The sequence below is a fragment of the Carettochelys insculpta genome, chromosome 30, assembly GCF_033958435.1.
Source record: "Carettochelys insculpta isolate YL-2023 chromosome 30, ASM3395843v1, whole genome shotgun sequence".
In the NCBI taxonomy this organism is placed as follows: domain Eukaryota; kingdom Metazoa; phylum Chordata; order Testudines; family Carettochelyidae; genus Carettochelys; species Carettochelys insculpta.
In genome coordinates, this window is record NC_134166.1 from 10,805,505 (window position 1) to 10,948,714 (window position 143,210).

General features: G+C 52.1%; 1 protein-coding gene across 2 annotated transcripts; it reads right to left on the reverse strand.

Moving 5' to 3' along the window:
- Window positions 1-5,417: 5,417 nt before the first annotated feature.
- CADM3 (cell adhesion molecule 3) lies at window positions 5,418-103,072 on the reverse strand. Of its 2 annotated transcripts, XM_074980850.1 has the most exons (10): window positions 102,927-103,072; window positions 29,934-30,074; window positions 29,426-29,578; window positions 28,492-28,629; window positions 27,203-27,373; window positions 22,106-22,196; window positions 21,610-21,779; window positions 15,197-15,319; window positions 12,765-12,890; window positions 5,418-10,137 (listed from the first exon to the last, which is right to left on the reverse strand). In XM_074980850.1, exons 1-10 carry the CDS (start codon window positions 103,000-103,002, stop codon window positions 10,019-10,021), a joined length of 1,308 nt encoding a protein of 435 aa, XP_074836951.1. In that variant the 5' UTR covers window positions 103,003-103,072; the 3' UTR covers window positions 5,418-10,018. The 2 variants fall into 2 exon arrangements, with proteins under 2 accessions (XP_074836951.1, XP_074836952.1); XM_074980851.1 differs by lacking the exon at window positions 15,197-15,319.
- Window positions 103,073-143,210: the final 40,138 nt, after the last annotated feature.

Genomic DNA, 143,210 nt, shown 5'->3' on the forward strand with positions numbered 1-143,210 from the left:
GTAGGAAGCAGGGCCCTTTGCCAGTGGGTCCATGGCACCTCAGTGGTTGCTTGGCATTCTGCTGAGACAGATGCTGCAGAACAGCGGCCTCCTTGCCTGTGGCCCCCCCCCCCAGCTACAGGACTCCCCTGGAAGGGGCTGGTTGGACTCACTGCCCATTTGTGTGGCCGAGCCTATGGTGGGTGAGCTGCAGCGCTGGAGGCAGCAAAGCCCCTCTGCTGCTGCCCCCCCGCCCCCCCCCCCGATGGGGCACGTCTCCTCACCGCCAGTGACAGTTACTGCCTGAGCGGTTGTGCGCCAGGTGAGCAGGAGAAAGGAAAACTGGGCAGAGACAGGCAGGGATTGTCCAGACATCCACTAGATCCTGGCCTGGGAATTCACCCTCCACACCCCCTGCAGGAGCTAGTGCTACGGTGAGTGTAGGGCTCCCCCAGGCGGGGGGATAGGGGTCTGTGGTAAGGGGTCTGACACCTGGGCTGAGAGATGGCCACAGCCAGAGCAGCAGCATCTCTGCAGTCACCTTCATAAAGGGCAGGCCCTGGCTGCCAGGCTGTGGGGGGCAGGGAGATAAGGGGGCCGGGGAAGTCCAAGTTAGCCAGGCTGGGGGCGGGCAGGGGAGGCTGTGACTGGTTGGACGGGGAGGCCCTGGCTGGGCTGGGCTGGGCTGGGCAGGAGAGGCCTTAGCTGGGTGGAGGTATGGCTCTGGCTGGCCAGGCTTGGGTTCGGGGGAGGTGGGGGACAGGGAAGGTCACACATCCAGCATTTGACATGGTGTGTGGCATTTGGTGGCGTCACCCCCAGGGGTATCTCTGGCACCCAGGAAGTGTGGGCTGCAGCTCCCCTACTGCTTGCAATGGCTACAGCAGCAGCTGCCTGCTACCCCCCACTGGTGATGGTAGTCTGCAGGGGGAGGAGGCGGCAGCGGGGATGGGCCCAAAGGGGGAAATACGGCCCTAGCTTCCCCAGCCGGGTCCCCCTGCCATAACAACCACCAGCTGCCACCCACCGGGACCTCTCTACCTCATGCTCCAACCTGCTATGATACTTGGTCCCCACTGCCTCCCCAGCCTGCTGCTGCTGCTGTCCCCGCCTCCCCTGAGTCCTCTCTGCCCCTGCCCACATGCTCCCACTGCCCAGAGCAAGAAAGGGCCCATGGTGATTTGTGCTCCAGGGGGAGCTGCCCAGGACTTAGCAGCAAGGAGCTGGGCTTGGGGTTGGAGGGCTGGTCTGGATGGGTGGGTACAAAGGGCCTTTAATGTTGGCTGTTCAGTGCAGCAATGAGCTGGCCCCAGAAGCACAGGGGGTGTCAGCTTCCCTCCAGGGAGCTCCCCACTGCCTCTGGGGGGTTACATGACCTGGAGACCCCATTCTCTCGAGGGGGCTGGCGAGACTTTAAAAGCACTTCAGGGGGCAGGAGGGTTGGAATGTCTCCAAATCAACTGCACAAAAATGATGTGCAATGTGCATGCCCAGCACCAGGCGAAAACTTCTTGGGAAAGGCTCCAGCTCCATTCGGATGAGTAATCACCTCCAAAGGGCTTGTAGGAGTAAGCAGAGAACCTCTGGGGGTGGACAAGGAGTAGCTCAGCAAAGAACTCTGCCTTATGGAGGCTGGAAAATGCAGGACTACGGCGAAGTGCAAAAAAAAATCAAGCTGAAGACGCGCTTGTCGTGGAAAATATGCTTCAGTGTGTCCGCCAGCTGCGGGGAGAAGCCAGGGAGGGAGTTCCCCTCCCCGTGTGTTCTGAAGAGCTTTTGCTGCATTATTCACTCTCCTGCCTCTGAAGTGTTGGGACTGGAGATGGGGGAGTGGATGGGGCGAGTCAGGGCTCTGAGCTGGCACGGACTCGTCTCTCCCTCCGGTGCTTGGCTGGCTGGCTGGCTGGCTCTCACTCACCTGCTCAGGAACTCTCTTATCACCATGTCTCCCCGCGCCTCTCTGACGGGCAGTGACCTGGGAGCTTTTGCCTTCCTCAGCAGGGGGGGTTGCCAGGCCGATCTGAGTATTTCTCACAGTCATCCCCTCGCCTTGACAGGGGCCTCGGTCCCTCCTTTTCTGTCTGTGGCACATAACAGTCGAGTCCCCTGGGGGCTGGAATACTTTGGCCTCCTTTGTTTGGGTTAGCATTCAGGGGCCTGGCTGGGGCTGGTGGCCTGGGACACACCAGAGGTCAGACCAGAGGATTCAGTGGATCCTTCTGGCTTTAACTCCATCACTTTCTGGGGGTCACTGACCCACAGGAAAATGGGGGAAGTCACTGGTGAGGAACGCCACTAACTGAGCCCCCATCTCACCAGGTGACAGGCGGGAGGAATATGGCATGCGATGACACCGTCACCATCAGTAGGGTCTGCTCCTGCCAGTTACTCTGACTGTGGATCCCTCCGTCCATGGAAGCCAGCGTAGGCTGGGATACTCTACCCCGAGCGAGAGTCATTGCCCCAGGAGACTCCTCGGGGAATCCATTTACCAGGCATGGGACGTTTCATCATTCCTCCACAATGAAGCCACGGTGTATCCTGTCATTCCTGCACAGGTGAGACACGGTGTATCCTATCATGCCTGCACCGTGTATCCCATCACTCTACACACACGAGACATGCTGAGCCCCATCACTCGTGCACACAGAAGATGCTGGGCACCTTGTGCTTCCTGCCCACGCAAGACATGGTGTTCTGGAAGAAAGGCCACTAACTCTTGGCTCAACTTGGGCTACGGCTACACGTGAAGCCTACATCGAAGTAGCCTATTTCGATATGGCGACATCGAAATAGGCTATTTCGATGAATAACGTCTGCACGTCCTCCAGGGCTGGCAACGTCAATGTTCAACATCGACATTGCGCAGCACCACATCGAAATAGGCGCTGCGAGGGAACGTCTACACGCCACAGTAGCACACATCGAAATAAGGGTGCCAGGCACAGCTGCAGACAGGGTCACAGGGCGGACTCAACAGCAAGCCGCTCCCTTAAAGGGCCCCTCCCAGACACAGTTGCACTAAACACCACAAGATCCACAGAGCCGACAACTGGTTGCAGACCCTGTGCATGCAGCATGGATCCCCAGCTGCAGCAGCAGCAGCAGCCAGAAGCCCTGGGCTAAGGGCTGCTGCACACGGTGACCATAGAGCCCCGCAGGGGCTGGCGAGAGAGCGTCTCTCAACCCCTCAGCTGATGGCCGCCATGGCAGACCCCGCAATTTCGAAGTTGCAGGACACGCAACGACTGCACGGTCCCTACTTCGACATTGAACGTTGAAGTAGGGCGCTATTCCCATCCCCTTATGGGGTTAGCGGCTTCGATGTCTCGCCGCCTAACGTCAATGTTAACATCGAAATAGCGCCCAACACGTGTAGCCGTGACGGGCGCTATTTCGAAGTTAGTGCCGCTACTTCGAAGTAGCGTGCACGTGTAGACACGGCTTTGGTCTATTAAGCAGTTTGTGTATGTTGGAGACAGAGAAACTGACAGGAGGGAATTTCTTTAGTGGCACGGACTCAACGGGTTGCCAAAATATATTGGGCAGGTCCCAAAAGTGCTCTGGCAACAAACTGAGGTTAGGTTAGAACGACAGGCTATGTTCATCCTCAGAGCTGTGTTCTGACTGGTTCATACTGATGGCATGGGGCTGCCACTGCGTCCAGGACAGGGGTCCGTGGGGCATGGGAAAAGCCACTTGGCAACGTTTTAAACAGAATAAATCACACATGGTAATAAATAAGGATGATGATTTTAAAGCACCACTCTGCCCTATGTAAAAGTGCTCTGGGGGCTAAACGATTGGAAAAAACCCATTCCTCCTTTGCTAATGAGCAGTTAGCTTGGCTGCCTGTGCTTCAGATTGGATACCCCGAAGGAGCCGCTGGGCTGAAGTGTGTCCCCCCCAGTCACTGCCTCCCGCATCTCTGACCCCAGGAATCTGTCTGGTTGCCATTGCACTGACCCTGAAAGATTCTGACCAGGTGAAGAGACATCACCACTCACCGCATGGCTGAGTTCTGACAACCCCTGGGGCACATCGCACCACTTCTCTCCTCTCCTCTGCATCATTTCTCCCCTTTGCCTTATTCAGCCCTCTGCCCCATCTTTCTCTTTTCACCTTCTGTGCAGTAGGAGCTTGGCACAATGAGGAGTCCAGCATTTATCAGTGTGATATAGGAGTGATCAGTAAGACAAGCAAAAGCAAGAGACCAGATCCCTCGCTGATCTCAGTCAGCACAGCATCCTTCAAATAAACATACTATGTCCATTTACACCAACCAAGGAGCTGGCACACTACTTTAAACAGCCCATTTGGATAGATGTTTGCACGGTTTTGGAATGATCACAGAGACTAGGGGCTCCACTGATGACTTTTCAGCAGCTTTTTCTTTCTTTCTTTCTGAGAAAGAGACTTCAATTTGAGTATCAGCAACCCACAGGTTATTGTCCATATTGTCCATGGACTTGTTTAGTTTGGAAGAGAGAAGACTGATGGGGGCATGACAGTGGTTTTCAGGTATCTAAAAGGGTGTCATAAGGAGGAGGGAGAAAACTTCTTCTCGGCCTCTGAGGATAGAACAAGAAGCAATGGGCTTAAACTGCAGCAAGGGCAGTTTAGGTTGGACATTAGGACAAAGTTCCTAACTGTCAGGGTGATCAAACACTACAATAAAATTGCCTGGGAGGTTGTGGAATCTCCACCTCTGGAGATAGTTAAGGACAGGTTAGATAAATGTCTAGCAGGGATGGTCTAGACAGTACTTGGTCCTGCTATGAGGGCAGGGGGCTGGACTCTATGACCTCTCAAGGCCCCTTCCAGTCCTAGCATTCTATGATTCTATGATAACTAACTTCTCCTCTTTTCCCTCCAGTTAAACATTGATTACACTCAAACAGCATTTCCCAAACTCTGGAAAGCCGAATGCTTCCATGCCAACCCAGGAAAATGAAACAACTTATCTCCCCTTTCCCCACAGCCCCACCATGTGTCGTTAAACGCCCTGCCCAGCTTTTAGCTTTGTAATGAAACGAAATGCCATCGTATTGTAAATCATGTCCTTACATTTTTATTTTAAGGAATGATTTCTGTTCAATATTGGTTGTTAAAGATCTCCATAATAGTATCAGCTCCCTCCAGTCACACGCACACTTTGATGAGCAGTAAACAGTGAACATTTACGTATTGTTACTGGCATCGGAGTTACAACCACTGAAATGAAAGACAGTTCACACCTCAGCACGGCAATTTCAGGCTCTCTACACACTCAGGCAGACATTGCTGCATTGATCACATTATTATGATTTTTCCCCTCAAGAGTAATACTGACTTTTTCAAAAATGAAAGTGTGATGGAGAACAATTGAGAGAGAACTGTCTGCCCCCCCCGCCCCCCCCCGCCGCTACCCCCTGGCTCACCTGTCCCATCCCCAAGGGCAGGGCAATACCCCACACTGATCAAGAGGGCTCTCGGACAAGGACCTTGCCCATTATACAACTTGTACACGTCAATGGAAAGAGAAGAAAAGAACTTTTAGGCTCTCTGAGGTCAGTGCTTTCAATGTCTCCTGTGTGTGTTCTTTACAAGGTTCAATGGCTTTATTAACAGTGCTTGTTACGAGGAATCACAAGCCCCAACGGGATGCAAAACCTCCAACCACAAGGGACTGTTTGAAGTTGTAACAGCGTGCTGGAGTTTTAAAAACCTTAACCTGGCTGAGCTCAGAGCTCCCACCACTGATTCACAGAACAGGTATATCTGTCACTGCCTCATGGGAGACACCCCCCACACTGGAGACATGTATATCTGGTAACTATAATACTCTTGAGACAGGATATCTCCTCTCTGGAACACACCTGAGACACAGCGTATCTCACCCCTTCTACACATTTCAGACATGGTATAGCCTACCACTCCCACAGGGTTGGGACACAGTGCATCCTGTCAGTTCCACACACCTGAGACAGGGTGTATCCCGTCACTCCCACACACTGGAGACACAGTGTATCCTATCAGTCCCACAAACTCGAAACACGGCATAATCTATCACTCCTGTTCCCCTGAGACCTGGTGTAGCCCATCTCACCTACACACTCAAAACCTGTTGCATCCCACCACTCCTGCATGTTCAAAAGCCAATGTGCACCACTCGTCCCAAACACTGAAGACACGGTGTATCCTGCCACTCCTACATGCTCAAGACATGGTGTACCCCATTACTCCCACACACTTGAGACAGTGTATCCCATCACTTCTACATGCTCAAGACACAATGCATCCCATCAGCCCTGTGCACTCATGATGTAACTATCTCATCAGGCCCTCACACAGTGCATCCCATCAATCTTATACACGTGAGACACGGCATATCCTATCACTCCCACATACGAGATACTTGATGTGTCCTGGCACTCCCAGACACATTAGACAGTCACTTACACACACCACAGACACAGTTAATTCCCTAACTCTCACTGCAGTGGTGATGTATCCTGGAGCTCCCACACAGCCAACGAGGGCTTGTGTGACTCATCGGTCTCTCAGCCACGAGAAGGCTGTATCTACTGCCTCCTACACACCTAGCACGAGGGGAAGTTTAGACTTCCCTACGAGACATGTGGGCCTTACCATTTCCTTGATGTTCCCACAGCTGGGCCTCTACTTGGGCCCATGTCTCAGGGACTTGGAAAGTGCTAGCTCTGTGTTTACAAGGCATGGAACATCTTATAACAGCCGTGCAGCGAAGGGGTGGGCCCTGCATAAACCCCCGGGCAGCAGAAGGGTATCTTCCTTTACATCTGGGGATATCTCACTTCACACACTCTTCCTGGGGAGGACACTGCCTACACATCCCCAAGGCTGCTTGGGGTATAGTGCCCATTGCTACTTTCCGGAGGCCCATCTTAACCACATGGAAACCCAAGGAGCCCAAGCCTGTTACAGCTCCAGCCAAGCCCAGGCCCAGCAGGTCCCCAGGGGAGCCTAGGGAGCTCTATCAAAGCACATAGATGTTCAGTCACATTCCAGGGGCTTTCAGCAAGGACCCTGCCTGGCTGGCTACCATAAGACAGCTCCAAGAAGGCTGGAGTGTTCGGCCTGTGCCATGTGGACCAAGTGGATGGAGGCATGGTGAGGCCTCATGGTTCTGCACCTCATGCAGAGAACAGATGTTGCAGGAGCCTGCAGCAGAGGCTGGTGGTTTGGGATCTGACAGGCCAGGAGCCAAGGCCTAGATCCTGCAGTGTGGGGTTAGTTACACAGTAATTGCGCCTGTTTCTAGCATGTCTGGCACTACCACGACCTAAGGTTTAGCTCTGCAGCTCATACCAGTTTGGAAGGCGAGCACTGAGTTGCGTGAGGGGGGCAGTATGTGGGGACCTGGCTCTCTGTGCATGGGGTGGGGCTGGCTAGTGTCTGCCCAAGAGAAGGGAACCCTTTTGGTCATTTATTGAACCCTGCATGTTGGGTGTGGAGGTTGGGATCTAGGTTGTAGTTCCCTATTCCCTGGGCTTCCATCAGCACTTGTGTCTGGTCTCAAGTTACAGAGGGGGAGGTGTAGGTTGGATATTAGGAAAAAACTTTTTCCCCAGGAGGGTGGTGACGCACTGGAATGAGTTACCTAGAGAGGAGGTGCAATCACCATCCCTGGCAGTTTTTAAGTCCCGGCTTGACAAAGCCCTGGCTGAGATGATTTAATTGGGGTTGATCCTGCTTTGAGCAAGGGGCTGGACTCGATGACCTCCTGAGCTCCGTTCCAGCCCTAGGACTCTATTACCCTGACGAGGTCCCTCTGTGACCACTTTGCATTCATACCTCTGTTGGGAGGAGCAGCAGCCACCACTTGCCCCTGGCAGGGTTCTTTCCTCCAGCCATTCCCCAGTGCAATTTGCTGGAGCCCACGGGAAGGGACAAGGTGACACAGACAGACCACCAACATGTCCTGGGGGCTCTCTGGTGGCCTGCTCACCATCTCAGGTATTCACCTGGCAGGTCCTGCGCTGCCCCTGCATATTGCAGGGGCCAAGACCCAGCCAGAAAAGCAACGAATCAGGCTCCCCCAAATCCTGAGATTGGCTGAAGAGGAGAGAGATTCAAAATCACTCAGTTGGCAAGGGGAGGGTGACTGCCTTCATATATTGCAGCCTTTCGGCCACATTCCTGTCCTGTATCCCAGGTTCTCTCCCCAGCCAGGAGGGCTGGAAGAAATTTTTTGAAAAGGAAAGCTGAGAGGCTCAAAGATTCACGTGACTCCAGGAGCTGGAGCTTTCCAAAAAACACCAAATCTCTGGAGACTCTTGATCAAATCATGGGAGTTGGCAACCGGGGGGAATCAGAGGAATTCCCAGCACGACTGCAGGAGCTGAGCCCTTTGCCCCACAGTCTGGCTGCTCTGGCTGAGCCCTATCCTGAGGGTCAGAGAAGGGGTTCTACGTGGGGAATGGCATCTGCTCTTCCAAGGTGGTGGCAGCCATAGAGGGCCGTGCAGGCTCTGGAGAAGCAGGGCCAGGGCTCTGAAGAGCCAGCAACAGGCAACAGCCCTTGGACACGGGACGCTGCTTTCAGGCACCTGCCCTGGGGAACGTGCTCCCTGACTAACGCATGGGTTCCCACCGAGAAGTCTGAGCACACACCCCAGCCACTGAGTAGACCCCGGGCAGTCTGCCACGAAGCTCATTCCCACCCCAGCCCTAGGCGGCGTTGCTAGTGACCCGTCACATGCAGCTGCTCAGCTTCTGAGCTGTAACGGTTCAGGTTCTGGGTGGCTGGTTTGTGGCAAGGAGGCTGCTCAGCTCACTGGGGCCGAGAAGAGAGATACCCCTTGGCCAAGCCACCTGCGATCAGAGCAAGCTTCTACTTCCAAATGCTCCCCGGGCCTGTGTGCTGGGCAGGTCAGCCAGTCGGAGAGCAGGAAAGGCATGACAGCAGCATGGAGGCCAGTCACCTGGCTTGCCAGGGCCTCACTCTGCCCATCACTCCCTGGCAGCAGGAAGACACACAAGGGCAGCTTCCTTGCACCGAGCACCTCAGCAGATGGGCTCTTGTCATGGCTGCAATCGGAGACTTTACAGCCTGGCTAGGAATCAGGTCCAGCCCTGCCTCACCCCTGGTTCAGGGCCAGGCATGCAAGAGCTGCCAGTCACCTGGCAGCGCTGGACTCTCTCTCCTCGGGCATCAGTGGCGACAGGAGCCCACACACGGCTCCCACCTGGCAGCTGGCTCCCCTTTGGACACATCACACAGGGCAGCTTTCCTCTCAAATTGACATTTTCAGATACAACCTCCAAGGATAAAATCAATGCAGGCCCCGTGGGCTGGGTGTGCTGGGCTCTCTGGAGAGCAGCTGGGCTGGGTGGCACCCCTGGCTCCTCACTCTCGCTGGTCATTCCCAGTCTGTGGGGCAGAGAAAGATTCCCCCATCACCCAATCTAAGGTCATTCCTGTGGGTCTGGCTCAGAGCACCATGAAGGAGCCAAGTAGAGGGGAACCCCATGGAATCTCGGTCCTTGTTCTTGGATGGGAAATGGTAGCAACAGAAAGGGATCCCCTGGCTGCCCAGACCCTTGGCAGCAGGCGGCCACCGGGAGGGCTGATTTTATCCTTGGATGTACAAGGAACCAAAATGGAAAGAAGCAACGGAAAGAGCGACATCGACCCCACCCCAACATTCCAACTGAAGGAACCCAGGCAAAGAGAATCCACAAAACCAAAGCAAAGGGGCCAAAGGAAAGAAGGAAAGTGTCACTCACTCACTGGCTTGTCTGTGTTGAGTGCGAGTGTCGGTTGCGGATATGAAGGTACAAGCAAGCGAACAGGGGTGGGGCTTTCAATGTTTTTAGTAATAACGTTCTATACAAGTTCAAGAAGAAGCATCGTGAGTCACGCCGGTCACTCTCTGGTCTCTGTCCCGCCATCCCTCTGTTCGGCCGTCCATCCAGGGCACGAGAGAAAATCTGTTGGGTTGAGTTGGGTTTGTGTTCTGGTTTCCATTTCCATCTGGGTTTGTTGGCTCCACTTCTCATCTCTCCACCCTGCGCCCCTAGATGAAATATTCCTTTTTTTCATCCCCACTGGCCTGGCCTCCCTCCGCATTGATGATGGCAGTGTCAGCATCCGGGGCGTCGTCTGATCCCTTGGCCTCGTGAGTCAGGTAGGTACCTGGGCAGAGAAACGGCTTTCATTCAACATGGAACTCGTGGTTTGGGTGGCTGCTGAGGTCACTCTGAACCACCTGGGAAGGGACCATGTGGTGCGCGGGTGATTCCAGGCAGGAGCTCACAGCTGCAGCTGGCTGGGAAATGGAATTTCCGCCCTGCTGAAAATGCTGAGGGTTCAGAAAAGATTACCCCAGGGTGTTAGCTGAGAAACAGAGCCCCTGATATTTTGCATGAGCAGAAATGGAAGCAACTCTGCTGTGGGAGAACGGGCCAGGAGGTTTGCCACTGCCTGGGACTGTCTGGAAGGCTCTTGTCAGTCTCACCTGTCCTGCAGGGGACCAGCCAGTGCTCTGAACTTCCATTCTCATACACAAAGTGCAATGTTTCAAATGGCACTGGAAAATCATTTCTGTGGGTAGCTCCCAGCCTGCTGCACTCACAGCGCCGGTGCTGGACATGATGCATCCAGGGGCAACCTGGAGCCTGGGGCAAGAGGTGAATCTGCTTGTATGATTTCTGCTCCCTCCCAGCTGCTCAGTGGACACCTTAATTCTGCCATCATCCTTCAGGCTGGAGGAACCTCACTCATTAGCCATAAGCCAGGCCAGGCATGGGACCATAATGCAGGGATCATGGCTGCCTTTGGGTCCATGCAGCACACAGGCATTACCAGCCCAGCTGCTGGAGATCTGGGAGCTACAGCCACTCACATAAGGATTGGCTGGAAATGGGTGAGGTGACAGCTGGAGCAGGACAGCATCTACCCGGTGGGCGTAAGACCATGGAGAGCAAAGAAGCCTGCATCCCACATGAACTTCAAACACCTGGTTCCTCAGTATGTAAATGATACTGACCCCAACCCCCTTACGCTGGCTGAGGGCATATGCAGGCCCAAAGGAGCCGAGGGAGTGGCCGTTTCCAACTCATACGTTATCTCTACGGCTCTCCTTGTGTCAAGCATATAACAGCCGTACTGGGTCAGACCTGTTCAGATAGCTCAGTCGCCCACCTCTGAGGGTGGAAGCTTCCGAGGAAATGAACAGTTTGGGCAGTTATCGAGGGATCCAGCCCGTCATCCAGTCCTGGCTTCAGGTAGAGGTTGAGGGACACCCAGAGTAGGAGGTTGCATCCCTGACCGGCTTGGCGTGGACCAATCCTCCACAAACTTAGCTAGCTCTTTTCTGAACCCACTTATACTTTTGGCGTTCACAACATCCCCTGGCAATGAGCTCCACAGGCTGACTGTGTTGTGTGCATGTTTGTTTTAAACCTGCTACCTACTAATTTATTTGTGTGACTTGTGTTCTTGTGTTATGCGAATGAGTAAACAACATTTCCTTCATCACTTTCTCCACATCAGTCATTATTTATAGCCTCCTAACACTTCCCTCCTAATATGAACAGTCCGTCTTTTTAATCTCTCCTCTTATGGAAGCTGTTCCAGCCCCGCCCCCCATTTTTGTTGCCTTCTTTAATTTTTCCAATTTGAGCTGAAGTGACCAGAAACACACTCAGAATTGAGGTGTAGGTGTGAGCTTAACATGGATTTATATAGTGACATTATGTTTTATTAACTAGCCTTGCCTAACAATCCGTGAGCTGTTTTGACTGTCACCGCACATGGAGTGGCTGATTTCAGAGAACTGTCCACAGGGATTCCTTGAGTGGTAACGGTCAATGTGGATCCCACCACCTCATATGGATAATTTGAATTACATTCGCACTGTAATCACTTTCTTGCCCAGTGATGAGCGCTCGTAGGACAGCTCATCCCTGAACAAATCATCTCATTAGTCTTTAAAGTGCTACATTTCTGCAGTTTTGTTTTGTTGGAGTACAGACTAACATGGTTACCTCTCTGTTACTATTTTGTTGCCCAGCTGAGTGAGTTCCTTTTGTAATTCTTCACTGGCAGTTTTTGGACTTAACTATCTTGAGCAATTTTGTATCATTTGCCAATTTCTTCCACCTCACTGTTTACCTCCTCTTCTAGCTCTGTGATGGATATAATGAACAGTGCTGGTTCCAGCTGGTGTGATATTGCTGATGCTTAAATCTGATTGTCTCTCTGCACTGTATGCAGGTACGTGCCGGGCAGACGAAAAATCAGAGGGGAGATGCCATGATTATGCACGGTGGGGGGGGCAGTAGATGGGTGGTGAGGAGGTGGACAGGTGGATGGATGGATAATACACAGCCCACGTGAAGTCTCTGCAGAGGTTCAGAAAGGGGCGGACAACTGTTTTGGTGACCAGGAATAAGGGTGAATGTGATGCAGGGATATTAGGTGGCTTAGGATCTGCCTCCCTCTCGGCCAGGCCCTGTGCTGCTCCTCTGCATGCAGCGGGGAGGAGACGCTGCAGGGCAATAGGGGATGCCTTCCCCCAGGGCTGGGTGCCTCACGCCGAGCATAACCCTGCACACCCAGGCCGTGAGAGCAGAGCACTGGTCCCCCCAAGGAGCGCAAGGCCCCAGGGGCTCTGAAAGGGAAGGGGGTGGAGAGCTTTAAACAGTGACTGATCACGAGTGGGGCAAAGGCCTCTGGCGAGAGAGACTGAGCTGCCTCCTCCCTCCCCTACGTGAGAGGCCAGCCCATGAGCAGAGCTCCAGGCAGAAACCAGACCTTACCTTTGTGCCTGATTAGGTAGTGCGCCAGGACGATGAGCAGGCTGAGCAGCAGGAAGACAATGACTGCGACCACCCCGCCAATCACAGCATGGTACGTGCCGGAAGAGGAAGACATCGGGCTGGCATCTATCCGCGTAGCAGAGCCGGGGAGACGGGAAGAGAAAGAGGGAGAGAGACGTTGACAGGCCCTGCTGAAGTCCTGTGTGGTACAGACACTCCCTCAGTGCCACAGGCGGTGCTGGGGTTTGTAACGTGTTTGCCCAGTCTGGCTCCAGGCACCTCCCCGACAGCACAGCTTTCCCACGGACCAGTCCCATGCACCAGCCGCCAGGCCCTGAAAGCTGAGACGTGCAGAGGCCAAGAGAGGAGAGAAGCTGCCAGGGGAGGTGGGGAATGTGATGGACATAGGGTCCAGAGCACCCCTGAAAGCTAGTAACACCCAGCATTGTCCAATGTCAGGCAGGGAGTGAGGGACATTCCAACAGCTCTGCCCATATCCCTTCCTCCTGTCCTGCTGAGCCCTGGCTACCCCAGCTGGGAGCTCCTGCATGGCTCTGTGATGCCCTCCCAGCCCCAATCCCCAGCCCTGGCACTGTCTGTGCTCTGGGGCTCCATCCCCTTTGCCACCATGGTCCCTGCTCTGCCAGTCTCTTAGTCATGAAGCCTCCGAAACAGCAGCCTGGAGGACTGGTTCCTTGGGCTGCTGGGAGCCTCGACTGGGCACGCTGCCGGGGCAGGCAGGTGACTGTACACGTCTGAATGGAAGCAGCCACCTGAAGATGTGTAACCGCAGCCCAAGGTTACACACCTGTCACACGAGGGCAGAGCAGGGGATGGTCTCTCTCTCTCCAGGACCATATCAAATTCATGGCCATGCAAAGGGCTCCATGGGTTGTGAAATCCCATCTCCCCACAGGAAGCTGACAGCCGTAGGGGAGACCAGATTTCATCGGCCATGGCACATTTTTCACGGCTACATATTTGGCCTAGACAAGGAACCCTCCCACGGCTGAGTGCCCGGAGAGGGGCCGCTGCTGGCTGAGAGCTCACACAGGTGGCAGCAGCCCGGAAATAAGGGTGGCTTGATATGGGATGGCGCCGCTGCTTCAGGCTTTCAGAGCTGGGTGACCAGCCAGAGCGGCCCCGCTTTGAAGGCAGACGTGCTCATGGGTGACAATACCGAGACACTCATGCAACAGCCCTTTGACCCCCCCCGCAGCCTCCGTAATCTCTTTTTGAGCTGGTACCTCCATGGTTACACCACCATGAAACACACAGCTTTCAAAAGTCTATGGACTGTGCAACACGTGGCCATACCAGGCCCAGGGAGCAGACTGCTGTGAATCTGTGATGGTGTCTCATACCTGCACTTTGGGAGAGAAATGTTTCTCCCAGCTGAGCTGGGGGGATGGTGCCTTGTGTCCATGCTGGCGGGTTGGGGGCAATGTTTTGTACCCGTGGGTTTGTTCTTGAGGTAGGAACGCAGGGTTGTGCCCCTGCAGCTGGGGTGAGGCCAACGTCAGGTGTCTGCTCAGAGGGGGAAGGCAGTGGGAGGCATCTGTGTCTGTCAGGGGGACAGGGTTTGCCCCCTGTCTGCAAGCAGGGGCAATTTTCCAGTCAGTTTTAGTTGCTTCCTCCTAAAAGCATTAGCTCAGCAACTGGAAGGCCCAAGGAAGGATTACAAAAAAAGTGCTCCAAGAGGGAAGCGGGGCAGCTGAAAGAGTGAAGGAGAGTAAGCGAGGCTGGCAGAGGAGTCAGTAGGGTACGAAGCCACCCAGCCCCTTAACACACAAACGAGAAGCATTCACAATGGAAGGGCAATGCTTCAGCGAGACAATGCAAGACAAATGTGTTAACCTACAGAACTCCCTGCACAAGGCAGCACCGAAGCAAGCCACTAAGTACAGTTAGCACACAGATTAGACATATTGATGCACAGCGGCAGTGCGCTCACTGGGATACACGTGTTAAGGGCTCATGCGTTAGAGGAGAGAGGGTGGTTCCCCAACTCGCACCAGAAAGGGCCTAAGGGGTGTTCTGCAACCTCTGACAACAGTTCTTGCAGAAACAGCACGCAGAGATGTGTATTTGCATGGGAAGAATCACTACATGGCTAGAAGGGCCAACAGGACCTCACCCTGCATGGATCTCTGGCCTTTTCTGCTACCACAATCCTGCTTGCCAGTCGGGGACCTTATACCCCACTGGGTTCTGGCTTTGCAGTGTGAACTGGCGAGGCAGCTGTAGAACCTGGGTATTCCAGCGAGAAGGCCCTGATGGTGCCAGCCCATGGCTGACAATAATCCCTCCACTGCAGCCACAGCTGTGGTCGCTCTGGGGTTGGCAGCCATTCTCCTACTATGTCCTGAAGGCTACCCACGGGGCATGGGAGCAGAGAATCCATAGAGAAAGAGAAAAGGAGCATACGGTACCTTGGACAGCAACTGGAGTGAAGGATGAAGCAGTAGCCATGGTAACATGAGTGGTGGACTGGGAAGGGCCTGGCGAAGGGGCTGGAGTGAAGTGAACATGTGGGGTGGGGAGCTGGGAAAAATCTGGGGAGGACAACAACAAACAAGGGAGACAAATCAACCCAGGGAGATGACAACGATGACGTGAGAGATTCCTCAATGGATGTGATCTTGGGCGGCTGCCAACACCCTGGGAATGCACAGATCCCTGCGATCAGCTCTGCTGGGGAGCTCCCATCCCTGTGTCCCTTCCATCCCTCACTGCTCAGGGCTTTTCCCCTTCCCCCCTCCCTGCCCAGGGCCTTTTGCCCTTCCCTGTGCTGTTCCATTTGCTCTCACTACCCCCAGCCAGCTCTGGCTATGACCCTTGGAAACTCAAGCTCTACAACATGGGCTCATGGCCACTGTAGTGTCTGTGCTCAGACTCATACACCCTCCACATGCCCTTTCCTGCCTCCGTCCATCCTTCAGGCAGTCTAGCCCAGTGAGCACCTCCTCAGAACCCTTGGGTGTAACGAGTTCTGATAGGTCTCAGCTTGCATCTGTGATAAGTTCCTGCCTAGCAGACCCGAATAGCCTTTCCCAGGCCTCTCACTGCCTTTCCCAGGCAGGCCCCTGCCCAGCTCGCAGCTTAACGCAAGAGTGTCCCCTCAGGTTTGGGGCTCAGGAGGTGCATGGGCGCTGTGCCTGGCTGTGCTGTGGTGTTGTGCCAATGGGGCCTACACCTAAATCCAAACTGTGAACGGGCTGTAAAAGCTCATAAGTCGTTAAAATGCCTTATTATTATGACACACAGAGGGGGAAAGGTCTGAGGGGGCAGCAGAGCTGAATTAATCCAAACACAAAGGCCAAGCTGGCATAATTCAAGGACACAGAAACTGGAGATGTAGATCATGAAGTTAATGAGCCCAACATCATATGTCAGAAATGAAACCTAATTGGGACAAAACACAATGAGGGGTGGAGCTATTCTGTCCATCATTCCCTGAAGGGATCGTTAAGAATGAGATTGGGTGGAGAAGGAAAGAAGAAAATGGGCAGACAGGAAGGACAGAGGCTCCTAGAGTGAGATTCAGCACCATGGCCGCCTCCTTCAGAGCATCCTGGGACTCTGGGCCAGATCCTGATCCTGAGAAGTGCCCTAAGCACACTTACAGACTAATGGCTATATCGGAGCGCAAGCTTTCATGGGCAAAGACCCATTTCATCAGCTGCATCTGCATTTGACAAAGTGGGTCTGTGCCCACAAAAGTTGATGCTCCAGAATATCTATTAGTCTATAAGGTGCCACAGGACTTCGCGTTGTTTTTGCAGACACAGACTAACAGGGCTGCCCTTCTCATACTGAGCAGACGGGGACAGCCAGAGGGTCTCACAGGACACGGCCATCCACTGGCTCCAGCTGAATCACACACACCACCTTGGACAACTTACACCACTCTTGGACACCACTGAAGCCAGCAGTTCTCAACCTTTCTGGGCACTGGACCCACTTATAAACGTTTATGGCTGGTTACAACACAGTAAATAGGCTGGGGGTGGAGGCCGTGGTAGGATTACCATACGTCCAGGGTTTCCCAGACATGACTTCTTTTTATGGGCCTCTGACCTCTTCCTTGGCACATTTTTGAAGTATGAACAAATAGCCACGATCTTTCCTTGCTTGTCCCTTCTGGAGGGCAGTAGCTGCCGGCAGGGTGCCCACCTCCGCAGGCTGTGCCTCTGCTCAGCAGCAGGCCAGAAGTAAGGCTGGTATTGGATGGTTCTGCTATAGAAACACTACCCCTCTTTTACTCTGCCTTCTTCTGGCAGTGCCATCTCTCTGGGCTCTGCAATCTCTGGGGTTGCAGCACTGCTCAAGTTTGGCCCTGCCCCTCCCCAAATTGGACCAAATCTGCATGAGTGGAGCTGTGAGCTGGTCATGGGGTTGCAGTGAGGCTCACTGAAATTTGGCCTCCGTGGACTCCCATCATATTGGCTGGGCCATACCTGAGTGGCACCGAGAACCAGAGGTTGTAACAGCTGGAGCAGGGAGGAGAGGCCAGCCTGGGATCCACAGGAGCTGGTGACCCCCTTTTGGATCTCCAGCCACAGGCTGAGAAATCTGGGTCAAAGAGACTGAGACAACGTGTGGGGTGCCACAGGACTTCTCGTTGTTTTTGCAGATAGACTAACAGGCCTGCCCCTCTGATACGGAGCACACTGGGACAGCTGGAGGCTCCCAGGTGACATGGCCGTCCACTGGCTCCAGCTGAATCCCAAACATCACCTGGGAGGACTGACACCACTATCTTTCACACCAGCAAAGCCAATGGCTCTCAGTCTTTCTAGGCTCTGGACCCACTGGCAAAGGGGATTCATTCTGAAAACGCTGCCCTGCTGAAGGGGAAGGGACCAAGGGAGGCTGTTACAATGAAAGCCTGATTTCATATTCTACAGGGCAAACGGTTTATTTCTGCACTGTAATAGATGGCTACACGGATGGTTAGTGGCTTGTTTGCTCTCGGACTAAGCAGGTTGAGGTCTCTGGATACCAATCCCGGGACCTTGTTTAACACTGTTAGCGTCAGGCAGTGACTCAGTGATATTAACACCTTTAGCTCCTCTAATCTGTCCTAATTAATACACCAGCGAGCAAGACTCCGAGCAGTGCAAGGCTTTGGCAAATAAGTATGTGCGATCAGAGTGTGGGGGCCCAAAGAGGAGGACCGGAAAGGGCAAAACCAGAGTCTATTCTGGAGCTGGGCTGCCGATGGTGTGTGCGTCCCCCAGGGAGCTCCTCCTCCCTTAAAAACCACCCAGGCATGTGAGCAGCTGATACGTTAGCCACGTGGGGGTCCCCTGGCACAGACTCCACTCCTGCTTCCACCTATGCTTTGTGAAACGTGCGTCCATTTCTGTCTAGTTCTCTGCTGCTAAGCAGCTCATGCAGTCCCTTACCTGGCGAACAGCGGATGCCCCGTATGAAGGGGACTCGCTGTGGTGCAAAGGGGGCAGCTGGGTCTCAATGAGATTTCAAGACCCTGCAATCTGCACTTCGATAGCAAAGAGGGAAGAGGTTGTTCTGCTCAGACATGGAGAAGATGAGACTCAAAACAGGGACAAGCACCAGAACCTGGTGAATTCAAACCCTTGGGAGTGCTGCTGCTGCTGCTGCTGCTGGTGTGTGTGTGGGTCTGGGTGGGTGGTGATGGGGGGTTACCTTTACAGATCTCTGCTGGGAGCTGATTCAGCCAGGCCAGCACGAGTCCAAGTTCCTAGGACTTGAATGACCTGGAACCCAGAGAATCCATTTAGAGAAGAAGCCACCCTAGTTCTATTGACTGAGACAGAACAAAAGGGAGGCCTGGAACCAGTAAGTGCAGCCTGCTGGAACCCAACCGAAGGGGCTTGCCCCATGCAGCAAGGCATGGGCATTCAGTGCAGAAACTGCTAGGGGAAGCCAGAAACCTAGCAAGCCCAGTCCAGTGGCAGAGCACATTGCAGGGCATAGAGGGTGGTGATAACTGAGGAGATCTCAGATGTCAAATCCTTGGGGAAAGAACAAGATGGGGCCAGTGGGGTTCCCAAGTGGAGAAGTCACTTGCTTTGGAAATGGAGGAAGTGCAAAAGTGCGTGGCTCATTCACCCAAAGCTACCAGAATGCAAGAAGGCTCCTCAGGAGAAGAGATGGGGAAGGTGCTAAGTCTGACAAGGAGGAGCTTTTGCCAACCAAAGTCACGGGAGAAGATGAAGAGAAGAAGGGCGGAAGTGAGGGACGCAGTCCGTGCGAAAGAGAAGGGACTTTGACCCCCTGCCAGAAACTCCCATACCAAGCAAAACACGGACTCGGAAGGAAGACAAACGAGGGGAGGAAGCTTCTGATCGGAACCCGGCAGGAGAATCCATGAACAATGTGAAGGTGGGCACATGGGGACGGCGCAGCAAGAAAAAGTCCTGGGGAGTTTGGGGCCTGATCTGGAAAAGGACAAATGTGGTGTTGGTTTTTTTGGAAAAGAACAGAGTAATCCTGGATTACCGTCAGCTCATGCTGCCTCCTGCAGAACGACGGCCCGTTGGGGAGTGCTGGATACAGCAAGGCAACGAGCAACAAGCAGCACAGGGAGCTGACAGAGGAGACAAAGCTGAGTTTGCTTTTGGGCTGAAGGCAGCAGAACTGGAGATGGAAACTCTGCTCACAGCTTTCATTTGGATAGACTCAGGAGTCGCTGGGGCCTGGCGGAAGAACTGCCAAAATAACCCAGCCAAGTCAGAAGAACTGCCCGTGGGGGAGACCTGTGCTGGGGTGCAGGAATGGACGGGGGAGGGGGACAGGTCTAAAAAGCAGATTTCTCGATGTGCTCCATCAGCACAGAAAATTGGGACCACACTTCTGAAGAGCTAAGCATGCTGCGCGCCTGTTGGGTGCTCAGCTGCTACGGATCCAGCCTCGGGTGTCCCAGTGCGACATTTCAAACACGCGTCCCTGCAGCCCCTGAAAGCCAGGCCCTGCTGTGAAATTCACCAGCAACCCTGGCTGGGAGTAGCTGCACGCACCGGTGGGAATCCGAACCCCGAACAGCGTCTGGCTCTGTTTCATGTGCAGAGCACGTTGGGTCATCGCACAGAGGCAGGGAAGAGCAGCAGCAGCGTCTGGGATATGCAGCACGCACACAGGAAGAAAACCCAAGTCAGCCAGCAGGGTGGACCTGAGCTGCTAATACACTAGAGCAGGGGAAGCACAAGCTAGAGGCTTTTGGGATGGAAGCTGTGCTGGGACTGTTCAGCTCAAAGAACTGACTGGGGACCGGGGAAAATGACAATGGGCTGGAGTTTCCCCAGTGCTCAGCAGCCCCTTGTTCTTCACGAGGCTGGGGGCGGAGCCTCCTTTGTTCTCAGCTGCAGCTGTGAGGAGTCAGGCTCCTTTGAACATCTGGCCATGAACTGGCCAAATCCAGCCAGTTTGGCCAGGGCCATGTGGTCTGGGAGGGGCAGGGCACGGCGGAGCTCACCTGTAAACATGTGCAGGGTGTGTGCAGGGAGAAGGGGGGGGCAGACTCCGTTCAGTACCCCACAGGGTGCAGATGGAGCAGTGGGCTACCAGCCCGGAGGGGGAAAGCAACAGGATGCCCCCGTGAGAATGTGCTGCTGGGTCTGGCTAGGGGATGGGTGGGAGCCCCATCACCTGGGACTGGACAAAGGTCTCCAAACATTCTGGGGGGCCCAACCTGTCCAGATCTAGAAGGGAACAGCTCTCAGTCCCTGATGTTCAGGGCCAGCATTTCCTCTGCACTCCTGGCTGGTGCTGGTGCTGTGCCCAAGCTCTTGCTCACCCCTGGCCTGCAGGCTGCTGTCTTCCCATATTGCCCTCCACAGACAGATCACTGAGCAGCCCAGCCCCCTCTCTGCCCCAGCTCCACAGATAATGGCTGAACACAGGCCAGGCTGCATGAGCCCTCCCAGCACCCCACAGGCTGCACTCTCCACCTGCACATGGACTCCCCCGCCAAGGAACACCCATCAGCTCCTGCAGAGCTCTGGGGAGGGAGCCTGCTCCCCAAGGGGGCTGGGGAGCCAGCGGGAAGGGAAGGGAGCAAATGAAGAGGAGGGAAGGAGCGAGGGGTGACACAGGCACATGGTGAGGAGTGGCCAGGGAGCGTGAGGACTAGGGAGGGGGGAGCGGCAGAGGAGGAAGAAAAGAGGAACAGGCTGGAGAAGGCAGCAGCAGCAGCAGCAGTTTATGGAGCCCACGCCAGAAACGCAGCTGCAGAACCCCACAGATAATCTCCGTAGAACTCAGTCGCCACAGCCGGCTGGGTCCCTGCTGGGCTCACTCAGCCACTGGGAGCATCTTCCCCAGCAGGGTGTTCCCAGTACACCCAGGGCTCTCTGGCAGGGAACGTTCCCCACACTTCTGGGACTCCTCAGTGGGGCGCGTTCATGACACACCCAGGGCTCCCCAGCAAGTGGGAGCCTTCCCCACAGAGCCAGGGCTGCTCCAGCAAGGGGGGTTTCCAACACCGCCAGGGCTCCTTGGCAGGGGGTGCTTCCAGTGCACCCCAGCTTCCCAGAAAGGGGCGTTCTTCACCCCTCTGGGACTCTCAGGCAGGCGTGTTTCCCACATCCCCTGGACCCCCCAATGAGTGGGGGGGCACACCTGGGACTCCCCAGCGGCAGGCATTCCCCGAACTCCTGGGGCCCCATGGGGATGGAATTTCCAATACGAGTGCAGCTGCACTAACACAGGGGCACACCTCAGAAAGTGCAGCCAGCCACTGGACTCTGCAGGGTAGCACAGCTGCTCTGGGGAGCTGAGAGCAAGGAGAGGTTCTTTACACATCCCTGGAGCAGGAGGGGGCAGCAGCCAGGCTGCTGTGGTCGTGCCCAGTGCTTACCATTGATGTCCAGGTTGTACTTCACTACGACGCTGCCCATGGTGCTGGTGGCTGTGCAGGTGTAGGTGCCGCTGTCGCTCTTGTTGAGGAAGGGGAGGGTGAGCACACGGTTGGTGTTTGGATGCAGGGGCACATCGCTGCCTTCCTTTGTCCACAGGAACTCCTGGGGGCTAAGAGGCGGGGGCTTACTGAGCAGTGAGGGGCAAAGCCCTGGGGCTGGCACTGCCCATGCACAAGGTGCTGGCTGCAGGGCTCAGCCCAGCCGGGAATTTGATACAGCAGCTTCCATTTCCCAGGGGAGCTCTTGAAGGGCCCACGGCCCTGCACCCTGTGACACAGGCCTGGCTGTGCCCCCTGGGCTGACAGGAGCTGCAGCGCCCAGGGGCACCCCCGGCAGCTGTTGTCAGAGCACCGCAATGCTGCAGCCGGGTGAAGAGAGCGCTGGGGGGCTGCCGGCCGCCCTGCAGGAGAGGGGGGGAGCCGGAGAGGCGCTTACACTGGATTGCCCTGGACTTCGCACTGCAGCCGCAGCTCCTCGCCCTCGCGGGGGTAGGGGGGGTCCGGCTCAATGGTCGCTGTTGGTTTAACTGGAGAGAAGGGGAAAGAGAAGAGAAGAAATCAACATCTGGAAGCAAGTCCTGTGCTGAGCCCCACACAGTACCCCCCCCCCCCACAACCGCAGCCGGCCCCTCCCTACGCCCACAGCACACCCCTGCCCCCGCTCACTACACCTCCTCCTCCCACAGCGCGCCCCTGCCCCCCACTCGCTACCCCCCCTCCTCCCATAGAGCGCCCCTGCCCCCCACTCGCTACCCCCCCTCCTCCCACCACTCCCACAGCTCGCCCCTTGCTACCCCCCTCCTCCCACCACTCCCACAGCGTGTCCCTGCCCCCACTCGCTACACCCCCCTCTGTACACCACACCCACACCGCACCCCTGCCCCCACTCGCTACACACCCCTCCTCCCACCACACCCACAGCACGCCCCTCGCTATACCCCCCTCCTCTCATCACACCCCCAGTGCACCCCTGCCCCCCATCACTACACCCCCTCCTCTCATCACACCCCCAGCGCGCCCCTGCCCCCCATCACACCCCCAGCACACCCCTGCCCCCATCACTACACCCCCTCCTCTCATCACACCCCCAGCGCGCCCCTGCCCCCCATCACTACACCCCCTCCTCCCACCACACCCACAGCATGTTCCTGCCCCCCCCCCCACTCACCACACGCCCTCCCTTCCTTACACTGTAAGCACAGTGTGCCACCAGGCGCACCGAGAAGAGGCAGTCGTGCTGTTTGCCGCCCCCCAGGGCCCAGACTTTCCAAAGGGCCGATAGCTCCAGCCACCCCTGCAGCATTGCCGGGGGCCAAGGACACCGGGTGTGGTGGCCCCAGCTGGCTGCAGGGGGGTGCGGGTGGCATGGTCCAGGCAGTGCTGAGGGCTGGCTGTCTCAGTCCCATGCCTGCCGCCCAAGGCTCTGCCCCTTTCAGGGGTGTGGAGCCAGGGCCCCCCATCTCTTGCCCAGACGCCTGGCAATTCACCCAGCCCCTGCGAGCTGCTCCCCAAACCACTGCCAATTTCTCCCTCCCACTTCTTCTCACAGCTGAACTGCGCCCCTTTCGGGGGGGTTCATTACACGACATGATCTTGGACTGACGATTGCTCTCAAATTCCTGCTGACTCCCAACCCTGTTCCAGACAGCGACCCCACTTGGACCGGTCCGTAAGACTCTGTGCCCCAAGGCAATTCAACCCCGGGGAGGAGGTTCTCCCCTGGGAAAAAAAAGTTACAAATGTTGATTTGCAGCCCCCCCCCACCCCCAGGCTTAAGCCCCCTCACAGCCTCAAACTGCCCTCCACACCCCCAGGCTTAACCCCCGGCAGCCCCAAAACAGCCCCCCACCTATCTCATATAGCACCACTTCTGTCCTCTGCTGCCTCCTCCACGCGGCTCCCCCCAGCCCTCCTACTCTCTTCCCCTACCTGCAGCGCGGGCAGGTCCCTGCCCTGCCGCACTGAAATGGGACTCAATTTAATTGGTTTAATGGCCAGATACCACCTGCTGGCCATGAAACCAATTAAACTGAGCTCCATTTCAGCACGGCAGGGCAGGGACTGGGAGCCAGAGGAACAAGCAGTGAGAGAGGCAAATGGTTCCTTAAAGAGCCACATGCATCTCAGAGCCACCCAGCTGGAGACCCTTAGAAAATCTAACAGCGACCCGTAGGTTGGGAATCGCTGCTCCAGGTGAATCCTCTTATTGGAATACCAGGGAGTGGGCAGGCGTAGCACCTGCCCACGACTAAAAGGCCCCTCTCACAGCGAGGGGGGACCTACTGAAAACACCCGGTCCCAAATGAATTCGGGGGCAACGAAGGAAAAAAACAGGGGCAGAAGTGAGGGTCAGAGGTTTAAAATAAGGGAGCCGGAAGCGGATACCGAGCAGAGGACCCTGGACAGCGCCCACCGCTCCTCGAAGGTGTCCAGGGAGTTGGTAGACGCCGCCCAGAGGAACTCTGCTCGGATTCGTGACTGGAGGGAGGAACGGAAGTAGGCCCCACAGTCGCAGGTCTTCCCCTCTGCCAGCCTCCTCTCCCTGGTTTTGTAGATGGTCATTTTGGCTATGGCCAGGAGGAGGCTGACGAGGAAGTCTAGTGACTTTGTGGGGCCACGGATACGCCAGGTGAATCCTGGAATGCTGGCAAACCTGCCTCCTCCATTACCTCAGGATGCTGGGGGATGTTCCTCATCCCTGGGGCTTTTGGAGGGGGAGAAATAGGGCAGAGTTGGCTCTCTGTGCAGCACCTCTCAGCCATGCTCTACTCCTTACTGCAGAGGGGTGAGGCTAGGGAGGGTTTCTGGTTGCCAAGTTCCTGTCTCTGCCCCACCTCCTTGGAGGTCAAGGCCTGGGGACCCCTTTGGCCTACACTGCTTCTCTGATGGCAGGGGGTAGAGCACCAATCCCCCACTTCTGTGGAGATCCTGCAATCCCCACACTGCATCACGGCGAGCCACCATCCTGCGCCCACCAGGCTCAGGTTTTCTTCGCACTGTCCCAGACCAGGGGTCTGCAACCAAAATAGTGAGAAGAGCCATTTTTTCAAATTCAGTTCCAAAATCAATCCTTCCAGAGCCGCAACGCATGTGAATACGAGACAGTCCTTGATAAGCAATGTCACACCATACTTTGTATCACCCCTTTTTTAAGAGCAGTGCACACGTGATGATCTGTACGCGTTACAAATTTAAGTTGCCCTCCCAGGGTAGAGAAGAACCTCCGAGCTCTGGCGTGAGGACGCCCTGACGCCCAGAGTGGAGCGCCTAAGGGGACACAGCTCGAAGAAGACACAAGTTTTCCAACATTTGACAATGTCTCCTGCAGTGCAGAGGAGAGAATTCGGGGGGATTTACAAGACTGGGGACAGGTGTCAGTCCAGATACCAGAGAAGGTGCTGAGCTACCGTCTGTGGGGATGGAAGAAGTGTCTTAATGTGTTATTTCTGTACTGAAATAACAGCCTTGTGCCCAGAGAGTCAAGATACAAACTCATCAGTGCCAAACTCAGTGCTCAAGGGGTGAGCTCCCTGCCGACCTCCCGCAGGGAAGTTAAGTCAGAGTCTGTGACTGAACCTGCTGCTGCCTGCGGAAGGCACTGGCCCAGCCAGACAGCTCTGAGGGTCGGAACTGTGCTCTGAGCAAGGGAGACTGGCACAGCTGGAAGGTGCTGTGATTCAAAACTGCATCGGAGAAGAGAAACTGAGGCACGGCCGACACGTGAGATGTCAGACTGTCCCTGAATGAGGGAGACTGAGGGCAGTAAAGAGTGCTGGCGGCCAGAAGGTGGGAAAAGCCCAGAAGGGTTATGATACACCCACTGAGGAATGTAGAGTTCCCAGAGGCCAGGAGGCGTCCCTGAATCTGTCACGTGAGATGTATTTAAACCCCAGCGGTCTGGGGGGAGAAACAAGCCTCACCTCTCCCCATGCGGGCAGGGACATGGGAGCTGACTGGTGTCCCAAAGCTATGTCAGCGTGTGGGCACTGGCAGAGCAACTGACTGGCTGAAGTGCTGGTTAATCAGCGGCGACAGCAGATGCTCTGTCTAGCAGGCGCGTGGGTCGGGAGTATGCCCTGGTCCTTTTGGAAAGAGGACAATGTGGCATAGAGGGGGCCTAACACGTGGGCCACTCTCCCATCACACACCCACAAGTTGCCCCTTCCCTGACACGCTCCTGAGCTGTGCGCTCCCCGGACACCCGCAGCCCAGCTCCGCCAGTGTCTGCCACCACGCATGCGCCCACTCCATGTACCTCGTATGCCCTCAGCGTACGGCTCCCCCCAGGCACTGCGCCCACCCAACACACACACACACACACACACACGGTACCTCCCACGGCCTTGCACACCTGCACGGCACACGCACCCACTGGTGGAGGGGTGTGTGTGTGGACATTCGGGGCCGTGCATGGGCGGCAGGCAGGCGGTGGGGGTGATGCGTGGCTGCACGCGTGGGACGGGCAGCAGGGGTGTGTGTGCATGTTGGGGTGTGGGATCTGTACAGGTGTCAGGCCGCCGGGTGGTGGAGGCTGTGCCCATATTGGGGTGGTGGGTGATGGGATCTGTGATCACATGGGGGCGTGCTGGATGGAGATGGCGCACCCTGGGGCAGTGAGATCTGCGCACACGCTTCCGGGTGGCAGCTGACGGGGGCTGCACGCACTCAGGGGTAACAGCAACGAAGGGTCCTGTGGCACCTTATAGGCTCACAGAAAAGTTTTGAGCATGAGCTTCCGTGAGCACAGACTCACTTCATCAGATGCTGGTCTTGGAAATAGATTTCCAAGACCAGCATCTGATGAAGTGAGTCTGTGCTCACGGAAGCTCATGCTCAAAACTTTTCTGAGCCTATAAGGTGCCACAGGACCCTTCGCTGCTGTTATAGATCCAGACTAACACGGTTACCCCTCCGATACTTGACACTCAGGGGTAAGATACCAGAACCTTTGTGGATAAAGGCTCACGCGTGCCAGAGCCGGGGAGACTGGGACCTCCCCACTTCTGAACGGGGGTGTTTTGCTGGGGACTGGGTGGCGTTGCCCCCCCAGGCTCAAGTCTCAGGCAGATGCAGAGCGGGGCCGGCAAGCCTGTCCTTTGCAGCGGGGAGCTGATAAGGGTGATCATCTCCCCTGCCGCAAATCATAGTGCCTCGTGGGGAAGTAACGTTGCCCCTGCCCTGCCCAACACCTCCCTGTTTAATCCTGGGGGTGGGCGCCCTGCTCTGCTGGGTGGTTAGCAGGGGGCCATGCGCATGACCAGGTGGCAGACAGAGGGCTGTGGGGTGGGTGGGGGGGCTGGCCCCAGTTGCATGTCTGTTGCGTGTGGGGTTTGCAGGGGGAGGGGTGTCAGGGTGGGCTGTGAGCGAGTGTGGAAGATGAGTCGCTACAGGCCAGATGGACACGGGAGGTGTCCATGCATGGACGGTCACTGCCTCACTCCTCCTCTGTCTCCCCTGCCCCTTGTCATGCTCCTGCACAGCCTTTGGCTGCCCCCACCTCCCGCTCCCTCCCGCCCACCTGGCCTGCACGTACAATAGACCTGCAGTTTCTGGCTGGTGGATCTTTCCAAATTCTGCAGGGATTCGTGGTCCACCGTGCAGGTCACCTCCACGTCGTTGTCCTCTTTGGTGACGGGGAACTCCACGTGGCTGGTGACTGTGAAGGTTTTCCCGTTGTCGTCTTCCCTCACCTCGGAGGCCTCACCTTTTGGGGGAGGGGGGAGGTAAAGGAACAGGCACCATCGGTATGGGGTCAGCCCAGGGCCCAGCCCCCACCGCTCTGAGCACAGGAGTGACTCCAGCCCACCCCAGGGCCCGTCTCTGCCTCTGCACAAGAGCCAGCACCTGCTGCATCGCAGCAAGGGGCAGGAACTGCTAGCGGCCGGTGAGGGGAGAACCGGGCCCCAGCCCTCCTCTGCGAGGGATCAGCTCATGCCCTTCCCCCAGCTCTCCTGGCCTGTGTCTGGTCCTGAACCACGGCTCACGGCCCCCAGGGCCCCCATGGGGCAGAGTGTGCCATAGGCAGTGTGCTGGCCATGGTGGTTACCCATCCTCCTTTGCAGTGTCTCTGGCCGTCCCATAGGCCTGGGAGCTCCTGCCCTGGTGTCTCAGCGCTGCCTCCCACCCTTCTGTCCTCTCAGATTCACACAGGGCCCCCGGGTCCAGTCCTGCTTTCCCAGGGGGCCCCGCCTGTACCGCCACCAGGGGTGTGAGTAAGGGCAATATCACCCGAGGGCTGCCCCCCATTTCTGACGTGCTGAGTGCCGTCCGACGGCTTAAAGCCCAGGTCAGGTCACAGCTTGCTGCCCTGGGCACCGCTGGCCGACCCATGGGGCAGACCCCTCCAGGGCGCCTCACTCTTCCTCAGCCCCCAGAATTACCCAACCTGGCTCCATGCTGCCTGCCTGTTCCCCCTTGGTAGACTCCTGATGCAGCCCGGTGCCGCAGGATTCTGCGCCAAGCACTGCTGCCAGTGGCTGGCTACAAAGGGACTGTGTGTTCTCTTCAATTTGTCCGTCTCAGAGCTGGATGGTGCTTTACCCATCCAACAACCCTGGCTCCTGGAGGGCAGCCTCCGCTAGGCAGGCCCACCCCCAGAGAAGGATCTCCACTAAGGTACAACCCACCCTCCATGGCTGACAAAGCCCCCAGGGGCAGCAGTGCCACAGCTTGAGGCTCTGGGCAGCAGCAGTCTCAGTGCTTTCCTGAGGAGGGTCAGGAGCCTCCCTTCATTTGTGACCCAAGCTGCAAGGTTCAGCCCTTGACCCCGCTTCACCAGCGCTGGGCTCCTGGTAGGCCCCAGGCCTTGCAGCCAGCACCTACCCTGCAGCTCCTTATTGCCTTTCCTCCAGCGGAGCTGGGCAGCCGGCTTGCTGCCGGAGGATTTGCACGTCAGTCGGGCCATCTCTGTCTCTCGGAAGGGCAGCTCGTAGCCAAAGATCTGAGGGTTCTGGGGGACTCCTGGGGTAGAAGGAGAGAAACAGAAAACATCTCGTCTCTCAGCACTCCCGAGCTACCTCCTGATGGCTCCGGAGCAAAGGCGGACAGGCACGCGGACGCACGCCCAGACGAAAGGACAGCAGAACTGGCACACGCTGACGGGTGCAGACACACACCCAGAGGAAATGATAGGCATGGGGCACAGATCGACGTGTGCTGACACACACAGAGGAAAGCAGAAGACACAGACACACACAGAGGATAGGACAGGCACATTGACACACACGCAGGAGGACACATGGCTGGATGTGCACACATATGCCCAGACACACACACAAACAGGCAGGGGCAGACACATGTACTCCGATGCCCAGACAGAGACAGACACACACACACACACAGACACACACACCCTGACACGTGAGCAGGTGCACACACACTCACAGACACCTGTACAGATGAACAGACACACGGGCGTCCCCTCGCCCAGCGACAGGCACACAGAGAGGCCTGGCCACATGGCTGTGCCCAGACGAGGAGCCCTGGCTGGGGGCTCTGCCAGGGGCTGCAGAGACTGTGGCTGTGGCTGTGAGGAGAACCCATGCCCTGCAGACTGGAAGGGAGCCCAGGACAGTCCCTGGGAGCCGTTTCCAGGCCTCTGAGGAACAGGGCACTCATCCTCAGCAGCGGCAGAGGACCCGGCCTGTCTGTTGCAGAAGCTGGCACACGCGTGTGTGTGAGGCACACTGCTGCCAAGCCAGGGTTATGCTCACCAGCCCCGTGCCCGAGCCCACCCCGCAGAAGTCCCAGCCCTCACCCAGCACGGTGACGAGGGCCTTGGCTGTCCGCACAGGCATGGTGAAGATGGAGCACGTGTACTCGCCCTCGTCCGCCAGCACCACGTTGCTGATGCTGATGGTCAGCTCGTTGGGGGTGGACTTCACCAGCTGGATCCTGTTATCCCGGAGCGCTGGGGCCAGAGCGAGAGGGGTTAGACCGATCGGAGCACACGGGCCTGACCGCCAGGGCTGAGGAGCTGCCAAGAAACATGTCCTCCCTGCAGCACATCCTCCCGCCTGCCTTGGGGGGCCTGGCTTCCGCCTGCCTTCCGCCTTGCAGGCCACCGCTCCCCCTCCCCTCTGCCTCCTGGGGCACCACTGCCCTTCCTGCTACCTCAGGGCACTGTCCCCCCTCAGACCCCTCACGGGGGGTGGGCAGAGCAGAGCTCTCTGGCTGGTTTCCCTCCCCCCAAAGTCTACCCAAGGCCCAGGGAGAGGACAGCAGGGCCTCTCCCAGCCCAGCCAGCCCCCACCACCCGGCAGTACCTCGTTTCTCCCCAAAGTAGAGTGTCTGCTGGGCGGGGTTGGACCACTGCAGCGAGGAGTCGTCAGGATCCTCCACCCGGCACCTCAGCACCACGGTGCCGCCCACCGCCACCGTCTCATCCGATGTTGTGGGCTGGCTCTCTGGGGGCAAACAGGGAGGGGTCAGCCTGGGCGTAGCCTCCTGCTCTCGGGCCCACCCTTCCGCAGCACCCTAGGTTCCCCCGGGCCCTGGCCGTCCGTGTGCTGGGATGAACGGGAAGGGGTGGGACTATGACCCCAGGCACTGGCTGACCTGCTGGATGTCCAGTCCAGTCCAGTCCAGTCCGGGGCCCTGCCCCCAGTGCTCATCCCGCCTCTGCTCTTCTGCCAGGCCAGAGCCGAGAGCTGCTGGCCACAGCCCCAGCACATGGCCCTGGCTGTAGGCAGCTCCCCTCCTACTGGCTGCACAACACAGCCTTTCTCCTGTTGTGCCCGGCTCAGCCCTCTCCCCCACCTCCAGGCAGCAGCTGCTGGGTGCTCTGCCAGGGCACATGCCCACAGCAGGACCGGCCATGTGGGCAGGGTGCAGTGTCAGCACTAAGCCGGTCATTCACCCTGGGCCTGCAGTCCCCTCTTTCCTGGGGTCACTGGCACCGCCCACAGAGAGCAGATCCTGACTGCGGGCTGCTCATGGGCAGTGTACTTTCCTTGGGGCCCCCAGCCTTCTGCCTGGCATGCCCCTGATGGGGATGTGCACCTGAGCCCCTGTGCCCACCATGGACGTCAGAACTGGTGAGGGCAACTGCGGCTTCAACCCACAGGAGCATCAAGGACAGCCTGGCACACTGTGAATCCCCACCACCACAACACCCTAACACACCAGGGACAGCCCAGCCCAGCCCACTGTGAATCCCGCCCCCCCAACACCCTAACACACCAGGGACAGCCCAGCCCAGCCCACTGTGAATCCCACCCCCCCAACACCCTAACACACCAGGGACAGCCCAGCCCAGCACACTGTGAATCCCCCCCCCCCCCCCAACACCCTAACACACCAGGGACAGCCCAGCCCAGCACACTGTGAATCCCCCCCCCACAACACCCTAACACACCAGGGACAGCCCGGCACACTGTGAATCCCCCCCACACACAACACCCTAACACACCAGGGACAGCCCAGCCCAGCACACTGTGAATCCCCTCTCCCACCCCAACACCCTAACACACCAGGGACAGCCCGGCACACTGTGACTCTGCACCCCCCCACACCCTAACACACCAGGGACAGTCAGACACACTGTGAATCTCCCTCCCAAATCCCTAACACACCAGGGACAGCCTGGCACACTGTGAATGTCCCCCCTGCTGCACACCCTAACACACATGGGACAGCCTGGTACACTGTGAATCTGCCCTCCCAACACCCTAACACACCAGGGACAGCCCGGAACACTGTGAATCTCCCCCACCCCACTGCCCCTGCTCACAAGAGACAGCCTGGCAACCCACCCACATAACAAGAACAGCCTGGCACACTATGAATCCCGCCCCCGACCAGGGACAGCCTGGCACAGTGCAAACCCCCCACCCACCAGGGAGGGGCTGGATCAGCCCATTTGTCCCTCTCTCCAGGAGAGGGAGAGACACAGCTGTAAGGAGCCGAACAATAACCAACTCAAGCGGTAGGCATGGCTCAGCCCGCAAGGAGGAAGTCGAGGAGCGCTGGCCCAGCCCACGGTGCACGGGGAGCTGAAGGTTCTGGCTACTCTGGAGCATCAGGGCAGATGGCCCCTTCTGGGGGGTGGGGAAGGTCGCATCAGCCCAAAGCAAAAGTGAAGGAGGACAATGAGGGAGATCCCAGGGCTCCTGGCCATCTTCTCTCCCCCTTTGGTCCCAGGTGGGGGGCAGGACACAGCCGTTGGCTGCATATCTAGGAAGGAACTTCCTGCTCCAGGCCTATCCTCGCTGGGTGCCTGAGTCCCCTGGCTGCCCTGGCCCAGAACCCAGCTGGCTTCAGCGTACTCAGCAATGCTGGAGGTGCTGCAGGAGCGGAGCCAGCCGCCAGCTCAGCAACAAGCTGGGGCAGACTCCAGGCGTGTGACGGTGCTGAGTGCACAGCGGGTTCCCACGCAGCATTGTGCAGACCGGTCCCCCCGAGGCGATCCAGGCTGGGCACGGAGGTTGGGCACCACCTCTCCCCCCGTCGCAGAGTGCTCTGCTGCCCTGAGGGCAGGCTGGAGAAAACACCGGGACGTGCCAGCTTTCCTCTCCTCCCCGAGACTGCTAGAAGGGTGGCGCTTTGTGGAAGCATTTAACAAGTGTGAGCATAAGGCCCACGTGTGCAAGGTGTGCACCTGCAGGGATGTGAGCACGTTCGTGCATGTCTCAGAGCGTCTGATAGGGGCAGGGGTTATGGGCTGAGTTAAAACCCCTTTGAAATGGCCGTGAAGGAACCCTTCAGCCAACGACCTGTCAGGAGGCGCTGGGCCAAATCCTTCGCCCTGAGAGGAAAAGGAGACAAACAGGAGTTTGGGGCTGCGTGGGCTGAGGCCAGGGTTTTGCTGACTAGTGAGAGTGTGCACGTGTGTTGTGAGAAGGCAGAACACAAAACTGACAACAGCCTGAGACAGGGCAGAGGCAAAATGCCAGGGAGCCAAGCAGCAGGCCGTGGACATCGCCACTGCAATGAACAGCGGAGGTTTCAAGTCCTGGCTTGACAAAGCCCTGCCTGGGATGATATAGTGGGGGTTGACCCTGCTTGGGGCAGGGGGCTGGACTCTATGACCTCCCGAGCTCCCTTCCAGCCCAAGAATTTTAGGATTCTCTGATGGCAATTACAACCACGTGGCTCGCCTGTGTCAGCAGCCTCAGGCTCACAGCACCTGAGTAATTCTAATTGCAGTGCAGACTTCCAGGCTCTGGCTGGGACCCAGCCTGCCAGGGGGAGAGTCTCAGAGTTCAGGCTGCAGCCCAAGCCAGACTCCCCACACCACAATTAAACAGCCCCTTAGCCTGAGCCTCACAAGCCCAAGACAGCTGGCACAGGCCAGCAGAGGGCACCTCACTGCTGTGTAGACATACCCAGTAGAGCCCTGGAGAAAGCTAGAGGCAGAACTTCGGGGCCTGTTGGCTAAAGAGGCCTGGAGCTCCTCTCAGGTTTTCGATTCCTTCTGCAGTCGGACGATAGCCTTCCAAACAGCCCGAAGGAGCTGTCCCCAGTTTCGACTCCCAGATGGACCACCTCCAGGGACCTAGACCATGACTAGCCGCTCGGATCAAAAAGGAGCTACAGCACAGTGTCAGTGCGTGGGTGTGTCAGTGCACGTGGGCGTGCATGTGCACACTGGGAAGTGTCTCGAGCCAGCACACCGCTCTGGGCTGCCTGGGCAGGGTGAGCTGGGGGCGGTGAGTGTGTGTTCGGGGTTGGGGCGGGAGGGGACAAGAAGGACCATTCTGAAGGCCCACGGGAGGGATGTGTTTTGCAGTTCTTTGTGTTGCTGATGAGTTTGGAGGTGTCTTCCAGGGAATAAGGAAGCCCTAAACAGTAGAGGACAGTGGCAAATCACAGACCCACAGAAGGAGGGAGTGCACTTATTGGTCGTTACAGAAAAAAAAAAACCGATGAAGTCCTTTACATATAGATCCCAAAGATGTTTGATGCCTACACTGTTGCACCAAATGATACAACATATTTTTCACCGTCTAGAAGGTAGTAAAGTGACACGTCTGAGAAAACCAATATAGGAGAACGGCCAGAGGCTCCAGGAAGCTTTGGAGCTGCTGGGCTAAAGCTGAACAAACCAAAAGGTAACTTCATTATAGCAGCAGGAGCAGACCTGGGAAAGAATTGCACACAGCAGCTCCCAGCCAGGTGGAGCCCATCGCTCATACCTGTGCCCCAGAAGACAAGGAAGGAGTCAGCGGTTCCTTGGAAGGGAGGGACAATATGGGAAAGGTGTGCTAAGCCTAGTTACCTGAGCCTGTAGCCTGAAAGCCTGGGCAGAGACGTTCAATGGACACAGGATGCAAATCTTGATAATTTGTATGAGAAATTATCTATGTTGTCCATGGATTAGACCCGGAGACCCCCTTGCTGGAGGCCTTAGGGTCCTGCCACACTCTTCCCAGGAAAGGAGCCATGGAGAGGTCCCCCTGGCAGGCAGAGTGGATTCAGGGGAAGCAGCTGAGCAGGAGCCAGGAGGGTCTACAAAGCAGGCAGCTGCAGAGTTGGAGACAGGCAGTTTCTGTATTGGACCAAAAGGAGCGCAGGGGGTGCTCCTGGCTGGCACAGGGCACTGCAGCACAATGCCCAGCTCAGAGCTAGTAGAGACAGGGGAGAGAGGGGCTGTTCCTAAGCTAACGGGTAAGAGATCAGTGAAGGCTCGAGCCATGGGAACTGAAAGCAGTTTTGCTGAAGGGATAAGGTCATGCCTGGTTGCTGTTCTTAGGGTCCCTAGGCTGGGATCTGGAGTAGGGGGTGGGCCGGGGTCCCCCATGCCATTCGTCATTAGGAAAGGGCCTACAACTGGACAGCGAAAAGTAAACCCCCAGAAGGGGGCTGAACTGGCAGGAGGGCCAGCTGGAGTGCTGGAACTAGAACAGACTAAGGGCAAAACCATCGCCTCCAGCATGGAAGCCCTGAGGTTACAGCCCCACACTAGGCCCAGGACTGGCTTAAGGACTGCAGACACAATGACGCAGAAGGGGACGCTTGCAAGAGGTGGGTACCACATGGTTACAGTCACCTACCAGGATGTCCATCAGCATCATGACAAATTCCAAACACGTGGGAAACGCACAGGGGAGAGAGGCTACAAGAACAGAAAACGCCAAAATAATCGGAGCGGGGAGGCGGGGTTCAACTCTCCCCATACTGACCACGTGCACGTCACCTTTGGAAGGGACGATGTAAAATTTCTAGACACCATTAGTGACTACTTCTTAGAGCAGACAGTCCCGGAACCTACAAGGACTGAGGAGTAAATCAGGAATTGCCTCAGGGGAGCAGAAGGTCTGGCCCAAGGGGTGAATACAGCTGAACTGTTTGTGCATACAGCCAGAGTGCTGTTGCATTTAACATCCCTGAAAGGGGGAAAATACCAAAGAAACCTATCACAGTACCATGCAACTCTAAAATGGGGAATGCACTGTCAGAAGGAAGCTGGATAAACAGAAATTAACAGGAACAGTCAAGAGAGTGAAAAGCTTAAAGCCTGCATGGAACATTTAAAAAACAAAACAGTCAGAGAAAAATGTGCAAAGGACAAAAAGTTACCGTTATAACTAAACTGAGGACAATAAACTCTGTCAAGACCAGCAAAAATGTACAATTGGGCTGGCCAAGAAAGAAACTGAAGCACAACTAGTGAAAGACATAAAATCTAACAGCCAAAATTGTTTTCAGTATGGTAGACCCACAAGTTACGCGAAGATTGTGTTCCTGGGCAACCTCACTGAACCCAAATTTCATGCAAGTCAGGAGGAGCCAGGAACAAGGCAGTGGCCTGGCTCCCAGCTCCCCTGTGCTTGTGGGAGTTGGGAAACTGACCAGCGCTGGGACACTGGTCAGTTTCCTGGCTGGCAGAGTGGATGGGGGCTGGGAATCAGGTAGAGACCAGGAAACTGACCAGCACAGCAGCGCTGGTCAGTTTCCTCTCTCCTGTGAGTGGCAGGCAGCCTAGAGCCTGGCTCTGAGCTGCCCCCTGCTCACAGGAGAAGGGAAACTGACCAGCGCTGCTGTGCTGGTCAGGTTCCCCACCCCGGTCTGGGAGTCAACCAGGCAGCAGCTGGTCAGTTTCCCCATTCCTCTGAGTGGCATGGAGCTGATATCTGGCAGCTCAGAGCCAGGTGCCACCTCCCCGCCACTCAAAGTCGCATTAGCCCAAGATATGTGCAAGTCAAGCGCGTTTATCCCACGGTTCTACTGTACATTAGAAGCAGGAACAGGTAAACAGCCAGGCTGTGTCTACACCACAGCGATCTTTCAAAAGACGACCTTCTTTCAAAACAGCATGTCCACACATGAAAAAGCATTGAAAGATCGATCTGCTCTTTCAATAGAGAGCAACTACACAGTCCCTGGTCTTTTGAAAGAATGGGCCATGGATCGAAAAATCCGGTGTCATGAGGACTGCTCTTTTGAGACAATGGCACCCGGAACATCTACACTTGCTTTTTTTTCTAAAAGAAGCTTTCGGAAGAAGGTGCTCTTCCTGATCAGGGAACAGAAGAGGGCTTCTGGAAGAAGAGACGCATTATTTCGATTTCGGATAAAAGAGCGCGTTTTGTGCGTGGACGCTCTGCACATTCTTTCGGAGAAGGGCCGGGTTTTCCAAAAGCACTTGCTAGTGTAGACGCAGCTCCAGTGAGGCTGCTGGACAATCAAACTACTAAAGGAGGATGCAGGGAAGCCTAGTACATTGCACAGAAGCTAAATGAATTCTTAGCATCAGTCTTCATTGCAGAGGATGGGAGGAGATCGCCACACCTACATCCTTCTCGTTAGGTCTCACATCTGAGGAATCTATCCCAGATTGAGATGTCGATAGAGAAGGTTGAGAACAAACTGATACATTAAACAGTAACAAGTCTCCTGGGCCTGATGGTATTCACTCCAGACTTCTGAAGGAATTCAAATATAAAACTTGCAGAATTACTAACTGGAGTATGTAGCCTATAATTTAAATCTGCTTCTGCACCAGATTACCATTTTTTTGACAGGCTCCAGGGGTGACCCTGCAATTACTGGTTGGTAAGATCAACTTCGGTACCATGTAAATGGTGTTAATTATAGAAGACAACAGAATTATCTGAACCATAAATGAATACGATGTGTTGGGGAAGCATCAAGAGGGCTTTTGTAACCGGAAACCATCCGTTACCTATCCATCAGAATTCTTTAGGGGGAGGTCAACAAGCATGGGGACACAGGTGATCCAGGTGACATAGGGCAGTGTTTTTCAGCTTTTTTAATGCCAGAGACACTACCTTCCAAAACTGCATCAGGGAGATCCCAGGGACTGGAGCCAGGCCACAGACCTGTCACTGAGTACTTAAACTTCCAGCCACCTGGGGCTCACTTCCCAGCATCGTGGTTGTGGGTCACCCATGTGGTTAGATGTTCATCTGCATGCGTGTGTTCTTCTTATGTGCTGCTCTGTCTCTGTGCAAACAGCCAGCACAGCAAACCTCAAGGGATCCATCCAATAGCCACAAGGCCCATTAACATAGGAAGGTACCAGGTCAATTGTTATTACCAACAAAGCACAGTAATAGCACCCAGCAGACTTTCTGAGAACCCTGAGACGTGACAGCGAACACAGCTCAGTAAATGGCAGGGCTTTTGATTCCCTCCTCAGCTGAGCAAAGAGATTCCCTCCGCAATACAGTTTTACACCCTGATACAAACAAGTTACATGCTACCTCGGACATGGCTACTGCTCCCTGACATGGTTAGTTACACCCTGTGTCAATCCGAACACATCTGTTACATTCTGGCACCCTGACCTTATCTTTTAGGAGGAGTCAGCGTGGTCCTGCTATTGTTGGGGAATGTTTTCGCACTCTCCTTAATATCAGGATGCTCTGGTATCCCACGGTATCGGGATGCGTTTGCGTGAGTACCCTGTGCTTAGCACTTCTCAGGAATGTGCAGTTCTGCAATATCAGCATTGTTCTTGCCAGATCCTGTGAGCAGCGCCTGCCTCATACCAGACCTCTGATACAAGGGCTCATGTGTCAGCCTCTCCTTCTACCACACCAGCCACTGCCAGAAGACAGGAAGATACTGGACTAGATGGACCAGTCACCTGCCATTCTTATGTACTTATGATGTGGTATCCTTGGAAATCAAGCACCAAGCAAAGTAAGCTCTGTTGAGGCACCTAACATGGCACGCTTGTATATTCTGTCCACTTTCGGCCATCCTGTCATTGGTTTTCCATTCTAATAATATACCCTCACAACAACATGGGCAAAACTGGAGTGGCTTACATGTCACAAGCATTAACAAAACCAGCCTCAAATCTACTCAAACAGAAACACAGCTTTGCCTTCAGCCCATGACCAGGGTTTCATGACTTTATTTAAGAGAGGAAAGTGGTCATTGAAACTGACCATAGCTGTTCATTGCCATGTTCAAAAGGGGCATGGTCACCCCAAAAATACAGAGGTGAATTTGTCAGTTACAAACACATATGTGGCAAATGGGCTAAAAACCTGGGAGAGATCGCATGGCTGCAGCCACGTTCTCTAGAGCAGCTGACAAAAGAGGAGCAAAGTCCAGAGGTAGATTTTGTACATCATTCTGACAAAACAAAACCATGTCCAATCTCAGACAAAATATTTGCCGTGATTGCCAGAGCTACTGCTCAGGATCAGATAGCAGGAAGTATAAAAGCAACAAAACAGCAGTTAAGTAGCACTTTAAAGACTAACCAAATAATTTATTAGGTGAGCTTTCGTGGGACAGACCCACTTCTTCAGACCAGCTGAAGAAGTTGGTCTGAAGAAGTGGGTCTGTCCCACGAAAGCTCACCTAATAAATCATTTGGTTAGTCTTTAGAGTGCTACTTGACTGCTTTTTTGTTTTGATAGTCTATAGACTAGCACGGCTTTCTCTCTGTTTCTATAAAGGCAACAGTCTCCTTCCCTCGGTATTATGTCCACTTCCGAGACAGATGAACTAAAAGATGCTGCTACTAAACAGGTGACTGTGCACATCACATCTGGGTTTGGTCCACAGCAAATAGAGGGAAATGGGCTGCAGTTTAGTGGGCATGAGTTTACAGAGTTTACAGAGTTCTTTGGGTTCAGACATGTAACAGACAGTCCCCCGGCCCCCAATCCATTAAGCTGGTGGAAAATAGTGTCAAAATAATAAAGCACCTATGGAAGGAGGTGATGGAGTCTGACTTAGCTCCACAGTTAGTGCTGTTAAATTACTGAATGGCACCAGTGAAGCCTGCAGTTATCGCCTGTTGACATTCTGCTCCACTGCAAATTGAAATCAGAAAGCCTGCCCTGGGTGGAACAGAGGTCAGGGTTGCTGTGGACCTGCAGCTGCAGAGAGAGACAGAGAAGGCCAAACAAAACCCTGGGTATGATTGGAGGCGCCAAGAGCAGCCCCCACTTCGTGGAAATGAGGCGGTGAGTGGCTATGATGGGCAACAATAGCTGCAAACAGCACTGGGGTCAAATAAGGTCAGGCAGCGACTGTTATGAGGCTGTCCCCGAGATGGACACACATACCACAGAGGAGCGGGTGACACCTTTTCCCAATCCTAGAGGGATGGAGGCAAAAGGTGCATAGGCAGGAACAATCACAGCAGGGTCAGGTAACGGGGACCCAGGACGTGGTCCAAGCAAAGCAAGGGGCCCTGACAGCACCACTAGGGATGTTCCAGGGGTGTCCCAGGGCCTGACAGGGGCAAAGGCACCTCACAGCCTCACTTCTTGTCAGTTTAAGTTGACTGGCTGGTCATTGGTATCTGTAACTGTGTGTTGTACCTGTGACGTTGGCAGAGGAGGCTCCAGCCCACGCCAAGGTCCCCGCGGCTCACGTGTAACATCCGTGTCACATAATGCACAGCAACATTTGAGGTGTTGCACTGTGAGCCTGTGACTGTGTGAATCCCTAGACAGGAGAGAGACATTAACTAGCGTGAAGTGCTTGTGTCCCACAGAAGCCGTTCAGTCCCATGCAGGAGGACAGGTTGACTCACACCAGGCAGACTATTGCAGGGTATCAAAGGGGACAAAGGACTCTGGCTGAAGACAAGCCATGCAAGCGGATTCCTCCCATTGCTTGATTTTGCAGCTCAGAGTACAAGGGAGGAGGGTGCTAAAAACCTTGCACAAGAAGAAATTGGACCTCTATGCTGCTTGGCCTCTGGGGGCCAGGTTTTCGAAGCATAAGCAAGAGATGCACGACTGCTTAGCTTGGGTTAACCTTAAAGGACAAATAGTCCTTGATGATTATAGAAGCTTCTGTTACTTTTTGAAATGGATTATTATAACACATTCGCACGTGTGCCTTTCCCTTCTTTAACTCTATAACTAACTCTCATTTCCTTTTCACAGTTAATACATCTTTAGACGGTTTATTATAGGCTTGGCTAAAAGCAGTGTATTTGGTGTGAGCGCGAAGGTGCAGCTGACTTGGGTTAAGTGACTGGTCTTTTGGGACAAGGAGTATCCTGAATATTGCTGTGATTCTTGGCATAAAGGCCCATCTGTCACAAAGGCTCACCTGTAGGGGGAGATGGATCAGAGCACCCAGGGGTACCATCTGTGATTTCCTGTTAAGGCTACTATAGTGCCTATGGGGTTTATCTGTGGTACTTGGTTGGTGAAATCAACATACAGAGCTCTCACCCCACTTGGGGGCAATGCTCTGCTTCCAAGCAGCCAGCCCTCATGCACTTGAACCACCGCAGGACGGTCTGACAATATTAATGTTGGTTTTTATGTGCTGTCGTTAGGAAGTTTGGCTGGGGAAGGAAGACAAGAATTATGGCCTGTGCTGGGCTAGAGAGAGCTTGGAGCAGGCCCAGCCTGCTTCTCCCTCACTCCAGCAGCCAATATGCATTCCCAGCATTGTATGTGTTGCAGCTGCTGCTTTAACAGGGCTGCTAACCTGGCCTTAGAATACTCATTTTCCATGCTTAGGTTGGCAATTGTAAGCATTTCCTTGAGGGATGCAAGAAACAAAAGGTTCGTGGTATTTGCAAACACTTTATAGCTCAGTAAAACCAGAAGAGAATTGCCGGTCACAAAGAAAAGGCACTTCCCTAGCCTGGGAGCTCCTATGGGTTAAATTTTATGGAACAATGGGTCTCTAATGGCATTATGGAAAACTGACAACTTGACAACTTTTTTGATGAGATTGTTTGTTGATAAAGGTAAGGGTGTTGATGTAACGGACAGACTGTAGTAAGGTGTTTGCTTTGGTACCACACAAGACTTAGAAAAAAATAACAACAATATAAAGTTAACCTGACCCATGTGAAATGGATTAAAACTGGCTAAGTGCTCAGTCTCCACAGATCATTTTAAAAACAGCGAATCATCATTGAGTGGCTGTTCTATAGCAGGGTCCTGCAGATACCAGTTCTTGACCCTATGCTATTGAACATGGCTATCAACGACTAGGAAGAAAACAAACAAAAAAAAAGTCATCACTAATAAGTCCTGCAAATGACACAAAGATTGAACAGTGGTAAATATTGAAGAGCATGGGTTACCCCTTAGTGATCTGGATTGCTTGTTAAGCTGGGCACAAGCAAACAATATGCACTTTTAATACCGCCAGACGTAAAAGTTTACACCGAGGAAGACAGGGAAAAAACTCTCCTCGTGTAACTATGGCCTATCTTAGGAAGCAGTGACTCTGCAAAAGATTTCTGAAAATCCCTATGGATAATCAGCTGAACGTGACCTTCCTCTGTGATGCTGTGGCCAAATGAAACTAACGAGAACCTGGAGTGCACAAACGGGTAGAATCTCAAAGAGGAACAGAGAGATTATTTTGATTCTTTATTTAGTGCTTGCGCTACTGCTGCTGGAATCCTGTGTCCAGTTCTGGGGCCCACAATTCAATCAGGATGTTAATAAATTGGAGTGGGTTCACAAAGGAGCCACAAGAACAATTCAAGGATAAAAAGACATGCCTGATAGCAACAAATGCCAGTAACTTCGTCTATTTAGCCTAACAAAGAGAAGATGAGGGTGATTTGTTCACAGTCTGTTAATTACTACAGGGAGAACAACCATTTGATAACAGGCTCTGAGGTCTAGCAGAGAAAGGTAAAACACAATCCAATGGCTCAAGGTTGAAAGGAGACAAATTCAGGCCTACTCTACACTATGCACACACTCCCCTCCCTGGTCGATCTAAGATACCCAAGCTCATGTAGCTGAAACTGACGTACTTATACATAATTACCGTAGCGTTTTCCATGTGATACGGTTATCATCAGCTGCTCTCCCATCGACTCTTCTCATCCTGGTGTCGATGGAAGAGTGCACAGAGGTCCTCCAGTGGGTCAATCACTGCAGAGTTCATCTACAGTGTAGTGGAGATAAACCCTCGAATTTGAAACAAGTTGTAAATTTTTAAGGGTCACAGTAATTAACTGCTGGAACAACATACCTACGGAGTGTGGTGGGATGGGATGTTTTAACAGATATGCTCTGGGCATTATCTGGGAGCAGTTCTCTGGCCTGTGTTATGCTGGGGTCGGATGAGATGATCACTATGGTCCATTCCGGCCATGAAATCTACAAATTTCAAAGGCCCAGTGCAAACAATGGAGGTAAAAGGTTAATCACAGAAGGGACAAAGATCTTTTCTAACAGAAAGTGTTAGACCACCTAACTCTATCCTGGGGCATGACTAGCTCCCCCACCTCGCTGGAGCAAAGCATACAAGCAACTGCTCAGCCCACAGCCTAGCAGTGTTGTGCCAGACACAGGATCCCACACAAGTCTTCCTAAAATACTGTGGAGTCTGCAACTCCTGGAACAGAGTCTGGGTTGTTTCCAAGTCTCCCAAAAGAGGCATTAAGCCCAATCTGAGCTGTAGCAAAAGCATTAGTACAAAGGGGAGGGTGCTACCTCCCATCCCTCTCGGACAGCCCCGGGCTGGGCCTCACGCACAAGTGAAGCGTGCATCACAGAGGCCCAAGTGGAGGGGCGGCTTGTGCATCAGAAGGCAGAAGCAGACTCTCAGCCCTGCCTGGACGCCCATCTAGCCAGGGCCCAGCCAAACAGTCCAGCCAAGGAAGAGAGGTCTCAGAAAGGACCCAGGGGCGACACGGGAGGTGCACAAGGGGTCACAGGCACACCTCCAGCGCTGGGTTCTCGCCCTCGCCCTCAGCACCACGCCACTTCCAGTGAGAGTGGCGATGGTCCCGCCCCTCCCCACGAGCGGCGCAAGCCTCCTAGCGCTCGCTATTCCCAGCGGACACGCTGCCCCAGGGAAGAGGCTCCAGCCCCTTCCCACTGTCTCCCCCTTCTCTCTGCTCAGGTACCAAATTCCTGGACCCAAATGTGGCAAATGACATCTGGGGGAAAAAAACCCACTCTTCTAAAATGTCTCTCTAATGGAAGATATTTTGCACTGCAGGCCAGATTGTGAAGACTGGACGTGCAGGAGATCCTTAATTAAAAGCACTAAATTTGGGAATAAATATGCCAGTCACGGTTTTTGGTTCTTTTTTTTTGATATACCGCGAAGTTCGTCAGAGATTTATTTGCAAAAACTTTGTAATAATGGCAAGTTAACTGTCCTGCTGAATACAACGTTAAATATTATGGAATACATGATTCAGCCCTTCTCTGTTCTACATTTTCTTCATTGGTGTTTCTAAGCTGATTTTATATTTTAAATGTACTCTTAAACCTTCATAAAGTAATCGTTCTAAATTACTACATATTTAAATTCACTGCAACAAAGGCATTATTTTAAATTAATCAGTCAGAGCAGTTTAGTGTGTTCATAACAAAGTTCATTGCTTTTAAAAAAAGGGAACACTAATTTATTTTTTGATTTTCATAACCAGACATGTTCATGAAATTCTGCTGTATGTTTATATTAAAAATACATTTCCAAAGACTTTAGGCATATCAAAAGATTTTATATCTTAAGTTACTGATTTTGATGGAGCATTCCCTTAAAACTAGTTCAATCAAATAGTCAGAAGTAAAAGGGAAACTCATTTGTCTCGCTATCCACAAGAAAAGGAATACTGCCCCTTTACGGCAGGGGGTGAAAGGAGATTAGGGTTGGACAGAATGGATATGAAGACTTTGTAAGCAAATTTTTGGACTGTAGTAATTAAAATTATAATGTGTATTTTAGATCAGGGTGGTCCTCTGAAGAACTTATTTAAAAAAACATACATCTGAAGATCCAAGCATTTAAGGATAAAGCTGAATACTTAGTTTGTGCATCTAAATGTCTATGCATGTGTCACCTGGCTAGACTTTTATATGGGGTATGGAAACCATTTTATACACACAGTGTGGCTATTGGCCCCAAATATTGTGCTAGGGTTGCCCTGTGAGGTGTCAAATGAAAGTTGATGATGTTCTAAATGTGGGTATTCTACTTGTGTGTCTGTATCATGTACATAGGTAAAATTATAGATGTCTAGCTCTGCAGCTGTGTGAGAAATGTTGTAGTACTGACGTTCACAATGGGAAGTGGGGCTCCACTCCAGCCAGGACAATAGACTGAGCAAAGGCCCAGATAGTCAACACCCATTTGTGATGGGGGTTTTCCTACTGGGACTCCAACGAATGGAAACTCAGCACAATGACGCACCTGGTCAGATGGTAAGCCAAGGCCTATGGAGAATAATGGAATTTTCCCTCCACCTATGAAAAGCTGTAAGATGGGTGCTGGTGGGTATTTTCTGTATTCTTCAGTCCTCATGAGTTAAGCCTGTCTGGACTGGGGGCCCATCCCTCAGAGGGATGGTGTGGATTTAGCAGTGTCCACCTCGGATCTTGTGTCTTGTGATGTCCAAGGGTCCATATGCCAGTCTGTGGCCCCCAGAGGGCCGATCTACAATGCTCCAATGACTGAAGCTAGGTAACCTGAAATGAATGTTCAGAGGCTTTCAAGAACCAGCAAATAACATTGCGGGCCTGCATTAGTAGTTATGACTGATGCATGTAAAGTATTGCTTTAACAATTCTTCTCCCTAACCCTGTTCTTTCTTTTGTATTAATGAACGCATAGATATTCGATCTAAGGTTCTGGCTTTTGCATGGTTATTTGGGTAAGATCCAGGTATATACTGACTGGAGTCTGGGGCTGGGCCCTTTGGGGTCTGGAAGAATCTGTGTGGTGTTTGGTGAACTAGGCTTAAGAGCCTCTCACCTGAATTTGGGTGTTGCTGGTCTGGGCTGGTGCAGCAGCTGAGAAGTCTGTGGGTTTGCTTGTCTGGCTTCTGGCTGGTCAGTGGGGCTGGCAGAGGAGCTTTTGTGGCTGGTTGGATTTGCCTTAGTGAGAAGGAAATCCCAGCCTGGGGCTGTAAGTGGCCTGGATTTTACGCAAAGTTACGCTGGGTCGATTTCTCGAGCCGTTCCCAGAAATCCCATCCTATCACAGCATGGATTTTGTAGAGAAGTGAGTTTATGCTCTTCTGCCACCTATTATTAAAATATTTAAATCAAATTTTAAACTAAGGTCCTGGAGATACAGTAACACACATCTGTTTTTGTCAGTAAATAGGGCTGGCACAGGCCTGTTAAATGGCTTCATTATTACTTAATGGCTCTTTCACAGGTTCAATGTTATGCTAATAGGTCTGGCAAGCTGTGATGAGGTGAGGTTTGCGAGGATTTTATTCCCCTGGTTGTGTTGCATGTGTTTCCTACTGTCCTGTAGTAACACCAGGTGGGTGCCTCAGTTCCCCTAGGCACAGCACGAATTGCACAGTTGGTGATGGGAGTCTCGGCGTGATGACTTCTTGCACATTCACAATGGGCCTCCCTGCCATTTGTAACCTAGGCAACCAGGTGATACCTTTCTTCCCCAAGAAACTGGACAAGGGAGGAAGGAGAGGCCTGGCTGGTTTGAATTACAAGTCTCGGCTGACTTGAGAGGGAGGAAATAAGGCCAGGACCCCAGTTCAAGGACACCCGGACCCTTTTCCCCAGGAGGGATTGTACTGACTTCTTCTGGTTTCTGTGCCGACAAGTCTATGCCAGTGGTTCCCAACCTTTTCAGTACCACAGCACACTTCTATGAGACAAACAATTCCATGACACAGCCACTTTTTTCAGCTGAACTGATTGCTCATAAACATCGCATTTACTTACATCTCTGGGTACAGCCTTACTAAAGAGGTTTGCACATTGCAGTGCATACGGCAAGCTAAACAGGGATCACAAATCCCTGTGTCTCAAATCCACCACAGAATACACCTTCTTAGACAGCGAGCACAGACACATTTTCAAAGTCTGCCCAATGTTCTGCTAGAGATAAGCACTGAAAGCAAACTCCCTTCCCCACCAGCCTGTTGAAGCCAGGATGAGGCATTTAAACTGTAGTAGTAGTAGGCATCCTTCAGTCTGCATAGACTGTGGATCGCGCCCTTTATAGTTTCAATTGAGGACTTCATTTACAGCGTCTACTGTGACTATGAAGACCCACACGAGTGTCCCAGCTCCAACAGTGTCCTGCCCTCCTTGCCTCTCCCTTGGCACAGCAGGGATGGTGGTGGGCTCTCCACCAGCTCATTTGGATCGGGAAGCAGCCTTTCAGCTGCCTCCCAGTGCAAACAGAGTCCTGCGGGGTCAGCATTTCCCCCCATGGTAGCTTTAGAAAGAGCCACCACGGTTGGGAATTGATGAACTCCATGCCAGCTGGGACTCAGGCAGCCTTGCTGGTTGAGCCCCAGCTGGCACAGAGTCAACAGTTTCCCCCTGCAGTGGCTCTGCAAAGAGTCACAGTGAGGGGGAATTGACAAAAATTCACAGAACACTTGGACAGTTCTACTGGTTGAAAACCACTGGTCTATTCTATGTTATGTCCCTGTCTCTTAATAAACCTTCTGTTCTACCAGGTGCATGGGAGCCATGTCTGACTGCAGATGGGGTGCAGGGCCTGGGGACCCCCCACTCTGTGGCACAAGCTGGACAGCTTTTCCACTTTTAAATTAACACGTCCACTCCTGGGGAAGCATTTCCCGTCTGCTGTGGGATCCTTCGGGAACAACTGGAACAGAGATACAAAGAGGGGAATGGTTGAGCACCACGACCAAGCAGCTGGGCAAGGTTCGGACAGAGAGAAAGGAGGCTGTTCCCAGTGGGGTACTAGACCCCAAAGAACAGGCTCCACCCGCATTCCCTCTAAGTCATGTGGTCGCACAGCTGCCTATTAAGCCCCACACAGCTGCTTATTAAGCCCCAGGCCACCCCTGGCTGTTTGGTTTCAGCAGAGCCTCCCCCAGCCTCCTCTCCTCATCGCCATGGCTTAAATAGCACCTGGACCCGGAGGCCGAACACCAGACAGTGCAGGTAAACCCAGCTGAGCGGTAACGCTGGGTCAGGATGCCACACGCTTTGCCAGCGTTGATCAGTCACCCCAAGCACCTGCCCAGTGGGTGTGCACGTGGCTGCTGTTGCTGACACACTGGCAGCCATGGACGTACAGAAGCCATATGCTGGCCACTGCCGCACAAGTCCACGGCCAGGGCAAGCCTCCCACGCATGCCATCAGCTGCCACAACAGCCACTGGCTTTAGAGAGGCCTCTGCCTTCGGGCTGTGCAGTCCCCCAAGCAGCCCTCCAGGGGCACAGCAGCAGAGATGCTGGTCTGGGCACAGCAGATAAGGCTAGGCCTGAAAGCACCAAAAAGTCTGCTGGACTGTGTCACGGATCCCCATGCTGGGCTTCTGCACCCCCGGATCTGGAGCCAGCTCCTCGGGGGGAATTCTTTCGGGTTGCCAGCCTGTATTCACTGTAAGCTGTGTGTTGTGCAGCCGCTCGGCAGAGATTCAGATGCCAACCTGCTGATTAGCAGAGCGCCCACAGCTCGTTTTTTTACTTGGGCTGGTGGTTCACATTCCCTCATGCCTGGGTGCACATAAACATTTATCCCACACATGGACGGGAAAGATTAGAGGGACCACTGGTATCACTCCCCATGGGCTCTTGTTCTCCCTTCAGGGTCCGCCGCCCAGATGCAACTGAGCCCGACCCTCTCAGCTCCCGCACTCCTGCTTCAGGACTCCTGAGCCAGACTTTTAGGAGAGACCTCTCCCCTCTGCAGGGGTGGCTGCACCTCCCCCAGCATTCCCAGGACACACATGCAGCACATGCAAACCAGCTGGTTTTACTGGGCAGCTGGAACGCAGCAGCAGGGATTGATCCATTAGCACAGAGACAAGACACCATTCTGGTCAGGCCAGGGACCAGGTCCAGGCTCTGTCACTGTCTGACCACCGCAGTCATCCTTGTCATCATCAATAAGCGTGGGCTCAGCGCCCGTTGGTGTTTGATGCCTCCCTCGCTATTTCCTTCCATCTTTCCCTGTCCAGTGCAGAGTGGCTTTGTTTCTGTAGACTAGTTCCGCACCATTCTCTGTGGGTCTGCCTCTCCCATTCAAACCATCCATTATGCCGAATACCAGGGTCTTGACTTTTCGTTCGTCGTTCATTCTGCAAATATGTCCAAATAGTTGTAGCTTCCATTTTATAACCTTCTGCAGCAGGTTCTCTTTTGGCTGCATCTTCCTATATAATTCCTCTCTGGTGACCTTCTGCATCCATCCTATTCTCAGAATCTTTCTATAACAACTCCTTTCGAACACCAATATTCTTCTTTTCAAATCTTTCGTTATCACCCATGTCTCACATCCATACAACATGCTGCTGAATACACACGCTCTCAAGATGCCCAGCTTTGTTCTTAAGCTAATTGCTTTGCTTTTCCAGGTCTTATCCATCGCAGTCAGTTTTCGCCATTGTCTTCACAGATTCTCCACTGACTTCGGGTCACCCTCGGCCAGCCCTTTCGAGTGGCCATTCAGGCTCAGCCAGTGAGGCAACACTGACTCCTATAAAAACAACAAGTTGTCCTGGGGCACCTTATAGGCTCTCAGATATACTGGAGCATAAGCTTTCATGGGCAAAGACCCACGATGCCTCTGACAAAGCGGCTCTGTGCCCACAAAAGCTTATCCTCCAAAAAACCTGTTAGTCTTTAAGGTGCCACAGGACTCCTTGTTGTTTTTGCAGATACAGACTAATACAGTTACCCCTCCGATACTGATTCCTATGTCTCCCAGCCTGTCCCGACAGCAGCGTTCCTTGAAAACATAGGGAAACTGAGGCCCATGGGGAGGCAGGAACTAAAAATACCACAGAACATCTGTTTCTCACAGGCTCAGCCCAGAGAACAGAAGATCCCAAGCTGCCCCCCACTCCCCCCCAGCCCACCCACTTGCTCCTCCAGCCAGGGAAACCCACCTGGAAAGGGTATGAGGCGACTGAGGGGCCCAAGTCTGGCTCTCACGGATGAGCAGATTTTCAGATAAGCTCAGCAACACTGAGCAGCCCCCTCTGATCTCGGAAGGAGAAGGGAGAGGAGATGCTCCTTTGTGCTCATAGTACAGGGGAGGGTCTGTACAGGCAGGGGAAGGAGATTCCCCTGTGTGCTCTATGTGGGAGAGGCCCCTTCCCTTCTTCTGGGGAGGGGGGAGAAGATGCTCCATTATTCTCTACTGAGGAAAGGGAATTCCCCATTGTGCTCTGGGGGGTGCAGGGAGGGAGGGGAAAGAGATTCTCCATTGTTCTCTAGGCTGGGAGAGGGTCTTCCCTTTGCTTTGTGTGTGTGTTGGCGGGGGGGAGGGGATTCTCCATTAATTTTCTATTATGGAACAGAAATTCTGTCTTGTTCTCTGGGCGGGGAGGGGAGGGAGATTATTACTCTCTCTGGCAGCCAGGGGGCTCTCCATTGTTCTCAGGGCGGGAGGAGGGGGGGGAAGATTCTCCATTGTTCTGCAGGGGGAGGGGAAGGGAGGAAGACTCTCCATTGTTCTCTGTGGGGAGGAAGCAGCACGATGGGATGTACTAGGCCCTTCAAGGCCCCCTACTCGACCCAGAAAAGGAGCAGCAAAGGGGAGTGCTCTAAGTCTGCCTGGGGCAGCTGCAGCCAGTGGAGCCCAGCAAATCCAGGCCGAGAGGCACAGCAGGGCCAGGAGCTGAGTGGTCCCACTGCTGGCTGGGAGCAGTGCAGTGAGGCTGTGGTTCCTTGCTGGCTCCCGGAGCTCACCGGAGAGCATCAGCACCCAGGGCCAGGGGCCGTGGAAGGGGCTGTGTGGGAAGTGGCGCAGGGAACAGCAGCCGCAACTCACAGGAAGCACCATGTGGTTGCTATTTATAGGGCATCTGGATTGGGACATGGGTCTCCCCTTCCTTCTGCCCACGGCAGAGTGGCTAGAGCCCGTGTTGTTGAAAGGCCCCAGGGACGCAGCGCCTCGAGAGAGGAGGCTCTGGGGGCATTGCTCCATACCAGGGCAGGGACAGGTTGACACTAGCCCAGAGAACTGAGCTCAGAGACCAGGCTAGAGGCATTACCAAGGGCACCCTGACCAGCCCTGCTGGACCATTTGCAGCAAGCAGTTTCAGTTTGTGGGCGCAGGCGTATGGTTGACGCTTTGCTCGGCTGAGGGCTGAGCCCCTGCAGACCTGCGTGACACAGTTGACGGACGACAGGGGCACTGCAAGCAGAGAGAGGCAGGTCCACTGCAGCCGGCAGAGGTGCTCAGGAGCTGGAAGTGGCACCCTCCCAGGGGGTTCTCCATTGTTCTGTGGGACTGCACAGGGGGAGCAGGAGGGTGCTGAGCTTGTTGGGAAATCTGGCCTAGGAGAAGCAGAGTGTTTGCGGGACAGGGTGAGAGTGGGGACTGCGGCCCATTTCTCCTGGGACACTCTCAGCTGACCCGTTCCAAATGGCTCCTGCCTCCACCCAGGCGCAAGGCAGCTGTGCAGGGGGTTTCCTGAGCCAGTGATGCGTTTGCTCGGGGCACAGAGCCGGCACTACTTACACACAGTGGCTGTGCAACAAGAGCAAGAGCCTGAAGGAGCCTCTCAGGCCCTGACCAAAGCCAGGCCCCAGGGGGAGCTGGGACCTGAGCTCACTGCATAGCAGCTGCCTCTGAAAGGCATCTCAGTGTGAACACAACACGCCACGCCTGAGGAGAGAGCCTGGAGCTGTGCCAGACAGCTCCGGAGGCTGCTCAGGGACCGAGGGCCTGCAGGTGATTGGAGAGGGAGCACGCAAGCATGAGTTGACCAAGGGGCATCCAGGTAAACAGCTGAGCGCAGGGGGAGGGAACGGCTGCAGAATAGGTACGGGAATGCAGCCTGCTCCATCCGCAGCATCCCCAGGCAACGTCAGCCCACTGCATCAGCTGGAGAGGTGGTGGCAGGTCTCGGGGTGCTGATAAGAGACAGTCTCACCAACGATGCTGATGTCACCCCCGGGGGCAGTACCTGCTGAACGCTGGCAGAACCAATGCTGTGGGGTACAGAGCCCCTGCCCTGAGCCTGAGCCAGAAGAGTCTCACTAATAGTATGCCCCATCTACCCAGGGGCCCCACTTGTGGGTGGCTCCTATCTGTGTCATGGGAAGGGGTCAGGACTACACAAGTAGGCTCTTAGCTTTCCAAAACAGCTCCCAGGCCTTGCAAAAAGCAGTGTAGGGGAGTCCAAGCCCTGGGCATTGCCTTCACCTGGCTGTTTTCCTCACCCTAGGAGGAGGAAGAGCTAGAGAGAGGCCTAGATACAGACAGAGATGCTGGTGAAGGATGGGACAGAAGGAGACACAGAGCCTCTCTGGCCAGGTTTCTCCCACTAAAGGCAGGCCTGGGTGCAAATTTCTGCAGTACTGATGTCGTTTGACACTGGCATCCTCTCCAGCTCTTGCCTCTTCACAGACCAAGCCCCTGGCTGCAAGAAATCTGTAAGCTCTGCTCACTGTACAGCAACCCCAAGGCCCCAGCACTAGCACCTGCTTGAAGATCACTCTAAAGGCCAGACCCCAGTTTCCTATGGCCTCACCCCACCCCAGCATGCCCCTGGCCCAACGCCCGCTTGCCTACTACTTGTGGGGCCTGCTGCTGCAGGCTTCATACTTCAGTGGGTCCCGGTGGGCTTTTAGTGCAGAACTTTTGGGGAAATGTCCCTTGGGTAGTGCATGTACCACCATATATTCTGCCGTACCTTGTCCTACCTGGGAGACCCTCTGGGGGTCTTCTCAGAGCCAAGCCAACCCACTCTCACAGCCCCAGAGCGATCTCTGCCATCCATGGGTCTAGCCACCATGCAGTGCTGCCACCAGGTGCCCAGTTGAGGCTGGGATCAAGGGCCCACAAACAGAACCAGGAGGGAACTGGCTCCTGCAGGAGAAGCAGCTAAACTCAGGAAGGAGGCAGAGATGCTATAGCGGCTGGTGGGGCGCTAGAGAACTGAACACTGCTCATGCAGGGGCTGCCTCACGGCCAGGGCCCAGCAAAGGGGAGCCACGGATGGTCAGAAGGTGGGAATTAGCCGAAATATTTTTATGATGCCGTTGCATGCCTCAGTTTCCTCTGCCTTGTGCATCACAGCCTAGGGAGGGAAAGATGACTATGGCCTGGTCTAGAATAGAAAATTAGGCCACCTCCACTACAGCCGAGTCTGCCTTACAAAATTAAACCTTCGTAAGTTACATCACCATACAGCCTCTCCAGTCATCAATGCAGCCTTATGGCCTCACCGCCCGCCTTCCTGTCAGGGTGCAAGTCCTCACCAGAAGCAGTTGCACTGATGCCATCGCCAGCATGGGACGCTGTGGAACAGCTTCTGAGAGGCAGCAGTCACTGTAAGGAACACAGCGTCTACATGGACGCTCCGTCGCCCTAACTCCGCCGCCGTGGGCGCTGTGCCTCGCGTAGGGTGGAGTGCTGTTGGAGGGAGCTGCACTGTAGAACGCTGACAGAGGTAGGTGGCCGTAAGCTGCCTGGACAACTGGATCAAAGGAGCAACAAGTCACCAGAACCCGGACATCCAGCAACCACAGCAGAGGGAAGCTGAGCAGAGAGCCCAGCTGGAGAACAAAGGCCACGGTGGTGGGGAGAAGTACTGGCTCCAGGAGGCAGCTGGGATCTCTCACCTGACGGCTCACTGAGGAGGTAAGGCAGACCGAGGAGCCTGAACCTGGGTTCAGCACAGCTTGGCTGGGGGCTGCACCCGCCGAGATGCTATTTCCCGTCTCTGTGCTAGTCTCTGGGCAGCCGATGCTGCGTCCCCGCTGACTGAGCAACCCGCCTGTTTTGGAAACACTAGGCGAGGGTTTCTGCGCAGACAGGCTGGGCTCATCAAACCCTGCAGAGTGAGCGAGTTTCTCCCAGGAGTCTGGCTTAATTGGACTCGCTGAGCAGAGCTCTTGGTGTGAGGCAGGACTGCTGGGTCCACGAGAGTCAGTCTCAAGAGGTAACAAGCTCACGTGGCCAACTCTGAGGGAAGAGGCTCCTGCAGGAGATTGTTCCACAACGCTGACTCTGTGGATCCATGACAACAGTCCACCCTACCTAGCACTGGCAAGGGCAGGGAGAAAGGAGCAGAGAATGGGGCACCCCCAGCAGCAATACCAGGTGTCACAAATCCACAGGACTGGTGCTGTGCCCCCCACTGGGGAGGAGCCCTCTGATGGGTCAGATTCTTAAAGGCTTTCCCTCTACCCTGAGGGTCAGACAGGCAGCCTTGCCCTCATGTGAACCTTTAGGCTCCAGCAAGCCCAGCTGAGACACACCCCTGGGAGAGATGTGTCCCCCCACTGCAGAGCTGATGCAGCCCTTCCAGTATTTACAGGGACCCTCACAAAGCACTCTCATAATGGCTGGGATAACACAACACTGGCAGTGCATAGGCTAGAACAGAGACAGGAAGGTTAAAGCCTGGAGTGGGCCCTGTAGGCTGTAATGAACCCAATGTTCAGTCTGACTTCCAGAGGCATATTCAAGGGAGAGGCCCCACTTACTTCCAGCAAGACCACACTCACTCCCCACCTCTCTCTTTCCCTGTCCGTCATTCTCCAGCTGGGCTCTTTGCACAGCCTCTCTGTGGAGAGGTGGAGAAATCCCTCTCCCTTTGGGTGCTTGGTTATTAGGTGTCCATGTCCTGGAAATTGGCTTTGCCGTTGCCTTCTCGGATTCCCCTTTAGTTTGGGGATGGCCTGAGCCAGTCTTTTAAATGACCTTCCCAGCTCAGACAGCTGTAACCTGCTCTCAAAACCCTGCCGCACCAGCATCAACCTCATGGACATCACAACCAGCTTCAACAGCCACCTTTAACGAACAGCCACCGTACAGATTTTCTCATATCAATTTCTGCTCAGCCCACACTGGCCCCCTTTTACATCCCACCTCATCCATTTGCCTTTGCCATAATATAAAATCGTTAGCACTCAGCTCCAATGCCATAACGACCAAGTCCTTTTGCTTAGTATTAACTCAGCTACCTTTGTGCATTTGCTTTCTCAACCAAAGTTGCGCTCCTTCTTTCAGTTTCCTGTGTTCGTGACCTCAACGAATTCCAGAGTCTAATGATTTTGGTGAGGGAAAACTTATTTCCTTGTATCAGTTCAGATTTTGCCACCTTTCAGTGTCGGTGACCATCCCTCACTCTTCTGTGAGAAGACAAGGCAACCAGAACCCAGCAAGTCCCCTTTCCTAGACCACTCGCTATTTTACAGATGTTTCCCACATACCTTCTCTAAAAGAAGAGCCCAAATCTCTTCTATGTATCCTCACAGGGGAGGTTTCCCAGCTCCCAGTCACTCTTGTCACACTTCTCTGACGCTCTTTCCCCCTCCTCCATTGCTGGGATGGGGCAATCAGTGCATCACAGCATCCAGGTGAAATTTCTCCACTGACTTATACAACAGCAATAAAATAGTCCCTGTGTCATTGTCCGTCCCATCCCCGATGCTGGCTACATGTCTTTTGCCTTTCAGGACTTTCGACAGAGATTTCACTGGGCCTGCCAGTAATGATGTCCAGTTTTTTTCCTGCATTATTACTATTAATTTAGAGCCCAGGGACGAACAAGAGCAATTCATACATTTCTATTGCTTTGCATTTATCAGCATTGAATTTCCCCTGCCACCAGGTGGCCTGTTCACCTGGCTTGGTTAAGTATCGGAGGGGTAGCCATGTTAGTCTGGATTTGTAACAGCAACGAAGGGTCCTGTGGCACCTTATAGACTAACAGAAAAGTTTTGAGCATGAGCTTTCGTGAGCACAGACTCACTTTATCAGATGCTAGAGTCAGTCACCCTTGCTAACTGAGCTAACCTTGTTATCCCCACCCTTGCTCTGGCTTATTTATACCTGGCCCTGCAGATTTCCAAGACCAGCATCTGACAAAGTGAGTCTGTGCTCACAAAAGCTCTTGCTCAAAACTTTTCTGTTAGTCTATAAGGTGCCACAGGACCCTTCGTTGCTGGCTTGGTTAGTTTCCCCTGACTGTCCTCAGATTCCACTCTGGACTGTGACTGGGCAGCACAATGGCAGAGGGGACAAACAGGGAATCAGATAACAGCCAGATAACCAGTTTATTGCACTGATGAATATAATATGAACAACCACAAGGAAACAGGAGACAGCCTGGAAATTAACACCTGGAAGTCTCTCTCTTCTATTGCCCCATTCAAAACAATGGGCAGAACACGGACCAGCATCACTAAACATCTGGAGGGGAATGGAACCACAGCAAATAAGCAGCTTTAGGGAACAAATCTTGATGCACGTAGCTGATTGCTTTTGTTGACATGCTCTTTACAAAGGGAAAGGATGAAGACAAAGCCAAAGTCATCAGCTCTGGATTTTAACGAAGATTTTGACATGGCTCATAAATCCTGTGCTTATGATTAATTCAAATTGGCTAGGGAATGAAGACTGCAGGCAACAAAGAAAACTGGCTGCAGGGCCATGAACAAAGAGTCATGCTAAGCATATTGGTGCCATTAGGCACTGCCATGACCACTGCTAGACTTGGTCTCTTCCTCGATCTTTAAACAGGGCTCTCGGGAAATAACATGCAACACAGATGGTACTAACTCAGGCACTGTCAGCACCAGGCAGACAGACAATCCCAGAGATGTAGAGAAGCTGGACATGTGGGAAGAAGAAACTGGGATTCTATTTGGGAGACAGCCACTCTGACATCTGGAAAACATCCCAGACCCAGACACTCAGTGGGAAGAAGTTTGGGGCAGCAGGAGAGTAGGGAATGGCTCCCAGTATCACTGGGCTGCACAAACAGAGCTGTGAGTTTGACCTGTAACCCCAAAGCCCTACAGGAACGGGCCCTCCCTAGAGCATTGCAGGGAACCGTGTCCATTCTGGACCACTCATTGCAAACATAGTGGTCAGCTAGATGGCCTGCAGAGAGGAGGAGCAAAGCTGCTGTAAGGATTCAGTAAGAAAAGGTTAAAAGGAGCGGAAGCTGACTGCTTGATGAAAGGGTCATTAAGAACATACGTGTGCATGCACTCTAGCACGTGTGAGCTCACTACTGCATGTGCGCTAGTGTGTTTGGGCATGCACCAGGTGCACGACTGTGCATGTATGGGAGACTACAGCTGACCTGCCTGCAGCGCATGGAAGGGGGCACGATTCACAGTGGCGTAAGTCAGAGCTACGGTATGAAATGAATAAAAGGACGGCGAGCTGCCTCTCCAGGGAAGCTCTGTAGTAGACAGATGAGCTGGGGCTGGAGAGTTTCTCCCAAGGAGTGAGCAAAGCCCTGGAAATTGCCTGATGGAAGGCTGCTGCCCTGGTCCTAGCTAATCCCTGGCTCCAATTCACTGAGGCTCACCCCCTTGTAAGGGGAGGGCAGAGAGTCAAGCACAGAACGAAGAACCCGCTGTCCATCAGAATCACGGCCCCAGGAAATACCAGAGCCGTGCATGGGCTCCTCTACCTTATTTCTTCCTTTTCCTCCTGGCTAACAGGAGGGGCTTAGCCTGCCCAGCCTGTAAGTTTTGCAGGAATGCTGTACATTTTGGACCAGACAAGCAGCTCAAAGCACTGGCCTGAAAAGCCTGATGCTGGTATCAGTTTGCCTGGCCATGCAGCAGCCAATGAGACCTCTTGCTGGGTGTAGTGGGACAGCTTCCCTGCTCCATCTGGAAGGAGTTAAAGCAGGCTGGAGGCAGCCTGACCAGAACCCTGGCCACTCAGCCAAAAGGCTCACAGGGAGCCCATCAGAAGGCAGATTGCTGGGACAGTCCTGTTATAAGGAGCTGAGCAGATCAGACAGCTGTTAGGTCTTGACCAGGGAGGATGCAGGACTGGCTCCCAAGGGAAAGAGAAGTACTTTGGGCTGAGCAGTGCTGGGTGGGAAATGCTATGCCCTGAGACTTGCCAGGCTGTGGCCTTGACGTAAGGGCCAAGGGCAGGGGACTGTAACTTGCAGCTCTTTATAGACTTCTTTGTAGCTCCCAGTGCTATAACTGCAAACTATCAAAAATAATCAGGAGGGGTTTTTGTAAACAGTGAACCTCTACTAAAAGCCCTCAAATGAACAACTCAGATCTCACTAGTAAACGACATGTGATCTCAAAACATTGGATAACTCCCCCAGCATCCTCCAGAGAGAGAGAAGGGGTGGGAGTGAATGTCAAAGAGTGGTACAAACACACACAAAGTGCGAGGAAACGGAATATGTAAAAAGTTTGTGAACATCCTGCAGTGAACACATCATTGTGTGGGAGCTGTTCTTAAAATAGGGGTTGCAAGAAGTATGGGTTGATGTTTATTAAGAAGCGCCTTATACTGACAGGCATTGTGGCTCTTGAATTATTGAGGTTTTTTTTTTTTTTTTTTTTTTTTTTTACCAACTTGGGGGAAAACATGGCTCTTCTGGCTAGTTTGGTTGCCAACCCCCAGCCATGGGGAAGCGAGCTAGGGAGTGTCAGCAGCAAAGGAGGCATGAAGGAGAGCAGGACAAGGCTGCCACGAGAGTCCCTGGGTCTGGATCCGGAGTAGTGGGCAGTTCTGGCCCCACTTCCCTCCTTGCACTGCACCTGTCCGCCACAAAGTGTGGCCTCTAGAGATTGTGTCTTGCCCCTCAGGCGAGGGACTGGACTTTGGCTGCAGCTGGCCAGGGTGGAACTGAGGACTGCTGATACCCCCAGGAAGGGAGGAGAACCATGGTGGGCAGGGGCTTAGAGCAGCATGGTGCAGTCCAGAGGTCAGTGTAGGTCCAGACACTGGAGACATTAGACCACAGAGTGATGCCTGGCGAGACACTGGCCGGGAGAGGTCCCCTGCTGAGGATCAGTGCTAATTCCCAGCGTGACCAGCAGCAGGCACCACCGTGGTGCATTAACTCCACAACACTGAGCCTGCGTTTCTCAGCAATGAAGTTGCAAGTCAGAGTCAACGCCACAGACAGAAGCTGTATTCTCTCCTCACCCATCTGTCCCTTCCTCCCCCCTGTGCGTTTGTCCTGTTCTAGGAAATGGGATAAGACTTTAACAGCAGCAGTGAGCACCCGGCCCAGCTCAGCTTCCCTCTGTTCTTTCCTCCCAAAGCACAGTCACTGCCGCACAAGGCCTCATCTACACTAAACACCTCCGTCAAGCTACCCTACGCAACGCCAGGTACAGAAATGGCCTAGCTGAAGTCAACATGCTCCCAAGGGCGTGAGGTTGGCTGAGGCCACTTTCCTGTTGACTCTGGCTGCTCTTCCTGTCCTGGCGGAGGACTGGAGTCGACAAGAGAGCTGGGAGAAATCGACTGATCTCATCTAAGCGGACAAAATACATCTGGCCAAAGCCCATGGGCAGGCCTCTGGTGCCGCATCCCGGGCTTGGTGGTAGCTATGCTGGGGAAGGGGGAGCGTTTACAGCTGGGCACTCCTGCCTTCGCTAAGTGGTGCCAGCGGCCTCCCCTCGGCCCAGGCTACAGCGGGTGGAGGAGAAGGAGTTAGGCGTCGCAGTGCAGGGGGGATGGACAGACAGGGAATAGCCAGAGCAGAGCAGCGGTGTGGCAGGGCAGCCAGAGGGCATGGGTGCAGGGCAGAACCTGACAGGGCTCTGAGACTGCAGTCAGGGCTAGCGGGAATCCCATCAGCCTTTTCCCACACAGGTTGGGGGGGATTAGGCTATGGGGCTCTGACAGAAGCCACTTCAATGCTGCTCACATTCTCTCCCCCGTACTCCTCCTGGCTTGCTGGGTCTTTCTGAAAGGGCGACAACCACATGCTACCAGTGTTCACTCTAAGCTGAGCACTTGGGCAGTTTCCCAGGAGAGATTCAGGTGCCACCCAGCTGAGTAGCAGACCAGCCCCAGCTGGCAGCTTGTGTTTCTATCAGTGGTGCACATCCCCCATGCCTTGGTGCACATAAAATTTATTCTGCCCCTGCATGGAAAGAGTTACAGGAAGCTCCAACCCCACTTGTAGCAGCCCCTGGGGTGCATCCAGCACCCACACCTTCACAGGGCAGCAGGTGCATGTCACACCCAAAACCAGAGGCAGAAAGAGCTGCTCCAAGGAGGTGGGATCCTGGGGGTCAGCACTGCCCCAGGGCCTGTTAGGGAGGCCAGCCCCTGGAGGAGCTTCCAGCTGAACAGTTAGAAAATATCTGAAAATGGCCCAACCTGCATGCGAGCACAAGTGAGTCTGAACACGGGAGACCGAGGTTACAGCTTTACAGATGTGTGTGTGAACACACCCCCGGGGGGCTGAGGGAAAGACGACAGCCAACGCGACCAGCAAAGGGAGGAGTCTGGCCGGGGAGTTCTCCAGGCGCAGGCAAGCGACTCCCTGGCCCGTGTCTGTCAGTCAGTCAGTTGTATGCTTGCTGCATCCCAGCCTGATTGACAGTTACAGCGTGATCCACTGGGGGGCCATGTGCTGAAACTATCCATCTGTTAGGCAAGGCTGGGAGCTGCTTAACGAGGCTCCAGTTTCCCCTCCTCCGATCCATCATCCCTTTAGGGGCTCCTGCCAAGGGGGAGGAACACTTCGGGAACACAGGGTTTAAATGCCAGCCCCTAAGCAACCCACAGAGCTAACAAAGCACGTGAGAGGGAGATACACCCGACCTACTCTGAACTTACCTCACTGACCACTGCTCCCACCCCCACTCCCTGCCAGCGAAAAGGCAGACGTCCAACAGCAGAAAGGGGCCATCCAAGTTGCTGCACTGAAGGCAGCATGGACGACTGTGCCTTGAGGGCTGATGGCAGAAGTGGAAGTGGGCAGGTGCAGGCCAGTACAGGGCAGTGCTTTAAGGACGCTAGTGGCGGGGGATGCTGATGGGAGGGAGGGGCAGCTGTTTTGGGGCCCAGCAGCTTAAATGCCCCAGACTTCTAGCCACAACTCCTACTGCAGTGGCCAGAGCCTAAGGCCTTTTAAATGGAGTCCTGAAGGGCTGGCTGGGCCCCCTAGCCCCACACGTTCCTCTCCTTGCAGGGCCCAGAACCAGCCCCCATAGCAGCAAGATTTTTTACTTCCTTTTATCCCTGGCTGGGCTGTGGGGGGTGGGCGCATTCAGTACAAGCAGCTCAAGACCCCAAGAGACCTACTCACATGCTCCTGAGGCCAGAGCAGTTGAACTAGAAAAATAAAACATCCTTCACATTGAGAGCTACACCCCACAAGCTCTTCTCCAAGGATGAGATAATTGCTGCCAACATGACCGTACAAAGCTCGAGCTCATGAATGAAGCAACTGAGAAGTTGGAGGACTGGTTCAGAGGTTGGTTTCCACCCACCTTTCTTCTAGGGTATTCAGAAGTAAGCGAGGTTAAACCCTGTTCCCTGCTATTCCAAGACAACGCATTACTCCTCCCTGTTGTAATATGGAGTTCACCTCTTGGGTGAAAATGCTTTTGTGCTTGAATAATCTTGTGATTTGCTGGTAGGCTTTCATGGGGGCGTACTGCTTGTAGAGCACAAAGTAGCAGAAGATCAAGTCTGCATAGGACTACTAAGGTCCTTGAATAGGGGCAAGGAGGGGGAGTCTTGAAAGAAGTGTCTTGATAAACTCAATCATATAACTATGGTGCGTAATTTCAACATCGATGTGTCCTTTAACACGCTCCAAGCATGGGGAAAGACTGCTAAACGACCCCCAAAGGGGACAGGGTGTCTTGAGGAGGTAAGTACAGTGGTGTTGCCAAGAGCAGCCAACCTTGGAATACCTCTTGGCTGGAGGTTGCAGCTGTGAAATCAAAGATTGAGGAGGACACCCAGGAGGTGAGATCTGAGTCTTTTGGCATTTCCTCCAGTGGTCAAAAGGTCTTAGGGTCAAACTGGGGGGACCTGTAGTTCTGGATGGAGAATGGAATTTGCACTTCAGGGCAGGAAAACAGAGGGAAGGGTGGCTCTGGAATTCTCCCAGGTATGTAGAGATCAAACTGTCCTCTGGTTAAAAACACAGAATTCATCAGAAGTAAAATGTTCTGTAGCCATGGCACAGGAAGTGGTATCTGCTCCATGTACAGTTGACAGGAATGTTTTAGCTTGAGCTTGCCTTCCTTCTGAAAATGAGCTCAATCATGTTATAGCTGGCTATCTTGGGGGCTGGGAACACCGTGTCATTTGTGAGCATGATTTGAAGGACAGGTAGGTAAAATACCCTGTGTCCCAAGGCATCCAAACACTACTCCTCTTTATCAGCTGGTGTAGATGGAGGGTGCCTTTGTTTGACCCACTCAGACATCATCTGAATAACAGGGGAGTTTGGAGGTGGGTGAGAACAGAGGAACTCAGACCCCTTGGCAGGATCACAGTAACATCTCCAGCCCCTTTGGGAGTAGCCATGCACCTGGCAGGGGTGTGCCACAGTGTTGGACAGCTCCAGAAAAGGGCAGCACAATTCTGGTTGGCCAAGTGTGGAGGGTATCACACAGCTTATGTTACGTGTCCTGGATTTCTCCAGAGGGAATCTCAAGTTCTCCTTTGATTCTCTGCAGTAGTTTCTGAAATTGCCTGAAGTCATCCCGAGGAGAAGGGGATCCTGCAGTTACCACTTTGCCCAGAGATCAAGAGGGACTCTTGTCAGTTCCAGAGGCCTGAGGCAGGCCTGGATGAAGGGGGTCCTCCTCTAACCATCAGATCTGCAGCTTGCCAAATGAATCCCTTAAGGGGAACCTTTGCATGGTTCCCCCTACCAGCCAGAGCCAGTATCAGGCATCACCCCCCCACCCCTTTGCCCCAGGTCACAACCCAAACCCTCTGCACCACCTCCTGCATCCCTGCCCTTGGTCTCAAACTCAACCGGCACCCCAACTCCCTTCCCTAGGTTACAACCAGTCCTGCACCCTAACCCTCTGCACCACCTTCTGCTCCCCACCTCAGGTCACAACCCATACCCTCTGCACCCCTATGCACCAACACCCTCTCCCAGACCCTGCACCCCAATTCTGGCCCAGGTTACAACTCTCTCCTGCCCTAGGTCACAAGTCAAGCCTCTGCACCCCATCTTCCACGTCACAATCTCCCTCCTTCAGTCAAACCTCACCTCTTCATGCACCCAAACCCTTACCCGAACTCCTTTCTGCATCCAACCTCCACTCCAGACCCTGCACTTCCTTCCATTAATATCATAGAAGAGTGCAACCCTTGATGACTTTCCAAATTCTTGGTGCGCCCTCCCCCATCAAAAACGATTGCCCATGCCTGCCCAAGCGGCAGAGGGAACACTGGTGTTAGCTGCCGACCAAAACAGAGAAAGGAAGGGGACACAGAGTTAGAAACCCATACTCCTGAGCACAGCCTGGAGCCCTCTCATCATGGGGGGGATGTTTTTGAAGAAAGCACGCCCCCCCCCCACACACACAGCCATCACTAAAACTGCAAGAAGGCACTAGAACATCTAAAAACGGCATGCAATTATCTTGTAAACAGAGACAAGTACACCAAGTTCCCACCAGACTATGAGAACTGGAAAAAGAACTGGAACCGTGATCAGCCCGACCTGACCTTTGTCACCTCAGAAGGAAGCACAAGGAGCCAGGATACATGAGCAAACCAATAGACACTACTTTCTGCTGTCTGACTCCGGACCCATGATGTGTTTATGTGACTCTCAGAGGAACACAATAAGGACCATCTTAAGGGAGAATATAATTAAATTCAACACCTTTGTGCAGAGGTTGGGGGTGGGGGGGAGCAGAGAGGGACTGAATACCAAAGAAGCCCAGCAGAGTAGCATTTAATTCATAAAAAAAGAGATCTACGCAAATATGAAGATAATTAAACTTTTAAACACACCAGAATAGAAATGCAAATTAAATTCATACCTCAAATAAAACAAAATTCAAAATGCCACAACAGCTACACAACAGAGCAAAAGAGTCAGAGGCAAAACAGCATTCTTTTAAAACTGGAAGTCAAATTCTCCTGAGGAAAATGGAAAGGAGAATAAACTCCAGCCAGCCAAGCAGGAAAGAGGAATTAGACAGTCCAAGAAAGACTTTGAAGAGCAACTAGTAAAAGCCAAAATTAACCACAGAACTTGTTTTAGATACATCAGAAGCAGGAAGCTCGTTGAACAATCAGGTGGGTCACCGGACAATTGAGATGTTAAAGGAGCACTCGCAGAAGACAAGCCCAATGCACAGAAGGTAAAAATTAGTTCTCTGCATCTGTCCTCATTGCAGAAGGTGTGAGGGAGATTCCTACCCCAGGGCCACTCTTTTTAGATGACAAACCTGATGACTTGTCCCATTCTGAGGTGCTGATGGAGATAGTTTTGGAACAAATTGATGAATGAAGCCCTAATAATATACAAATCACCAGAACCAGATGATGTCACTCAAGAGCTCAGAAGGAACCCCAACATGAAGCGGAAGAACCGCTAACTCTGCTAGATGAACTATCCCTTAAATCTGTCTCTGGATCAAAGGATTGGAGTTTAGCTAAACCAACGTTAATTTTTAAACAAGGCTCCAGAGGTCAACCTTACATTTACAATCAGAGATGCCTAATTCCAATACCGGGCAGACAGGTTGAAACTACAGCAGAAAACAGAATTATCAGACACATGGATGAACATAATTTGTTGGGGCAGAGTCAACACCATCTGTGAAGAAAAATCATGCCTCACCAACCTACTAGAATTCTTTGAGGGTGTCAAACACATGGACAAAGGAAATCCAGTCCCTGTAGTGCACCTGGACTTTCAGCAAGCCTTTGACAAACTCTCTTACCTAGCACTCTTAAGCTAAGTAAGCAGTCATACGTTAAGAGGGAAGATCCTCTTCTAGTTCCGCCAATGATTAAAGGACAGGAAAGAAAAGGTAGAAATAGCTTTCACAGACAGAGGTAAACAGCGTGGTGCCAAGGATCTGTACAAGGGCCAGCGCATTTCAATGCATCCATAAATAATATGAAAAAAGGGGTCAACAATAAGGTGGCAAAATTGACAGATAGTACTATGGGCAGGCCCACATTTGACACTGCATCGGTACAGCTGTGGTGCTTTAGCACGTACATGAAGATGCTCCAACGGGTGAGCTTCCCCCAGCAGCATGGCTATTCCACTTCCCTGCCATGCCGTCACTGCACTGATGGGAGAAGCGTTAGCACTGTTGGCATAATTGTGTTACTCAGAAGTTTGGCTTTTTCACACCCCCTGAAGGATGTAGTTACACCACTGTAGGGCTGTAATGTAGACCTGGCCTAAGTTATTCCAGATAGTTAAGAAAGACCATGCGGGTGAGGTTAGATATTTTATTGGACCAACAGCTGTCGGTGAGAGAGACAAGCTTTCACACTAGACACTGTTCTGCAAGGTCTCCTGTAGAGCAGCTCTGTGCTGGCAAGACAGAGCTCTCCCACCGCCCTAATCAACCAGCTGCAATCAGCAGCGATAACTATGTCAACAAAAGGAACTCCTTCCGACATAGCCCTGTTCACACCAGCTCTGTGTGCCAAGTTAATTTCATATTGTTCTCTGCTTTTAATCAAACTGCTGGGCCTTACAGAAGTGTAAGTACGTACGCCAGCAAAGTTCCCTTTATCAGCCACACTGGGAATCTCAAGTCAATTGCATGCGATCCCTGGGGCTTGGGGGCGACAGCTGTGTCAGTGTGTGCTCCTGCTGTAGGAGTGTATATACCCCGATGACAGGTGCGTGGGCGTGTTTCTCTGATTTGGCTTGTAGGCCTGCATAGGCATGTTTGTACCAACTCTGAGTATATGACCCCTGGTTTGAGAAGGGGGGTCTGTGTGGGCGGGGGGGGTGATCCAGCTGCATTGGCTCACTTGGGGGAGGGTTGTGGAGAGTTAATATGCATCCTTATGAGGCATCGCTTTCCCCACCGTGGTCCTCATGGGTCAGCTTGCTTGAGAATGTGCCCGTAGCCCGTAACAGCCAAGTCAGCCTTGCCACAGTGAAGGACTTCCGAGCTCACTTCCACCACTTTTGCTCAGGCTGCAAAGAGGAAGTGCAAGCAGGCAGCTGGGGAGGAGCTCCTGCCACCCCCAGCCCTGGTAAGGGGCCACCCGAAGGACTGCTCCCATGTCCTGGGACACCCCTCACACCCACCCAGCTCTTAGACTCACTGGCTCACATCCTCTATCCCATTCCCTGCTCTGCCCCGGGCAAGTCTCTTCCTCTCGGGCCTCTGCTTTCCCATCTGCACAACCTCCTGCACGAGGCTTCCTCACAGCACAGGGAGGCCAGGAGGAGCCATCACGAGCATTCCCTAGGCTGAGCGCATGGGAGGGCACCCAGGAGAGATTCAGGTGCCACCCAGAGGATTAGCAGAGCACCCACCGCCACCCACAGCCAGCAGCGTGTTTCTCTATTGGTGGTGCACAGCCACGCACGCCTCAGTGCGCATAAAACTTATTCTACCTATGGATGGAAAGAATTGGCGGGAACCCTGGTCACTGCTGGCTCTTTGGGAGTGCATCGGGGGGTCGCCTCTGGCAAGGGAGAAGGGCTCCATGTCAGAGCCCCCTCTAGAAACCAGGAAGATGTACAGGCTCTGAGCGGTCTCTCCATGCAAGTGTCTTTCTATCCACCCTTCTCTCCAAGCGTAGACCCCAGCTTGCTGGCCTTGGGCGGGCCTGGCAGCTTTGGTTTCCCCGGCCCTTGCACTTTATGCTCCCAGCCTGGCCCTACATTTGGCAGGCCTGTGCCCGCTCTGCTCTCGGCATGGCTTTCGGGCATTGGCTGGGCCTGCAGTGCCTCTGGGAGCAGTTTCTGTCAATTAGCAGCTCAAAAGGAAGTTGCGCTAAGATCTCGACTGCCTGTTCAGGTGCCCCCGCCCCTCCGGTATGAACCTGCCGTTCGCTGACTCACACTCCCCCACAGGGCCCAAAATAAGCTGCTCTCAGAAGCTCTCATTTAGGGATCAATCAAATGGGGCCCTGATGAGCCATTCAGTCAGCAAGTGCTCGGCCTAGCTGGGGCCAGCTCAGCCCAACCACAGCACCAAAGCACCAGCCAGCCAATCCATGGCCAGCTCTCCCCTTCCACTCAGCAGCTGACTGCTGGGCAGCAGGGCTGTGTCCCCCAGTTGCTCAGGGCACCAGCCCAACGTCTCTTTATGTATCAGTCATACTCACCCCCTTCACAGCCAGCCTGACCTGCAGTACCCCGCCCAGCGATGCCACTCACAGCCTGCACTGCAGGGACGTGCCCAGCCAGGGCCGACTCACACCGGCCAGCACCAGAGACGCTAGCAAGAGCTGGGAACAGGGAGCCACAAAGCACAGGCCAGGACTCGAGAGGAGTCACTGTGAGCCATGGCAGAGAATCTTAGACTCCCAAGGTTGGAAGGGAGCTCAGGAGGTCAAGTCCAGCCCCCTGCCCAAAGCAGGATCAACCCCCATTAAGTCATCCCAGCCAGGACCTTGTCAAGCCAGGACTTAAAAACCTTGAGGGATGGAGATTCCACCACCTCTCTAGGTAATGAATTCCAGTGCTTCACGACACTCCTGGTGAAATAGTTTTTCCTAATATCCAACCTACACCTCCCCCTCTTTAACTTCAGACCGTTGCTCCTTGTTCTGCCATCTGACACCACTGAGAACAGTTTCTCACCCTCCTCTTTACAGCTCCCTTTCAAGAAGTTGAAGGCTGCTATTTAATCACCCCTCAGTCTTCTCTTCTGTAAACTAAACAAGCTCAAATCCCTCAGCCTCTCCTCACATAGATCTTGTGCTCCAGCCCCTTAATCATTTTTGTTGCTCTCCGCTGAACCTGCTTCAGCACATCCACATCCTTTTCATCCTGGGGGGCCCAAAACTGGACACAATATTCCAGATGTGGCCTCACCAGTGCCGAATAGAGGGGAACAACCACTTCTCTAGATGTGCTCGAAATGCTCCTCCTAATACACCCTAGTATGTCGTTAGCCTTCTTGGCTATAAGGGCGCACTATTTACTCATACGCAGCCTTTCACCCACCATAACCTCTAGGTCCCTTTCCACTGTACTGCTGCTTCGCCAGTCAGTCCCCAGGCTATAACAATGCTTGGGATCCTTCTGCACCAGGTGCAGGACTCCACACTTCTCCTTGTTGAACCGCATTGGATTTCTTTTGGCCCAGTCCTAGAATTTATCCAGGTCGCTCTGGATTCTCTCTCTACCCTCCAACGTATCTACCTCTCCCCCTAGTTTTGCATCATCAGCAAACTTGCTGAGGGTGCAACCCAGTCCGTCATCCAGATCATTAATAGAGATGCTGAACAACACCAGCCCCAGAACCGAGCCTTGCGGCTCTCCGCTGGAAACCAACCACCCTCCAGATATTGAGCCATTGAGAGGAGATAGGGAAGACAGCTGAGCCTAAGGCAGCTCCAGACAGACCAGGAGCAGCCTCTGCACCATCAGCAACACACGCCAAGGAGACTCCGGGTGGGACAGACAACCTCACACCACAAAGCAGCCCCTGCCCTGTGCTCCAGGAAGCCCCACCGGGACCACTTGCTTCCTCACAGTGCAGGGCCAGCCCCACCGCCCACCAGGACATGTGCGGAACGCGCTGGGCCAGAGAGCTGCTATGGAACACTGAGCCCTGGGCAGCTCCTTCCCCAAGGTGCTTGGCAGCCTCTGCCAGTTCCCATGTCCTCCTGCAGGCCCCAGTGCAGTGAGCTGGATCCCAAGGCAAAGCCAGATTCTGTCCTCAATCGCCCCACCCCTCTCTCACTCACCTCCCACAGTGCCTTCCTGCTGGCCCAGAGGACACCATGAACAACGGTCCTGTCACACGCAGCTGATGCCACCCATCCCAACCAAGCTGCTGGCCCAGGCTCCTGCTCCACAGTGCTAGCTCTCCCCCATCCCCCACGACTCCAGTTTTGCAATGGGCATGGGGCAGTGGCAGCTGGGGCGGGACACAAGCCCAGTGAGCAGGAGAGCCCCAAAGCCCTGGCTCCAGCCTCAACCCCCAGGCCTACATGGCAGTTTTACAGCCCCTCAGCCTGACGCTGAGAGCCATGTCACGGAGCCAGGCCAGCCCCTGCGCAGGTGCCAATTTCAAGGCTGAGCTCTCTGAGGGAGGAACCCCCACCCCAACACTGCCCCCACCCCTGCTCCCCGTGTTCCATCACAATCCACCTCCCACTGCACCTGCCCAGCGCCAGCGCCGTTGGGGCCATCAGCTGCAGCTCCCCACACGAGCTGGCAGTGGGGCTTCCAGGGGTCCCGGAGCCCTTCCCCCACTTGCCAGCTGGAGTGGTGGGGGTCCCCCCATGCAGGAGCTGGGCTTTGGGCCACAGAACCCCCATTCCAGGAAACATAAACCCACCATCTATCTGCTGCACCCTCCCCACCAGGAGATGCCGTCTTTCCAGTGTTCTCTCCTGCCAGGTGCTAAGCCAGACCACCATTCCCCCCACCCCCCAGGACCTCTGCAGGCTGGCTGGACTGATCAGGACCCTGCTGAGCTGTCCCCACTCTTCTCAAGGCAACAATAAACTGCAGCCCCACCCCCAGGCTTCAAAACTCCCCTACCAAGTACTCCGTAACCGCCAGCACTACACCCTCCCACCTGCAGCTGCCTGCTCCTCCCTCCCACCCCAGGAGATAGGCCCTGCCTCAGGTGTTCCCAGGCACAGGAGGGCAGCCCACTGCCAGGCTCACTCTGTAGCTCTCCTGGCTAAGCGCAGCGGTGACCTGGCTGCAGCATTTCTACCCATCATAGGGCTCAGGCAGGCTGCACCAAGGGAATGGCATGGAGAAATTGGAGAAGGTCCAAGAAGAGCCATAAGAATGATTAAAGGTCTAGAGAACGTGAGCTATGAGGGAAGGCTGAAAGAACTGGGCTGGTATAGTTAAGGAGAGAGAAGACAGAGGGGACATGATCGCGGTTTTCAAGTACCTAAAAGAGGGTTACAAGGAGGATGGAGGAAAATTGTTCTCCTGGGCCTCTGAGGACAGGACAAGGAGCAATGGGCTTAAACTGCAGCAAGGGGGATTGAGGCTGGACATTGGGAAAGACTTGCTAACTGTCAGCGTGGGCAAACACTGGAATAAATTGCCCTGGGAGGTTGTGGAATCTCCACCACTGGAGCTACTTAAGAGTTGGTTAGACAGACATCTATCGGGGATGGCCTAGACAGTGCTTGGTCCTGCCATGACAGCAAGGGACTGGACTCGATCTCAAGGTCCCTTCCAGTTCTAGTGATCTGTGATTCTCTTCCCAAGGGCACCTGGCCAGGCTGGTTGAGTAGGAGTAGATTGGAGAAGAGGCTCACAGGAAGCATGTGGGGCAGTGGGGGACCTTGAGAGCAGACTGTGAACCCAGGCACCATAGCATGGGGCTGGCACCAAAGAAGGGAAAAGCAGTGTGAAGACTGCCCAACTGTTGGGGGTGGGACAAGGCAACCGGTGGGGCAGGGCAGTGGACGACTGGGAAGAGTTGGGGAAGGTGCAGGAGTTGGAAGAGAGGGAGAGGCGGGGTGACCTGGAAAGGCAGAAGCTGCAGAGGGGTGAGTGAACAGATGACTTCCTAGCCTGGCAAGCCAGCAGTGAGGACCTGGCTGCTAGTATGCAGCTTAAATGGAGGAGAAGGGTCTGGCTGTGCTTTGATTGGCAGCTGTCTTTAATATTGGATCTCCACTGAACCCCAAGGAAAATTTCTGACCTGGCTGTGCCCTTGGTGGGAGTCACCCAGAACCCAGCTCGGGGGCTGCAGGGGCTCTCCCCACCCCACACTCTCCCCAGAGGGGAGGCCTGGCCCACAGAGGGATGTCCTATGGAAACTGGTGTGACAGATTGTTTTAAGCCTGTGTGTGCCTCAGTCTCCCTATATCGTGCACTGCTCTCTAGCAGGCAGAAAGCCTATTAGCTCTCAGGGCAGGCTGAGCCCCATGGTGATGGGACAGGGGGAGGAGCAGTCTGATGCCAACCCCCTTCAGTGGAAAATCCGAGACAGTGAAGAAGCCAAGCGGCAGGTCAGTGGTCCCAGGGCGAGGAAGGAAGAGATGCCTCGCAGCAGGGCCGGTACTCCAGCTGCAGAACAGAAGACAGGGAGAGCTGTCCCCCTTTTCCAGAGCTGGATTCGCTACACCAAGTGGAGAAGTTCTGCCCCAGCCCTGCAGCTGTGCTAAGGGGGTGAGTTTCGCGCAGCTCTGTTCTAAGGGTCAGACGGCAACAGAGCCTGCTCCTGGGCTGCATTGCAGCATGGTTGGGCTCTGGCCTGGCCAGAATGGCTTCTTGTCTCTGTGCTAACCTACCGCTTCCTGCTGCCATGTTCCAGCTGCCCACTAAACCCAGCTGGTTTGCGCAAGCTGTGTGGATGTCCTGGGAATGCTGGAGGAGGCATGACCAGCCCTGCAGAGGGGACATGTTTCTCCTCTGGTCTGTCTCAGTTGGATTCGCTGAGCGGAGCTCACGGCCTGGAGCAGGAGTCCAGCGGTTCAGGCTCAGGAGGCAGCGAGGCCACAGGGGTAACCCTGATGGAAGAGCAAGAGACCGAGGAGGCCTGGCCCCCCAGAGCGGCACTCTGACAGACTGCAGGGTGTACAGCACTGGTCAGGTCACTCGGGCACAGCAGGAGCCTGGAACACTGGAACCGGCCCAGGTGGGCAGGGCATGGAGAGGCAGAAGCCAGGTCTGCACTGGTAGGGAAGGATCCAGGAGCTGACTGCCCAGGCTGACAGCAGTGGGTGTGGGACAGGCCCCCACTCCTGACAGCCAGTGATTGACACCCCCATGGCTCCCACAGTAGCCCATCCCTACTGCCTGCGCTGGGGGGAATGCTTTCCAGCCACAACACTCCCTGCCTACCCTCACCCCTCCAGAAGGGCTGCTTGGGGGCAGAGCCCGGCACAGAAGGGCACTGCATCCCCATGCAACCGAGGTGCTGTGCATGGACACAGGCTGTGTTGCAGGGAGTCCCAGCCTGCTGAGGAGCTACTGTGCGGCAGCGCAGGATGCAACCAGGCAGTTGGCCCAGCTTCCTTCCCCTCTGACTGCAGCCAGCTCCCATCACAGCCTGTGCATGCCACCCTCCCACTCAACCTGCATATGCCGCTCCTAGCCCCGGCTTACATGGCCGAAAGCGCTACACGACAGATGGACGCTGCCAGAACGCTGCGCCTGTGCCAGCTTGATTCAATTATAAATTGCCATGGCCAGGCCCTGCCAGCCCCAGCCCAGCCAGCCCCAGGGGCACAGCAACATTGGCCTAGAGAGCAGCTGCTGCTCCTGACTCTGGGGGAGAGGGGAGACTTAACGGCTGCAGGGAAACAGAGGGGCAGCCCCACTGCTCCCTGGGGCCAGGTCCCAGGCTGCTCGGCTCACTCTGCAGGCCCACGCAGTGGACGGCCCTTCTGTGGAGCAGGCACCCAGTCACAGCCGCTTCCCTGGCTGGTGGCTTTTCATGGGATTCAGCTGGATTCTTACCTCCACCAGCTCCTCCAGCCCAGCTGGGTTCGTTCTCATTCCCTCTCTCTCACACCCACCCACCCGCTCTACCTCTGTCTTTGGGAGCCACTGATCAAACTGCACCATGTTAAGCCTTAGCTCCTCCACTGTACCCTGGGGGCAACTCTTCTCGGCTCTCCTACCACTGGCACTCGCGCCCCGGTGAAGTGGGAAACCAAGGCCCCGGCAGCGGGGACACACTCAGCTCACAGCTCTGGCCCTCTGCAGAGCAGGGGCAGCCCAAGCAGGGGGACATCCAGGGTCTCCAGAAACAGAGTGAGGATAATCTCCCCTCCTCTCGTCCTGCCACGAGACCTTGAACACCACTGCAGGATTTGGCTCCTGCCCTGCTCCCTGATGCTGGGGGCCCAGCTCTCTGGGGCACTTCTTGGGAAGGTCTCTAGAGTCAGGACCTGGATTTCCTTCTTTAAAGGCCAGACCCTGAGATCAGGCCTGAGAGCCCTGCAGAGCCCACTGGGTCCTTTGTACAAACAGGAGCAGGGTGATTCTGTCACCAGGTGAAGCTGGCTCACTTGTGTGCTAGGGGAGCAGGTCAGGCTCTTGGAAGCACATGGGGGGGCTGGGGCAGCTGAGTGCTGGCTCAGTGGAGAGCTGGATGCAGAAACCACTGAGCTTAACCTCTCATGCAGCAAGAAGGGCAAGAACCGGTGTCCAACCTGTCCTTCCAGGAGCGGCTCGTGGCTAGGCTACTTCCTGAAGGATTCTGGACTCTGCAAGCCTGCCGGGGGGGGATGAAGACTCTAAAACCAGATTCTACCCATGCTGTCACAGTAAGTCACTGTCCTGCTCACGTCACTTGGTTCTTCCCACTTTCTCACAGCAAACACCCACCCCCTGCAAACCTGCCACTCAGCTTGGACTCCTGCATGAATGAAAAAGCCACTTGCTCTCTCGGCCCAGGCACATTCATTCCTTCACCTGCCTCCCTTCAGCATCCATTGCCTCCATCGTATCTTCTGTCGCACCATCCAAACTTGAACTCCCAGTGAACTCGCTCCAGGCTCCTCCCTCACTGAACCCCCTTCTCCTGCATCAGGCCTCCCCAGGAGGCCATCCAGACCAGGTTGTGTCTGTTCGCCAGCTCCTCAGGGATCCCTGCACCACGTGCTTCATGCACGGAAGGACCGTACAGTGATGCTCCCACAAGCCACTGAGATGGCTACAAAGATACTGAGATGGAGTCAGAGTGCTGAATACGTAACACTGGCTGCAATACCCAGCCCAGGTCCAGAGGGCACTCTGCTAACTTGTGTAATTAGCTCCATGCTGATAAAGGTCTGTCCCCTTCCACCCTTGAGATGGTGGATTTCAAAGTTCACTGCTCCATAAACTACAGCAAGGTCCTGACATCAGCGAGTGCCACATTTGCAAATTCAACTCTTGGCAAGCTGGCTCCCCATGGCCCTGCTGCTGGTCTCTGCCCACTGCCCAGAGCTACCCACCCTATTCACAAAATTCAGCGTCCGCAAGAGTTCTCAACACAGAACCCCCGCAAATGTTGGGACCCTCCTTTACCCAATATGAGCAGCATTTAAAGAAGATTAAGGTTATGTCAGAAGCTAGGACATGTCAAAAGGGAAGCTGTCCACACAGCCACCTCTCTGCACCTGGGGCACGTGAGTTAGTGGACTGTCTCTAGTTATAGGCTCACCTGCCATTTCCCCGACCCAGGACCTGCCTCCTTCACTTTACAAACTCTGTTACATGACTGTGGAGCTCCACTGCAGCCCAGCCAAGCTGAGATCCTGGAATTTCAGCTCCAGCTTCTTCACATTTAAGAGGTTAATTAGAGCAGCTGGCAGGAGCGGTAAGAGGCTGTTTTGCCCTGTACACCAGTCCCTCGGGGGAAACGTGTAACAGGCTGAAACGTGCACATGCCTCAGCAGCTCCATTTTAAAGCGCTCGCAGCCAAGCTCAAACGCCAGGAGGGCTCCATCCGAGAGGCAACGGGCAAGGGGGCTGAGGCTGTGTCTGCCACATTCGAGCTGCACGTTCCAGGGTCTGGCTTCTCTAGTCTCCACAGGGAGCATGAGGTCTGGTTGCTGAGTGAGGGCTGTGCACGATGTAGAATTATTACCCCCAGGCAGCAGAAGAGGGGGAGACCCCTGCCCCCCAGGCTGGCCCAATGCGATAGCAAAAAGCAGCAGCAGAGGAGAGGGAAAGCACCATCTTGTCTGTGCCAATCCAGAGGGTCCTTTCTGAATGACATCGCCAGGCAAGAGCCTAAGGAGCATGCTCAGTGTAGACGGGAGGGAGGTTGGGTGATTTTAACAATAAGCTGACAGCAAGCCCCACGCAGGCTGCAAATCCTGATGTCTGATATCCTATAACCCCTCAAACTCCCAACAGATTCGCAAAAGAGCAGCGCAGGCCCCAGGGCCAACCTCTGCCCCGCCTGCTGCACCCCAGCGAGCTGCTTTAAAAACAAAAGCCCGAGAAGGCTGGAGTGGGAAGTATTAGGCATTTGTAGCATGGGCGGCACAGCTGCTCCCCTATGCATTTGTAACATGCTCCGGGAAACAACAAGCTGTTGTTCAGAGCTGGCCAGGGAGAAGCTCTTTGTCCCTTTGCAGAGGGCCGCAGCAGAGCGCGCTTGACCACCCAGCACCCCACTGAGCAAACCGCTTAGGAAAGCAGGTTGCCGGGCAGCCTGCCAGGCTCCTTGGCGTCCCCAACAGAGCGGCCCCCTGGGAGCACCAAGGGCACATGCACCCTGTGCTCAGCAAGTGCCAGGGGCTGTGCATGACCCCAGCTGCGGGGAGCTGCTGCAGTTCTGAGAACCTCTGCCTTCCCCTGGGATGCAGCCGGGTGCACAGTTGCTAGCTGTAGCCAGGGACTGCTCCTGCTGAGCCTGGCAGGCACAATGACATGCAATCCCCCTTCCCCGGGAGGCAGAAAACCTGTGCTCCCCAGGGCAAGTGGGGAAGGTAAACAGAACAGGAAAATGGCCTCATCCACCCCTTGGCCAGCAGCCTAGGGCAGTGCCTGGACTTGGCACAGGAAGGGATGCCGGGAGCTTGCGGGGCAGAAGGCTGGTTGCTGTCCAGCACCAAGGACAGCTCCTTGCACAGAGATGGCTCAGGCCAACGCAGCAGCCTGCTTCGCTGCCCCGGTGCAATGAAACAAAGCGGCACGGAGCGCAGCCCCTCCCCACCAGCCAGAGCTCCTTGCCAGGGCTTGGTGGGGCTGGAGAGGCGGCTGCCGGGGGCTGGAGCGCGGCGGGGCATTGACAGCATTAAGTCAGGCTGGTGCTCGCTGTTCTCTCTGGGAGGTCTGCAAGTGAAGGGTTGCACGCAGCCGGCGCAGGGTGCGGAGAGCTGGCACCAGGACACTGAAAGGAGCTGAGCATGAGAAATGGGCAACCAGTGAGTGTGCAAAGCTCGAGGGGCACAGAGCTACCAAAGCAAACAGCCGTTGCTGGCTGCACAGCCCTGGAATCCAACTCCACGCAAATGGCTTACAGCCACCAGGCCCTGAGTGCCCGGTACTCCTGAGCTGGCAGCCAGGGGGAGATCAGTCCTACTGCTCAGACCTGCCCTGGAGCCTCCCCCTCAAGCACTTGTCCAGAGAGGCAACAAATGGGTCCTTCTCCGGAGCTGCAGCTATTCCTCCTGGTGCCCCCAATGGGCCGGTTCAGCTCCTCCTGGGGGCTCTGCTGCACTTTCCCCTGCTGTCCTGCAGGAGCACCCATGGGTGCCAGCTGCAGCTCTCCCCCCACCCCCTGCAGCTGGGGTCATGCACAGCACCTGGATCCTGCTGAGCACATCTCAAAGACCAGCAGGTGGACTTCAATGCCCTGGCCTGGCTGGCATCAGACTCAGCTACCCAAGAGTCACTCCACACCCAGCCCCCACAGGAGCCCCCTGCTGAAGAGAAAACCCCTGCACTGCTGGTAGAGCTGCCAGCTGCAGATTCACCCCTCCCCCCAGCAGGGCCTGAGCCCCCAGGCCCAGCAGAAGGGATGGGGGGCTCAGGTTTGGCTTTGGCTGATTTGGGCAGTTCCTTTTCCATGCTGTTTCGTTTGCGCCTGTGGGGTGCCGGGTTTCAATTGCACCCTGAGGGGGTGGATCTAAATATAATGGATTGTTTTGCAGTGTGTGCTGCAAATAAGCCCTAACACACACTGCCAGGAGGAGAGCTGCCGTTGTGGGAATAACACCAGCAGAGCCAGCCAGGCAACCACACTGGTGCAGAACAGCCTGGCCAAGCCGGAGCTGGACTCAGCTTCCTCACACCAGGCACAGCAAAACTCTCAGGTCAGTGAGCAGAGGGGAAAGACCCCCTGCCCCAGGCCACAGCACAGGTGCTTGAGAGAGAGATTCCCTCAGTTCACTGCCTTCTGGCTCTGTCTGCTAACAGGTTTTCTCCAACCTGGCCCAGCCCTGTGCTGCCTGCAGCACTGCCTGGTCCTGGTCTGCCTGCTTGGGATGTGGCTAACACTGGGAATCCCTGCCACCTGTAGGGTAACCCACACACCTACCGGATGCCTGCATCTCACAAAGTGGGTCTTGCCAACAACTGATGCTCCAATAGAGCTGTTAGTCTGTAAGGAGCCACAGGACTTCATTGTTTTCACAGACACAGACTAATACAGCCAACCCTCTGATGACTACTGGATGTGGGTCACTGTCCCAGGTAGTGGCACCTAGACCACTCACCCAGAGAGAGAAAAAAAAAAAAAAAAAAGAGTCTCCTCTATGGCCTTAGCTCAAACTCTAGCAGTGCCTGTGCTAAGCTCCACTGGTCCCAGGTGTCAGTGTGCTGGTTGGTGGTTACAATAGCTCATCCTCTAAGTCACAGGGCAAAGTAGTTGGGGATGTGAAGTTTCATAAGAGGGTGCAGCATGATGGGCTGCTGGGTGTCAGGTTCACCCACCTCATTAAAATGTTGAACTCTTATCATTTGTCTGTGTATTCACACTTAGGCCGTGTCTACACACGCACGCTACTTCGAAGTAGCGGCGCCAACTTCAAAATAGCGCCCGTCACGGCTACATGTGTTGGGCACTATTTCGAAGTTGAAATCAACGTTAGGCGGCGAGACGTCGAAGTCACTAACCCCATGAGGGGATGGGAATAGAGCCCTACTTCGAAGTTGAACGTCGAAGTAGGGCACGTGTAGCCGATCCACATCCCGCAACATCGAAATAGCGGGGTCCGCCATGGCAGCCATCAGCTGAGGGGTTGAGAGACGCTCTTTCTCCAGCCCCTGGGGGGCTCTATGGTCACTGTGTGCAGCAGCCCTTAGCCCAGGGCTTCTGGCTGCTGCTGCTGCAGCTGGGGATCCATGCTGCAGGCACAGGGTCTGCAACCAGTTGTCGGCTCTGTGGATCTTGTGTTGTTTAGTGCAACTGTGTCTGGGAGGGGCCCTTTAAGGGAGCAGCTTGTTGTTGAGTCCGCCCTGTGACCCTGTCTGCAGCTGTGCCTGGCACCCTTATTTCGATGTGTGCTACTTTGGCGTGTAGACGTTCCCTTGCAGCGCCTGTTTCGATGTGGTGCTGCCCAACGTCGAAGTTGAATATCAACGTTGCCAGCCCTGGAGGACATGTAGACGTTATTCATCGAAATAGACTATTTCGATGTAGCGTGCACGTGTAGACGTAGCCTTAGAATCATAGAATCCTAGGGCTAGAAGGGACATCAGGAGGTCATGTAGTCCAGCCCTCTGCCTAAAGCAGGATCCACCCCACCTAGTCATCCCAGCCAGGACCTTGTCAAGCTGGGACTTAAACCTCCAGGGATGGAGAATCCACTGCCGCTCAAGAGCCGTGTCTACACGTGCACGCTACTTCGAAGTAGCGGCACTAACTTCGAAATAGCGCCCGTCACAGCTACACGTGTTGGGCGCTATTTCAAAGTTGAAATCGACGTTAGGCGGCGAGACATCGAAGCTGCTAACCCCATGAGGGGATGGGAATAGCACCCTACTTCAAAGTTAAACGTCGAAGTAGGGCACGTGTAGATGATCCGTGTCCCGCAACATCGAAATAGCGGGGTCCGCCATGGTGGCCATCAGCTGAGGGGTTGAGAGACGCTCTTTCTCCAGCCCCTGCGGGGCTCTATGGTCACTGTGTGCAGCAGCCCTTAGCCCAGGGCTTCTGGCTGCTGCTGCTGCAGCTGGGGATCCATGCTGCATGCACAGGGTCTGCAACCAGTTGTCGGTTCTGTGGATCTTGTGTTGTTTAGTGCAACTGTGTCTGGGAGGGGCCCTTTAAGGGAGCAGCTTGCTGTTGAGTCCACCCTGTGAACCTGTCTGCAGCTGTGCCTGGCACCCTTATTTCGATGTGTGCTACTTTGGCGTGTAGACGTTCCCTCGCAGCGCCTATTTCAATGTGGTGCTGTGCAATGTCGATGTTGAACATCGACGTTGCCAGCCCTGGAGGACGTGTAAACATTATTCATCGAAATAGGCTACTTCGAAGTAGGCTTCACATGTAGACATAGCTTAAGTAATGCATTCCAGTGCTTCACCACCCTCAAGGTGAAGTAGTTTTTCTTAATATCCAACCTACTCCTCTCCTTCTGTAACTTCAGACCATTGCTCCTTGTTCTGCCATCTGTCACCGCTGAGAACAATTTCTCTCCATCCTCTTTAGAGCTCCCCTTCAGGAAGTTGAAAGCTGCTATTAAATCACCCCTCAGTCTTCTCTTCTGTAAACTAAATAACCCCAAATCCCTCAGCCTCTCCTCATAGGTCATGTGCTCCAGCCCCACTTCTATATCCACTGATACACTTTTTACATTCTACACACTCGTTTTCTTACACATGCCAAACGGGTTTTTCTCTTTCCTTTGAGCATAACCGAAATTTCCATCCATTTGGATTCCATTCGACAGGTTCGGGGGGGACGAGGGCGCTGCTAATAGAAAGAACACAATGTTTGCTCAGTGCCGCCCTACATCTCTGCTGCTATGGCAAGGTTTTAGCCAGTCTTTAGCCAGTGGGATAACTGCCGCCCCAGACATCAGAGCCCCATTGCCACAGTTGCTCAAGAGCAGTTACACACTCAGTAGAGCTCAACCTTGTCTGCATTAGATCTTGGCTGTTTCTCAGGCACCTACATGTATTACAGAGATACGAATTATATAAATAATGAATTTATGTAGCAGCAAAAGTTGACCTGCTGATGAGTGGCTGCAAGTACCACAGGCAGGGGCTCAAACACGAACTGCAGCCCCAGCTCCTAGCAACATTGGCCCTGGGAAGACTTGCCGCCCCTCCACCACCATCCATCTGCACCAGGGGCCCCTCCTGCCCCAACAGGCAGCTGTGTCCCCTTGCTACAGCTTAGCAAGGTTGGCCTCTGGCTCCAGCACTGTCCTCTTGGGTAGGTCCCAGGTCTGGGACTTCTGCATGGAGAAACAGCTGTATCTCCTGTCCAGCTTCCTGGCTGTCCAGAACCCCTTACACCAAGCCTCTTGGCATCTCTTCTATCTTCAGGGAGCGCTTCCTGAAGGCTGTCCTTGGGGGAAGCCGAGTGTTAGAACAAGCTCGCAGGTCTCCTGAGAAGGGTGCTGAAGACAAGCCTTTCCCAAGCAACATTAGCGGAACTAGTTTGTGTCAACTTCACTTTAGCACAACAAAGCATCCTGTGACCCAGGGCACTCAAACACAGCTGGGTTATATAACAGCAATCACAAACCTGCACAGCTCGGTCACACGTGCGTTAGGATTACAAAATGCTTGCTGGCACTGACTGTTTTCCAACATGACTCACTGGCATCGTCTCAGTCCGAGCATCTAGGGAGCTGCAGCTCATGTGGTTGGAACGCTGGCCCTGGCCCAGAGGGCTCCCGGCAACTGGATGAAGAACCAGATTAAACACAGGACTGTGCTGAGTTTCAGGGTTTGTGCACAGCCCTATTAATGCCCCCGACAGGTCCCAGTCCCTGGAACAGCAAAATCCAAAGACAGGTGACAAGTTCCCTCCTCTGAACCCTACAGCAAACCCTCAAATTACGTGGGGTTGCATTCTTGCAACGCTCACGTAACTCATATTTTTGCACAATTTTGCGGGGAGAGGGAACGAGGCTGCCGCTTGGTTCCTGGCTCCACTCCACTTGAGGGACCAGGAAACTGACCAGCCCATGAGGACTGGTCAGTTTCCTGGCTGCTTCTCCCTGCCTTCCCCCAACTGCATGGCTGTCAGCCTGACAGCCACACCCCTGGGGGAAGGGGCCACAGAGCAGCCCCAAGCTGTGCTTACCTTGCATTAAAATGAATTACACACAACTTGAAGCTGTGTATTTCAAGGGTTTACTGTACTCAGGTCAACTGTATTGGACCCTTCCTCCTCACTGGCTGCCTTGGTGGGAACTCCCTGTATGGCCATCAGTGGGGTGTGAACACCTATCAAGGAATGGCATACAGGATCAGCCATCAGGAGGTCCCTCAGTCTGAGCCCTCTGCAGCCAGGCCAGCATGCATGTGCCGGAGCCTGACAGTCCCTGTAGATGAATGCTGCCAAAGCCACATGACCCCACTAAATCCTTTTGCACAACTGCCCTATTGCAGACCCAGCACTTAGCTTGATGTAACCCTAGCAGAGGTAGGGAGCTCATGTGGAAATGCCCAATGTTAGCTGTGGTGCAGTTCTTTTCAGACTTCTCTTTGTTCCTGAGACTATCTGGGGAGAGGACAGAGAAGGGACTCATCTACAGGCATAACGGAGGTGGGAAAGGAGGCAGGAGCCCCTTGACTCTGAAAGGGGAAGGCTATCACTGTTACTCCAGCAGCCTGTATCAACACCAGCTGGTGCAACACAGAGGAGCAGAGGCTCACCCTCTCCCAGCCAGTGCCATTACTGCTTCAGGGACTACTGAGTCCAGCTTTAGACATAAAAGTGCTAAATGAGAGAGATGAGTGGGGTGGGGTCAGGCCACAGAGCTGGTGTGGGGGGAGGAGATGCAGAGAAATGGGATGGTGGTTCTGAGGACAGCTGCTGAGCTGCAGCATGCACCCAGAGGCCTTAGCAAGGGCTAGGGTGGGCAGGCAAAATGGTTAGCAGCCTGCAGAAAAGTCCTGGAGACATGCAAGACGGACCCTGTAGGAAGGGAACACAGGCAGGAAGTGTGCAGTGAGGAGCAAAGCCAGGCCAGAGCAGCAGAACAAAGGGGCACAGGACAGTAAGCTTAGCCCAATGAAAGAAAATGCCATGGAGATTCAGGATTGACTGACAAATGGGCTGAGACCGACACAGCAGCTGCAATTTGCTCAGTCACTCTGCACCTCTGCAAGCAAAGCTAATAAGGTTAATCAGACCCCAGACTCCACTGCAGAAGGCTGTCGCCAGCAGGTCAGGAAGAAATTCTTTATGTCACAGGTCAGCTCACAATGTTTATTATTTGTAACCACTAGGGGACAAGTCACAATGGCATTCGGCATGGCTGCAGAAAGATGGAGGGTCGGCAGCTGCAGCCTCCACAGAAGAGAGGACCAGGAGGAGTTCCACACAGTGACATAACACTAAGTCCTCGTCATGGAAACTATGGAAGACCCAGTTCAAGATTGAGCAAGTTCAAGGGAACAGCAGATGAACAGGACACGCATGGGGGTGGCCGTTTGGCCCAACCCAAAAGAAAAATCAAGTTCACCTGCAAAGAGTTTTCCAACTGTTCCAGGAAGACAGATGGTCCTTGCAGGAGAGTGAATACTCAGAAGATTCACAAGCATTCTCTGCAAGGGACAAGCGGCCAACAGGACAGTGTGAAGCTTTCCTGGAGCCAAGACACTACGACTGTAGAGAGATGATGCTGACAGGCAAGGATCCACGGATGCTGGAGTACAAATAGCATTGCATCATGGGACACCTTGCAGGTACCAGGTGACTTCAGAGATTTTGGAAGCAGGCTGAAGGCCAACGTCCAACCAATCATCTCTGAAACTGTTCCTGCCCCACAAACTAGGGGAAAACAGAAGATTCTGGAAGCGGACCACTGGTTAAGCGGGACATGGTAGAGGATTTGGGTTTTGTTGAAGACTGGCGTTCCTCTCTTAGGGAAAAGGGTTTCTACAACTTGGATGGCTTCCATCTCAGTAAAAGGGAACCCATATCCCTGGGACAAGCTAGTTAGAGTGGTCCAGATGTGGTTAAACAAACAGACAAAAGGCGAGGGTATAAAGACGGACGACGTGAGCACTCAGCACAAAATGGAGACACTGAGAACAAAATTAATCAAAGCGCGAAGCGCATGAAAAGACAACATTCTTGAACTGCCTAGACCCCAACTCTTGAATTGCCCATAGCTTTTGTAACAAACAAGAACAACTGGAATTGCTCATTTACGTGCATAAATTTGATGAGTCGGTATTACTGAAACCTAGCAGAATGAGTTGCACAACTGAATGTTGAAATCAAAAGGTATAAGCTATTTAGGAAGGACAGAGAGCAAAAGAGGACAGGAGGGTGTGGCTCTATTTTAAAATTGGCATTACCTTTTTGAGTCACTGACAATTCAATAGAAAATGACCCTGGGCATTTATGGCCCAATGTCCTGACAGAGAAAGCACAAGATGAGGTATAAGGTGGTGTCTGTTAGGCCACCACATCACAATAGGCCACAGGATGACTGCCTCCTTAAGAAGCCATCTCTAACTTATGGGGGGGTAGACCATATCATCAGGGAACACATCAGTTTGAGCGATGTATGCCAGCGGTCTCATACTACCAGTACTAAAACATTTCAGATGATAATTTCCTAACGCTAAAAGCATTACAACCAACATGGGGGAATTCTTCATTATGCTTTGCCCTAATAGATGGAGGAAGGGACCACAGAACTAAAAATTAATGGTAGCTTAGGTACAAGCTATTTTGACTTGATCACATTTTATTACATGCAAACAAAATAAAATCCAGAGAAGTATTTATGTATTTGGTGTGTCAATAGAGTCAATTGCACAAAGCTAAAAACAATTATAAGCCAAATCAGCTTGTAAGAATTTAGCAAGAAAAATTAGGAATCCCTTAAGAACACCTTACTCGATGCCCCTAAAGGAAGAAGACTGTATTCATTAAAATACAAACCTGGTTTAGAGGGAAAAGGCAGAGCCTAATAATATCACTATTTTTATGTAAATAAAATAAGTGGAAGGGAACAACAATGAAATTACAGAAATTAGGGAAAAACACAATGAGACCAAAAAAACTCTAGGGAGCAGAGTTAAGGAAAATATGAAGGAGTTCTTAAAAATATATTGGGACCAAAAAGAATCCTGACAATGGTAAAGGTCTATTGCTAAATGGAAATAGTAGAACTATCCATAATTATGCAGAAAAGATGGACATATTCAATACATATTTCTGTTCTGTATTTTTTTGGTGGGTGGAGGGGGCTGGGAACAGTCTCATGATGTGATAACACTTTTCCCTGCCCACTAATCTCTGAAGGATGTAAAACAGAAGCTACTAAAATGAGACTTATTAAAATCAGCAGGTGCAGATAACTTGTATCTAGGGCTGTGTCTACACATGCCCCCTCCTTTTAGAGGGGACATGTTAATGAGGCAACTCAGAAGATGCTAATGAGGTGCTGACATGAATATGCAGTGGCTCATTAACATAATGGCAGTCACACGCAATTCGAAAGTGCCACTTTCGGAACGCACACCACCTGTAGAGGCAGGGGCATTTTGAAAGGATCCCCTGACTTCAAAAGCCCCTTCTTCCTATTCTGTTCGGTAGGCACAGCCTAAGAGTTTTAAAGAGCTGGCCAAGGAGCTCACTAGAGCATTAATGTTTATTTTCATTAAATTTGAGTAATCAGGAAGTTCCATCTGATTACAAGAAAGATAATGTTTTACTAGTTTTCAAAAGAGCATAAACAAGATGATTCAGGTAATTATAGACCTGTCAGTCTAATGCTGATCCCAGACAAGGTTATAAAACACCTGACATGGACCAGGTTAATGAAGAATTGAAAGAGGATAATTAATGCAAATCAACATGGGGTAGTGCAAGACAGATCCTGTCAAACTAACAATTTTTTTAAATGAGATTACAAGTTTGGTTGCTGTAGGTAATACTGTTGACAAAGTACACTTAGACTTCTGCGAGAGGTTTGACATGGTACAACAGCAGATTACAAAATTAGAACAATACCGAGTTAATATGCTTTGCGGCAAATGGATTAAAAACTGGTCATGTGACAGGTCTCCAAACGGAACAATGGAGACTCCCCATCAAGCAGATACACCTTCAGTGAGGTCCTGCAACGATCAGTTCTTGGCTCTACACTATTTAGCATCCATACTGATGGCCTGGGGGGGAAAAAAACCCAGCCACCAAAAATCACTGATACAGTTGCAGGTGACAAACTGAAGGACTGGTGGAGAGTGAACTAGACAGGTCACTGACCCACAGGATTCTGGATTGTTTGAATCATAGAATCCTAGGGCTGGAAGGGACCTCAGGAGGTCATTGAGTCCAGGCCCCTGCCCAAAACAGGATCAAACCCAACTAAATCATCCCAGCCAGGTCTTTGTCAAGCTGAGATTTAAAAAGCTCCAAGGATGGAGACTCCATCACCTCCCTAGATAACGCATTCCAGGGCTTCACTACCCTCCTGGTGAAACAGTTTTGCCAACATATCTAACAGACAACTCCCCCTCTGTAACTTCAGACCATTGTTGCTTGTCCTGCCATCTGTCATTACACTGAATAGCCTCTCTCCATCCTCTTTAGAGCTCCCCTTCAGGAAGTTGAAGGCTGCTATTAAATCACCCCTCAGTCTTCTCTTCTGTAAACTAAACAAGCCCAAATCTCTCAGCCTTTCCTCACAGGTCATGTGCTCCAGCCCCTTAATCATTTTTGTTGCCTTTCGCTGAACCTGCACCAACACATCCATAATCTTTCTTCTATACTGGGGGGCCCAAAACTAGATGCAATACTCCAGAAGTGGCCTCAACAGTGCCAAATAGAGAGGAATAATAACTTCTCTAGATCCACTAGAAATGCTCCTCCTAATGCACCCTGATATGCCATTAGCCTTCTTTGCGACAAGGGCACACTGCTGACTCATATCCAGCCTCTCATCCACTGTAATCCTGAAGTCTCTTCTGCTGTACTGCTGCTTAACCATTCAGTCCCCAGCCTGCACACAGCTGTCACCAAGCAATGTGCACTTTAGTACAGCTAAAGGTAAGCACACACATCTCAGAAAGCTCACCTAATAAATAGTTTTGCTTGTCTTTAAAGTGCTACTTGACTGATTTCTGTTTTGATAGTATATAGACTAGCATGGCTCTCTCTCTGTTACCGCATCTCAGAAAGCTGGGCTTACATGAGGACGACGCCTCCACTCCGGGAAGTAGCAACACTGGAGAAGACCTGGAGTCAGCTGACCCTGGGCAGCCAGGGCAACACTGGGGGCCAAAAAGGCTAGTGTGATTCTGGAATCAGCACTAATCTCAAGCAGCAGAGAGGTTTTACTTCTCTCTCTGGCAGGTGTGTGACCACTGCTGGAATTTTTGGCCCAGGTCTGGAGCCTACACCTCCAGAGGGATGTTGATATATTGGAGAGGCATCACAGAGAATAGCCGTGAGAGAACAAGTAAAAGATTAGAACATGTGCCTCACAGTGAGTATGTCAAGCAGCTCAGTCTATTTAGCAAAATAAAAAGAGAAGGTTATGGAGTGACTTGATTACAGTCTATTAACACCTGGAGAGGGAACTAAGATTTAATCGCTGACTTCTCAATCCATCAGGGAAAGATCCAACCGAATGCAATGGTTGGGATTGAATCTAAAAGATATTCAGCCTGGAAATGCAGCATACTATTTTAACTGCAAAAGTAATTAACCATGGGAACAATCCACTCCAGGGCACGGTGGGGGGTCTCCTTCATGGGAAGCCTCTATCTACAGATGTCACTGTCGGAAGAGATTTCCCGGCAGGACCTCTGTCGAGAGATCATGTCTACCCACTAAAGCAGATGGAAAGAGCAATTTGCTCTGTCGGCAGAGAGCAGCCGAGTTCCTGATCCTCTCTCGACAGAACGGCTGACCAGAAGCTCTGCAAACAGGGCTGCCCGGTGAATCAGAAGCCCCCTCTGTTGACTAAAGGGCCCCAGAACATCTGCACGGCTGTTTTGTTGACAGAATGCTGTCAAGAGAGGCCTTCTACCTGAACAGGGAGAGACCTAACGCTGTCAGAGGATGTGCTGGGTTTTGTTGACAAACTGTGCTCTGATGGGCTTTTCTGACAAAAGACCCATTTTGCTAGGAAAAGCTGCTCGTGTAGACGCGGCCATAGCGTTTAGACCCAGACAGGATGTTTAGCAGCTCTGCTCTAGGAATTACGTAGGACAGGTCTCTGGCCTATGGGGCGGGGGGAGTTAAACAAGATGGCCACCATGGTCCCCTCTGGCCTTGGAATCCACTAATCTGTGCAGCACCTGGCACCTCAGCCCTGGTCAATGACCCCAAGGTGCCAGGATGGCACAGACACTCAGCAAACGTGATGGTCCCAAAGCAAACTCCCAATCCAGTGCCTGGCTTAGTGTAAAATGAAAATTCCTAATGTACGTTATGGCTTCGGTTAAGACCCCTTCTCATTATTCCTAAATTTCATAGTCTGGTATAAGGCCTAATATCTCCTAACATGTATCACGGTTCATAATGCTGTTAGTGTGAGGGGGACGTTACCCTTGGCTGTATTTGAAGAGGAGCAAGGCCATAAACGAAGATGGGGCCTCAAAATCTGGAGGAAGAGCTAGAAGCCCCAGCAACTGCACTCCAAGGCTGATCTCCGGCCTCAGAGAGAGATGCGTAGGCTATCAATAATGAGATATTTGATAGGGAGGATGCTATATCAGCCATTTACCACCCCGGGCTCTCAGAGATGAGAACAAACTATTACAGACAAGTATGCTTGCCTGTACTTTTCACTGGTTTTGCTTTATACCCCTCTGATATGCACCTGTGGACCACACCTGTCCAGAAAGAATCATCATTACTCCCAGAACACATAATTAGATTCTAATGCACGCATTAAGTAAATTGTTGAGGAAAACCACCTGTGTATTAGATAAAACCTTATGTGAGCTACAGGCAGAGTCATTGCATAACTTTTTAGATTACTGGCTTATTGTGCTCATTTCGGGAACTCGCACTCCCTCATTTCCCTCTGCCCATTGGCATCCTATATAATCAATCGTAGCTAATTGCTTGACAGTGCCCACTGAGCCTAATAAGTGAAGTGGCACTCCGCCAGCACTCTGTGTAATACACCCTCCTGCTTGAGTCATACACAGTGTCCAGACTTTGTTCCTACACTTAGATACCTTTCACTAACAGTATGAAGTGGGCATCCAAGACAGAGAGAACAGGGAAAAGGCGTGGTAATGGAGTGGAGTTACCAGGGCCAGATGCTGAAGGAGTAACTAAGGGTATGTCCAGTGCTTTTTTGATGATGGTGCTTGCCAGTACTGAGTACCAGCACTTCAGCAGCCCCAGCTGCATGAGTCTGGCTGCGGAGGGGTGGGTGGCGAGAAGCCAGCTGAGTACCAGCTCCTCTTTTAGCTGCAAGGCTGCATCAACACAGCCGGGTTATTAAGAACATAAGAACATAAGAATGGCCATACTGGGTCAGACCAAAGGTCCATCCAGCCCAGCATCCCATCTGCCGACGGTGGCCAATGCCAGGTGCCCCAGAGAAGGAGAACAGAAGACAATGAGCAAGTGATTTATCTCCTGCCATCCATCTCCTGCCCTTGTTCTGAAGGCTAGGGCACCATACTTTATCCCTGGCTAATAGCCATTTATGGACCTAACCTGCAAAAAATTTATCAAGCTCTTTTTTAAACCCTAAGAGAGTCCTGGCCTTCACAGCCTCCTTGGGCAAGGAGTTCCACAGGTCTGACTGTGCGCTGTGTGAAGAAAAATTTCCTTTTATTAGTTTTGAACCTACTACCCATCAATTTCATTTGGTGTCCCCTAGTTCTTGTATTATGGGAAAAGGTAAATAATTTTTCTATACTCACTTTCTCCACACCATTCATGATTTTATATACCTCTATCATATCGCCCCTCAATCGCCTCTTTTCCAAACTGAAAAGTCCCAGTCTCTCTCGCCTCTCCCCATATGGGACCCGTTCCAAGCCCCTAATCACCTTAGTCGCCCTTTTCTGAACCTTTTCTAATGCCAATATATCTTTTTTGAGGTGAGGAGACCACATCTGCACGCAGTACTCAAGATGTGGGCGTACCATAGTTTTATATAGGGGAAGTATGATATCTTTTGTCTTATTATCGATCCCTTTTTTAATAATTCCTAACATCCTATTTGCCTTACTAACTGCCGCTGCACACTGCGTGGATGTCTTCAGAGAACTATCCACTATAACTCCAAGATCCCTTTCCTGATCTGTCGTAGCTAAATTTGACCCCATCATGTAGTACGTGTAATTTGGGTTATTTTTTCCAACATGCATCACCTTACTCTTCCCCACATTAAATTTCATTTGCCATTTTGCTGCCCAATCACTCAGTTTGCTGAGATCTTTTTGTAGTTCTTCACAATCCCTTTTGGTTTTGACTGTCCTGAACAACTTGGTGTCATCTGCTCTGGTGTCATCTGCTCTGGTGTCATATTAAAAGTTAGCCTGTGTGAATGCTGTTTGTTGGCACTTTTTGCCCACAAAATACTTCCACCCCCTACCAGAGGGATTCACTTTGTGGGCAGGACAAAGCTGCACTCACACTTGTGCTTGCTGGGGCAAAACTTTGCTGTTGTGGTTTGTTGTTAAGCACACCTGAACGACAAAAGTAGCGTTGCTCTAGGGGTGACATAGCCCAAGATTCAATGGTGTTGCCCCTAATGGCGATCAGTCACTAGACCTTCTAGAGACCCATTCTGCTAGCAAGCTGCTATGTGGTATTTGATCAGTCTTAGCTGTACATTGGCCCAGCTCAACCCCTGGCGTTTCCAATGGGGTGACTTGCTGTATAACCTGTTACATGTTTCCATTCATTCCACAAGAGGAGACTGTGCTGAGACCACAAAGGCTGCCAGCTTGGCGTTGAAGTGGCAGGAATTGCTCGAGCTAAGTTTGCACGTGATCCCTTAACTCTCCCTGACTCCCCTCAACACTGTTACGGCCTCTGACTCCACCATCGCCCGGTCTTGCAGGTCAGACAATGCAACAGCAGATCATTTTATTCTCACTTGTCGCGTCTTCCATCAGCACAAGAATCTGGTTTATCTTTACTGACACAGATTTCCTTTCCATGCCAAATTCTCTTCTCTCTGTGGATTGTATTTTAATAATTCAGGCAACAGCCCCAGACTACAAAGCTGCTGCTCAACCCCCCAGCACAGCTTCCACAGAAGTGCACGTCTGCTGCGAGGCAGATAACTATGCAGTCGCCTTGGCTGGAGCCAGGAGTCTTGGAACATGATTTGCTTTGGATCGGGCCTTTTGAGGAGCTGAACAAAATGAACCTGCTCTGAGAGCTCACCTGGGAGTGGTTTCCCAACATACCATGCCATGGGTATAGGGGTGTAAAGCCCCTGTCTCTCCAGCTGGCCTGGGCCTATGGTTCTACCCCAAGCAGTTTACTTCAGCACCCTGGTAAATCTGTACCATTCGCTCTCCTGCTCCTCTCCCCACAAACCCCTGTGGCAAAGCTACAGGCTGAAGCACTTCAGCACCACAGGCAAAGCTATCTGGAGGCAGCAGGTTTGGAGGAAGACCATTCTGCAGCTGCAAGACCCCAGGCCCTAGTTATACCAGGTCTCAGCCCGATCCCTCCACCGCTTTTATCACAGGCAAACAAAATCTTTCCATCCTGTTGCTTCCCTCTCACTCTCTGGCTCCTCCCCTTCCAGGACAGGCTGGGGGCCACGGTGTTGATACCAGAAGTGCAGCTACAACACTGGGTCGATCTAGGGCGTGAGAGCCACTGAACCCAACTTTGAACCTGGCCTGTACTGGAAAACCCTGCAAGGTAGGGGGTGCAGCGGCACCAATCACTGACAGCTGCAGAAGCCTCCTGCAGACCCAGCTGTCACCTCAGCTCCTAGGCAGAGCCGGACACCTTTTTCCTCCCTGATAGAAGGAAAGAGGAAGTGCTGTGGGCCCGGAGAGCCTCCCCCTACACCCATAACCTCATGGAGAGTGGCTACGGGGGGGACAGCAAAGCGCTGCAAGAGGGGATGCAGCTCTGGAGCAACAGGAAGAGAGAGGACCAGAGTAGGGAGTGGGGAGGAGCAGCTGTCTGGCAAGGACATGAACGCAGCCTGCGATGAAGGGCTCTGGCTCCTCACTGCCCAAGGAAGGGGCCAGCTGCCTGCTGTGGTGATCTGTGCGAGACAGGCTCCAAGGCTTCCAGCAGTCTCTTGTTATCAGTCACAAGAGCACCTGGGCAGCGACACTCATCTTTGGAACCTGGAGGTGGGGAGCAGAGACCAGCTGGTTCCAGGCAATCCCTCTCCTCCTACCCCGGGCACGTGGGGTGGATTTTGTGGGCAGAGCAGCCGCTGCACGTCACGTTCTCCCATTCATGCTGCATAGAACTCACTGGGTCAAGTCCCAGCAATGGTGCGAGGCTGGCTCCTAGCGTAGACCAGATTGCAGCTGAGCCTGCCCCATCATTCCCCTGGCCACCGCCCAGGAAAGGGAGGTAGCTCTAGCCCTGCTGAGAAGGGCTGCAGGCTCCAGTCAGAAGCCTTGTCAACGGAGAGGTCAGTGGGGATGAGACCTGGGATGGCAGACAGCCCTGGAACACTGCAGTGGTGGCTGATTTTCTGGTTCAGGGATATTTAGATTGCACACTGCCACCAGCAACCTTTGCTTGGATTCCTTAATCAGCACCCAGAGCCGGGAGGCAGGAAGCACAGGAGGGCATGGGCCAGGAAGACAGTGGCCACGCAAGCAAGGGTACGTGCCTGTCCTTGCAAGGAGCGGGGAAAGGGCCAGGCATAGTGATGGAAGTGCAGCACAGGGCAGGCTGAAGTCAGCAGGGGCAGAGTCAGGATTCACAAATGGATGGGCAGAGGGGATCCAGCCAGCAATGCAAAGGGCTATGCCTTCCACCAACAGCCCCGCTTGTCTCCACCTGGAATAAGCCAGCACCCTCAGGGCTGCCTTCTAAATGCAGCATCGAGCCCGGGGACCAGATTTCAGGACAGCTCAGCCTCCTGCAGCTCTCGGAAGGACAATGCAGGGTGAAATCCCTGTTGGCGGAAAAGGACTGCCCACTGTTCTGGATGGGGGCCAATGACTTCTGAGCATTTCTGAAAGCCTGGACTGGTGACCATGAAGATAACCTGGCTAACAGGAGTTGAGTAACCAAATGTGGGGTCTGAGTCTGTAGACAGCCCAACGACAGCAACAAGATAAGGACTGTTCCGTTCCCCTCAAAGGGGTATTCGCTCTCAAATTTAAATTGCTGTCTTTGGCTGTTCCATTGTCACAGTGCTGCAGTGATGAGCCAAGGAGTATATCGCTCAATCTGTCATTGCTGATCATGTCAGCAGAAGTTGACAGCTACTGTGGTTCTCTCATAATCTCCATGTCTCTCCAGTTGCCAAAAGCTTCAATCACTTTTTCCATGTTGCCTCTTGCACCCCTACTCCTCTCAGGCCAGTTGGGAGGATATAGTTAGGGGTTCCTCAGTACAAGCATCTTTGGCAGCTCCAAAGCAGAAGAGAAGAGGAGCAGAAACAGATGAAATTCAACTTAAGGCCACTGATAGAGACCCCGGCTGAACAGATCACTCATTTGAATTGCAGACGAGCAAAACAGATACACTGGAGCCACCTAGAACCTTGCAGTGGATTCCCCAACCTGCTGCATCACCGTGCTCTAGAACCTAGAGCCCTGGAGTAGATCCCCCAGCCTGCTGCATCACAGTACTCTAGAACCTAGAGCCTGGCAGTGGATTCCCCAGCCTACTGCATCACAGCACTTGAACACTGCAGTGGATTTCCCGGCCTGCCACATCACAGTACTCTAGAGCCTACAGCATTGCAGTGGATTCCCCAGCCTACTGCATCACAGCACTCGAGAACACTGCAGCAGATCCCCCAGCCTGCTGTATCACTGCACTATGGAACCTAGGGCCTTGCCATATGATTTTGGCCCAGCTTTCACAAAGTGGGGGCTTTGGCTATAACTGGTACTAGCACATCCTCCCCCCAAACAGAGCCCCTGCCCTCACTTCCACCACCTTGACGCTCAGCGGCTGGGACCTTGCCATAGCACGCTGCATGGCGGGAGTTCGCTGACTGCCCCCAAGAAGAACGGGAAGGGCTGAACATGGCTATGCACGAGCAATCACTAGGAAGTTAATAGGAGCTGTGAGGCAGGGTGTGCTGGAGGGGACTGAGCCCTGCTGAGGGGGACACTGGCCCTGGGACAGTCTAATCTGCCATGGCTGGTTGAGTCTAGACCCTACACTTGGGCTGGAATGAAGCCCCCTCCCTCACATGTAACAGGACTTGCCCTAGTGGGTGTGCTCGTATGGGGAAGGGAGCAGACCCTTGAGCAATGGCCTATGCTGCCCCCTTCCACCCAACCCTGTGCGCTGCCCCAGGCACTGCCATGCCACACACTCCTGTGGTGTGAGATAGGAGAGCTCACCGACAGCCAGGGGGAGAAGCAGCCCATCTGATAGCACCAGCAGCAGCTCCTGCCTGTGGCTCTGGCAGCCGCACAGACATGCAGGCTGATGCTGGCTGCGCTTCCCAGTGGTGTTTACACTTTCACACTGGGTGGCAGCCAATTAGCTCAGCAAAATGCAGCAACACTGTAAGGGAATCTCAGTGCAGGGGCGTGGCCTCCCCCCTGCACAACCCCTGGCAGGGGTGAGGGAAGCACATCCCTCCAGGGAGAGCCCTGGGCTCAGGGAGGTTTCTGACCCTCTCCCTGCACAACCCCTAAGGGAGGGGAAAGGAGGCTGCTCCCAGCTCTCTTTGAAACTGCCTGTCTCAGGAATGTCACCCTGGACACTCCACAGCCATGGCATCTCTCAGGCATGTATTTGCAGAGAGCAGAGGCCAGCCAGGAAGGGCTGCTGGCATCCCTGAAATCAGAGGGACTTTGGGAAGACTGGAGAGCCTGCGATGCAGAACCCTGCTCATCAGTGCTAGAGCGCCTAACAAAGACGCATTCCCAGTGAGCCTGGAACCAGCTGGGAAGTGTGAGGAGAGCCCCTACTAGACTCATGCAGGAGCATTCCAGATCCAAAGAGAGCCACTGAGCCAGAGATGGGGCCAGGGGAGGGAGAGAACTACTTGGAACTGCATGGAAACAGCCCAGTCATTCCTACAGCTTTGCTCTCCCATTGCAATTACTGAGCATCCCTTGTATCTGGGGGAGGTCAGGCTGCCCATACCTGTGGGGAAGAGCACAAGCTGCACAATGGGCTGCAACTGTGCCCAGACCCTGGGCAGAGAATGGGTCCAAGGGCAGACATCAGACCACACCGGTCTCTCCTGCTGTTTCCACATCCTGCTCTCTGCATTTGATGGGGCACATGGGGAATCACTGCAGCCAAGCACCCGTGGGCAAGCAGCACAAGTGAACAGTAGCACATGAGCAGTGACGGCCCATGGACCAGGTTTGCCGATGCTCTGCAAAGACAGACATCTAAACTAGCAGCGGCATTTTCACGTGGGCTGTGGAGCTCTCCTAGAAGACTGGCCCCATAGGATGCACGTCCTTGAGCTGTGTGCTCTGGGGCAAAAGTTATTCTTTGTTAGCAGGTCCCAAGATTGGACTGAAGCCCTTGTCCCATGCTGACTTCCACCAGTATAACCCTATTGAAATCCACAGTTCCTTCTGATTTACCCCAGCAAACATCTGAGGAGAACCATGGCCACTCCTCTCAATTACTTCCATGTTAGTGGTCATACAAACCCTGTACGCAACCCAAGGAGTTTTCACAGTCGGACAGCAGGGTGCCCCTGCTGTCTGCAGCGTTTCCGAGCTCCTGCTAGGGCTGTTAGAAAGCAGTCTCTGACCAGGCAGCCAGCTGGCCACACCACTCTGACAGCCCCGGGGTCTCCTGTCCTGATGTTGCAGCTTTTATACACTTGCCTTTTCCATTGATGTTTCTTGGCACAATGTTCTGACATGGCTCTGGGGCATGAGGCCTAGAACAGCCTCTGGGTGACTGGATGGGGCCTCAGCCCCTTTGAAGGCTGAGACATCTCTGCACCATGATGCCAAAACTCCTACTTCAGGTCCAAGCTGTGATGTACTTGTTGCCAATGAAGCAGATGGCTTGGTTTGATATTCTCTGGTTCCAGGGGCAAGCCTTCACTGGCAAGGGTCTCCCAGTGGAGTCCTAGGACTGCTCTTTGCTTCACTGAGCATGTTCAGTGACGCTTCCACATAAAATCCGAGCAGCCAAGATCATTGAAAGGAAAAATGGAAATTAAAAATGGTTTACTCTTCCCATGAGAGCTACAAGAAACTGAGAAACCCAACAAAGAGAGAGGTGGAAACCCCGTAGAGCCGACACCCTCTCCTCAGGCCAGGGCAGCCCCAGGGCATATTTTCTAAGAGCGCTAATTGAGAAGGGTCAGCAGCCCCATTACATGGAGACTTTCCTGCTGCCTCATCCAACAGGTCCTGAGTCTCAGCAAGTCTTGACCTGGCAACAAACAGCCAAGTCTCCTCCTGGCTCCCAGGCAAATGGAAGAAGTAATGTCAGAACCGAAAATAACCACGGCCATTCCCAGTGAATCCCTCAACCACTCGCCAGGGATGCAGCTCGTTCCAGTAATAAGTTGCTATCTAACAGGTGTGGCAATGTCAGAGTAACATGACGGGATGGACAGGTCTCCCCTGAAGCATGCAAAGTACCCTGGGGCCATATCATCCTGCGCTTGGAGCTGTCACCATCAGAGGAGAGGGTCAGCTCCCTGTATACTGTGCAACTCTGAGGCCTGAAATCAGTATGCAAAGCCGCAGCACCTCGGAGAGGTGACCAAGGACAGTACTATGCAAATAGCCCTTACTATGCCAGGTGGGGGAGGGGACATCTGGACTAACTTCTGTTGGCGAGAGGAACAAGCTTTCAAGCAACACAGCGCTCTGGTTCACGGGCACTGCTCCAAAGCTCCCCTTCCCTGTACTTTGTGTTCAGCTTGCTGAAACACCAACAAATGGATAAGACCCTAAGGCCAGGCGAATACCAAAGAGGATGATGGATCATCCCAGTTTGGGTGCCATGAGCACAGCTCCACTAGCAGCTGAATGTGCAGAGACCCTTTCACATGAGTAGCTGGGGGCCTGACAGCTCAGCTGCTGGCTGTTCCACCCACCTGTCCAAGGACTTGGCAAGGCAGCAGAGCAGACTTACAGACTCTGCTGCCATGAGGACTTCTAATGCCTCTTCTTTAACAAGAAGCGCAGCATAGATACCGCTGGCTAGAATAAGAGTTGGGAAGAGCCTACGGCTGTCAGGAGCCTGCTTCACAGAGGGGCCCTCCAATGAAGTCAGAAAGGGGACTGTCCTGCAAAAGCAGCTTTTCCCAGGGGCATGGCTGACCTAGGGGAGACGTCAATGAGTCCATGGTGCATGGGAATCCCACCGCACTATTGTTTCTGGAGATGATCAGTTTTTATTGTGTCCCAGTTTTTACCCTCAGAAACCAGCATAAGGGACAACACGGTCCAGACATGCAGACACGGAGACCCTGAAGAACAGAGCTACAGCCCAAGCCAGTTAAAGAGGGTCATGCCACTGAAAGCGGGAGGTCAGTCCCATAAACATTCAGCAGGCCACCGGCCGGCCTGGAAACCAAAGCGGTCATGGCGTCACACGACACAGGTGGCAGGAGCCTGCCCTAGGCAGTGAATATCACAAAAGGGGAAGCAGAGACTCCAAACTCTGGCACAATCTCTTTGCTTGGCTTCTGCCACACACCGAGCCATGTGCAGCTGGGCTGTGCCACCTGTGGGTTGTGCTGAAGAAGTGAGAAGGGTTTGAGGATGACACAGGATTGCTCCAGGACCCAGCTGTTGCCCCCTCCTCAAGCAAGTTTTTAGCTTCGTAATACTTTGCAAATCCCGGCCACGCTCACCCTTCAGGCCCAGCAGTGCCACTCTATGGTAAGCAGTTCACAGGACGGGGTGGGGGATGTTGCAGCCTTGCCCCCTGTGTGTTTTACCATCGCAGCACAAGCCATGGCAGTAACAGAATAACGTGGGCCCTGAGAATGCCACCACACCACAGCAAACGCCGTTGTGCTGCTGCCACAGAGAATGCCACCGGGTGCGTGGCCAGAGGGCACCGCCGCGCTGATGCTGCAGAAGCAACAGGCCTGGGATTCCACTGCACCAAGACTAGCCTGTGCATTCAAGTCACTTGTCCATCATGAAAAGCAGCTGCCCGGTGCACACTAGCCAGATGAATCTCAGGCCTGGCCTGGCAGGTTTTATAGACAGGTCCTAATGCCTCTCTCCCAGGGCGGGAGAGCAGCTGGTGCTGAGGGAGGTACGTTTTAGGCTACGCTATTGGTGGAAGCAGTCTGAACATATTACCACATACCTCTGCCCCCCGCCCCCGCCTCCACCCCAGCCCCTTGCTACTCTATTGTGTTACCATAGGAAGCCTCGTGCTGTAGGAACGTAGGTCTTGACCTCTGGGCTCCCCTTCCGCACCACCTGTTATCTCCAACTAGACTGCATGGTCTTTAGGACAAGCGGTGCCTGTACAGCACCAAGCACCGGGGACCCCAATCCTGACAAGGGCTTCTGGGGACTCCCAAAAGATTAGGAAATCATTAGGAATGGAGCAGAGGCAGGAGCAGCAGCAAGAGCCCAGTGCGCTTTGAAACACAGGAGCAGGAGAGACTGAGAAACAGCCTCCGTCTCCTCAGCTCTTCCTCCTGGCTCTGGGTTGGGGTGAGAGCTGTGGCCAGGCACTGTGCTCAGGGCTGTCTGCGTTCATCTCGGGGCAAAGACTGTTTCCTTCAGAGATGGGCAGCACTGAGAAACATCAGGGAAGAGAGACAAGGTGGAGTTGCCTTTGCCATGCGCTCTGGGGCTGGAAAGCAGCACTCTCCCTCCTCACACCTTCCAACAGGAAAATGACTGGAAAGGCACAAGGGCCTGGCAGGGACTCAGTCGCGGATGGCAACTGTCGCCCCCCAGCCTGTTGCCGACTTGCCCACCGCTTCCCCAGCACGTGCCACTTGGAGGGAGCAACATGCTGTTCGCAAACCTGAGGGTTGTCAGAGCGGAAGCAAAGTCGCAGCCCTGCCTTTGCAAAGCCAGCACTTCCCTCGCTGTCTGAGAACACGGCTCCCAGACTCTCTGTACCCTGATCTCTGTTATTGTTTTCAGCCCAGTGCCTCTCATTGATCCTAATGCCTTTTGCCAGACAGCTGACTTGTCAGCTTTGGCTAACCTGGTTTGCAGCTCGCGCTACCTGCCGTTTAATAGGAGGCTTCCCTGTTTTGTTGCTCTTGTTATTCTCCCTGTAACAATGCAAAACAGCAACTCGAGCTGCACTGCTCCTTGGCTGGGGCTCCTGCAACAGAAAGGCCCCTTCTCCTCAGGGAGCCAAGCCGAAGCTACTAGAGTGGTTTTAATTTTGTTCCCAGTGATTCAAAGCTTGCCATTCACTTTCACCTTCCTCCTCTCTCATGCTTGGGGTGAAATCGGTTCACCAGGGTTGTCACAACTTCCCCAGCCAACATAAGGCGACCAGGGCAATCACTGGCACTGAAACAAGGCCTACAGCATATGCTAAACCTTAGTGATGGCTGCGAAGCCAGGAGCTGCTTGTGCACAAGCAAGCAGCTGCGCCTCTGTCCAACCCCTACACGGTATTTGCAAAAGGCAAACTGCATCTGAGCCCAACTGCCAGGGGTTCGCCTGCTCCAGGACAAGGAGCTCGCAGTGTGCCAAGGAGGGGCTAAGAAATGGCTATAGGGCTGTAGGACTTCGCACACTTTGCAGCCCCATAGCCTCACTCTGGTACAAACACTGAAGATTACATGGTCATTTGCATAGGACAGTTACAGTGCATCAGGCTAACACAGTACCTGGCTGGCCAAAAGCACACAGACAGACCATGGCCTGAGGCAGCAGATGGCAGCAAACCCATCTGCCCAGCTGGTCCGAGCATTCCTGAGCATGCCACAACAGATTTCATTAGGTGGGGCTCCAGGGTTTTTGTTAACATTAATGAACACAACCTCCCAGCAAGACAGGGCATGGCTGGCTCCATTTCAGAGACAGAGATATTAAAAGACAGACAGGCCCTTGAACTGGACCAAGGTTACTCACAATACACCTGTGGCACAGCTAGTGGAGCCCAGAGTGCCTGACTCCCAGCACGGCACTCTAACCATTAGACACTGCTCTCCCCAGATGCACTAACACACACTTCAGCATCTTGCAAGGGGATGGTCTCATTCAGTGGGTGCTGGATGGGAAAACATGGCACTCGCTTAAGACATGGAAATCTCCTCCCACATCCGTGGTTCTGCTCAGCATGCACTGCTCCTAGCAGAAGCTTCGGAATTCGCCTTACGGTCAAATACTTGGTGACTTTGTCTCTAGAGCAGTGGGCCGTTGAGTACACATTTAGGAGGGTGCAGAAGAAAGGGCCTGGGGGAGAACATTTCCTTCTGCGCTAAGAACGGAAGGACACCCCAGTGGCTAGGGAACTAGGCTCAGACCTGGCATATGTCACGTCAAGTCCCTGCTCTGCCACAGATTTCCTGTGAGACCTCAGACCAGCCACTTAGCCCCTCCAACAGCAAGCACCCATCTTTAAAATAGGGATTACAGAACTCAGAGTTTAAAGATTGTAGCTGCTACAGGCAACGTATCAAGTACCAGGACCCAAATCTTTGGAGCTTCAGAGTTCAGGGCTTTCCCTTTGAGTCAGTCTACACTTTTTCCAAACAAACAATGTTTACTCCTGAACTCCCTCGCTGAATGGCAGGTTCTGGTTGGCACAGAGCCATCCTTCTCCCTCACCCACCCCCCCAGCTCAAAGACACTCAAAACTGCACATCACCTGTCCACACATGCACACACAAAGGTACTACTGCAAAAGTACCAAGACTTCCCAGGGACCAGCAGTTCTGTTCCCTAAGCAGCAGAACCTTCCGACGTCCTTTTCCTCCCAGACAGTCCCATTGCAAAGGGAGATGTTCAAGGGGTGTTGCGGGATGCAACACAGCCCCTTCCCCAGGGGAGGAGACAGATCGGAATTTTATACTTGCACCTTAACTCTACCCTCTGAGGGGGTACCATGGTCCTCAATACCACCACCAAAAGGGCCCTCTTGGCAAGATCGTGTTAGGGCTTCTCCCCACTCTAACGTCATGTGCAGAAAGTGGGGTCCCACAAAATCTTTGAAACACTTTGTCTATTCACAGGCTTTACTTTAAAGCTTCCCAAGGTCACAGATCCCTTGGACCATAGCTGCTACCACCCCAGTCTTTGGAGACTCCTTTAACCCAGGCAGGCACACTGGGAAATGCCCCATGTGGGGAAAGCTTCAGCCCCATTCTTCCCTCTACAGAGGGCTTGAGAACAAAAACAATCTGTAACCTGATAGCTATACAGCTGATGGATGCAGAGAGACCCTTCTTATGACATGGAATCAGACCAGTTGCTTAAAAACAGTGATTTATTCAGATAACAAGAGACAAGTAAATCAAAAATTTCCCTGGGATTCAGCTTAAAAATTAGGAAGGGGGAAAATCTCAAGTCAAACACCACCATGAAAGAGAAAACAGAGCAGCCCGTCCAACCAAATTCAAAATAACCAAAACCTGATCACATCTAACTATACATTTCTCTTGTACTTACACGTCTATGGGTGATTTTGCCACAGTCAGGATATTTCTGATTTTCATTCCCATTGCCTGGGAGACATCTCCTCCCAGGGTCTCTTTCTCTGCCAGTCCACAGGAAAAAAAAAAAAAAGCCCAGAAAGCTGCAATTGTACTCAGTTTAAAAAAAAAATTACTTCACTCCGATTGGCTCATCTAGGATTCAAGTTACCTCAGGAAGAGATTACCCCTTGCCCTACATATTCATGACAGAGCAATGCCAAGGATGCATTCAGAGGATGAAGGATCACAAGGGGTTTGTTTAAGACAATCAACCCCAAAGGACATTTTCCTGAGCCCACGTATCACTGATACCAGTGCAGAACGTCTTCCGGTGGGGCATTATTTCTCAACCAGTGCGTCTCTGCATTCAGTGGAAACAGATTGCTCCAGATGGACTCTCACGGATATTTAGGGTTTTATGTTTTTCAGCCACCGCACCTTTGCTGGTATCTCAGGGAATGGCCAAAGGAAAAAAGGAAACACCAACACTTCTTCCTGTTTTTCCAGGGGCTGGGGGGTGGGTGGGAAGCTCGCTGTCATTTCCCATGCTTGTAGCTACAGAGAACTTCAACCCACTCTGTCACTCAATACCACAGGTATTTCTGAGAACACCTGGGACTCAGTTAAAAGCATGTCCATGCTCATTCAGTCAACTTACTGATCACAAATAGGCTTAAGAATCAGCGAGGGCGATTGGCCATTGGGATACTCTGCCAAGGCTTGAGGGGGTTTTATTTTATTTTTAAGAGCTGCTCTAGCAATTGTTTTGGGGGAGGTCTGACTTGTGCTGTGCTGGAGCTCAGACTAGATGATCACAGTGGTCCCTCCTGGCCTTGGAATCTATGGCATTAGGTGGCACTTAGCATGGCCTTTTGAACGATCATGAGTCATACTGCTCCTGCCGTACATTGGTGGCTCCTCTTTGAGGCTTCACGATGCCAGAAGGACTATAGCACCATGCTCATAAATCGTTAAACACACCATCACCTAAAGTGCACGGAGAGTGCGGGCCACTGGGGCTTTTGCATGGGTGCGGTGCAGTCACGTGACACCCTGATGCCACTAACAGTCTTATCCTCTTCTGCACCATGGAGGAGAAGACAGAAACTCTCCTCCTAATCCAAATGCTAGCAGAGCTCCTCCCATAGATCAGCAGGCAAAGCAGCTCCAGCCTTGGGCTCCGAGCACCTTGGGCTCCAGTTTAGGTTAGAATCAGGATGTTCCCTGGTTCCAGTTGCTCATCTTCCCCCCATGCTCCAATTCTTCATCCATCCATGGTTCAAGGCCATTCTGCCCCAGTAAGGATTTGCAGTTTTACTTCACATGCCATGACTTGAAATCAGGCAAGGAGAGTAATCCCATGGCCCAGCACCACTACCTGCAATGCATGCTAGGGAAAAGCTCAATCAGGACCTAGCAGGGTGAAATGCAGGGCCACAGTTGCAGTGCCAGGCTGAGAAGCTTCTTTGCACAGAACATGGCATTTCTAGATGCTTGGAGCAGGGGAGGGAGAGTGAATGGTCCTCTGATTAGCATACGAATACACACGGTGCTCTTCTGCCTCGCACCTCTAATTTGCCTCAAATTCCACCACAGGTTGCCAGGCTTATAGCAGGAATTACCAGGAGAAATCTCCAGTCTCCGTTACCTAGGAAGTCAAAGTACACCACAAAAATCCTTTCTGCTTCTGGAATCTGGGACACCCTTCTCTCAGCACTGCTGGCCCACCGCCTCCCACCCCAGAGTTACGTCCTGCTTCTGATGAGTCTCAGCAGGCATATGGCACCACAGGTGTGCCAAGAATGCTTTAAAGACAAATATAAAAAGTGTGTCATTGACATGACACCAATGACCTCACGGTCATTTCAGGGCACAAGTCTCAAGCCTGGCTATTGAGACGCAGACAGCATTTCACTGCACAGCCAAACAGTTTCAGAAAGCACCAGCTTGCCTTTACAAACCTGTACCTAAAGTCTCTTTGCTTTGTGGTACTTCACTAAAGGTTGTTTCGGCACGCATCACTCTGCTCATTGTTGTTCTAGATAATGGGTAAACACCCTTTGTCTCAAGGGTTATGGGGCGACAGAGTGGCTGTTTGCTTTCTGCATAATAAACAATCAGTACACAGAGTGCCGGGGGGAATCGGGGAGATATGTGGACTAGAAGACATACAAATGCAATCAGGTTTCTCTGGATGGAACTGGTGGAATGGGTCTGTCTTCTCCACACCCTGCTGCAGCCTTCTGCTGTCTTCCGAGCACTTCAAACCCAGCTAATAGCAGAACTGTGTGTTCTAGCTTAACGGGCGAGGCAGATGGACTAACAGAGACGCGAATGAAAAGCTGGCTTGGAAGGTAAGCCAGGCAGCAAGCCCCGTAACGTTCAATACATCTCTCCAAAGTGCTCCTGGAAGGAAAAGCCAACCTCCTCCTGAACTCTGGCACTGAAGCTCTGCCCTGAAATGCAGCACAGCATAGCCCTGGGCAGGAGCACCGGCGCCTGGCTACCCTTAGCTGCCAGAGCACAGGCCCAGTGAGATGGTGACACAGCCAATCTGAGCAGTGGTGACCAAGGCCACCTGCTCCCGTCTCTGGGCTCCCCCCAGCCTGGTCCCCCATGGAGAGACACGTCATGGGGGGCTCCTGATCCCACGGGGGGGTGGGCAGGGGTGCAGCCCCTCTGGAACATTCCAGGGAGGAGGGGGAGGTCTGGGCCCTCCCTACCTGCTCGCTGCTAAAGGGGCAAAGGGCGAGGCTGGGAGGCAGTGACCTTGCTACCAGCTGCCCCAGGCTGCAGGGCCCCGGGGTGGCTCCGCCGCTCAGCCAACTCTGCCCGCTCCATCCACCGGGGAAGGGCCCTGGCCCTCCCGTGCTCGCCGCGCCCAGCTGCGTCGCGGGCTGCAGAGCCGCTGGCGGGAACCGCCGCCGCCCGGCTGTGCCCAGGGACCCTCCCCCGGAGCAAGCCCCCCGCCCGCCGCTTCCCGGACAGCGACTGCAGCCAGCGCCGGGCCGGGCTGGGACCCGGGCCAGGCTGCAGGGCGCGGACGGGTCTCCGGAGCGCAGCGCAGCGGAGCGGAACGGAGCGGGGAGGGCTGCGGCGGGGGCACCTGCTGCCGAGGGAGCCGGGCTGACCTACATAGCAGCCTCGCGCACCAGCGGCAGGCAGCGCCCAGCGACCCTCCCCGCTGTGCCGGGCTCCCTGCCCCCGCGCAGCCAGGGCCGCAGAGCCGCGCCGGAGCGGGAACCCTCGCCCGCAGCTGGCTGCTCCCCAGAGGCGCGGCGCCCCCGCCCCCACGGCCAGCCCCAGCGGCCCAAGGCTGGGCCGGGCCGGAGCGGGCGAGACGCGCCGCCCCAGCTGCCAGGCAGGAGGCAGCGGCTGCCAGCCCCAATCCCAGAGGCGCGGGCTGCGGCGCTGTCCGTGGTCCGCGCCCTGAGCTGCGGCTGCTGCCAGCGGCCCCCGCGAAGCGGCTGCTGCTGCTGCTGCTGCTGCATCCCCCCTCCCCCGCTGACCCCTCCCCCGCCCCGGGGTGCACCCCGCGAGCGCGCATCCCCCCGCCCCCGAGGTACCCGCCGCTCCCGCTGACACCTCCCCCTGTGGCTACCCCCCACCTCCGGGGCACGCCCCCCGCCCCAGGGTGCACGCCAATGGTGCACCTCCCCCCTCCAGGTGCACCCCGCCCCCTGCTGCACCCCCCTCCGGGCCCCATTCGTACAGCCCGCAGCTCACACCTCCCCCACCCCCAGCTGCACACACCCCTCCGCCCTCCCCCAGCTGCTCACCGTCCTGCGAGAGGTTCCCGCTGCCCGCCGCCAGGCAGCCGAGCAGCAGCAGCAAGGTCAGCGCCGGCGGCAGCATGGTGGCTGCGGGGGAAATCCTCCAAGGCTCAGCCCCGCGGGAAGCGAGTGAGCGTCCGGCCCCACGGCCACGCGCGACCACGGCGACAGCTGCTATTGACTGGAGCCAGCGCCGCGGCTGCAGCAGGGGATTAAATAGAGCACGCGGAACAGACCATTAGGGCTGCCGGCGCAGGGGGAGGGGCACAGCCTCCCGAACGCTTCCCCCATTTGGAACAGCCGCGCTCGGCTCGCCGTCCGCCCTCCCAGCCCCCCCCTCCCGCCGAAGACTTGGTGCGGTCCACATGCTCCGGTCCCCGCGGAGCGCGCCGTGGCTGCTGGCGGGGCGGGGCGGGGCGGGGTGGGGCTGGGCTGGAGCGCCGCGGGGGGCCCGCGAGCCCCGCTGCGTCTGGGCACGGGCCGCTGGGCACGGACGGTGCAATGCAGCCCGGGGAGCGAGCGGGCGGTCCCCGGTACCTGGCGCCTTGCAGGGCGGGGGAGGCCGCGTCTCCCGGCGCTTTGCATCTCGGCTGGGAAGCGCGGCAGCCGCCAGCCCAGACCCAAACAAACTACGCCCACCGCCAGAGCCCACCCAGCCCGGTTCGGGCTCCCCGGGGGCGCGGCCATGGTGGGAGAGGGGCTGTCAGTCATGCCTGCCGAAGTGGGGGGTGTCTCTGCGGAGCGAGCGGTATCCGTAGGTTATTAGTGAGGGGGGCATCTGGGGCGGGGTATATGGGGTGGTATTGGTGAGGAGGGATCTCTGGGGTGGGCTGTATCCAGGGAATTAGTGAGGAGGCGTCTCGAGGGGGGGCAGGCTGTATCCGTAGAATATTGGTGAGAAGGGGTCTCTGTGGGGCAGGCTATATGGGGTGGGACATTTGGGGCAGGCTATATGGGGTGGTATTGGTGAGGCAGGATCGCTGGGTTGGGTTGTATCCAAGGTATTAGTGAGGAGGGGTCTCTGTGGGGCAGGCTGTATCCATAGAGTACTAGTGAGGAGGGGTCTCTGGGCTGTGGGCTGTATCCATAGGGTATTAGTGAGGAGGGGTCTCTGTGGGGCAGGCTGTATTCAGTGTATTAGTGAATGGGACATTTGGGGGCGGGTTATACTGGGTGGTATTGGTGAGGCGGGATCTCTAGGGTGGGCTGTATCCAGGGTATTAGTGAGGAGGCATCTCCGGGGGGCGGGCTGTACCCATAGAATATTAGTGAGGAGGGGTCTCTCTAGGGCAGGCTGTATGCATAGGGTATTAGTGAGGGGGGATATCTGGGAAGCAGACTGTATCCGGGGAATTGGCGAGGAGTTGGTGTCTCTGTGGCAAAGGATGTATCAGGGTTGGGAATCTGGGTGTCAGAGCTGGGGTTTCCAGGAAATAGGATCCTCTGTGCATCCCTGTATCTGTGAATAGCAGGTATCACCAGTAGATAGGATGTCTCTATTGGTCAGGTTGCCTATATGATGGGTGTCTGCGAGGCAGGTGTCTCTGTGGGCTGTGTTTCCACAATTTGGAGATTGTCTCCAGAGGGAAAGATGTCTCCGTTAACCAGCATGTCATGGGAGGAGGAATCTGTCAGATGGATGTCTGGGGGAGAGATGAGAGGTTGTGGGTACAGGACGTGGGGTAACTGGAAGGGAAGTAAAGTCTGTCATAATAATCTGACGTACAATTTTATCTTAATTGTGAGGTCAACTAAAAACTGTATCAAAGTTCCTAAATTGTCCCAATAACCTGGAATAGTAAATGTTGATGGAAAGGGTGCAAATGCAAGAGAGAAGGAATAAATGAGTTGAAATGAAAAGTCCTACAGAGATCCCTCCAGGGCTGTGTTAAGGTTGCTTCTGGTAAACAAGCAATGAACCAAAACTAGTGTGAGGCCTATTGCTGGACAAAATTGGAGTAGGATGGACTGTTCCAAAGAGTGTTTGCTCCTTTTGGGGTTGTTTAAAAAAAAAAAAGGCTTTGGAGGAAATTAAAAGAAGCAGCAGCTGTTTGCCAGCAGCCACTGCAATGAGTTTTATTATCATGGCTGCCATCCGCACGATCTTCTCTGACCCCAACTCTTCATCATCTTCACCTGAGATGTCCAGATCAGACAAGCCAGATATATCACTGCCATGATCAGCTCTGAACCCAAAGTACCACCTAAAATGTGAAACTTGGTCTCTCCTCTCCCTGCTTTTCTGCAGCATATGTCCTTTTTCTGGCCGTCTTTATTTTCTTTCTCATCTTTTTGGCTTCTGTCTGATGAGAGTCTGGCTTAGGTGGTTGGGCCTGTATATTTCACAACACTGCTGTAAGCCTGTGACCGGCAAGAGGCAGCTAAAAGCAATGCACTCAGTGGGCTGCTGATGGTATCGGTTGTCTGGTCTTGGACTGGCTAATAACACCATGTTCTAGCCCTGTATTTCTGTAGCAGTGAGGTTGCAAGAGAGAATCAGCACCAGAGACAGAAGCTGCATTTTCTCTGCTGATCTTTTCTCTTCCTCTTTTGCTTGTTTAGTCTTCTAGGAAATGGGATTGGACTTTTTACATCTCTCCAACCCAGCTCTGCTCAGTTCTGCTGTGTGCCATATCTTTAATAACATCTAAGCAATGGCAAATAAGGAGGTTTTTCTTTTAACAACTCTCTCCCTCTGAAAGGAAAGGAAACAAGGGATGCTGTTACGAAAAAGAGAGACTGAGTTAATACCTTATATTGCAAAGGTGTTTAACTTTATTCCTTCTTTTCTGACTGTTTAATGAGAAGTTTAAAGGAGGGCTAATGGTCTGCTTGCCTGAGGTTTTGCAGGCTCAGGGCTCTAGATATGAAACACCAATCTTTTAACATTGTTTAATGTTGGACAGCGACTGGATCATGTTAACACCGTGGGCCCCTGTTTTCCATCTAAATTAACATACCAGGTCTATGTGAAGAGATGTCTTTCTCCCAGCTGCGGCACCAGCTCTGCCCATGGCAGGGTGGAGGTGGGCTAGACAGAACACGGGGAGGGGCTGCACTCTGCCTCTTGTGGACACACATGGGAGCACAGAGGCTGTGCTGCCCATGCACAGCCCTGGAGGATCATGAGGGTGCTGTTGCCTTGCTTACCTCTTCACAGGAAAGGCCCCAGAGCTGCCCTGGGCTCTGGACCTACAGCTCAAGCTTGGCCCTGCACATCACCCCATGGCACAGCTTGAGTCAGCACCTGAGAAGCCTGCTACTAGCAGCCCTTGGACGGCTCCCGTGGTGGGCCTGGACCTTGTGGGTGTCCAATGGTCCCTACCTCTCTCGCTCACATCCCCTGAGCTCCCATGTTGGCTGTGCTCCCCATCCCTGTGCCACCCAGTGGCGTGCGGTACTTTGAACTGGGTTGTGCGTTACAGTAAACCCTCGATATAGCAGACCAGCAGACATCAGGAAGAAAGGACGTCCACCAGCCCCGCTTCCCCACTAAAGAAAGTGCACTACTGTAAATGCCAGCCACTCACTGGAGTCACTGCTGCCTCTGGGGCCCCCCGAGTGTTTGAGTCCACCGCAGGGGCTGGAGGAGGCCCTGGAGCCACCATGGCAGCTGGACAAGCCCCCAGGACTGGAGGAGCCGCTGCACTCTGCCCTGAGCACGGGTGGCTCGGAGCTAGGAAGGTCAGTGCCCCATCATACAGTAAACCCTCGGATTTAAAGGACTTCTGGGATTAATGTACGCCCCTGCCCGCATTAGTTCATTAAATCGAGGGTTTACTGTAGTGCTCTACCATGTGCCAGGCCCATCCCGGCCAGGTGCCTGCCCAGCTGGGACTTCTGTGTCCCCACACTCCCTCTCTTTGGGGCGCTGTGCTTCCCGATCACCCAACCATTCCCCTTTCCCGTCAGCGATTCCTCTCCCCCACCCGTGCTTCCCCATTTGTGACTTCCTGCCCCCAGGCAGGCTTCCCCTCCCCCACTGGTGAGTTTCTTCCCTCGTGATGCTCCCCTTCCGCATATGTGATCCCCCTTTCTTATGCATTCTCCTCTCTACCTGCATGTTCCCTCACCCTGTTTGCTGTTGTTTCCGTACCTTACCCTCCCCCATGCTCAGTATGCGAAGCTGCTGGGTGGCTGGAGAAAGGCAGCTCTGAAGGCAGCGCTGCAGAAGGGAGGGTGTCAGTGCCATAGCTTGCCACCTTTCCTTCTGTCCCTAGAGCTTTGCATAGGGAGGGGTGGCTGTGAGGGCAGGCACCGGCAAATTTTGAGTTGGCTGGGACCCCCCTCCATCACCCCAGCTCTGCCCATGCTCTCTCCTAGGAGTATGTGGGAGGTCTCTGTGAAGGGGTGTTTCTATCCCAGGGGATTCCCAGCTGTGGTGGGCTGGGTGGGGATGTGTCTCTGACAGATGGGTGGAAGACATGGTATTACATCAGGGACTCCATGCAAAGGATTTTCTCTTGGGGTTATTTGCTACATTTGGGGGCATTTAGCCTCAGCTCAGCTGAGCTGCATCTCTTAGCCTGCCCTCAGCCAGGCCAGGTTCCCTGCTATCCCTACAGGCTCCATTTCTCCACCCACTGCGAGTACATCCCCTTTGCCGTGCAGGGATGCCTTCACACCACAAAAAGGCTCTCCCACATGTCACTTCCCACAGTAATGTTACAGGCACACTGGTGGAAGCAGTATCCCTGGCAGTCACATGGGAGCTGTTGCTTTCAGGCACTGACAGCCTGAAAGGGGCAGGTTGCATCAGAGGTCAGTAGGTAGGGAGAGACTGGCAGGTGCTGAAGCAGAGCTCACCACAACAAACCTCAGTGATTCAGCCGGAGAGCATCTGCCATTGCTTGGAAAAGAACATAACAAACAACAATAAATAGCTTTGGAGCATCCAGCAGCAAAAACAGGCTGTCTCCACTCTGCTGCAGAAATACACTCGTACAGCAGCACCCGAGAAAGGATCCAACTTCTGGGCTTCCCTGAGCTCGGCAATGCTGGACACACAGGAACAAAGTCGCTGGTGGAAGCTGCTTTATTCTGTTCTCTCCGCGCCTTGATTCCTGCATCCCTGCAAAGGGCCAGGTTGCACCAGAAACGTCAGCAGCCGCTGCCCTGCACTCTCCATGGCTCTGACCCTTGAGTAAGAGATTCTGACCGGACTCTGTGACTTCCTGCTGGTGGGAATAATGGCACGGGGTCCTCTACAGGGAGGAATCAGGGCCTCTCATCTCTGCTACATGGTGAAGGGTTCATAGCTCCACTGACAGCCGTTCTGGGCCCCTATGCATGTACAAGCAACACCCGCATGGATGCAATCTGCCTGACATCTGGGCAGTGCTACACTGGGGTTAGCTGGTGCCCAGTGAGCTGCCGCCTGCTGTGCTGTGCAGTTTTCCAGCACAGCAGGAGTTTTCACATGTCTGCCCAGTACGGCTGCCAACTGTCTAATCATGCAAACCCAGAACCTTGCCCTGCCCTGCTCCTCCCTTGAGATCCTGCCCTGTTCACTGCATCCCCCACTCCCTGTCCTCTTGTAACTCAGTAGGCTAGCTTGTAGCTCAAGCAGTAGTGGTTTATGCACTAAGTGTCAGAGGTCCAGGGTTCAGTTCCACCTGTGGGTGATAGACAAGCATATTAGGGAGAAGAGCTCTGTGGTTAAACCCTTGCCCTTGTAAACCAGTGTTTGTGGGTTTGAGCCTTCTTGAAGCCTCAGATGGATTTATGGTTTTCAAGTACCTAGGGGCAGGTGAGCCAAATGTCTGTTGTAGATGGTGCTGGGTCCTGCTGTGAGTGCAGGAGAAGGTCAGTGCTTACCTTGGGCAGTTCTGTAAAGCACCCAGAACACCCCTCTGGCAGTGGTTCCTGGGTGGGTAGAAGGTTGGGAGGGGAGGTATATCTGCCTGCAAGCATCACCCCCACAGCTCCCAGTGGCTGCAGCTCTGGGGCACTGGGGGCTCTGGAGTCAGGGCTGGGGCAGCCTGCGGGGACACCCTCCACACCAGGCACTGCAGGGGTGTGCTGGATGCTTCTGGGAGTGGTGTGGAGTGCAGGCAGGCAGGAAGCCTCTGTAGTCCCACTGTGATATTGGTAGTGGGGGACACCAACCTTTTTATTTGCTCAGGGCCCGGCGCAGTTGCCCCCTTTGCCCCGGCACTGGTGGGTCTGAAGGTGCAACGGTCCCAAAATGAAGACTGAGCCTGACTCTTCTCCTTACACTAGCTTTGCAAGCATATATCTCCATCACTTTATGAACATAAGGCTTTGCCAGATTGGTCCGGCTTGAGGGCCATCTCCTCAGTGTTCCAGCTCTGACAGTGGTTGATACCAGCTGCTACAAGGGAAGGCGCAAGGCCCCAGCAGCAGGCAGCAGTGGGGTAATCTGCCCCACCCCTTCCACACTGGGGCTCATCCTAGGCTGTCAGGTAACATGCAAACTGCAAAAGCAAAGTTGTGACAGTGAGTATCAGAGTCTGGTTCTGCACATCACAGGAGAGGAACTGGAGCTATGGCTTTACAAATGGCAGTGTAGGTGTTCCTGCCCCAGCACTGGAGCCTGGCGAGGGAGGGGAGGTCTCAGAGCTGCCAACTTTCCAAAAACCAGACTCCCCTGCCCTGACTCATCCCTGGTAGGCCTAGCCCTTGCTCTGCCTCCTTCCCCCAGGACACCCACCCCTGCACTGCTTCTTCCCTGGAGGCTCCACCCAGCATATTTTCTACTCCTCCCCTGTGACTTGCTGCTTTCCCACCTCCCCTTCCGTCCATCTCAATTCTCTCCACCTCTCTCCCAACCCAGTCCCACTGACCTTGGCTCCCTCTGCTGCAGCCCCTGATGTGGAACCTGCCTGCCCACAAGATGCAGGCAGGAGGTGGCCTGGCTGAGCTGGGGCTGGTGCGAGTTGATGAACAGCCCCTCCAGCCTCCCCCCCAACACCACTCCAGGCTCTCAGTAACTAGACTTGTGGTGTTTGGCCTGTACATCTTACCAGACACTGCCATGTCCTTCTTTCAGCCAGACTTCTCAGTCAAAAACTGGACACTTGGCAACCCCAGTTTCTGGACCCCTACTCTAGCCTGAGCACAAACATCTACACTTTGGAGCTTGTGAAATTCACATGGCAGCACTATCTGTAGACCGAGGCTCTGAGACTTACTGTGACAGGGCAGAGGTATCCCAAGGTGCATGGGTGTACGCGCTATACGGAACAGACGACGCCTTGAATGTTTAATTCCTTGCAGCTCTCAAAAATCAGAATAGCTCTCCACCTCTCTTTATGCCAAAATAGTGCCCACATATGAAGACAATCAGAAAACTTTTCATATTGTGAGATACTTTGTCTAAAGCTCACAGATCAGCCAGGGATATGTTTCCCTCCCTACATATAGAAACTAGAATAGCTAAATGATGGTATTGATGATCACCTGGGTAAGAATCTCTAATAATTTGTAGCAGAGGGGAAGCCGAGTTAGTCTGTACCTTCAAAAACAACAAGAATTCCTGTGGCACCTTATAAACTAACAATAAGCTTTTGTGGGCAAAGACCTGCTTCATCAGATGCGTAATAATTTATGTATGCATAAACCTCTTTCTCCCTCCCAATCTAGTTAAAAAGAACTCCAAGAAATCCAAGCCCCATATTTTCATCTCAAATTATTTTCTATACATTGTTTCCTTGTAAATTAAATATACTGTGAATTATCTGTCTGTCATTCCAAATTAGAATCTTCCCATTTGTTTGCCTCGTGAGTCAGATCTGCATCCTTTCATATGTGAAAAATATCTTTTTCTGCTGTAAGACCTAACTAATGTGACATGCTTATGTATAATCAAAGAATATGGAGTATGTCCTCCAAATAGAAAAGATTTTAAGCCTATTTGTTTGCTTGTTTTCATTATAAATAATCGTTGCATTCTCCACATAATAGGAATTGCCTCATGCAAGGATGGAAAAATGTTAGAGGATAAAAACCCATGATATAACTGTGATTTAAGAGAAATTGCTTAAAAAGGTGGAGGGATCCCTAAAGTGAAGAGGGGCTGATAATGAAAGATTAAAGAAATTCATTACATGCCTGGATACCAAATGGAGGCAGCAGAGGAACTAGGAGCAGAAATCTGTGCATTCATTTGGCCTGGGTCCAACAGGACTCTTAGGGGACCAACTCTGAAGAGCCCTGAATCTAGTATATATACAACTGAGGTCACTAGATGCTCATGAGAGTTAGCTGAACCCAACACAAGACACTCCAGAATCCTAACTGCACCTGGATTAGCCATATGGAAAGGCCTCTCCCCAACCCCAGGGCTCAGAGGACAAGAAATGGGATTTCATTTCAAAGATTGCCTTCCCCTCTATTCTTTAATACAAATAACTGTAGGTTATCATTTTGAATCTACCCTCCCTAATGAGACCTCTCGTAGCTATATGTTAGATTTGAACTCCTTTACAAGTATGAGCAAATTGGCTTCAGAGAGACTGAAAAGAATTGTTTTAAACAGTTGCTTTTAATACAGTAAACGTATGTCCTTTTGGGGCCAATGTCAAAGTGAAGTAACCATACCCTCGGAAGCGCTGGAAAGACAAGTGCACCTTGGAAGTGTGATGAATGTATTAGGTACCAGAGAACTGTTAATCATAACTAAATGTCATAACAAAGCTTGGTAATTTGCATTGTCCCTTGATATAACGACTAACCCCCTCCTCCAGCCTGTGACAATTCCTTGCCAGAGTGTATGTTGCACACAGTGTACGCCATTGGTTATCTCTACATTGGTGTGGTAAATTGCTCATTATATATTAATGTGGTTCTGGATGAATTAATGAATTCCAGGTTAAAAATAAGCAAGTGTTCTCATTTGAAAAATATTGTTCACGTTACAATTGACCTGAAAAGAACCCAGCATTGAAAGTAGAAAGCTAATGTTCCCTGAACTCAATAAAAGGGGTTGTCCTACTGGATTTTCTGATCCAGTATATTGGCAAACCTAACCAGTTAGACTTTGGCTTTAAAATCTAACTAGCACCCAGGCAAATGCATAATCTGACCCCTTGCATGGTCTGCAGACTAGTGGCACCAGGGCTGGTGCTGGTGTGCTAAAACAGCTGTGTGGATGCTGTAACTTAAGTTCTGGCTCTTAAGAGAGCTCCAGTGTCCTGACCACCCCCTACTCTGTCTCAACCCAAGACACAAAAATGAGCCACATTTACTCTGAGTTAATTATTTATGTTATTATTGATGACTAAAAAAGGCAATTGTAGTGCCCATCTTTAACAAAGGAAAGAAGGACAATCCAAGGAACTATAGACTGGGTCAGCCTTACCTCAGTCACCAGAAAAATCATGGAACAGATCCTCAAGGAAACCATTTTGAAGCACTTGGAAGAGGGGAAAGTGATCAAGAGTAGTCTTCATGGATTTGCCAAGGGCAAGTCATGCCTCACCAATCTGATTAGCTTCTATGAAGAGGTAACTAGCTCTGTAGACATGGGGAAGATGGTGGAGGGGGTGTTCCTTGACTTTAGGTAAAGCTTTTGTTACAGTTCCCCACAATGTTCTTGTCCATAAGTTAAGGAAGTATGGATTGGATAAATGCATTGTGAGGTGGATAGAAAGCTGGCTAGATAGTCGGGCCCACTGGGTAGCTATCAATGGCTCAATGTCTGGTTGACAGTTGGTTTCAATGAAGTGCTCCAAGGATCAGTTCTAGAACTGGTAACTTTCAAAATCTTTATTAATGACCTGGATGAGAGGATGGATTGCACCCTCAGCAAATTTGCTGATGACACTATGGTAGGGGGAAAGGTAGATATGTTAGAGGGTAGGGATAGGGGTCCAGGGTGACCTAGATAAATTGAAGGATCGGGCCAAAAGTAATCTGGTGAGGTTCAATAAGGACAAATGTAGAGTCCTGCTCTTGGGACAGAAGAATCCTAAGCATTGTTACAGGATGGGGACCGACTGGTTAAGTAGCAGTACAGCAGAAAAAGAGCTGGGGATTACAGTGGATGAGAGGCTGGATATGAGTCAGAATTTGCCCTTGTAGTCAAGAAGGCTAATGCCTTATTGGGGTGCCTAAGGAGGAGCATTTCCAGCAGATCTAGAGAAGTTATTATTCCCCTCTATTTGGCATTGGTGAAACCACACCTGGTTTATTGCATCCAGTTCTGGGCCCCCCCATATAGAAAGGATGTGGATGCATTGGAGAGGGTCTAGCAGAGGGCAATGAAAATTATTAGTATCAGAGGGGTAGCCATGTTAGTCTGGATCTGCAAAAGCAACGAGGGGTCCTGTGGCACCTTATAGACTAATAGAAATGTATGAGCATAAGCTTTTGTGGGCAAAGACCCACTTCGTCAGATGCAGGACCTGCATCTGACGAAGTGGGTCTTTCCCCACAAAAGCTTATGCTCATACATTTCTATTAGTCTATAAGGTGCCACAGGACCCCTCATTGCTTCTGAAAATTATTAGGAGTCTGCAGAACATGACCTATGAGGAGGGTCTGAGGAACTTGGGGTTAGTGAGTTTGCAGAAGAGAAGAGTGAGAGGTGATTTGATAGCAGCCTTCAGCTTCCTGAAGGGGGCTCTAAAGAGGATGCAGAGAGGCTGTTTCAGCAGTGACAGATGGCAGAACAAGGAGCAATGGTCTAAAGTTACAGAGGGGGATGTATAGGTTGGAGATAAGGAAAAACTATTTCACCAGGAGAGTAGGGGAGGAGAGAACTGAAATGTGTTACCTGGAGAGGTGGTGGAATCTCCATCTCTAGAGGTTTTTACATCCCAGCTTGACAAATTCCTGGCTGGGATGATTTAGTTGGGATTGATCCTGCTTTAGGCACGGGGCTGGATTCAGTGACCTCCTGAGGTCCCTTCCAGCCCTAGGATTCTATGAATTAGCACTGATGTCACACTCCCAACTCTGTAGTCCATCCTTTTTTCTTTTACGCGTTCAAGGAAGTGAGTTGTATCTCACAAAATCTTATCTGTAAGACCCTAATACATTCATTAGCCTTTAAAATGCCACTGTTGGCTTTGCTGAAACAGACTAACATGGCTATACCTCTAAAGTCTAACATCTGCACGTCTATTTTCAGCCAGCTAGAGTGAGACCCACTAACACAGGTCTGTGGTCCTGAGCCAGGAGGCTCGCTCCAGCTGAAATATAGACATACCCTAATTATCAGAGATCAGCTTGAGCCCTGAAGCAGCAGGATTAATTTCCTTTTAGCCTGCTAGCAGATCTCGTCTTGAATCTTCTTAACTTGTTGGCCTCAAGGACTTCCTATCACAACGAGTTCCATCCTATAATCATGTATTGTATGCATTTGACACCTTTCGATATAATCAAATGTCTCTTTGTTCTTGTGTTATGAGATAGGGAGAATAGAAGTCCCCCGGCTTCTTTCTCCAGACCAGTATTTTGTATTGTTTTCTCATGTCCCCTATTGTTCATCTCCTTTTTAAGGCAACAAATACCAATCTGTTCAGTCTCTCTTCATACAAGACTTTTTCCAGGCCCTGATGACTCACACCACTCTTAATTGAGCCTCCTCAGATATTGTCAGGCCCCTTTTAAGTTGGGGTGACGGGCCCTGCACATAATTCCAGATGAGGCTGAACCACTCATTTATATATTTCCATTACAATATGCTATGTACCGTTCTCTAGCCCATTCCTTATGCACCCTACATCTTCAGAATTTTTGGCCAAAGTGGCACATTGAGGTCTTCAGTTGAGTGAGTGATCTCTGTATTCCTTTCCTCAGTTGATACAGTTAATTTAGACCCGTATGAAGTGTAAGAGGAGTTTAAATCTTCCCGTCCAATGGGCCTTTGTTTGCATTTATTGATACTGGACTTCATTTGCCATCCTCTTGCCCACTCTCCCAGCTTAGTTTTGACTAACCTAAATGACTTTGTATCATCCGAACAATTTGCCTCTTCATGACTTAACTCCCTTTTCTAATGATCACCTGTCAGGTGATTAAAAAGTAATTGGGATTACTGGTGCTATGAAACATTACTCCAATACCATTTATTTAAATATTTTTGATGTCTTCTACATTTTAAAATATGGTGACTTCAATCGCGCCCTGGAGTGCAAAGCGCTCATTGTATATTTATTTTTATTAGAATTATGTGCATTGTACAAAACAAAAGAAACACGATTTTTCAGCACACCCAGTATGAATATGCTAGTGTAATCTCTTCAAAGTGAAATAGAAACTTACAATTGTAGTGTTAGGTGCAATAACTGCATTCAAAAATAAAATAATGGAAAACTTTAGTGTCTACAAGTCCACTCAGTCCTACTTCTTTTTCAGCCAGTTGCTTAGACAAGTGAGTTTATTTACATTAACAGGAGATGCTGCTGCCCACGTCTTGTTACCTGAAAGTGAGAACAAGCATTCAGATGGCACTGTTGTAGCTGGCATTGCAAGATAAGTATATGCCAGATGCATTAAAGATTTATATGTCCCTTCATGCGTCAATCGCCAATCCAAAGGACATGAATCCATGCTGATGACAGATTCTGCCCGATAACAATCCACAGAAGTGAGCACTGATGGGTGTTCGTTTTCCTCATCTGAGTCAGATGCCATCAGCAGAAGGTTAATTTTTTTCCAGTGGTTCATATTCTACAGTTTCTGTATCAATGTTGCTCTTTTAAGATTTCTGAAAACAGGTTCCATAACCTGTCCCTCTCAGATACTAGAAGGCACTTCACCTTCTTAAACCTTGAGTTGAGAGATATAGCTATCTTTAGAAGTCTCCATTGGTACCTTCTTTGTGTTTTGTGAAATCTGCAGTGAAAGTGTTCCTAAAATGAACTGCATGCTGTCATCCAAGACTGCTGTCACATGAAACATATGGTAAAATATATGTAAAACAGAGCAAGAGACATGCAGTTCTCCCTCAAAGAGTTCAATCACAAATTTAATTAACCTATTTCTAACGAGCATCATCAGTATGTAAGCATGTCTTCTGAAACAGTGACTGAGGCATGAACGGGCATGGCTGGCATGTAAATACTTTGCAATGCTGGCTACAAACGGGTCATGTAAATGCCTGTTCTCACTTTCAGGTGACATTGTGAAAAAGAAACCGGCAGCATTATCTCCCATACATGTAAGCAAACTTATTTCTCTTAGCAAGTGGCTGAACAAGAAGTAGGACTGAGTGGATTTGTAGGCACTAAAGTTTTACATTATTTTATTTTTGAGTGCGGTTATAAAACAAAGAACAATTATATAACATTTCTAAGTTCCACTTTCACAATAAAGAAACTGCACTACAGTACTTGGGTGAGATGAGATGAAAAATACTCTCTCATTTGTCATTTTTATAGTGCAAATATTTGTAATATAGTAATATAAAGGCAGCTCAGAGTCTCAGCAGAGATGTGTGATGTGATGAGCACAAAGCTCAGAGTTCAGCTCAGTAGACTGTGTGCAGTTTAAATCAATATATCTGAAAGTGTAGAAAAATAACCATGTTTTAAAAATTCAATTGGCATTCTGTTCTTTAGCAGCGCAAATATGATTAATTGTGATTAATTTTTAATCATGATTAATATTTTTATTTAATCACATGAGTTAACTGTAATTAATCAACCACCCTAAGAAGTATATTAAACAGCAGGAGGACTGGTATGAACTCTCAGACTCACAGACTTTAAGGTTAGGCAGGACGGTCAAGAGCATTTATTCTGACCTCTGGCTCCTGCCTATTGCTCAGAACTTCACTCACACACTTCTATAGTAGATCCAGTTGCCTCTGCCTATAGATTTACAATGCAATGCTCAATGCATTCATACTCAATGCCCCAAGCGTGTTGCAGGTGGAGTACAGAAGATGTGGCTCTTATTTGTCTGTTGGGAGAAGTCTCTGCACAGGCACAGCTCCAATCTGGGGGAAGAAATGTTGATGTCTATGATAAGATCACATTGGACATGGTGGAGAAGGGCTCGGGAGGGGCATGCAGCAGCGTGTGAAGATAAAAGGAGTCTGGCAGGCGGGCACGCCAGAAGACAAGGGATGTGAGCAGTCATTCGAGTTCTGCTCCACAGACATGCTGCTTCTACAATGAGCTTTATCCACAAATAAAACCTGTGTCCCAGGCTGCTTCAGGCAACGAGGAGGACGTTCTGGACAAGGAAGGGACAGAGAGTTAAGTAGGAGACTGAGTTCATTCTCCCCAAGAGCCGGGAGCTATTTCCAATCCTGCAGCCAGCACTTGGACCATCCATAGAGGTCCAAAGGTCACGTTTGAGTCTCTGCCTCAGAAAGGTTGCTGACCCCGCCTTCCATATTCAAACACAGGCTTTTCTAGTGAGAGATGTGGTGGGGGGGGTGGACCCTGCAGAGTGCTTCTGTCAGTATAGCTTAAGCTGTGTACAGTTAAAAACTTAGATCAACCTACGTACGTTGCTCAGAGTTGTGAAAAATTCACACCTCATAGCAAGTGCTAGAGCAGCGCTGACCGAAAGCTGGGATAGATGTGGCTACATCAGCAGACGAATTCTTCCATCATTGTTCAAGGAGATGGATTACCTACTGTGACAAAGTACGTTCAATTCCCGGGCCTCTGCCTTCTGGTCAGTCCATTAGGATCCCTCAAGGGCCCTGTTGCCCTCTCTGGGGCAAGGGGTGGCCTGGGGTGAACCTGGCCCCCACTGCCCCATGCTGGGTTCCAGCCCAGGGACCCTGTTCAGTTGCCAAGGGGAGGAGTTGACTCCCTTGGTCTTTAGTACAGCAACTCTCCTCCATGGGCCACTTCCACAGATGATTTCACCCCCTGGGTACCTTCTCCAGGCTGTAGCAGTCACAGGCCTTCACTCTTGATCTTGTAGAAACTCCTGCTCTCTCTCTGCAACCTCCAGTGTTCCTGTTGTTCTCCCTCTGCTCCTATCTTTGCTCTCGCTCTCGCTCTCGCCCTCGCCCTTTCTCCTTCCCTCACCCCTGTGGAGGGTTTTAAAGGCCTCTTATTGGCCCAGTCATTAGGGCCAGCTGGCTTCAATTAGTCTGAGCCATATCCTACCCAGCTGCCTCTGATTGCCCTGCAGGCCTTTCTGTTTGTTTGGGCTTCCTTCATCCTGGCCCTGCCACACAACGTTGATGGAAAGCCCCTCTGTTGCTACAGGAGATGTCTACACTCCATTGTTATAGTGCCTTAGCTGCAGCAATGCAGCTATGCCATTGCACCCCTGTTGCATAGACAAAGGCTGGCAGAAGATCCCCTAGCTTTGCTGGCATGGGTTCTGTAGCTTAGGATGTCTACGTGGCAGTTCAAGGCTCACAGCTGGGCCGTGCCAGCTGATTTCGGCTCGCAGGACTTGAGCTGAGGGACATTTAATTACAGTGTTGATGTTGTGGTTTGGGCTGGAGACCAGGCTGTGAGAACCTGTGTGGAGGGAGGGCCCCAGGATCCGGGCACCAGATGGAGCCCAAAATCTACACCCCAGTTAAGGAGCCCCTTCACCTGAGCCCAGTGAGCCTGAGTCAGCTGGAACAGGCCTGCTGTGGGTGTCCAACTGCAGTGTAGACACATTCTGAAAGGCTCAGTTGTCTCTACCGCTCTCCTGGCTGGCAGTGGTTCTCTGGGCTGTATCTACACCAGAGAGCTTACATTGGTGCAGCTGCTGTCCTGCTGTAAGATCATTAGTGTGGCTGCTCTAAGGCAACAGGAAAACACTTTTCCATCTACATAATTAATTCATCCCTAATAAGCAGAGGCCATTAAGCCAGCAGAAGAACTCTCACCAGTGCTTCTGGCAGTGTAACTTAGGTCACTCATCACAGGATGGTTTATTCACACCCTTCTGTGACAGAGATTATACCCACACAAGTGGTAGTGTAGACATAGCATAAGAAAGTGGATCCTCCTGCTATGGATACTACCAGGACCTTGGGGTCCTAGCCAGGGCACCAGAACCCTGCATACCCTTTGACCACAACTGCAATGACAAATTCTTGGTGCATTTCCTTGAATTATTTTATTTACTATTCTAAAACGCTTTTGAAAGTCAAAGTGTAAGAAATTACAGGTGACGGTTTTATTTCTGTAAAAGACCATAATGTTCCACAATGAATTATGTATTAAATAAAAAAGAAGTGTGATGTCAAAACAAGAAATTTAAATAGCTACAAACAGGACAATATATTATGCCAATCAAACCAAAAACCTTCCCCGAAGAGTTGGCATGAGAATTAACAAAAAATTACAAATGTAAAAGAGCAAACTCCTGAGAATGTTTAAAAATCGGAGCAGATTGCAAAATCCTTTAATTATGGAGAGAGAAAAATTAGCTTTGGAAAACCCCATCTCTTCTGGGAAGTGGATGACCCAGGAATTCGTTGGTTAATAACGTTGGTCTAGGGAAAGGTATCTCTGGACTGATAGACAGTGAGATACGAGATTTTTCTATGCTGCTGAGGAAATTCTTGTTGCACCTAATGGTGGTGGAAGTATACAAGTCTTCATATGTGGACCCCAATCTGACTCAGTCATTTTGTGGAATTACCATACTCCTGGGTGTTTGGACACCATAAGGTCTTTGCAATCAGGTTCCATAATCCCAACCTTGGTGCCCGAAAGTGCATTACTCCCAGCCACTTTCCTCCAGTCTAAAAAGTTTTAGTCATCCAATCAGAAAACTTGAACCAATCCCATGTAACTTTGATGGCCAGTTGCATAAAACAAAACCTATATATGGAGGAGTCAATGTGAACATTGCCAGAAAATGATTTATCCAAACTTTGCAGCAAGTCCGAGTGAGGAGCATGTTGGATGGAATATGGGCAATCACAGATGTTCCATAAACAGAGAAAACCAAAATCAGGGGTGAAGCTATTGCCAGCATTTGCAGGGTTGGGAGAATCCTTCTCTGTCAATGATCTCACAAGTGAAAGGACAGGGGTGATTACAAATACTCTCATCTCAGAGCAAGGAATCAGAAGGAAATATAACCACAATTCCCTGTCCCTGGTATAAAACTCCATCTGACACCACCACACAGGCTGCAAAACAGTCATTAAGTTTTTGTATTTGTACCTAAACTTAGACTTTACTATAAATTTCACTGAACATAAAAGGATTGTAGGATCCTGGTGATTTCTCCACCTGTGTAATATGAACCTCCCTAAACAATCACCTAAGGAGGTAATAGAATCTCCTTCCCTAGAGGTCTTTAAGTCCCTGCTTGATAAAGCCTTGGCTGGGAGGATTTAGTTGAGATTAGTTCCGCTTTCTGTGGGGGCTTGGACTTGATGACCTCTGGAGGTCTCTCCCAGCTTTAGTATTCCATGGTGCTGGATCTGGTTGAGACGTGCAGCTGCAGGACAGCAGAAGCAGACACAGCGGAGGAAAGAAAAAGACAAAGCTCAGAGTGGGTTGCATTGACTTTCCAGTGAGAAAGAACGTCAGAGGAGTCGAGGAGGGTGGAAGATGTGCAATGGACAGAGTCTGGAGGAGAGGGAGGGAACGCTGGCAGGAGGAGGTTTAGTACAGAGAAGGAGTCATGGATGTCGACTGAAGGGAAGTCATGGTGGGACTGGGTAGTAGGTGAAGAAGGTGAGCAAGGCTGAGGGAGATGGTGGGTGGCCAGGCAGGAGAGATGGACAGCAGATCCAGGGCAGCAGGTTAAACAAGGAGGGAAGGACGAGAAGCTTATGAGTTTGCTACAAAGTTCTGAATGATCCACCAAAATTATAAACATCTTGATGGTGTTGGATTCCTTTGCTTATGCTCCCCGTGTCAGTGCGGGGTGGGGAGGAGTAGCGCAACCTCCCTGCCCCGATGAAAAAACTCCTCACTCATCTTACCTGGACAGTGAGTCTACACATGACGACAAATGCTGGTCTACACAACTCCTAACATGGGCATTTTTTGTCTGGCTTCTCTCCATGACTGGAGGATTTCCCTGTGTGTCACAGTTGTACCAAAAAACACAACTCAGGCTGTGACCACCTCACACACTTGCACACCTATGCCTCTGACCACATCCCTAATTAATGCTACTCTCAGGCTGTGTCTACACTAGCTCCCAACTTTGAAGGGAGCATGGTAAGGAGGGTGTCGAGAGATTACTAATGAAGTTCTGCAGTGCCACCAGTGTGATGGGGTTCAGGGGTCCCCCTGCACTGCACCCCGTCCGCTGGCAGGAGAGACTCTCACTCAGCAGGTACAACAGCAGGTTTATTAGGCAACGGATGTCCAGTTTCTCACAGAAGCAACAGCATAGCAGCCAGAGACAGTCCTTCCAACCTGTCCTGGGGAGAAGACCCCGAGGGGTGCCCCTCTGGGGTGTAGCTTCCCCCCTCCTCAGGCTGGCTGCCTTCCAGCTCTCCCTTTTCCTAGCCTCTAACTGCCGCCCCCGATTCAAAACCCAGCTCAGCTCCTCCCTGCTCTTTGTTCAGGCAGAGGTGTTACCTGCCAGTTGTAGCCCCAGGGTCATCCTTAGCCACTGGGAGCTGCTCTGCTTGTCTCTCACATCCAGCCTGACTCACACATGCACTCCCCCCACTCCATTACATCTCTCCCCCCTTCCAGACCACACTGAGCGGGGTCACTTAGCCAGTGACCTGGGGAAGTTCGGGGCCCTCCCTGCGTGACAGGGCATCGGCTATGGTGTTGTTGTTCCCCTTGACGTGGACCACCTCCATGTCGTAGTCCTGCAGGAGCAGACTCCACCGCAGGAGCTTGGCGTTGGCCCCTTTCATGTGATGCAGCCAGGTCAGGGGTGAGTGATCGGTGTACACGGTGAAACGCCGTCCAAACAGGTACGGCTGCAGCTTCCCCAGCGCCCACACCATGGCCAGACATTCCTTCTCTATAGCTGCGTAGTTCTGCTCCCGGGGCAGCAGCTTCTTACTCAGGTACACGATGGGGTGTTTCTCCCCTTTGTCATTCACCTGCATTAGCACCGCCCCCAGCCCCAAGTCTGAGGCATCGGTGATATGCAGCACTTCATTAAGCTAATTCTCCCCCACAGCAACTTCGAAGGGACAAACTTTGAAGTGCCGGCTCGCGTGTAGCCACGGTTAACCTGCGGGTACTTTGAAGTTTGCCAATTCAAAGTTGCTGCGGGGGAGAATTAGCATAATGAAGTGCTGCATATGCACTGCAGAACTTCCGTAGTAACCTCCTGCCATGCTACTTACCAAGCTCCCTTCAAAGTTGGGAGCTAGTGTAGACATGGCCCCAGTGAATAAGTCAACCAGAGAGTAACATTGAAGTAAATTAACTGGGATTTTGCCATCTGTATAATATGAACCCCTTAAGCAACACAGCGATGTGTACAGGCCCTGCCTTGATTGAGTGAATCCAACTGAGCATAGAAGGGTGTGGTTCAGAGAAGAAATGGCACTTGCCTCAGTCCTGGTTGTAACTGCATCCGCTGCATGAGGTGGACCTTTGAGACATTTGCCTCTGGACAGGGAGATTAACCTTTTAACTTTTGCCTGACCCAAGTCAAGTGGTCCAGGAAATAGTGCAGATAATAGCAAACAAAAGACAGGTATCAGAGAGGTACCTAAGTTAATCTGCATCTTCATAAACAACAAGAAGTCCTGTGGCACCTTATAGACTAACAGATATTTTGGAGCATAAGATTTCGTGGGCAAGGACAGACAAAGCGGGTCATTGCCCATGAAAGCTTATGTTCCAAAATATCTATTAGTCTATAAGATGCCACAGGACTTCTTGTTGTAACAGACAGGTAGCATAATTAACGGCAATCAACAATGTTTTATGGGGAATAGATCTTGTCACATTAATGGGTTAGCATCTTTTGATCAGATTACAAGTTTAGTTATAAAGATAACTGGGTTGACATAATGTACCTAAAACTTCTCTCGGGAATTTAACTTTTTGCTGCATGCCACCCTGCTTAGAAAATTAGCACCATACAGACTGAATACAGCCCACATTAAATGGATTAAAATAGCTAATTGCTAACTCTAAGAAAATATTTATAAATGGGGAATCATCGCCTCGTGAGAATATTTATGCAGATCCATAGGGATCTGCTCTTTGTCTGTTGCTAGTCAATATCTTCATCACTGATTCACAAGAAAATATGAACTCATGCTGGTGAAGACAGCAGGTGAGAAAAAAATTGGGGAAGTGGTAAATAAAGATAGACCAAGGTCGGTGATGTGGAGTGATTTGGATTGACTGGTAAATGGGACTTATTTGAGAAACATGCATTTTAATACAGTCAAATGCAAGCTCATGTACAGAGGAACAAAAATGTCCAGGCAGTTTACAGATTAGGGGGATGTGTCCAGGAATGCCTGGACATGAAAGCAAGTTAAAGTTCATGGCAGACACCTGCGTATCAGCTTGCCATCAGAGGCCGTGACTGGAGAGCTAGTATTAGAAGGATGTATATAGAAACAAAGAAATATTGAGTCTGAATAGTGACAGGGGTGGGATTATCTCTGGGTATACCCCTAGAGAGACCCTTTTCTGGTTTACGTTCTGCAGAGGCTGATGATGTGAGAGGTCCCTTCTGGTTATAAAATCTATGAAGATGAGCTGATTCATCCTGCCCGCTGTCCAGAGCTGTGTCACACCTTCCTCACAGGCACGAACTCTGCTGACTTCAGTAGCGCACCTTGAGCAGGAATTTTCAGAGGGATGTCAGGGATACAGGCACTGCACAGCCACTGAATATCAGCAGGAGTTGGGAGTGCAGCTCCCTTCAGCGCTTTAGGAGAACCCTCCTTGACGTCCAGCAAGGCCTGGCAGAAAATTCAAACCCTGTGGTGTTGGCAATGCCCCAGTAAGATGCTTCTCAGCAGAGCTATTTCTGAGACACAGCTTTCGCAAACCATTTCCCTCTCCTCCATCCCCTACCTCAGCTCACCCCAGCATCTCCTATGTGGCCAGGATTCTGCTCAGGCCACAGGTAACACGTGTGAAATTGAAGAGCAAAGACTTATTTTGAGGAATCTAGGGTGTGAAATCAGGCTTATAATGGAAAACTATAATGGAAAACACCCTCCACTGTGGAGTCTTTAGTGTACTCTAAGAAGCTGCTAATCCCCAGTCTACCAGAGAGTTAAAGGGCTCCCCTTAGAAAGGGGTTTATCCAACATACTTTCACAAGTGCTGTCACTGGAATAATTTGCTTAACCTGTTATTAGTGACTGGTTCTTGTGCTTACTCTACAGACCCCATGTTATGAGCACTGCCCCTATCCCCCGCCCCTCTCCTGAGTCCCTGTGTCAGCAGCCTGGGCCATTGCGAGCTGTCTTTGACAGGTGGCCCTGAGCCAACACTTGCAGAACAGTAACAGAGAGGTAGCCGTGTTGGTCTGTATTCCAACAAAACAAAGCAGCAGAAATGTAGCTCTTTAAGACTAACACAGTGATTTATTCGGTGATGAGCTTTCGATGATATGGGTCTGTCCCACAAAAGCTCATCACCGAATAAGTCATTTTGTTAGTCTTTCAAGTGCTACATTTCTGCTGCTTTGTTTTACTTGCAGAATGGAGAATTTCCATGAACTATCCCTGCCAGGCATCCATCCACCAGAGCTGGGGGGTGTCGAGGGGAGTGATAGCTGCTATTGGGACACAAATCCTCCAGCAATCTCTCTTACACCTTCCCAACCCCTGTGAGATCTCTGGTTGTATTTATGGTAGAGGAGGAAGCGCCAGTTAACATCACAAACCCCTTCGCTATCCCCAGGTAGCTGCCTCCAGCACCACAAAATGCTAGGATCCCTACTTCAGAGCACCAGGAGAAGCAGGAGCAGGTGTAGGACCCTCTCAGGTTTAGCATAATATTGTGGTTAGTCTTGTGGGTCTGATGAGCTAAAGGCAAGAAGTTAGCTCCTCAGAGAGCAAAAGTCAAAGGCTGCAGCTACATGGATAGCTTCTGTTGACAGAACAGCCCTTTCGTCGACAAAACTCACCAAGCATCTACACGGCTAAAGCGCTCTGTCGAGAGTTTGTTGACAAAACTCAGCTGTTCAGTCAGCTGTGCTATTCCAGTTCCCGATCAGGAACTGTGCCTGTGGACAGTGTTTTGTTGACTGAGCGCCTGTGTAGACAATTCTGTCAACAGAGAGGGCTTCCAGTTCCGCAGGGAGCCCTGTTTGCAGAGTTTCCAGTCAGCTGTTCTGTCAAAAGAAGGCCGGACAGTCTGGCTGCTCTCTGTCAACAGACCGGCTTGCTCTTTCGATCTGCTTTTACGCGTCGACACAATCTGTTGACAGAGGTCCTGCCGAGGTTTCTCTGTCAACAGTGACTTCTGTCAACAGAGGCTGCCCGTGTAAACGTAGCCAAAGAGAGAGAGAATCGGAAAGAACAGACTTCCCTAAGCCGTGCTCAGGATCAGAAAGAACTTCATCACAGCTGACCATGGGCATTGCCTTTGAAAGCTCACCGCCTCCACCTTCACTCACGCTGCCACTGTGATTGTGCAGTGTGGTTATAGATTGAGTATTGATTGGTTGCTTAATTAGGTAGCTGAGTAGCTAACTGAGCGATTCCACAGCCCATCAGAGAAGGAGAAAGAATCCACTTGGGTTCTAGCACGAGATTTCTGCAAGCAAGAGGAGGTCAGATATATTGGCAGTGCTGTTGTATCAGCAGAGCGTACAGGCTGGATGAACAAAAACTTAGCTGAGACTTGATGAATTCTACTGAAGCTTTTGGAACTCAGATTTACTTCTGTCTATTTCTGTGGGGCTGACCGGTTCACACTGAATCAGTTTAGTTGATTTAGGCTACGTCTACACGTGCAATTTCGATGAATAACGTCTACACATCCTCCAGGGCTAGCAACGTCGACGTTCAACTTCAACGTTGGGCAGCACCACATCGAAACAGGCTCTGCGAGGGAACATCTACACACCAAAGTAGCACACATCGAAATAAGGGTGCCAGGAACAGCTGCAGACAGGGTCACAGGGCGGACTCAACAGCAAGCCGTCCCTTAAAGGGCCCCTCCCAGACACAGTTGCACTAAACAACACAAGATCCACAGAGCCGACAACTGGTTGCAGACCCTGTGCATGCAGCATGGATCCCCAGCTGCTGCAGCAGCAGCCAGAAGCCCTGGGCTAAGGGCTGCTGCACACGGTGACCATAGAGCCCCGCAGGGGCTGGAGAGAGAGCGTCTCTCAACCCCTCAGCTGATGGCTGCCATGGCGGACCCCGCTCTTTCGATGTTGCGGGACGCGGATCGTCTACACATGCCCTACTTCGACGTTCAACTTCAAAGTAGGGCTCTATTCCCATCCCCTCATGGGGTTAGCGACTTCGACGTCTCGCCGCCTAACGTCGATTTCAACTTCGAAATAGCGCCCAACACGTGTAGCCGTGATGGGCGCTATTTCAAAGTTGGCGCCGCTACTCCGAAGTAGCGTGCACGTGTAGACGCGGCCTGAGTTGTATGGATCATGAAGCAGCCCCATCAAAATCAGCCTGTTCTTATTGTTCCCTTAGCCTCTAAGACTTTAAAGCAGTTAAGGTCATTCCTTTTGTTATCTATTGGCTGGATTGGGGAGGCAGCTTCTGTGCCACCTTAGGTGAAAACCTTCAGTGACTGAAGCCTGCGGCGCCTCGTGGCTTTGGAGAGGAGACGTGTTTAAGCACTAGGGGAGGGGCAGTGAAATAAGAGTAAGCTCTAGCCCACCCACTAGCTACACTTGCCCCTCCTCCCAATCTGCTGGTAACCAGTGGGGACAGGGCTGGAGTTTACATCACCACCCTGCTCCAAATGCTTAAACTCTACTCCTATGCAGAGCACACGCTCTGCAGACTGCTAAGGAAGGCATTACATTCCCCTGACAAATATCAACAATCTCTGCAGTTCCTACTAGACATCTGCTCCATAGCTGGCCGTAGTAGCTACCAGCAAGACTCCTCGTCAGAGCAGATGACTGCTAAGAGTGAGTCCCCATTACTGGAGCCTGGAGTGCTGCTAGCTAGCAGGATTCCACAACCAGACGGGGAAGGGAAAGGGCATGGAGGGTGGGGAGAGAGGATCTCCAAAGGCTTGTCTGTACAGATGTGCAGGTGACTGAACTGCAGCACACATTAGCATGCTCCTCTGACACTGTCCTGTGCAGAAGCTGCGGTGCAAGGTGAAAGATACCCAGTTCACAGGATTGTTGCAGTCTTGGAAGTGGGACTAGCCCAACATGAACTAGGAGTCTTCTGTGTTCACTCCAGCAGCATCTACCAGGGAGGGAGCTAAAATAGGACAGTTTGGTGTGTTCTGCCGTTTGTGCTCCTGCTTTCCACGCTGCAGTGCAGCATGCACAGGGCCTTCGATTGTGAGCAACTCAGGACAGGGCCTCTCCCTTCATGCTGTGTTTGTACAGCACCTGCCACCAGGGGCCTGACCCACGACCAGCCCCAGGTTCCCCCCTAGTCAGCACACAGGAGTGTTCCATTCAGAGTTCTGGTGACACCCACCTGGAAGGCTGGGAGATAGAGTTAGCAGTTATCTCTGAAATGCATCAGCAAGGAAGGGGCTTGTACCTGAGCTTGTGCTGAAGCAAAGGGGGTAAGTGGGTGTCTAAAGCCCCCGACCCAGGTTCTGTGTAGACATCTTGAAGGAGTGAACCTTGGTGGAGACCTACAGAGGAAGGCTGCCCAGGTAGCTTTTGTTTAAAAAGGTATTTAAAGGGCTGCTTATGAGGTTGCCAGTTTTGTTGGAGGTGTTCCTGGAGGTTTCATCACATGACATAATTGTTAATTAAATATCACTCTTTAATTCCTGCACACTCCTGGAGGGCTGGCAATCTCAGCTGGCTGGCAGGCACATTAAAGAAAAAGCTCTACCTGACCCAGTTGTGTGGGACGTTCTTTGAGAAGGTGAGTGGGAGCTGTTAGAAAAAAATAAATAAATTCAGGGTATACGTAGAGTCACCTTCTGAGGCCATGTGTGATGTACCCACTTTGGCTGACATAAATTACAACAGCATGCAGCCACGTAACAAGGCGGCTGCCCACACTGGAAAACAAGGGGTTAATGCAGCCCTTGCAGAAGGCTGTGGCGGGAAGTAATCAGAGGCAGGCTGGAGGCAGCAATCAGGGCCAGGCGAGGCCCTATATGGGGCTACAGACATATCTCACAGAGCTGGAAGGGACCTCAGGAGGTCATCGAGTCCAGTCCCCCGTCCTCTTGGCAGGACCAAGCACCATCCCTTTTTAAAAAAAAAAAAAAAAATCTATTTGCCCCACAGGGTCTCCTCAAGGATTGAGGTCACAACCCTGAGTTTAGCAGGCTAGTACACAAACCACTGAGCTATAAAATAGGGTGCTGTGCAAAGGGAACGTAGGGTCTTGTTAGGGCTTAAAGGAGGTGGGTTGGCTGCCTGAAAGGGACTGGTATCATGGACAGATCAGTGCTGGGAGAGACAAGGGGGCCAGCAGGGCTCCAGCAGAGCTAGCTCCCAGGTTCAGACCCTCACAAAGGCACCAGAGGGAGTACTAGAGCTGCAGAGGGACAGCCAGGGGGCAAATAGGCAGTAGATCCATCCCCATTACTGGCGATGAGAGTGGTTAATTCAGACTGCAGTTTGCCCCAGAGGTAGGAGCTGGACGAGGACTGCAGTGGGTCACTGAGACACAGGGTGGGTTTTGGCATAGCTGGGTCCCCAGAGGGAGGAACTCTGGAGCGGGCAGTGCCAGAGGGCAGTAAATCAGGGAATGAATGGGGTGCCGTGGTCTGGCAGGCACACAGGTCCTGACTTGAAGGAGGAGAGGCAGGAAACAATCGGTGAGACACTACCAGAGGAGAGTGCTTGGGTGTTGGAGTGATGTAATTCCCAGGACATCCCCAGGAGGTTCCAGGGGGGTGACAGCAGCTGCCTTACAATCACCAAAGTTTGTGTATCACTCAGATGACAGGGCTGCCTGTACTCACCAGGGCTACGTCTACACGTGCAGCCAACATCGAAATAGTCTATTTCGATGAATAACGTCTACACGTCCTCCAGGGCCGGCAACGTCGATGTTCAACTTCGACGTTGCTCAGCCCAACATCGAAATAGGCACAGCGAGGGAACGTCTACACGTCAAAGTAGCACACATCGAAATAGGGATGCCAGGCACAGCTGCAGACAGGGTCACAGGGCGGACTCAACAGCCAGCCGCTCCCATAAAGGGCCCCTCCCAGACACAGTTGCACTAAACAACACAAGATACACAGAGCTGACAACTGGTTGCAGACCCTGTGCCTGCAGCATAGATCCCCAGCTGCCACAGAAGCAGCCAGAAGCCCTGGGCTAAGGGCTGCTGCCCACGGTGACCATAGAGCCCCGCAGGGGCTGGAGAGAGAGCATCTCTCAACCCCCCAGCTGATGGCTGCCATGGAGGACCCAGCAATTTCGACGTTGCGGGACGCGGATCGTCTACACGGTCCCTACTTCGACGTTGAACGTCGAAGTAGGGCGCTATTCCTATCTCCTCATGAGGTTAGCGACTTCGACGTCTCGCCGCCTAACGTCGAAGTTAACTTCGAAATAGCGCCCGACGTGTGTAGACGCGACGGGCGCTATTTCGAAGTTAGTGCCGCTACTTCGAAGTAGCGTGCACGTGTAGACGCAGCTCAGGAGACCTTGTGTCAATGCACTACAGGGCAGTATTCTGGTGTGCCTCATGTTCCATGATGGCTTTTGGTAAACTTTTTTGCAGAGTGTTGAGGGATAAAAATGACTTCCCAGGGATCTCTGGAAGATAGAGGTCACTTCCCAGCAAGTAACTTTCTTCATCCCATAATGCCATCCATATCCCATATTTATTGCACTTCAAGAAATCCCACACACCTGCCTGGTGGTGCTCTGGGTCTGCCATCTCAGACAGGAGCACGGAGCCTGCAGGGTTATGTAGTGTTCTCATGAACTTAGCAACTATAGATCAGACAATTCTTCTGTATTTGCTGACCCATCAGAAATATCATCACAATGGTAACAGAGAGAAAGCCGTGCTAGTCTATATACTATGAAAACAAAAAAGCAGTCCAGTAGCACTTTAAAGGCTAACAAAATAATTTATTAGGTGATGAGCTTTCCTGGGACAGACCCACTTCTTCAGATCTCCCATGAAGCAGAGTGAGCCAGAGGTGATGGTTTTAGTAAGCACTATTGTTTGTGATCTGCACTGTGGTAGTGCTTGGGAGTTCTTCACATGGGCTGAGATCCCATTGTACCAGGCCAGAACAAACACAGAACAAAAAGATTGTCTCGACCCAATGAGCTTCCAATCTAAGCATACAGGCAAGAGGCAACAGATGGAGACAGACAGACAAACAGCATAAGGGCTCTGCGCCAGCATAGTGCGATAATGCTCCTGTAAACATTCTTGAGACATAACCCCTTTATACCAGAGGCCTAGTATGAGGCCAGAGGCCTGTGCTAAAGTAGTGGTCAAAACTTTATTGATATAAAGCAAAACCAGATTCTTTGAGTAGGTTCTGCCTCTAGCTCACCGTCTTGCATTTCTTTACTTTATTTCAGCAAAGCTTTGATCACTGCGTTAGCCCTGTCTCTGGCCTCATTCCAGGCCTCTGATACAAGGGCTTATGCCTCAGGCTGTCTCCCAGCTATGGGTCCTGCACCATCTTGCCACAGATGACCTCAACAGAAAAGGCTATACTTCTATGGTTATGTTAGCACTGGCAGATCATCAGGGATGCTTCAGTAATACCAACGTTGGAAGGAGCATGATGCTTGCAAATTTGTGAATGCAAGGCAGTTGAAGGGTTGATGGAAGTATATTCTCTCTAGGTTGGATCTCATTGAGAAAGATAGCCAATGGTTATTGTTACCTGTTGTGTCCTGCATCACATCTGTGTAGGATAGCTGCCACCAGTGGGGAGGTCTGAGGGGGATTGGCTGCTGGCTGGCTTTCAACAGCCAACCATAAGGGCCATTATGAGAACCATCATTAAGCTGTGTTGCTGAGGGAGACTTGGAATTAGCATTTTAATGATCAGACACAGTAGTTCTGAGTAGCACAGTTCCCTGGACCTGGCTATTCCAGTGCTGCTAGTACATTCATTCTCAACCTGTGGGCTGCAGACCCATGGAGGTTACACCCTTTGTCCAAAGAGTCTGTGAAAAGTCATCGTTACCATAAATCAGTGGTTTTCAATATGTAAACAAGTGTATCTGAAAAAAATTAGAGCAGGAAGCATGCGTATTGCGTTTGAACCTGAGGGTCTGCGGACAGTGTCTATGATTTCCAAAGGGGCCTACATTTCCATTTGAAATTTTTTTAGGGGGTCTGCAAATGACAAAAGGTTGAAAGCCACTGGTGGTTTGCTTGCTGTACATTTAAAATGTGGCTGGGTGTTTTCCTGAAGCTGTGGATTAGTGATGCTTGCTGTACGTTTACAAGCACTCCTTTCTGTGAGTAGCATTACGCATTTTGCAATATGTGTTGTGAACTAATACAGATAATTTTATTCTCCAAAAATAGAAATTTGCTGAGTGCCAAAAGGAGTGCAGAAAAACAATTTGCAAAACAATACAGGCATTGTAATATAAATTATTAACATAAATTAACAGAGTGGAACTACAAAATTGGAAAGGCTGCAAACATTTCTGTCCACTTCAGTGAACAGATGTCATGTATTTTGTGGCTACACAGGGGCCACATCTACACTACCCCTCCCTTTTGGGAGGGGTATGTAAATACGTCGGATCAGAAATGCTAATGAGGAGCTGATATGAATATTCAGTGCCTCATTTGCAAAATGGCAGCTATCCGGAGCATTGGAATGAATTAGGAAAATTGGTGCTTTCGAAACTGGTGTTTCCTTTCGAAGGAAAACTAGCCGTGTTCTCAATTCGAAAGAAGCACTTTTGACACTTTAGGGCTACGTCTACACGTGCACGCTACATCAAAATAGCTTATTTCGATATAGCGACATCGGAATAACGTCTACACGTCCTCCAGGGCTGGCAACGTCGACGTTCAACTTCGACGTTGGGCAGCACCACATCGAAATAGGCGCTGCGAGGGAACATCTACACACCAAAGTAGCACACATCGAAATAAGGGTGCCAAACACAGCTGCAGACAGGGTCACAGGGTGGACTCAACAGCAAGCCACTCCCTTAAAGGGCCCCTGCCAGACACAGTTGCACTAAACAACACAAGATCCACAGAGCCGACAACTGGTTGCAGACCCTGTGCATGCAGCATGGATCCCCAGCTGCAGCAGCAGCAGCCAGAAGCCCTGGGCTAAGGGCTGCTGCACACGGTGACCATAGAGCCCCGCAGGGGCTGGAAAGAGAGCGTCTCTCAACCCCTCAGCTGATGGCTGCCATGGCAGACCCCGCTCTTTCGATGTTGCGGGACGCGGATCGGCTACACGTCCCCTACTTCGACGTTGAACGTCGAAGTAGGGCGCTATTCCCATCCCCTCATGGGGTTAGCGGCTTCGACGTCTCGCCGCCTAACGTCGATTTCAACTTCAAAACAGCGCTCGCCACGTGTAGCCGTGACGGGCACTATTTCGAAGTTAGTGCCGCTACTTTGAAGTAGCGTGCACGTGTAGACATGGCTTAGGTGGCCACCATTATGTAAATGAGGTGCTCAATATTCACATCTGCCTCTCATTAGCATTTCCAATCTGCGGTAGTTACATACCCCTTCCGAAAGGGAGGAGTGGTGTAGATGCAGCCGTACAGTAACCTGAAAGAACTGCAGTAGGTCTATGTGAAACTACAGTTCTCTTGCTGTTCCCAGGTGTGGGTCGTTAAGGGTAAAGAGGTGGCCAGTGATGTCACGTGGCAGGTTGTGGGGGTGCAGGGAACAGTGACCATGGAGTTCTTCAGGAACTGCAAAAGGTGGAGAGTCTGGGATCTGGGCCTAGTATAAATGACTTTCAGACTTCCAGACTTGAGAGCTACGTCTACACTAGCCCAAATCTTTGAAATGGCTATGCAAATGGCCATTTGGAAGATTACTAATGAGGCACTGAAATGCATATTCAGTGCCTCGTTAGCATGCCAGCGGTCACGGCTCTTCGAATTTGCTGCTTTTTGCTGCCGCGCGGCTCATTCGGGTGGAGGTCCTTTTCGAAAGGCCCCTGCCAACTTCAAAATCCCCTTATTCCTATCTGCTGATAGGGATAAGGGGATTTCAAAGTTCCCAGTGTCCTTTTGAAAAGGACCCCTGTCTAGACGAGCTGCACATCAGCGAAATGCGGCAATTTTGAAGCGCCGTGACCGTCGGCATGCTAATGAGGTGCTGAATATGCATTTCAGCACGTCATTAGTAATCTTCTAAATGGCCATTTGCATTGCCATTTCGAAGATTTGGGCTAGTGTAGACACAGCCAGGGTATGTCTACACAGCAGCCTTATTCTGAAATAAACTCTTCCAGAATAGCTATTCTGAAATAGCTTATTTTGAATAATGCTGCTATGCACAAAAATACATTTCAACGTATTCAACTTAGCTATTTTGAAATACAGTATCTGAACACCAAGGGTATGTCTACACTTGCATTCCTCTTTCAAAAGAGGAATGCAAATGAGGGTCATCGAAAATGCAACTAAGACCCTGATTTGCACATCTCGTGCTGCATTTGTATAATCTCTTTTCGGAAGAGATTCGTTCAAAAGGAAAAAAGGAGTGCAGACAGGGCTCTTTTGAAAATAAACCCCACTTTCAAAAGAACCCTTCTTCTTATTTTGTTTTGCCTATGGCTACGTCTACACTAGAGGGTTTTTTTTTTTTCCGAAAAAGCTGGGCTTTTTTTTTAAAACAACCCGCAGTGCATCTACACACAAAACGCATTCTTTTGATATTAAATTGAAAGAAGGTGGAACCTTTGCCAGCAGCCCTCTTCCAGTCCTGGATGAGGGAGAGAGCATTTTTGCAAAAGATTCTTTCGTGAAAAAGTGTGCAGATGCTCTGGGGACCCATTTTTTTTTTTTTTTTTGAAAAAGGAGTCCTGCATGGTGCCAGCTGGCTGAAGCCGGGCTACGCCCTGGCCAGCGCTTTCAGAGTTCTATGCTCCCTGCCTCCAGCCACCTTAAAGGAACAGGGAGCCCCACAGACCCCATGGCAGGAAGTGGAGAGTGCAGAGGAAGCAAAGAGCTGAGCCGAGCAGCACCACACTCTCACAGTCACTCACTGCAGCAGATGTCTTGTGTGTCTGAAAGCCAGCCACTCTGCAACCCCAAGAGGCCTCCCAGGGAGCTGGCTGAAGTGTCCCATGAGCCCACCTGGGCCACCAAACAGAGGGCCCTTTCCCGGACTGCGCCAGAGATCCAGAACATCCTGGGCCTGTGGCAAAATGAGGATGGCTTCTGGGACACGAGTGGGAAGAAGTGGAACGTCCTTGTCTATGGCCATCTGGCCACGGGCTTGCCAGCCCAGGGACACCCTGCCCAGACCCTAGAACAGGTGTGCTCCAAGGTTAAGGAGCTGTACCAGGGGTGCGCCTGGGCCAGGGTCGTGGCCAGGCTCTCAGAGGTAGGCCCTTCCACCTGCCCTTTCTATGAGAAGCTCCACAGCCTCCTTGGGGATAAGGACAGTTCCCCCCAACTGGGCGCAACTTGACACTGCAGCAGAGGAACCCCCTGTGGCAACCAGGGAGGAGCCAGGGCCAGAGGAGGACCAGCCTGGAGATGCAGATGGAGCCACCCTCAGACGTGGAGTCCAGCAAGGGAACCCTGGTGATCACCTGCTTTTGGGATCCTTGAGCCAGGTGACATCAAGTAGGCTATCCCTGGATGTCTTCAAGGTACCCTCAGGTAAGTTCCTGGTGCCTCCCACATCGCAGGGTATGGGGGGGCACCGCCCCTGCCATGGCTGGAAGCAGACTAGTGCCATGGCTGGAAGCATGCCAGCCACATGGACATCGGCCCCAGCCCATACACATCCTGGAAGGCTCCTGGCTTGTGGCCTTGTGCACAGGTGACAGTCAGAACCCACTTCTATGGACACTCGAATGGGGAGGGTGTTGGTGGGGGGGCGACCCAGACTGTGCCTGGAAGCTGGGCATTGGTGGAGCTTTCCCTGGGAGCTGGGCATTGGTGTTCAGGTGAAATTCCTGAAAGAGAGGGTAGGTGTGTCAGTTTGACCACTTCTGTTGCAGTAGTGGCATCTGCAAGTGTAAATGAAACAAAACACTACAAAAATATGCAGACTCTGTTTCACTCTTTTCTCGTCCACCAGGAAAAGCCCCAAAGCTGCTCCCACTTGCAAAAGGATGACAATAATAAGCATGTCCTTTTCTGAAGCTTGTGGGTCTGGGCCAGGAGGGGCTTGGTGGGAAATGATCTCTCCAGGAGGCTGAGATGGGTCTTCAGTTCTCTCTCTTTCAACCTGAAAAGGTCAAAGGTAGTAAAGGGTTTTTAAAGTAGGGGCTGGAGGAAAGTCAACCGGTGTGCAGCAGCAGGGCTGGCCCTAGGCCAAATGACATCCAGAAAATGGCTGTCTTGGTGCCCCCTCCCTTTGTTACAATTTTGAATACATTATATTTTATTGCATTTAGCCCATTTCATGACTCTGATGCACAATTTGCATGCATCATTTATCCCTATCGTATAAGACAACATCTGCATTTATTCATGCCACATATAAGCAAATAAAAAATTAATTTCCTTGAAGCGTGTAGAAACTTTCTAGTTTTAAGAATAACTGAAATATACTAACATCGAGAAACTGAACTGTGCACCAACACTGAGTGACAGTATTAAATGGTTACATTACTGACAGCCTTAGACTGTTAAACCAAGGCCTTTAGTTGAAAAGGTTATTTTTCTTGCCTTTACCCTTACAAACTGATCCAAAGATTGGCCAATGACATTTTCAAGTGATAAAATAGCAAGCCATGACAGTCTCTTCTCAGCCATTGGCATGTGAAAGATATTGCCTGAACTTGGAAGTGCTGGGCTCTCCACCCATGATGTGACCAGCAGAATCCTGAAAACTATCTGTTGATTAAGAAAAGTGTCCTGCTTCAGCTCTGCATTATGAAGTTATTGGAAACCTTCAAGTGGTGAGTGCCTCCCACGTTACAAAATGTTGTCCAGTTCAACATAGAGGTCTTTATCACTGACATCCTAACATTTGCCATTTGTCAGCTTCTGGTGAAGGTCAGTATACTTGTTCAGGAATGTCTTCCAGCCACTGGCAGCTTACTAAAGACATACAACCCACACCCCTAACCTCCACCTCAGATCTTTTCTTAGTGCTTCATGTATCCAAGTCTTTCTTCAGTAGACTCTTGAGAAGTGTTAACAGGGGAGCAAAAAAACTTCCTGTCACATCACCTTTGCCCTCATAACTAAGTGGTCTTTTGAACACGTGTTTCCGTGAGACAGGCTCAACTCCTATATTTTCCACCATTAGACGATAACATGAGGTTCACTATATTGCAGCTGGTCTCTCACTTTGCTTCCCTTCATTGATATAGCTTAATGATTGACTGGAGAAGTCCCACCCCTTATGTACCACTGAAGCCCTGTCTAACACGGTTCTACAAGGGTGACCTAGACACGTTGGAGGACTGGTCCAGAAGAAATCTGATGAGGTTCAACAAGGATAAGTGCAGAGTCCTGCACTTGGGATGGAAGAATCCAAAGCACTGCTATGGACTAGGGACCAACTGTCTAAGCAGCATTTCAGCAGAAAAGGACCTGGGGACTACAGTAGATGAGAAGCTGGATATGAGTCAGCTTTGTACTCTTGTTGCTAAGAAGGCTAATGGCATATTGGGCTGCATTAGTAGGAGTATTGCCAGCAGATCTAGGGAAGTGATTGTTTCCCTCCAGTCAGCACTGATGAGGCCATGTCTGGAGTATTACATCCAGTTTTGTGACTGCCCCCCCCCCACTATAGAAAGGGTATGGACAAATTAGAGAGATTCCAGCAGAGGGCAACAAAAGTGATTAGGGGGCTGGAGCACATGACTTAGGAGGCGAGGCTGGGGACACTGGGCTTATTTAGTCTGCAGAAGAGAAAAGTCAGGGGAGATTTGATAGCAGCCCTCAACTACCTGAAGTGGGGTTCTAATAAGGATGGACAGAGGCTGTTCTCAGTGGTGGCAGATGACAGAACAAGGAATAATAGTCTCAAGTTGAGATAGGAATGGTCTAGGTTGGATATGAGGAAAAAAATTTATTTCACTAGGAGGGTGGTTAAGCACTGGAATGGGGGATACCGAGGAAGATGCTGGAATCTCTATCTTTAGATATTTAAATGGCCAAGCTTCAGAAAACATGGGCTGGGATGATTAATTGGGGTTGGTCCTGCTTTGAGCAGGGGGGTTGGGCTCTATGACCTCCTGAGGTCTCTTCCCACCCTAATCTCCCATGGTTCTATGACTCTGATAAAGATTTGGGGGTCATGATGGATAATCAGATGAACCTGAGCTGCCAATGCGAACCAGTGGCCAAAAGAACTAATGCAATCCTGGGATGCATGAATAGGGGATTCTCACATATTGGTCTGTTTCATTTCTTAGTAGGCATGTTTGGGAAGGTGAAGCCAGCTTGTACAACGAGCAGTATGATGCATCAGGATGACTAGCTAAAATGACCATGAACATCTTGGTGTTAATAAATAAGCCTATATGTAAGCTAGGGTATAAGTCAGACTATGCATGAATAGCGCTCAGACAGAGCATCCTGGGGAGGGGGGGCGGTTTGTACAAATTAACTGAGCCAAACTCCAAACATGTGATGCAATGCAGAGTAAATGCAACATGAGGTTAAATGTATATAAAGGAAGAGGCTTTCTGTGTAACTTTAGAAGCATTGATCAAAACAAAAAGCAGTCAAGTAGCACTTTAAAGGCTAGCTAAATAGTTTATTAGGTGAGCTTTCGTGGGACAGACCCACTTCTGTATAGACTAGCACAGCTTCCTCTCTGTTACTTTAGAAGCATGGTATTATGCTCAACTCCTATACTTAAGTCTGATCAGTTCAGCATCACTCAGCTAGAGATAATTGATGGATGAAATCTGCATGTGAAATGCATTCTTGGGAAGCTGAGTAGAAAGAGTTCCCGGAAAGGGAAGCCCAGCATGAGGAGTAAAGAGCTCATTTTACCTTTCTATTTAACACTGCTGCTGAAATACTTGGTCTAGTCCTGATGTCCACAGGTCAAGGAGGATGTTGGAGAAAGTTTGTAGAAAACCACGAAAATGATTAAAGGATTAGAAAACCTACCCCATTGTGATACACTTAAAGAGCTCAATATATTTAGTTTAACTAAAAGAAATGTTTACAAGAAATATCTATATGGGGAACAAGTATTTAATAATGGGCTCATCAGGCTGGCAAAGACATATTCAGACTGGGAATAAGGTGAGCATTTTTGACCATGAGGGTAATTAACCATTGGGACGATTTACCAAGGGTCATGGTGGATTTGCCATCACTGATAATTTTCAATCACATTTGATTGTTCTTCTCAAAGATCTGATCTAGGACTGTTTATGGCAAAGTTTCCTTAGGTAAGAGAGCTCTATAGAAGAGGTCAGGCTAGATGACCACAATGGCCCCTTCTGGCATTGGAAACATGCATGTGTCTTCTGCGTGTGTCTGAACCAGCCAAACTGTGCTTCCTGGATTTTGTGAGACACATCACAGGCTTTGACTTCCATCCTAATATTCACATTGCAAAGCCTGACCCTTCTTGTTAGCCTTCTTACAGAGCAAAGACATTTCATTGCATAGACCTGTAGGCTCTGAACCTGTTATCTTGTTATAGCCACTTGTCTGCGCCACACAGCACTGTGGATTGCAACACGTTTGTCACGCTTGAGCTTTTGGCCTCAGTGGTTTACACTCATTAGATACAACCCTGAGATGTTATTCCACACTCATTCAGCACTCAGTCTGGAAGGTGTCTCATGATCAGGATCACTGTCTTCCATGATCCATCTGGCAAGGTCAATCTAGTTTAATTGTGCTCTATTAATCTTTATGTCCAGTTTCCCTCTGGCACCTCTACTAATTGACACAGCTGAGGTCTTAGTCATGATCATTTCCATTTAGGTCTTCTTTGGAGGATGCTCTTACTGCTGTATCTTTTGCATGTTGCAGCTTCATTCCTCTTCCAGTTGGGACATGCCTACTGACGTAGTCCATCAATGTTATAAACAGCAGTGGATAAAGGACTGACCCTTGGTGCAGCCTGACTTTTACTTCCAAGGGACTTGTCATTCCAAAATTTCCATGGGTCACTGTTTCAGGTGATCTACATAGGGCATACAATGCATCATAGAGTCATAGAACTGGAAGGGACCTTGAGAGGTCATTGAGTCCAGTCCCCTGCCATCACGACAAGACCAAGCACCACCTAGATCATACCTGACAGCCGTTTCTCTAACCTGCCCTTAAATATCTCCAGTGATGGAGATTCCAGAACTTCCCCAGGAATTTATTCCAGTGCTTAACCACCCTGACAGTTAGGAAGCTTCTCGTAACATCCAACCTAAACCTCCTCTGCTACAATGTAAGCCCATTGCTTCATCTCCTATCATCAAAGGTAAAGGAGAATAATTTTTCTCCCTCCTCTTTGCAACACCCTTTTAGGTACTTGAAAACTGTTATCATGTTTCCTGTCAGTCTTCTCTTTTCCAAATTAAACAAACCCAGTTCTTTCAGTCATCCCTCATGGATCACGTTTTCTAGATTTTTAATAATTTCTGTTGCTCTTCTCTGCACCTTCTTCAATTTCTCCATAGCTTTCCTGAAATCTGGTGCCCAGATGTGGATACAATACTCCAGTTGACTCCTAATCAACACAGAGTAGACTGCAAGAATTCTTTCTTGTGTTTTACTCACAACACTCCTGTTGATGCATCCCAGAATGTTTGCTTTTATTTTCACTGGTGTCTGTTGACTCATATGTAGCTTGTGGTCCACTAGGATCCTTAGGTCCATATATGCAGTTCTCCTTCCTGGACAGTCACATCCCATTTTGTACGGGTGATACTGCTTGTTCCTTCCTAAGCGGATTACTTTGCATTTGTCCTTCCTGAACTTTAAATCCCCCACAAGTTCATATTTCCTCAGCACTGATATGAGCATTTTTCGGTTCTCTTTAGCACATGCTTTGTCTGGTTCTATAAGATTCCAGAATATGTTCAAGTGTTGACATTCCATGCAACAATGTCTGTGTTCCTGGATAATTTTCTTGATGCTTCCTTTCTGTGATAGACTGGAGCCAGTCTTTGGGAATTCTTGTGTCTCATCATATGGTTTTAACTACTCTGCTCATCATCTGTTTCTTGGCGAAGACTTTCATCAGATTCACCATCACATCATCACAACATTCTGCATTCACGGCTTTTATTTTCTGGACTGTACTTCTCACCTCTTTCTCTGCTGTATCAGGCTCAGATGCTACATTTCCTCTGACCTAAATGGTTGGCCTCATATAAGTTACTCGAAGTATTCTTTTCATCTTTCCTTCCCTTGTTAGGTGTTACTAGCAGTCTTGCCTGTCCATCATGTACAAAGGTGTTGTTATAATGTCATCTGCTTCCCTCTGAACCTCATTTTTGCAATGCTATAGATCTTTTTTGCCAGCCAGCTGTGGGTTGTTTACAAGCTCGGCATACATATTGTCTAGGACACTGTCTTGGGCCTGCTTGTTCAGTGGCTCACTTTGCTTCTCTATAGTTGCTTTTATTTGTATGTAGTGGATTGACTTAGTTTCCTTTATGCACTATGTTTTTGGTTTGGATTGCTACTTTTATTTGATCAGCCTCTCCTTCTCTTGGTTATCCCCATCTGCATCATCTTCCACTGCTGCAGTCAATGGGTATTTGAGGTGGTTCCATTCCTCTTCCAATGCCAAATCTGTTTCCAGACACTTATCCAGTGCAGCATGCACAGACTTCTCCGCTACACATCCTTTTAATGTCCCTACCTGTAACTTTGTTAACCTTCTCTTTCATTAAATGAACAGAGTGAGTTTGTTCTGATCTTTCATTATAAAAGAGATTGTTCAGACCTTCATGGGTATGTTTACACACCCCTTGGCACTGCTCAGCTAGGCCCTATAAGAAAGTTGATGAGCAGACATGCTTGCTTGAGCTCTGGAAGGAGAAGGATCTAGTGGACGGCTAGCATATGTACCAGGGACAGAGCAGTGCTGGGAAAAGGCAGGGTGAGCTAGGAGAGCTCTGGCCTCAGGCATCTCAAGCTGAGAAATGTACCAGGGCTGCAGTAAACCAGCCAAAGCAGGTAAAGGTAGCAGCTCCACATCCCCTTGCCAGTGATAAGTGGCCATTTGAGACTGCAGTTTCCCCAGAGTCAGGGGCTGGATGACAACTAAATGGATGGTCACTAAAGCAGGGTGGGTATATGGTGAGGGGTTCCATGATCTGGGAGGGACATGGATCTCAAAACAAGGCGGTGGAGAACAAAAAGTAACAGCAGGCAAGACACCAGCTGGAAGAGGCTGCTCCAGCTATGGACAGAGCTGATTCCTCGAATGACCAGCAGGAGGCACTGCACCAGTGAGTGCATAACTTGTTACACCATGCAAAATAGCTGGGTTGACAGGGCTTTGTAGTTGCAGCTCTGCTGAACTTGGGTTCTGAAGCCCACCCCACTCCCTAGGCTTCAGAAACTGAGCTCTAGCCCAAGCTGCAACATCTGCGCAGCTGTTTTCAGGACAGGACCACAAGTCCTGTGACCCAGGCTGAGATCCACTGGCCAAGGAGAGATCCACTGGGCAAACAGATTGGCTTGACATGCCCTGTTTTCCACAAAACCAAGCTGACTGGTAGGTGTTGCATCCTTTGACCTTTCACAGGCTGCTTTCCTTATCAGGTTTCCGATGACTGTGCTGCAATCAGCTGCCAGACTAACTGGTACATAGGACTCTTGTGCGGGGCTCTGGAGATTTGTTAAAGTGCCACATCAGTAGCTGATCCATGTATGATTTGCACCAGTAAAAGTGTAAAATGGGCCATGCCCGTTTCCTGCCTTGCAACCTGGCATCTTGTTCCCATCTGCCACTTAAGTGTCAAGTTGCAGTAATGAAGCTACTTGAAATAAAGCAAAGCAACTCCACTGGTGTTTGCTCTCTGGCTCTCTCCCTCCCGGCCATGCACAGAGCTGATTCCCCCTGGAGGACATCACAGTGAATTTTTCTGCTAGAAATTGCTGCTGCTTTGGCTTTGCCTTCAATCTTCTAAGAGAAACATCCCCAGGCAGGGGACTGTGTGAGCTTAGCACTAATGTTTATCCCATCAAAGTGAAATGGTCCCCCTGGAACAAGGAGAAGAGTCAGGGGGCTCCCCAGGGTACCTTGGAACCATGCCTACTGGGCTCCCTGGGAGCATGGCTCCTCCAGAAATCCAGGGGAAGTTGCAAGAGAAGGTTGGGCCTCCTGCAGAGCCATGGGGTCCTGTAGTCTGGAGCTACGAGCCCCCTGGGTGAGGAGTGGACATGGGGAAGAAGAGAGGAGAAAGGCAGGGGAGTTCCTTGTGGCATCATTGCTCTTCTGCTGTCACTGTCATAGTCTATCCAGATCATGGTTCCCCAAACTTGGGGGTGTGCCCATGGAGAAATTTCAGGGGGAGCATGAGGCGACCCAGCCCCCCTACCTGAAGAAAAATCCGGCCTTTGCATCTGGCTCTCAGCCCCTGCCATCATATGTGGGCAACCCGGCACAGCCGACAGCTGGCAAAGACCTACATGGAGCTGGCTGCCGTCTGCACATGAGAGGGTGTGTGGGTTGCTGGGGAGGAGGAGGAGGATGATGGGGTTAGATGGGGACAGGCTGGGGGTGCCTGGCTTTCTAGGAAGGCAGGGAAGGGGCTTGGGTGGGTGGCTCGCAGGGCTTGCAGGTCTTGGGCAGCTGGCCAGCTTGTGGGACTCGTGGGGCTGGGGTGGCTGCCCTCAGCAGACCAGGGCTTAGGCAGCTTGCCCCAGCAGCATGGGGCTTGGGTGACTCAGGCTGGTGTGTGGGTGGCTGGCCCTGGCAGCATGGGGCTTGGGCAGGTGGCTCGGGCGGCTTGCCCGTGGGGGGCGGGCGGGCGGGTGGCTCGTCCTTGTAGCATGGGGCTCAGGTGGATGGTGGGCAGGTGGACGGATGGCCCCAACAGCTGGCGGGCGAGCGGGTGGCCGGCCCCAATGGCATGTGGCTCAGGCAGGCAGCTCTGCAAGCACAGGTCTCAGGCAGGTGGGCGGCTGGCGCTGGCATCTCTAGAGGCTGGCATGGGGCTCAGGCAGCTGTCCAGCTGCAGCTGCACCAGGCAACCACAAGGGGCCAAGAAAAACTATTTTTAATTGTAAATAATATTCTTATGTCAAGCTTTTGTGTTTATTTGA

What these genes read in the sequence shown, in the direction of transcription:
- CADM3 (XM_074980850.1), bottom strand. Translation starts at nt 103,002, where the DNA reads ATGCTGCCGCCGGCGCTGACCTTGCTGCTGCTGCTCGGCTGCCTGGCG. An exon ending in CTACTTTGGGGAGAAACGAG is followed by an intron (nt 29,579 to 29,933) that starts GTACTGCCGGGT and finishes CTCTGGCCCCAG; the next exon opens with CGCTCCGGGATAACAGGATC. An exon ending in CCAGAAACTGCAGGTCTATT is followed by an intron (nt 22,197 to 27,202) that starts GTACGTGCAGGC and finishes CCTTCTCTCCAG; the next exon opens with TTAAACCAACAGCGACCATT.